The 144179-nt window shown below is 42.4% G+C and overlaps 1 protein-coding gene across 3 annotated transcripts; it reads left to right on the top strand.

Moving 5' to 3' along the window:
• The first annotated feature begins 42350 nt into the window (after positions 1-42350).
• On the top strand, positions 42351-135985 carry LOC120026082 (formin-binding protein 1-like). Of its 3 annotated transcripts, XM_038970873.1 has the most exons (16): positions 42351-42489; positions 45966-46081; positions 52842-52898; positions 53134-53281; positions 80450-80512; positions 84803-84907; positions 92668-92796; positions 108055-108201; positions 111600-111803; positions 113556-113744; positions 123182-123291; positions 128488-128620; positions 128782-128912; positions 129027-129181; positions 129351-129509; positions 132895-135985. In XM_038970873.1, exons 1-16 carry the CDS (start codon positions 42448-42450, stop codon positions 132900-132902), a joined length of 1896 nt encoding a protein of 631 aa, XP_038826801.1. In that variant the 5' UTR covers positions 42351-42447; the 3' UTR covers positions 132903-135985. The 3 variants fall into 3 exon arrangements, with proteins under 3 accessions (XP_038826801.1, XP_038826806.1, XP_038826802.1); XM_038970878.1 differs by lacking the exon at positions 113556-113744 and having other exon boundaries at positions 42354-42489; XM_038970874.1 differs by lacking the exons at positions 113556-113744; positions 132895-135985 and having other exon boundaries at positions 42355-42489; positions 129030-129181; positions 129351-129529.
• Positions 135986-144179: the final 8194 nt, after the last annotated feature.

Below are 144179 nucleotides of genomic sequence, written 5' to 3'. Positions count from 1 at the left end.
ACCAGAGAATTCCTTTGTCTGTAGAAATGCAATGGAACGCAGGTCTAACTATCACGTGAACGCGCATGGTCAACTCATGGCACTCTGCCAAAGCCCTGACTCAAAGACCCTCATTCCCCCTTCCTTCACAGTAGAAGCATCAAACAAGGTTCTAAAGACTGTTGACATCTAGTAGAAGCCGTAGGAAGTGCAATATGACCAATATCCCACTGTGTATTCGATAGGTGATGAGTTGAAAAACTACAAACCTCAGATTTCCCACTTCCTGGTTGGATTTTATCTCAGGTTTTTGCCTGCCATATGAGTTCTGTTATACTCACAGACATCATTCAAACAGTTTTAGAAACTTCAGAGTGTTTTCTATCCAAATCTACTAATAATATGCATATATTAGCAACTGGACCTGAGTAGCAGGCAGTTTACTCTGGGCACCTTATTCATCCAAGCTACTCAATACTGCCCCAGCCAAGAAGTTAATTTCTTATTTTTTTGGGATATTTTTCTGAAATCTGCATTGTTGGTTAAGGGCTTGTAAGTAAGCATTTCACTGTAAGGTTGTATTCAGCGCATGTGACAAATAAAAGTTGATTTGATTTGATCAAGGAGCCCTGTGGCTGCTTAATTCAATGCAGGCATTTAAGCCCTGAACGATGCCTGACAGGCAACACTGTCTACCAGGCTGCGTGTCGCCCCCAAGACCACAGCCAATCGCATGCAAGGACTAGCTAACTTGGCTAGTCTTGTGAGCTGGCTAGTTAGCTAGGTAGTATTGTTAGCTATTTAGCTAGCTAGCAAGATAGCTTGTTATCTATGCTGGTTGTTAGCTTGCATAACTGATATAGGGCGGCAGGTAGCCTAGCGGTTAGAGTTTTGGGTCAGTAACCCGAAAGGTTGCTGTTTTCAATACCCGAGTTGACAAGGTGAAAAACCTGTCGATGTGCCCTTAATCCTAATTTGCTCCAGTGTATGTGTATTCCTATACAGTGTATCTGACAATAAAACATATATGTGTATAAATATAAGGGACACTTCATAATAATATTTACAGTGGGTGAGTTACATTCCTGACAGGCTGATCTTATTCAATAGCAGCCTCAGAGGCTGATGTCAGGATGCTGCCTTGTAGGCTGTTTCATAGGTAAAGGTTCTTGGAGGTAAATTAGCCGTCAGACTGGTGCATATAATCCAGAGTGGATGTGCTCTATTCCTGGCATTATGAGAAGATTCAATAATAGTCTGTTTCATATGTAAGGCTCCTTGCAGACAAGGTGCATCATCCTGATTTATCAGCCTCTGAGACTGCTACTGAATCTGATCAGCCTGCCAGGAATAGAGTGCACTCACTCTTGATCACATAATGCAGTGACTGCTAATCTGCCGGCAAGGAGCTTGATTTATGAAATAGCCTACAAAGCAGCACTCTGACTATTCAGCCTATTAGGCTGCTATTGACTATTATCAGCCTGCCAGGAATGGAGCTCAACCACTGTAAATATTATCCACAAAACATAAAGTGTCTAAATATTAATATTATCCTTAAATAATATCAGTTATGCAAGCTAACAACCAGCTTAGATAACAACACTACCTATCTAACTAGCTCTCTCGCTCACAAGACTAGCCAAGTTAGCTGCGTTGCTGCTTGCATATGATTGGCTGTGGTCTTGAGGGTGGCACACAGCATGGGAAACAATGTTGCCTGTCAGGCATCGTTCAGGGCTTAAATGCTCTTAGCTCAAGGTAAGGGACCTTTAGCTCACTAACATTCTAATTTATAAACTGATAATGAGATACAAAAACAAAAGAAAATGCCTGTCAGTTATTGTTCAGGGCTATAATGCCACATGAAGGCTTAGCTGCCCCATGAGCTCTTAGCTCAATGTAAGGGACCTTTATCTCGCCAACATTCTAATTTCTAAACTGGTAATGAGCTACAAACACAAATGAATGTCTGATGTTAGCATGAAATGTACATGTACCATCCCTTAGTGTAGCAAACAATAAAAACGTATATGCACTGATCCACTGTGGGCTTTGCCAACTCAGACATTTCTCGTGACCTCCACAAAACAACTTTTTTATGTCATGATCATGAGAAAATGATCTTGTGATCTCGACAAAACAACTTTTGTTATGTGGTGATCATGAGATAAATAAATTGTGATCGTAACATAATGAGGGAATCTTTTTTTAAATTAATATGTCCTTTCTGGACTTCTGTTTATATGGCGCTAACACACTGGTTTGATAAAATACAATTAAAAAAAAGGCTATTTAAAAAAAAAAAAATTCTGAAGAACTACCTCCAGATAAGTGGCTGTACTGATCCACTTCACCTCCTCTTATAAAATGTTAGATAGGCAAATAGGATTAATAATTTAGGCCCACTCCATTCAGTCACTCTGTTCTGTCCTGTAGATTCTGAAATACTTACTTTATGTTCTCCTCTTCGTTTTGAAGATGATATTCTGCTCTCTAGTCTCAAAATGGATCCTGTGCAAAGAGATTCTTAATATCATTTAAACTTCCTTCTCATTTCTGACACCCACAACAACAACTCAAGGCAGTCTCGAACATACACTAACGACACTGGATACAACTTCTGAATCCATTTTCATCTGACTCCATCTTCTCTACTCTCTACCGCTCTCTACACACGATACCTGGCCAGGCGAGGTCACCACACTATTAGATAGCATTTTGAAACACCTTTTCCACTCTTAGGGTGGTTGTAACACTGTTGACAGCCGCTAGGTGGAGCAAATACCCTGTCACATCTATTGTCATCGTACACTGCTCACTACTGCGCTAGTTGTGTCTATCTTAATAGTACTAAGAAAATATTCATGAATTAAAGCTAGAATACTTAATTGTAACAATAACAAAGGCGTTACCCCGCCTCAGTTTAGGTAAAAAGTTGAGAGATGGGAGAAATGTAACTACTCTAAAATTCATAGACAGATGTATGGATGCAAGGACTGACCGTCCATGATAGCCAAATATTGTTTTGAGGCTATACAGTGTTTGTGTACAGTTGCATTGTTTACACACATTGTAGTAAAACAAGCTTATATTTTGAGTTCTGATGGGGTATGACAGTTGAACTAAAAGCATTTCTAAGTTATATTCTTCAAGAAGCAATGAGTATACCATTAGTTAATAAGTCCAAAAATGTATATAGCAACTAAGGATTCTAGCCTTAAAAGTCCAATGCAGCCGTCTTTATCTCAATATAAAATTATTCTGGGTAAACATAATTAAGTACCTTACTGTGATTGTTTTAAAATAAAATTGTTAAAAAGAAGCAAAAATAGCTTCTTAGTAATGTGCAATTTCTCAGTCAGTTGTTGATGTGTGCAGAAGGTCCCTGGTTCGCTCCCGGGTCGGGGCGAGGGGACGGACTAAAGTTAAACTGTTACACTACTACATGATACTCTAATTTTCCCTATACCCATCATGAGGTTGCTAAAACCTAGCCTACGAATTAAAGTTTACAACATAGGTGCGTGCACAGGTCGAGAGAACATTTGAAAATGTTGAGTATTCAGGGTGACAGATTCAATACCGCCGTGCACACTCTCGCCTGCATCTCGCTGATCTAGGATGTAATCATTAGTCCAAAAGCTGCAAATTAGTTTCTATTGTACAAGTTCAGCTGTGTCCGCGTTTTGTTCGGTTTGCTTCAGTTTAAGAAATGTTTTTCCACAGAATTGGCAGAATGAATACATCACCCGAAAACACAGTTCACCTTCATAGCGGCCACATACTAACAGCATGATCACTTTGCTCATTGTATAATTTATTCTCGCATCTATGCTCTTTCCCCCTTTCATCCCCTCCCCCCTCGCTTGTGGACTTAAGTGCACAACACAACAGCTGTCCGTGACCAGACGAAAAATCCTTTCCAAGCCAAACCTTCATACCATAACCGTTAACTGCGACACACAGCCTACATCGTCGTTACCATATTAGCTAACGTCATAGTCAACATAGCTACTAGAACTAACGCATTAGTAAACCCGCTACAGTCATGCAGTACAGTGAACAGCAAGCAGTTTAGCAGTTACACCGGCGGGCCCCGATGGCAATAAATTAATAAACCCAAAAGCTTACCTTGAATTGGAAGAGTTTCAGTGTTGAATAGCCATAGCCAGCTAGCTAACATAGCATCCCTCTCTGTTTGAGCTGCATTCGCTAGCTAAGTAAGTGAAAGTGAAAAAATAGACAACGAAATATAGCTATCTCTCTCGGTCTCTCTTGCTTCTCATTAATTGTTGAGGAAATTATTTTGTTAAAAACTGTTCAACTATTGTCTTTCTCTTTGAGTCAACTAATCACCACATTCTATGCACTGCAGTGATAGTTAGCTGTAGCTGTAGCTTTAAGCAATAGATTCATTCTCTGATCCTTTGATTAGGTGGACAACATGTCAGTTCATGCTGCAAGAGCTCTGATAGGTTGGAGGACGTCCTCCAGAAGTTGTCATAATTACTGTGGCTATGGAATGGGGTGAGAACCATGAGAACCATGCTACCTCAGAAAGTGCTGTCGAGTCTACTGTGGAACTTCATTGCAAAACAGTGTTTTAATCAATTATTTGTTGACCTGAATATATTAAATATAGTTTTATCAAAAAGGAAACTTTTTAAATGTTTCAATATTTTTTTTTAAATGAAATTCACTGAGGAGGATGGTCCTCCACTTCCTCCTCTAAGGAGCCGCCACTGTTTGGAACTCTGTTTCTTATAGGTCTATTACCTAATTTACCGCCTGGTGACATCACCAGGCAGGTCAAAACTCCATCCCACCAAAACAGGCAGACATTTCAGGCTTTCTTTTCAAAAAAGGTCTTACACTAAACTAATCATTATTTTCACAATTTCACAGTATTATTCCAACCTTTTAGTGTGGATATATATATATATATAAACACAGAAATAACACGTTTTTGACTGAACTGGGCCTTTAAATAATCCGTGGCAGTCCGTGTATAGTGTAAAATGCAAATCATGACATTGTAATGACCAATTTCCACACAAAAACAATCTTAATTCCTTATCACCAGACAACAACCATCTGTGGCTCCACCATCGTCCCAACGATCCCCCGCTACTTCTCCTCTTGTGCGTTTTATGAATGCACGCGCCTCAGCAGCTGTCATTCTTGTTTGAAAAGCGGGTGCCCGCACTGCACCGAACAGCACAGCGCAACACACACTCAGTTTGAAGATTATGTTGTGGTTTCTGTCCATTTTGTAGAAAACAGACAGAATGAGGAGGTGAAAAAATCTTGCATTAACGCACTAGGAGGGAATAAGGACACATTCCGAGGGCGCTCACAAAGAGACGGTCTAATCAAAGAAATAAAACAATTATACCCGCCTCAGTGGTTTCGATACACCCCGTCTGAATCGTGGATTATTACGAGGAAATCGTTTTGGAACCATGAGCTGGGGGTCAGAGCTATGGGTAAGGATAATCTCTTAATTTATTAGCCACTATTAGTGGCTATCGATAGTGAGAAACAGCCCGACGACTCAACAGTGCTCGCAAACCAAGCCCGAATGCTTATTAGCTACATTGTAATAACTGCAAAACAAGCTACACCGTCCATTTTCCCAGTCGTCAATCAGTTCATCCCAATGAAGGCTAATTCCAATTGGAAGTCTATCAAGTTCCCTGCCTGACTGACATGTAGGCAATTAACGTGTAGCTAGCTAGCTTGTCCAGACCGAGGTGCATTTGTGCCTACTGTAGCCTACATCATAATAACGATACGCACTGAGCTATTTTACGCGTTCAATACAACTCAACACAACATAACACTAACATGCTTTTATAAAACACACCCCCACTTGATGTTTTTCACTATAGAGTCCAGGCAGTGCTTGTAGGTCAGCTATTCCACTACCATTCCAGACCATATTTGTCTCCCTTGTGATCGAGAAAGCGGAATGCATTATAATACTAACACTTTTATTTAATGTAATTTAATGCTCGTTGGTGTGGTACCTGGGTCATCTGAAAATACTCAAATGCTTGTACGAAAATAAACAGCAGCAGCAGAGCAGTCAGCATTGTAGCTGAAAATTAGGGATGCAGTCAGTGTTTATGACGTTTTGTTTAGGCTAGATGTAGGCAGTACACACATTACATGTCCTATGTCCAAATGGATTTGTCTTGGAAGCACACCATAGAACAAGGAGAGTCTTAATAGGAAGGTCTGAGTTGACAGGATATAGGGCTGTGGCTTCTCAGAAGCTACTTTTTCAGAAGCTACTGTTACACACACCACACTGTGCTGTCATTGTCAGCCATGTTGCAATCAGCCAAATGACAGCTGATCTTCACAATGCAGCCAGTCAGCTCTCCTCCCATGTCTCACACATACAACCAAGACAGCATCATAATCAAAACCGGTTGTGCCACGGATTGACACAACTATTTGCATCAATAATGATTTTTTACATTTAAAACATTCAATGATAATGAGCTTTATGGGGGCGGGATTACATTTGCATGCTCTTACAAACAGTTGCAAGCGAAAGTCTACACACCCCTTGCACAGTCTTCACATTTTGCTGCATTAAAATGACATCTAAAAAGGATTACATTAGATGTTGTTTGCCGAGCTCATGCACGTGTTTACATGGTTCTGCTTATGCTTCAGGTGATAGAAATGTAACGCACTACCAGCGCTACACAATTTACTCATCTTTTTCAGTGAAAGTAAAACATTTTCCAAATTAATAAAAAAATATGAAAGAAAAATGTATTGATTGCTGTATGTCTTCACACCCCAGAGTTATTCATACTTGGTGGAAGCACATTACAGCTATGAATAATTTTGAATACGATTCTACTAACCTTGCACAACTCTTAGGGCAATATAATCATTGTTTTTGTCAAAATGACTCAAGCTCGGTCAATTTGATTTGGAATCATTGATGGTCAACAATATTCAATGCTTGTGTACTTGTTCCGCTGAAAAATACAACTCTATCGCAGGTTTAGGTTTTCAGAAAACTATGGCAGTTTTTCCTCTAACTTTTTACCTGTCCTTTCTCCTTTCATATTTCTTTTGATCCTAACATACTCCCCAGACCCTGCTGGTAACAAGCATACCTATAACATGATGCTGCCACCACAATACTCATTCACACCTGTAATGGGTGCCAATGGTGCTTCCACTAAGTATTAAATATGGCAGGTCTGCCAGAGAACGTGTGGCGAGGCGGCATTTTCCCAGCACTTTTCAATCAGGTGTGACTTTTTGATTTAGTTTAATAAAATATATTGACGATACAGGTTAAAAAGAGGAGCGAAGTGTGTCATTTTTTTACCCATTTGTCTCATGATTTGACAATTAGCTCACAATTCCTCTGTCCTTCACATTGGAGTGCTGCTGTAGGCTCTGTGCATGTCTCGACCAATCTGATTCACGGAAATTGTAGGCCGGCACCACCGTAGAGAATGATAGAGAGCAGCGCCATTGAGGCAAGCTCCATTTTGAAGTAGTCAATTTTCTTCTTCATGATTGGATGAACCCTCCTGATGACCCGGTTGGACATGACTCCAACAGGGTCATCAGAAGGGATCAGGTAATTAAGTTGATGTTGAGCTCCTGAAGCATTCGCACAAGATATATAAATACATGCATGAGACGCATGCATACTTGCCGAGCTCATGCACGTGTTTGCATGGTTCTGCTTATGCTTCAGGTGATAAAAATCTAACGCACTACCAGCGCTTTAAAAAGTTGATGTAATTCTACTTTCCAGTGGATATATTGTCTCACATTCCTACCGCCAAAAGAACCAACCCCATGGACAACTGGTAAAGTATGTTAAAATAGAATTGTATTCAAAACTCTGGCTTGTAGAGGTCGTGAGAGGAAACTGTCTTGAACACGCATTTCTGCCCAATGTAGAATTCAATGCAATTTAATGTCAGGTTTCCATCCAAGGGTGGAGTTGAATACCACTGACAATTCCACAGTTATGACGCCACATTTCATCCACCCACTCATGTGCCCTGGTACCAAATGTAGACTAGTTAGTTGAGCTACAACAGACATCCAGCGTTGAAGAAAGGCTCTGACTTTATTCAGCTTGTCTGCTTTTGGTGCCCAAAGGCGGGCACCTTACTTCTTAAAAAACTACATTTTAAGAGGGGCTTCAGATGTTCAGAAGGATGGATTCCAAGAAGACCACACACATACACACAAATGCCGCGCCATGTGTCGTAAACTCCGGCATGAGCGTTAGGAAAATTATAGGACTGCTACAGCAATTTTTACAGAGCCCTAATAAGTAGTCACAACCTCTGGAATTCCTTGTTTGCCTTTTGTTTCAGATTTTGTTGTAGTTGTGCTGTAAAATGATAGCTTGATGTCTCATCATAATTCTTCCGCCGCTCTACCGTTCACTACATACTTCAGTCTGAGACTGCCATCATTTAGCCCAAACAACTACCTCTTCCCCTACTGTATTTATTTATTTTGCTCCTTTGTACCCCATTATTTCTATTTCTACTTTGCACATTCTTCCACTGCAAATCTACCATTCCAGTGTTTTACTTGCTCTATTGTATTTACCTCGCCACCATGGCCTTTTTTTGCCTTTAACTCCATTTGCTCACATTGTATATAGACTTATTTTTCGACTGTATTATTGACTGTATGTTTTGTTTATTCCATGTGTAACTCTGTGTTGTTGTATGTGTCACACTGCTTTGCTTTATCTTGGCCAGGTCGCAGTTGCAAATGAGAACTTGTTCTCAACTAGCCTACCTGGTTAAATAAAGGTGAAATAAAAAATAAAAATTGAAGTTGTTTGTGGTGAAGTCAATATGAGGGCTGTTGTACAAAACAAAGTCATCAGCAATTGGATCATCTCTAACCAATTAGAGTATCAAAGCCAATGATGCATTTTCTAAATGTCGCTTTACCCACGTTTTCTGAGTCTGGCCCAACTAGGGGTGGACTGGGACAAGAAATCGGTCCAGGCATTTCTTGTCCCAGTCCTTTCCGACATGCTTTCTCTCTGAAAAGCATGTGTTAATGTTGCAAATAATGGTGTATTACAACCATATGCTCAGTGCTTTGATAGGATTGAATGACAACCAGACACTAGTTTTAGTTTAGATTCCAGTTACAACCAAACAGAACTCTACAGGTGTGAGCTGGGAAGGAAGGTTAGTAGTGGTTAAGCTGGTAGTGTGTTCAGTGTCCCTGGCTGTCATGTTAAACTCAAGTTAGGAGGGGATATGCACTGTCCTCTCTCCTTTGTCCTGTGGTGACATCTCTGTTATGTCATTTGTAGAACAAGTGCATCTTAACTTATTGTTGTAGGCCTAGTAGAACGAACATGATGCGAGCAGAGTTCAGCCATTTATTGGTGTGTTATTACACTGATTGCTGTTAAATGGCATGCTATGTGACAGACGGAAGGAGTGGTGGGGCACCACATGGTGCTTGTCAGGCTCAGCTCTTGGTGTTTTCAGCCTGAGCACAGAGAGGAAGGAAGTGATATTTCAGGAAGTGTGGTCACCGTCACAGTCAACCTGTGTTTCTCAACTACTCGAGAAGAACATCACTGGAGATAGGCCTTCCTGTGATGTGACGCTCTCTGCTTTTTCTGTGGGTCTTGAGAAGAAAAGGCGGGGAAATACCAAAATAGCCTAAGCCTAATTGTATTCTAGGTTAAATAATGTGGTTAGCATCATTAGAGAGTGTTCAATTTTGCTAGTAACGGTACATTGCTGTTTTGGTCAGTCACTCTTTTCTGTTTCATTTTGAATCAGTCTTAGTTGGAATTTGTTTTTAGTTATGGCTTCATTGTAACAATGCAGCAACTCGCCAATGCTTTCCGAATGGTTGTGAGAGTGACTTTTGAGACAGAACGAGCTGTAGCTCTACACCGTATGTGGTAATTCCAGTCATTTTTTCCCTACATCAAATGGACACCTTTGTGTGTGTGTGTGTTTGTGTTTGTGTTTGTGTTTGTGTGTGTGTGTGTGTGTGTGTTTGTGTGTGTGTGTGTGTGTGTGTGTGTGTGTGTGTGTGTGTGTGTGTGTGTGTGTGTGTGTGTGAGTCACTATGAGTGAGTAATACCAGTAATATACTACCAATGGGTTAAGATAACAGATTTAAAGTTATTGCATTACATCATAGTGATTATAGATAAGTCTACCTCCATGTAATGATACTGGGGAAGAATGTTGTCATGTCTAAATGAAAAGCAATAGGTTCCTGGCTAGTGTGAGCTCATCGTCTCATCCCTTCAGTTAGTGATGTCATCCATAGGCGACTCCTACACTGCACTGCCAGTCACTGAAGTAAAGGGAGTGTCAGTTAGTCATTTTATTGGAAAATCCATTCGCTTCTCTCCTCTTGCATGAGGCTGACTTAAGAGAGAATCAGATTTCTATTGACCTGCAAACTTGCATTTTCCACTTGACACAGAGAGGAGAGAGTATTGAACAGTCTAGACCCAACACAGAGAGGAGAGAGTATTGAACAGTCTAGACCCAACACAGAGAGGAGAGAGTATTGAACAATCTAGACCCAACACAGAGAGGAGAGAGTATTGAACAGTCTAGACCCAACACAGAGAGGAGAGAGTATTGAACAGTCTAGACCCAACACAGAGAGTTGACCCGGGAAATCTAAACCACATTCTATTAGGTCTCTGTTATATTTGGACAAATCCTTTCTCTCAGCCTTGCAGATCCAAATTCCGTGTTATACAGTCGGCCGAGTTGTTCTTTCTCATTGGTATTCTTGATGATTCAAAAAGGAGTATGGTCTATGACAAAAATAGGTCATATTACTCTTACCTGTTAACTTGGTATTTTTTGCTCTGTTGTGAAGAACAATTTTTTAGCTGGTACTAAATTTAGTCCCACCGGTTCCATATTTCATGTGAAGGCCTAATCTTTGTAGATTATTCTTTGGTCCAGAGGGCGTGTAGTCTGTCCTCAGGTGGCTGTGTTCCTCTTCCAGTCCAGCAGGAGGTATAAACTAGGGATGCACGATATATCGGTGAACATATCAGAATCGGCCGATATTAGCTAAAAATGCCAACATCGGTATCGGCCAAAACCGATGTCAAAGCTGACGTGCATACCTACAGTGGGGCAAAAAAGTATTTAGTCAGCCACCAATTGTGCAAGTTCTCCCACTTAAAAAGATGAGAGAGGCCTGTAATTTTCATCATAGGTACACTTCAACTATGACAGACAAAATGAGAGAAAAAATTCCAGAAAATCACATTGTAGGATTTTTAATGAATTTATTTGCAAATTATGGTGGAAAATCAGTATTTGGTCAATAACAAAAGTTTATCTCAATAGTTTGTTATATACCCTTTGTTGGCAATGACAGAGGTCAAATGTTTTCTGTAAGTCTTCACAAGGTTTTCACACACTGTTGCTGGTATTTTGGCCCATTCCTCCATGCAGATCTCCTCTAGAGCAGTGATGTTTTGGGGCTGTTGCTGGGCAACACGGACTTTCAACTCCCTCCAAAGATTTTCTATGGGGTTGAGATCTGGATACTGGCTAGGCCACTCCAGGACCTTGAAATGCTTCTTACGAAGCCACTCCTTCGTTGCCCGGGCGGTGTGTTTGGGATCATTGTCATGCTGAAAGACCCAGCCACGTTTCATCTTCAATGCCCTTGCTGATGGTAGGCTTTGTTACTTTGGTCCCAGCTCTCTGCAGGTCATTCACTAGGTCCCCCCGTGTGGTTCTGGGATTTTTGCTCACCGTTCTTGTGATCATTTTGACCCCACGGGGTGAGATCTTGCGTGGAGCCCCAGATCGAGGGAGATTATCAGTGGTCTTGTATGTCTTCCATTTCCTAATAATTGCTCCCACAGTTGATTTTTTCAAACCAAGCTGCTTACCTATTGCAGATTCAGTCTTCCCAGCCTGGTGCAGGTCTACAATTTTGTTTCTGGTGTCCTTTGACAGCTCTTTGGTCTTGGCCATAGTGGAGTTTGGAGTGTGACTGTTTGAGGTTGTGGACAGGTGTCTTTTATACTGATAACAAGTTCAAACAGGTGCCATCAATACAGGTAACGAGTGGAGGACAGAGGAGCCTCTTAAAGAAGAAGTTACAGGTCTGTGAGAGCCAGAAATCTTGCTTGTTTGTAGGTGACCAAATACTTATTTTCCACCATAATTTCCACCATAATTCATTAAAAATCCTACAATGTGATTTTCTGGATTTTATTTTCTCATTTTGTCTGTCATAGTTGAAGTGTACCTATGATGAAAATTACAGGCCTCTCTCATCTTTTTAAGTGGGAGAACTTGCACAATTGGTGGCTGACTAAATACTTTTTTGCCCCACTGTATATAATCTAGGTACATGACGTAATGACGTCAAGGAAAATTTTGCGCTACACGTGCAACACAGCATTCCTAACCTAGCCCATGTCTGCTGTGTGGATTGAGCAGTCAACAAGTCGAACAGTCATTTGAAAGAGTAAGAACATTTCAGCGAGACAACAAAGGCAAAATCCATTAACGCCTAGATAATGGAATTCATTGCCCTTGACAATCAACTGTTCTCTGTCGTGGGTGATGTTGGCTTTCGCCGACTGGTCGAACACCAGTACACACTACCAAGTGAGCTATTTTTCAGATGTTGCCGTACCGGAGTTGCACAGTAATAGCGTCACTGCTATTAGCTTCACGACATACATACTATGGAATGCCGCTTGGGTCTTTGCATGTCAAAAAATATACAGTAGCACTGTCAAAGCTGTACCAAGAAGTCTGCAAACAAGCAAATACTGGCCACGAACTATGTGTTTGCAATACCGCGTTGGTAATAAAGCATAATTTGTTCGACCGCAACTTCTGGGGTAGCTAGCTTTAGCTTGGTACCTAGCTAGCACCAATACAACCAGCCTGAAAACAATTACCAGTAGAAACTGCAGTCATTTTCATTATTCTTAGCAATGATTTAGGAATCTGTAACGGCTGTCTAATGCCTCCTCCTCGGATGAGGAGGAGGAGTAAGGGTCGGACCAAAATGCAGCGTTGAATGTAGACATAATGAATTTATTTGACAAGACGAACACTGACACGAACTACACTTGATAATTAACAAAATAACAAACCAACGACGTAGACTGACCTGAACATAAGAACTTACATATAGACACGAAGAACGCACGAACAGGAAAGACTAGCCAAACGAATGAACAAACGAAACAGTCCCGTGTGGTGCAACGGACACAGACACAGGAACAATCACCCACAAACAAACAGTGAGAACAGGCTACCTTAATATGGTTCTCAATCAGAGGAAACGTCAAACAACTGCCTCTAATTGAGAACCATATCAGGCAACACATTTAACCCCACATAGAAACACATAACATAGACTACCCACCCAGCTCACGTCCTGACCAACTAAACAAAGTTAAACAAAGGAAAATAAGGTCAGGAACGTGACAGAATCCTTGTGAATAAGTATTAGCTAGGTAGCCACTTGTTGTTCGCCTATTGAAATTGAACTTCAGTTCATGAAAATAAATAGCTAGCCAGCTACTTAACCCCGTTGTCCAAAGCTAACGTTATAAGCAGCCAGCTGGCTTCATCTGGCTAGTGAGGCTCCGACCGGACCGGGTTATGTGTTGTGAAATTAGCCACAATAAGGATTATGCACAATACTGAATTTGCGGTTTGCCTTCAGAAAAAAAGTATGTCATTGACAGTGATGCAAATGAGTACAAATAGTAGAATTATGCCATACTTTTATTTTGAAGGCTAACCGCAAAGTCCACTATTGTGGCTAATCCTTATTGTGGCTAGCTTCACATAGATGGGTCCGACCGCCATTAATCATATAAGAACTGTTTTGTAAATTAGGGTTATTTTAGATGACAACTAGCTATATAGTTAGCTAGCTAACTATAGCTACTGAAACAGATTGTCGTTTTGCTATGTTTTTGGGGAAGAACATTGTTTGCATCCATGAGCTAGCTAGCTTTTTTTATGACCAGCACTGTAGGTGCATGAGACAACTTTACCAGCATCATAGCATACGTATCGATGAATCGTTGTGACATATGAAATACAAGTGATAGTGTAATCAATGTGTAATAACTACGTAAAAAATGAATGAACGCGTAAAATTATCATGTGACGTGCAGTCATATTCAGGTCCTGATTGGTCAACAAGCTTATATGACACGTCAAATAGTGTTATTTGACACGTCAAATAGTGTTGTTTAACGTGTATCTTTTTTGACACGCAAAGACCCAAACGGCGTTCCATGAAATCCTGTTTGAGAATGAAACGACTGACCAAATGAACAACGAAACAGCACAGCAAGTAAGTGAAAAAAATTGGTTTTGATTATGTTTTACTGGTAATGGGGACATACGTAAATGCCAACAAAATAACCTTTTGGTCTGTGTGTGTGTGTAACCTTTATTTAACTAGGCATGTCAGTTAAGAACAAATTCTTATTTACAATGAAGGCCTACCCCGGCTAAACCCGGACGGCGCTGGGCCAATTGTGTGCCGCCCTATGGGACTCCCAATCACGGCCGGATGTGATACAGCTTGTATTCGAACCAGGGACTGTAGTGACGCCTCTTGCACTGAGATGCAGTGCCTTAGACCGCTGCTTCCATTCATAACTACAGAAGCACTGGACTCTAAAACAAATGGAATACGCCCCAAATTAAATAGCCCAAACAGTTCAGTTAGGATGTTACATGCCTACATTTAGAAATGAGGTGAAAGTTGGAACTGTTAACCTTGGCCATAAAAGTCAGGGGTTAAGGGTCACAGGTCATGCTGTTGATGGTAGTTACTGTCATTATCCACATGACATGTTTGTATAAGGACAGGGAGAAAAATATTTTTTTACATTTTTGTTCTTGACCTAGGCCTACACTCTTAGAAAAAATAGTTCCAAAACTGTTTTTCAGCTGACCCCATATGAGAACCCTTTTTGGGTTCCATGTAGAACCCTCTGTGGAAAGGGTTCTACCTGGAACCAAAAAGGGTTCTTCAATCGGGACAGCTGGAGAACCCTTTTAGGTTCTAAATGGCACTGAAGGAGATGGCTGCCGTTTTACGATCCTGTAACCAATTGTGCAATTGTGTATGTTTTTCAGCGTTATTCGTAAGTTATTTTGTACATAATGTTTCTGCCACCGTGTCTTATAACAGACGACAGATCTCTAAACTATTTCATCTGGAAATGTGACTCTGGGATGGAATTACATGGGGCATCAGCCAGGGTTAACCTTTCTTCTGGTCTGCAAGCCCCTGGAGAATGTCATAATGGAGTTAACCTCTTTTATATGATAAGATGGTCACTTAGATTATTAAAGGAAGAAAGACAATTGAATACGGAGAGAAATTCCCCAAAACAAGTGCACATACACTGTGTGTACAAAACATTAGGAACACATGACATTGACTGATCTGGTGAATCCAGGTGAAAGCTATGATCCCTTATTGATGTCACCTGTTAAATACACTTCAATCATGTAGATGAAGGTGAGACAAAAGATTTACGTGCCTTTGAACGGTGTATGGTAGTAGGTGCTAAGTGTGTCAAGAACTGCAACATTGCTGAGTTTTTCACGAACATTCTGTTTCCCGTGTGTATAAAGAATGGTCCATCACCCAAAGGACATCCAGCCAACGGCAGGCCAGTGGTCAAAAATGGGTCATTGATGAAAGAGGACAAAGGAGGCTGGCACGAATTGTGCAGAGCAACAGACGGGTTACAGTTAGTCAACTGACAGTCCAGTACAACATTGGTACCCAAAGACCCATAAAAGAATGCACAACTCGTCGTACCTTGACATGAATGGGGTATGGCAGCCGACGACCTTAGAGTTCCACTTCTTTCAGCAAAAAACAATAAACTGTGGTTGAAGTCGGCTAAGGAAAGAAAACACTGGACACTGTAGAATTGGAAAAACATTGCCTCGTCTGATGAATCCTGGTTCCTGCTGTTTCAAGCGGATGGGAGGACTAAGGTATGGAGAAAACCACAAGTACATGCATCCATCATGTCACATGTCAACATTGCAGGCTGCTGGTGTTGGCGTGTGGTGTGTTTTCAAGGCACACATTGGGTCCCTTGTTAAAAGTGGAGCAATGTTTGAATGCCACAGGATATCTGAACATCATTGCCAAACAGGTGCATCCCTTCATGGCAGCAGGATAATGCCACATGCCAAAAGGCTAGGAATGGTTCCACCAACATGACAGTGAATTCAGCTTACTACAGTGGCGTACCCAGTCACCAGATCTCAATCCAATTGAGCATCTGTGGGATGAGATGGAACAAGCTATTCGGAGTAGAAATCCACTACCAGCCAACTTGACACAACTGTGGGAAGCATTGGAGTCGACATCCTTGTGGAAAGCTTTCGACACCTTGTATAGTCCACGCCCCGACGAGTTGAGGCTGTTCTGAGGGCAAAAAGGTGGGGGACTCAATATTAGGAAGGAGTTTCTAGTGTTTTGTATTTCCACTGTGGCAATGTATTTTCCATGTCAGTCAGAGGGAGCCCTAGTCATTTAGATTCCCATCATCTTAATAAGCTCTTTCTTAATTCAGTTACACACTAAATGGATCGTAGCAAGGAGTCCATACACATACTACACAATTCACTTTAGTCAATCCTATACTGCTCAATCTCAGCTCTGAAAGGGGAAATAGGACAGTAACCTTTAGTGGTCGTTACTTTCAACACACCGTTTTTCACTTCTCTTAGGAATTTGGTCAGGGCTGGTATGAGAAGGAGACAGACAAACACATACAGACATAGATACTCACATTTATACTCACACATTCCTAAACGCAGACTAAGGGAGCCCCATTTCTGACGGGCCTGCCGATGGAGTCAGGGAGGGCAACACTGCTCAAAGAGCAGCAACTGAAGGTAAGTTTTGGCTGAAACACTACTCCACATTGATCGAACACGACAGACGTCTATTCCATTTTGGTTCAACATAATTTCATTTTAATGACGTGGACACAACAAGGCTTGTACGATATACCGTTTACTGGGGTATTTCGAAATACCAATGGTATGATTTTCAATATCGCCTTGCGGGGGTGCATGCTAAGCCACTGCTTATAACAAAGTTAAGTATTGCTCTAAGAAACCTCATGAACCTCATTGTTTGTTTGAACGACGCTCATGCATCGATAGTTGTAATAGAGACAGTGCCGAGCTGTTGTCGGGTAAGTTAGTCTGTGCTGTACTGAGCTGTGAACGGGCCAAGGGTTTTAAGAGTTTTCACTCTGGTTTCCTGAGTTCCTTTTCCTCTGCCGTTCCCCTGGGCTGGCCCTGGAGTCCCCCAGATCCCTCGTCCTGGCCCCTCTGTCCCCCGTCCTGGCCCCCCTGTCCCCTGCCATGGTCCCCCTGTGGTTCACTTTACATTCAGGGCACTTCTGGGGCTGAAACCTGAGCCTGCTTGTTTTCTCTCCGTGAGTGTGCGGGGGGCGGGGATAGTCTAATATCATTAAGTCTACAACCCCTTCCTCTGTTGTCACAGGGGGTCTCCATTCTCCGCTTCCTCCTCTTCACTACTCCTTCACCCACCTGCCGAGTGGCAGTGTTATTAATGTTTCCCCCTCCCCTTCCTCTCTGACCCCCCCAGGAGGCCTGCAGGGTGCTGAATAGATTCACCTCTGATTTGAGTGTTCCACATTACTCCAAGGAGGAAATTAGAAGAGAAAGAGAGGAGTGTTGGAGATAGGGAGAACCTCATTTCTCCACAGAAGAGGAGAACTAGGGACAAGGAGAAAGAGAGGAGCGTTGAGAGAGAGAGGAAAAAAAGAGGCATGTGATTGAGTGAAATAAAAAGTGTTGAGATATGCAGGAAAAGGGTAGCAGCAGCCTAATGATTTGCATGATATTATGGGTCCTTTTCATATGACTTCTGCCTTTCTGTCATTGGGTGGTTTCACTGGAGGTGCCTCCTCTTTCTCAGTCGTTCCTCTATAGGGAACTGCTCTCCTGAAACCGGTAGCCACCTCAACGACGACAGGCTATAAAAGTGAAACTTCTCAACAACGTTTCTAAGACTAATAGCAGAACCTTGACTCTACGATTCAATAGGGTTCTGTTTCAGGTCTACCGCCTACACAGCTTGTTAAGACAGGTGTCAGAGTGTCTGGTCTTCTGCTGAGTTGGAGAGGGTATACTGTTGTTGAGGAGCCATACTGTTGTTGAGGAGCCATACTGTTGTTGAGGAGCCATTCTGTTGTTGAGGAGCCATTCTGTTGTTGAGGAGCCATTCTGTTGTTGAGGAGCCATACTGTTGTTGAGGAGCCATACTGTTGTTGAGGAGCCATACTGTTGTTGAGGAGCCATACTGTTGTTGAGGAGCCATACTAAGATTGTTTGAAGCTACAGGCTTGTGTTGAGGAACTAACCAATAGTTCATTGAACTGAAATATTCACAGCAGATTTCCCCTGAACTAATCAGTGATGTACACCTACACACGATGAGCCTTGATCAGAAGCAAACAAGGAGAAGTCAGAAGAAGTGAGAGGGCTACTAGTGTTTCTCTGAAGCAGAAGTTGCTCCTGGGCTCACATGCTGAATATTGTCTCTCACGTACCGCCCGTGTTGCTTAGCAACCTCAAAAAGGAACTGAATAAATATTTATCAGATTTTAGATCGAATGACGGTGAAAACACACAAACAAAGCAAGCTCTTGAATAGTTGAGATTTACAGATGTTTATTGGGGAGTAAGAATTGAAGATGTTTTCATGCAAGTCGTGTGTTTGTGTGTGTCGTATGAGAACAGGATTTCCTTCAATGTTTCAACTAATCTCTGCGTCAGACCACAGAATGTTCTCTCTGTCTCGGTCTGTCTCTGTCTTTCTCTCTCTGTGTCTTAGTTCAAGCCACACTGGGCTGGGCGGGGTGTGGAGGAACTAGTCCCGTCTCCATGGGTAACAGTTTGTGACACGTGCCAGACTCGGATCTTACATTTCGCTTTTTCCCCTGTCTGACAATGATGAGATTACGGCATGTGCCCCACTTGCCAGATCCCTCCTTGAGATCATCCATCTAGTGTTTATGACCCTGGACCTCTGTGTCTGCCTTAGGCCTTGAGGGGAAGACCGTTTCAGTCCATGTACTGATCTGGTTCAGTATCCCTGAAAGTATAGCGCTCATGTTTGATGCATGTTCAATTGGTCTTCCCTTGAGTGATGAGTACAGGCTAATACTTTTCAGGGTTGATATCTGGGATCTGACATATGTCAGAGAGAGTGAATTTTGTTAGCAATGAAATAATTCTTGAATCATTGCAGGTTGAATGTTGAGACAACACACTTGAGATCCCATATCCAAAACCAACTCATCCCTGCACTGTATGTAGGCTATAATGATGTGTGTTTTAAAAATTATAAATAGCCTAGATTGATGTGTATTGGGTGCAGCCATCATGGGTGACCACTCCTGACTCGTCATTGATTTCGCTCTCTCTAATGGTGAAGGCGAATGATTGGCTGATTGCATCAGTCAGTTCTAGTGAGAGTCTCCAACGGTGACAATTGCCTCAAGGTAAACCTATTCATTCTCCTGCTGTCAGGTGTTCTATAAGAGCCTGACAGGTCTTTGCCTTTGGATGACAGAGAGACAGCTAGCATCACTTCTCACTTACAAATGTAGTCAGATGGCCATGAAAAGGCAATTATGGTCATTCATCTGTGATTTTCTCCAGTCCAAAAACAGAAAGGATGTTCCTCTTAAATGTTTCGCATCACCTAGCTAACACAAAGAAGAAGAACACCCTCCCACTTTAATTAGGCCTTGTTCCATGTTTCTTCCTTGTAAACTTTTGCATTATTTCCTCTTTACTCTCATGTCAGGTTTCACTACTGTTCTCTCTGTGACCTCAACCAGAGCCACCAGTAGGGAACTGTGAAATGGACTGGCCAGCTAATGTCAGCATTACATCTGTTGAATTGATCACCTTTTCTCTGTGATTTTAAAACAGGGTGGTATAGAATAAAGTGCTGGTTGTTGTAGCTCTGCTATAAACAGACTGCCAGTGCTGATCACAGTATTCTCATTAGCAACCCTTTTGAGAGAAATATTGGAACAGGGTTACAAATGAGCTCAACATCTTCTGGAGTCTAATACATATGAAATGAACAGTGTGCCTATCAGCCTGTCTGTTCTCTCAGCCTGTCTGTTCTCTCAGCCTGTCTGTTCTCTCAGCCTGTCTGTTCTCTCAGCCTGTCTGTTCTCTCAGCCTGTCTGTTTGCTCATATCTCCACCATCAGGTATTGTTCCTGTTCCTTCCTCAACCATGACAGCACTTCATTACGCCTGGTGTTGTGTGGATGTTTCCTTTTCGGAGGAAACAGGACCATTGATTGGTCCCCTGGAAGGAGGAACTCTTATTTATTTGGCGTTGGCTTGGAGGGAAGCCATTAAATGTCGTGCTGGGGGGGAAATGTACATTAGAAACAGGAAGTTGTTGCGATGCCCTGATAGTTCTGCATCAAGTTCTATCCTGCAGTGTTTCTAGAAATGTACTGTGAAGGATGATCGCGAAAAGAGAGAAAATTAAACCAGATCAGGGATGATATCTATCACAAATCGGTCCACCACCATGTGCTCCCTCCCCAGTGATATAGAATGCAGGGAAACGGTCCAAAAGCTATTGGCGCACCTCCAAACACAAATTAGACTCAGGGGCCAGATACTTGCTACAAGTCACTTTGGACAAATGTCTGTGTAAAGGGTTCTACGGCTAGAAAGCACATCTAGTGTGCCGCTGATTTCACAGTACAACTCTTTTCTAAAAAATTGATAACATGCCTACCAGATGCACTTGTATGAAAGAGTAAGGACTCTACTTTGGAAGGCAGGTGAATTTAATGGCCATTTGATGTGAAGTGATTCAGGGCTTTAATGATTTGGCCCAGGCCTATTTCTTGTTTCAGTTCATCTTCATTGTCTGCTAAGTATCCTTCCAGTTCTCTGCTGCCAATGACTGGAACTAATTCCCTCACTAACTTTAAGCATCAGCTGTCAGAGCAGCTTACCGATCATTGCACCTGTACACAGCTCATCTGTAAATAGCCCACCCAACTACCTCATCCCCATATTGTTATACAGTTTTTTGCTCCTTTGCACCCCAGTATCTCTACTTGCACATTCATCTTCTGCACATTCATCACTCCAGTGTTTAATTGCTAAATTGTAATTATTTCGCCACTATGGCCTATTTATTGCCTCACCTCTTTAATCTTACTACATTTGCACACACTGTATATAGATTTTTCTATTGTGTTATTGACTGTACGTTTGTTTATCCCATGTGTAACTCTGTTGTTTGTGTCGCACTGCTTTGCTTTATCTTGGCCAGGTCGCAGTTGTAAATGAATTGTTCTCAACTGGCCTACCTGGTTAAATAAAGGTGAAAAAAAAATAAAAAATAAAAGTAGCTGTGTGAGAATGAACCATATCCTTTTCGGTAGATCCAGCCTCCATTGCTTCCCCGCCACACTTCTCTCTCTCTCTTTTTTCCCCTCTTTCTTTTTTTTTCTCACTTAATTTGTTCCCCTCTCTTTTCTTTCTCTCTTTCAATTCAATTCAAGGACTGTATTGGCATGGGAAACATATGTTAACATTGGCAAAGCAAGTGAAATGGATAAACAAAAGTGAAATAAACAATAAAAAGTGAACAGTAAATATTACACTCACACAAGCTCTCTCTCTCTCTCAGTAGGTCTCTTTTCCTCCTTCTGTTGTGCTGCAGAATGAGGACCCAAAAGCGACGTAATAGTAACAGAGTCTTTATTCCAGAATAAAACAAATAATGATTCTCCTGGATACTATCCTCTCGTCAACAGAGAGGAACGACTGGAGACGCGACCACAGACTGCAGGTCGCTTCAGGAAGGCACTGGCCGTAGCTGACATTGACACCTGCTCACACGCAGCATCTGAAGAAGGCAAAGAACACGACAGGGCGGAACAAGGACACAGGAACAGCAAACGTCAAACAAGAATCCGACAAGGACAGAAGCGGAAAACAGAGGGAGAAATAGGGACTCTAATCAGAGGGCAAAATAGGGGACAGGTGTGAAAGAGTAAATGAGGTCGTTAGGAGAATGAGAAACAGCTGGGAGCAGGAACGGAACGATAGAGAGAGAGAAAGAGGGAAAGAACCTAATAAGACCAGCAGAGGGAAGCACAGGGACAAGACATGATGAAAGACAAAACATGACACCTTCCCCCTCCTTCTTTCTCTCCATCACTCCTCTTTCAAGACTGCAACTGGTACAGATCTAATGCTCTGATGAACTAAATAGATTGTGTGTGTGGTTCTGGGGGTTCACTAAAGGCTCATGGGGGAGTTTTTTAATGAGGAAAAGTGGGTTAATTCTGTCTAAAAGTCCCCTCAAATCCTTAAATGAATTAGATTAATGCTCTATTTTTGCATAAAAATGTATAACCAGATGTCAGTCCGTGTTAGATTGTAAAGCAGTGTAGACCACACCCCAACACACAGTCTCTGTAACCCTATGTGGCCCGAAGCTTTCATGTCCAATGTTCTCATCACTGCAGATCATCTTCCATCCAGAGCCTAATTAACAGCCTGTCCCTGCCAACATCCATTTCCACAATGGTTTACTCTTTGACACATACCCATGAATGCAGCTAGTCTTCAAATAGCCCCATGGAAGTACAGTAGAGTTTGACCACACAGAAATAATGTCATCTTATCCCTCTATGCACATACCTACCATGTCTCAAACAATATCTGGATAGACGCAGTGTACTGCCAGATCATCCAGAGGAATTGTTAAATAGTCACCACTACTTGGCCTCCGCCCAGTACCCTGCCCTGAACTTAGTTACTGTTACTAGCCGGCTACCAGCTGGTACTCTACCCTGCACCTTAGAGACTGCTGCCCTATGTACATAGAGTCATGGAACACTGGTCACTTTATAAATGTTTACATACTGTTTTACCCACTTTATATGTATATACTGTATTCTACTCAAGGCTCATCCTATATAATGACTGCTGTACACACCTTTTCTGTTCATAAACAGTCCATACTGTCTTTACACACCATTATATACAGTGGGGAGAACAAGTATTTGATACACTGCCGATTTTGCAGGTTTTCCTACTTACAAAGCATGTAGAGGTCTGTAATTTTTATCATAGGTACACTTCAACTGTGAGAGACGGAATCTAAAACAAAAATCCAGAAAATCACATTGTATGATTTTTAAGTAATTAATTTGCATTTTATTGCATGACATAAGTATTTGATACATCAGAAGAGCAGAACTTAATATTTGGTGCAGAAACCTTTGTTTGCAATTACAGAGATCATATGTTTTGCGTTCCTGGTGTAACTCCAACTCCAAAAAAAGTTGTTGTTGCCATCCTGTACCTGTCCCGCAGGTGTGATGTTCGGATGTACCGATCCTGTGCAGGTGTTGTGACATGTGGTCTGCCACTGCGAGGACGATCAGCTGTCCGTCCTGTCACCCTGTAGCGCTGTCTTAGGCGTCTCACAGTACGGACATTGCAATTTATTGCCCTGGCCACATCTGCGATCCTCATGCCTCCTTGCAGCATGCCTAAGGCACGTTCACACAGATGAGCAGGGACCCTGGGCATCTTTCTTTTGGTGTTTTTCAGAATCAGTAGAAAGGCCTCTTTAGTGTCCTAAGTTTTCATAACTGTGACCTTAATTGCCTACCGTCTGTAAGCTGTTAGTGTCTTAACGACCGTTCCACAGGTGCATGTTCATTAATTGTTTATGGTTCATTGAACAAGCATGGGGAACAGTGTTTAAACCCTTTACAATGAAGATCTGTGAAGTTATATACATTTTTGCGAATTATCTTTGAAAGACAGGGTCCTGAAAAAGTGACGTTTCTTTTTTTGCTGAGTTTACATGCAGTATAGGCAATCTGAGCCCCCCAGCGTTGGGTGTATGTATAGTGGCTGGCATGAGGTCGGCTTGAGGTGGATTCTTACTAGTGTGTGATTTGATCCTTGCTCAGTGGTGGGAATTGACCCTGTTCCTGGACTGGGATATTAGGCGGTGGTAACTAAGATTTGGAGGTTGCCATGGTAACAGGAGAAGCTCTTCTACTAACGTTACTCTACATGTCTTTCTTTAACCTTCAGTGAAATGCTATGGGCTATTTATGAACAGAGGGCTCAAGTCTGGTCAGTGGTTACAAATCCTGTATACGTCAGAGATTTCACCAGGTGCTATTTTAACCAGCTGCAAGACAACAAATCCTTGTGTTATGCATATGAAATGTATACACTAGACACGTCACTGTAGCACATAGCTGAAATGCTCTGAAGGTTTTCCTCGCCCTCTGCGGTCTGAGTCTGCATGGGCCTGGCGTTAGTGGCCTTGGAGAGGGACTGAGTCCTGCGCCAGACGGGCTGCTTCTGAAATTAAATAAATTACATTTTCAATTGAATTGAATATTAATTTTCAATATTTATATATTCAGTTACAATATGGTAGATCTTGCATTCATTGTTTATGTATGAAGCATACAAACTATAATTTAAATTATAATATTCAACTTCTTAGATGCATTCAGATTCAGTTTTCAAATTCAGTTCTCTAAATTCAGATTTAAAACCAGAGACAACATCCTGGTACTTTGCCAGCCAGGAAAGGTAGAAGAGAACAGATATAATCAAATGCTCTCTGTGGTAAACAGAAGCTTCTGGCAGTTTCTGAAACCAATGTAGCTTGTTGAATAACTTGTGTAACCCCCAGGTGGTAAGGGTAGGCAACAACACATCTGCCATGTTGATCCTCAACACGGGGGCCCCTCAGGGGTGCGTGCTTAGTCCCCTCCTGTACTCCCTGTTCACCCACGACTCAAACACCATCATAAAAGTTTGCTGACGACACAACAGTGGTAGGCCTGATCACCGACAATGACGAGACAGCCTATAGGGAGGTGGTCAGAGAGCAAGACAGAGGAGCTGATCGTGGACTACAGGAAAAGGAGGGCCCGAACACGCCCCCATTCACATCGACGGGGCTGTAGTGGAGCCGGTCGAGAGTTTTTCAAGGTCCTTGGTGTCCACATCATCAACAAACTATCATGGTCCAAACACACCAAGACAGTCGTGAAGACGGCACGACAATGCCTCTTCCCCCGCAGGAGACTGAAAAGATTTGGCATAGGTCCCCAGATCCTCCAAAAGTTCTACAGCTGCACCATCGAGAGCATCCTGGCCGGTTGAATCATCGGCTGGTATGGCAACTGCTCTGCATCCGACCGTAAGGCGCTACAGAGGGTAGTGCGTACGGCCCAGTACATCACTGGGGCTAAGCTTCCTGCCATCCAGGACCTATAAACTAGGCGGGGTCAGGAAGGGCCAAAAAATTGGCAGAGACTCCAGTAACCCAAGTCATAGACTGTTCTCTCTGATACCGCACGGCAAACGGTACCGGAGCGCCAAGTCTAGGTCCAAAAAGCTCCTTAACAGCATCTACCCCCAAGCCAAAAGACTGATGAACAATTGATCAAATGGCCACCCAGACTTTTTACACTGCTGATACTCACTGTTAATTATCTATGCATAGTCACTTTACCTCTACCTACATGGACAAATGACCTTTACTAACCTGTACCCCCGCATATTGACTCGGTACGGTACCCCCTGTATATAGCCTCAGTATTGTTATTTTATTGTGTTACTTTTTATTACATTTTTTACTTTATTTAGTAAATACTCAATTTCTTGAACTGCATTGTTAGTTAAGGGCTTGTAAGCAAGCATTTTACGGTAAGGTCTACAGCTGTTGTATTCGGCGCATGTGACAAATCAAATTTGCTTTGATAACCGGACCATCTTAAATAGTACTTGAGTACCTCTGCTATAGGCTTACAACACATATATGGCTCCTAGCCTCCCATGCATAAGGTTTCTGTCACTAACACTAAAACTGAAACTAAATATTATAAAAACTGAATAGAAATGTTTTTACCAAACTGAAACTGAATTAAACTAGTAAATCAAGTCTGAAAACTAACTGAAACTGAATTCAATTTCAAATAAAAATCTAAAAACATATAGAAATAAAAACGAATAGAAAATCACAATCACATAAACCATAATAACCTTTGTATAGGATGTCAATTTGGATACACAGTGCTATCTCTGGACAGCTGGATTTCTGGGCAGGGGTACCACTGTTGTGATATTACATTCAGTGTTAACTGCTCGCTTTTGTCCATTAAACACCCATTTGCTCAGCATGAGTGCTAATCTGCAGCAGGGCAGGGGATGGAGGCTGACAGCTGGCTGTATGTATGGGCCTTGAGGTTGAGTCTGATGTTGCCCCGATCTATATGTAAAGTAGTAGGACCACTAGCTAGCATTGGGAGGCCTACAGTCACAACACAGGGCCTGCACAGTGCAGCTGAGAAGATGTGGAGTAATCTGAATCACCCTCCCATATCACCCACCCACCTGAATGTTATTAAGCTCTAGCAGATCAGACCCTGAACAGAGACCCTCTCTAGAGTATTGGAAAGCTGTATGTGTTCAATTTCCTCATATATAGCGAGACCCTATAAGCCTATAGTTCAGTATGCTTTAAACTTTGTTTTTAACCCACTCTCCATCTATGTAGCTCTATCACATAGTTAGTTGAATCCTAGAAATGTCTGTTTATTTTCCCTGTTTGCCTTGTAATCATGACAATATGTGCCGAAATAAGACCATGATCTCTTCCAAAAAGAACAAACTCAGAAGATCTGCTCTAAGAACAATGGCTGATGTTTGTTCTTTGGCCATATGTGGTAGTAATCTCAGAGAGAACGGTGGCATTTGATTGGGTGGTGGGGTAGCTGAGGGGTCGGCGTCAGGCGAAAGGGGTTGTAATCAGATTAATAACCACGTCAACCAAATTTCTACTGAGTCACGTAATCTCAGAGCCCTGGGCATTCTGGGTAGCCTAACAGCTGGTAAAGTTATAGACTGATCAGATTGGTTCTGGAAATCTTGGGTTCTATCTTTGTCCCTGTGGTTCTTTTGATTATTTATTTTTTAAATTTGTTTTATCTTCAGTCTATTGGACTTACTGTTGTCATCTACAAAAAGGACGTCTTGGTCAATTTTTATTCTTGATCAATACCCTTTTCTTCCATTCATAATCCACCTTCTGAAATGGATTAAAGTCCTTTGTGGTTTTTTAACATTCTCCTGAGTTGCTGTACATGGACCATGAGCATGTTGTGAAGGCGGAGTGAGATGAGAAGGGCCTTGGAGCTTAACCCGGGGATGGGTGCAGGGCCAGGGTTGAACCATGACAGCCAGCAACTGAACCCATTTGAGGAGTACCTGCAGACCTTACTGCAGATGAAGATGACTAGCTCTGTGAGTGTACATCAATACCTGGTGATTCCCTCCCTCAGCATAGTGATCTTCAACATCTCTGTCGTACTTAGGAGACAGTTGCACCTTATTTCCACAGTCCGTACAATAGCTTTACACACTGTAAAACCATGAAACGTGACATGTTTATTACTTAAACACTAGGCATTTAGATTTGCTAATAGGTGTTCTTATCTTAAACACAGGCGTTTACAATGCAAGATTAAACATGATAATCAGATTTTCCCAGTCAGTTTCCAACCAGGAGAACACCTATATCTCCTGAGTATTCAGATTTTAAACACTAGTGTTTACTTTCCCATCATCCTGTTTAGAGTGCATTTAGTCATTAGAAATGTATGTGACACTCCATGGTTTTATTCAGATCAGTGTTAGGAATGTCTGTCATCTCCCCTATATTTTAGCACAACTGAACAGGGCCCGATTTCCCAGAAGCATCTTAAGGCTAAGTTCACTGTTAGAACTTGCGCAAGAGCATCTTAAAATTTCCGAGCCGCTTCCCAAAACCATCTTTATTAACGTTGCACTCATAATCTAATGCCTGCCTTAGACCACTCGTAGAACAGCTAATTGCGTCGTTAGATCATCGCTTGCCCTCACTTTACACACACAAAATCTCTGCTAAACGTAGAATGAAGATGTTTATCTGTCTCTCTGTGATCCCCGAAAATGTAATAGTTGAATATAAATAGCCTAAAAGGTTTGCAATGTTATAAACAAGCAAAGATAACCTGAATTATAGAATAGGTTATTAGGCGAAATATTGACTATCACTTTCATGTATATGTGCTATCGATAGACTTACCTAGTATTGAGCTATTAGGCTACATCTGAGCCGCTTTAATATTTGTATCTATTAATAGGTCTATAGGTTACTATTATCTAAAAGCTCGCACATTTCACAGTTGCCTAACCAAAAACCTAAAGGTCAACATATTAGGTCTATGGCAACGTCTCTGAACTTTCTACTTCATGTTTATTTATTACATTATTTTACTTGTTTTATTATTTAATTGTAGAATATCTGTAGGCCTACTTTAAGCCCAATTCATGCTTGCCATTAGGCTACAATGATTTGTTGAGCAAGGTCACAGTGATATTTTCTAAATTGCGAACGAGCGTATGAGCGACTTTGGCTTTATTCGTTCTTGCTCACAGTTTACACAAACTGAAGAAATGCTGAATTTACACTACCGTTCAAAAGTTTGGGGTCACTTAGAAATGTCCTTGTTTTTGAAAGAAAAGCTAAATTTTTTTGTCCATTAAAATAACATCAAATTGATCAGAAATACTGTGTAGACATTGTTAATGTTGTAAATGACTATTGTAGCTGGAAACGGCTGATTTTAAAAAAAAAATGAATATCTACAGAGGCGTAGAGGCCCATTATCAGCAATCATCACTCCTGTTTTCCAATGGCACGTTGTGTTAGCTAATCCAAGTTTGTCATTTCAAAAGGCTAATTGATCATTAGAAAACCCTTTTGCAATTTTGTTAGCACGGCTGAAAACTGTTGTCCTGATTAAAGAAGCAATAAAACTGGCCTTTAGACTAGTTAGGTATCTGGAGCATCAGCATTTGTGGGTTCGATTACAGGCTCAAAATGGCCTAAACAAAGACCTTTCTTCTGAAACTTGTCAGACTATTGTTGTTCTGAGAAATTAAGGCTATTCCATGCGAGAAATTGCCAAGAAACTGAAGATCTCGTACAACACTGTGTACTACTCCCTTCACAGAACAGCACAAACTGGCTCTAATCAGAATAGAAAGAGGAGTGGGAGGCCCCGGTGCACAACTGAGCAAGAGGACAAGTCTAGTTTGAGAAACAGACACCTCACAAGTCCTCAACTGGCAGCTTCATTAAATAGTACCCACAAAACTCCAGTATCAATGTCAACAGGCGACTCCGGGATGCTGGCCTTTTAGGCAGAGTAGCAAAGAAAAGGCCATATCTCAGACTGGCTAATAAAAATAAAAGATTAAGATGGGCAAAAGAACACAGACATTGGACAGAGGAACTCTGCCTAGAAGGCCAGCATCCTAGAGTCGCCTCTTCACTGTTGACATTGAGACTGTTGTTTTGTGGGAACTATTTAATGAAGCTGCCAGTTGAGGACTTGTGAGGCGTCTGTTTGATGAGGCGGATTTCCACTGTGAAATAGGGCTGTGACGCGTATTATTACTAGGCTTGGTTGGTATACCGTATACTTGGGTATTTGTAAAGGCACACAACGACGAGAGACCAGAGCCCTGTGAGTCACTAACTGTTGTGCAGCATGCGCCGGGTGATCTAATTACAGTATGAAATTCACAACTAAATGTTTGCCACTATTAAATAACTGTCTAAAATATGCTAAATGCTCTGCAGTTTTGCATTCGGTTTGCTATTTTAGTAGCTACTTAGCTATCTAGCTAAGTGGTTAGCTTCTTCAAAGTCAAGCATTCGCTTGATAACAGCATAGAATCCCCTCGCGGATCAAGAGCCTTGCTGGCTAATATTTGTTATGTGAGTGCAGCAAACTGTAAGTAGCATTTGAGTTACTTGTGTCGTGTCTTTGGCTATGCCGGATTAAGTGATATGACATGCTATTCTATAAAATCCTTTCTCCGTAATTAATATTACCTGATTGAGCTAATCATGTAAATGTAATTAACTAGAAAGTCGGGGCACCACGAAATAATATTTATAGAGCTGTTATCTTCCGAATAAACTCTTAAAGACCTAGTAATATTTTACATCAATAGCAGTCAATATTAATCGTCACCTTAATTCAGTCTCATCTGAAAGTTGTAAATTCTTGGTTATCTTCACGAACCCTGGCTAACAAGTTGAATCAGCAATACAAAATTGGGTTTAATTATTTATTTACTAAATACCTAAGTAATCACACAGAATTACATATACACAGAATTAATCATACCTTGATTACAAATTACGTCATAAAGGAAAACGTCCCTAGCGGACGGAACAGATATGACAGCTGGTTACACAAAGAAAAGGGGGATTGGTTTGAGTGAAAGAGCGGGAAGACTGAAGAACAAAGGGAGAAGCGATGTCTCTATCGTAAATACAGTATCTTATGCATTCTAAATTACCGCCCATTTGGAAAAGGAAAAGGGCAATACATATTTACTCTGAGCTGCACTTCGGTAGGTTGGTGGTAGATGGAAGGCCGTGTTGCCCAACCGAGTCCTTTGTCCTTTGAAGAATGTCTCTGGTGGTAAATTGCATACGTTGTAGTAACGTCGTTGTGTGGTAGACGGGATACTCTGTCTGTTCTTTCCTAGCCCACGTTTGCAGCTGCTGTTAGGAGGTATCACTTCTGTAGTGAATAAGAGTTCAAAGTTCATACCATTCGCAACCAAAGCTCACGCTGAGGTTGGCTTAGTTCTGTAGTTGACATGTTAGTCCTTTTAACGCAGAGGCTGCAGACCTCACGTACTTGGAACAGGAGGTTATATTGTCGTCAAGGCTTTATATAGGAAGGGAGAGGAGGGCGTGTTTGAAAAGTGTTATAACCCATGTCTCTTCACAGGGGCGGGCCACTGATTGAGCGGAGCCCTAACCTTATGAAAACCCAAATCTCTCATTTGGAAGCTAAAATTACATTTAATCTCTTCACCAATAATTTTATATTCAAACATTTAAATTGAACAACAATTCCATGTGACTCCGATAACTACAATGTGCAGACTTTCCACTGTAGAGTTTATGTCATCCTATCATTGATGAGAATGTCTCAGATGACAACCGAACTGACATCATATTCATTAAGTACCACCGCATATGTTCAATTGGTCGGATTACCAGAATATAGTTAATTTCCCCCCACCTTCTGATGTTCCCAGAATCTCAATGTTAACCAAAGGATTTTCAAATGTCACATCAGTAGGGTAGAGAGAGGAAAAGGGGGGGAGAGGTATTTATGACTGTCATAAACCTACCCCCAGGCCAACGTCATGACACTTGTATACTTGAATAAGTTTAAGTCAAACTGTACAAAATGTGTCACAATGCACTCGTTAGCATTTTCTATGGGATTTTACTTGTACTTATTAGCATTGCTAACCTTCGTATTACAGATTAGCAGTTAGGTTTGAAAACAGTGCCCCTTGTGTTCAGTGCCAGTATTACCAAATGTCCCAGTATGGCCAAGGTCGGTATGAAAGTATGACAATCTGGATACCCTCCAAGCCAAATTATTACCTCTAAATATTAGTTTAGTATACAATTTAAGAAATGTCAGATTGGAGAGGATTGTCACATTTTCTTATTGACACAACTTAACATACAGGCTATCAGACTCAAAAGAAATGTGCAATTCGTTATTTTTTTCCTTTCCCTTTTCATTAGTTTTTCGTAGAATTCCATTTTGTTTAAAAGTATGATACTGTTGTCTTAGGCCTATAAGGCCCTATGTAAAAAGGGGAGGTCACAATTATTTTTGTACACTTGTTAACATGGATATGCTTCTTAATTAAACCCATTTGAAACAAGTCATTACACTTCAAAATTATCAAAGCATTTCATTATTATTATTCAGGTTATTACTTAACTATTAATCTACAAGTTATGAAATGCCAGGTTGGAGAGGATCTATCGCATTTTCGTATTGACACAACATCAGGGCGGCGCACAATTGGCCAAGTGTCGTCCGGGTTTGGCCGGTGTAGGTCGTCATTGTAAATAAGAATTTGTTCTTAACTGACTTGCCTAGTTAAATAAAAAAATAAGTAAATCAGATCATGACGGAGTCCAAATAAAGATATATGCCTACCTTGTCCCTGTCGGCTTTCCTGCAAATATTTAGATGCACAAATCCATTCACACGAGACAAATAATGTAGCCTAAGCTACTGAAAACAGGCCATTTACAAGATTCAATCATGACAGGAGCGCTTGATTCTTATTACAGAGATGGAGTTCAGACATGCTACTTTTGGAAACTTTCTGAATGGACATACAGGCCTATGGAGAGAATCAGTGAACTCACACACGCACACCCCCATAAAAGTACCCGTCAATCAAAGCCACCAGTGTATGTCAGACATGAGCAAATATTTCTCTTTTTTATAAAAACGTTTTTAAAAAACTCAGCCTACCTTAGGCTTTCCGAAAGTAGGCTACAAGAGAATGAAATGACAAGAAAAGGGAAGAGAGACAGCTAGGCAATAGTATGAAATTGACAATCATTAAAATATGAAGAAATACATGCAGCATGTCCATAGCCTATTTATCAGCATTGATTAGTCTATGAATTAAGTGAGGTGACGAACAGGTTTGACTCAACACTGACCAACATTTTAGAGGGTTTGACTGACTGAACAGTGGTGTGATTTTACAGTGTTATCTCTGAGATAAAGAAATATGCAATCTACATTAGGCCTTTATGTCACTAAGGCAAATGTTTGTGGTGATACTCACTGGTCTAGTGGACAAGTTTGTGTGTGTGTGCACATGCTTGTGTGACGTGTGTCCGTGCATTTGTGTGCATACGCAGTTTGTGTGTGTGTGTGTGTCTGTCCCCTCGGCCCAGGGGTTACTGACTTCTCCTGTAGAGAGTATTGTTCCCACCCAGTCCGCTGGACAAAGCCTCTGTGCTCGGGACCCGGGTCGGCATCTCCCACTAAATATTTGTCCTTGTGGTCGGATGCCCACTCTCGTGAGACACACTGAAGAAATGCATTGACATATTGACATACACAGGGCACAGAGGAAACCGATATTTTGCTCCATTGTGTGCTGTAGTTTGTTAGACAGGCCAGGTCTAGAGCTTCTGTTGGTGCATGTACTGTTGACTTGCTAGCAGCGATGGGATATTCATTGGGGGGGTTCTTCTCAAGAGCAGATAAATGGATGACTAATGAGTCTGTCCTACACAACCAACCAACCAACCAATTAGGGATATTTTGTGCATCAGAGACTCTCAATGAGAGAGATTCTTAGAATGACCTCATTGAAAACCCCCTCTCACCTCCCACTTCTGTTAAATAGATATGACATTTAGACTATAGGAGATCAAAAATAATGCTGTATTACAAAATTACTTTCCCCCTGTTAGTAAAACAGTGATAATATTGCTATACTGACCTGTGGTCCTCACCGTTGGCTCTGTATGTTTCATTTACTAGATAATGAGTTGGAAGTTTACCACAAGTGCCAACAGGATAGCTTCTAGGCTACATCATGTGACTTGGTGCACATAGGTCCAGTTCAGTAACTCAGCAACAAGCTGTGGGGAGCTTCCTCAAGATACTAAAATCAAGATGGGATTTCAGATTATTATCCTGATCTATTATGTCATAGAAACCAAATCTCTCTAATCAGCCTAATATTTGATACTACTGTAGCCTATGTGATAGTTTTCAGTGGAACTACTTATTCCTTCCTTGTAACAAGGACACAGAGTTTGTCTCTGTCCATATGAACTGATCAGGAAAACCTCTGTGACGTAGTTAGGCCTATAGCCAAGGAAAACCTCTGGGCCCTAGTTAGGCATATAGCCAAGGCATTTTACCTTGTCAGGTCACATGGTCAGGAAAATCTCCTCTTAGCCCTCCCTACACATAACATCTGGTCCACACTTCTATTCTACTATTATGTAAAGGATCACTGACTGAGACAATTACTTCTAAGCCCTCTTTAGCTATTGTCATTTTTCCTCCTCTTTAAACCCCCAGCAGAACATCTGTCCCCTCTGTGCCGCCCCCCCCCCCCCCCCCCCTCCTCTGTTGGGACATCTGGTGTCCCTCTCCACGTTTCCTGTGGTGCAATGGTATTTCTGGAGGAACAGTGGGAGACTGCTTCTTAATGTGTTCTGTCTGCATTATAGTAATACTGGTGGTATACCGCAAAGAGACTCCTAAAATAACTTTCTACATACAATTTATAGAATTTCCCTTGTGAAGAAAACGTTTAGGCCAGATGAGTATAAGATACGTTTGAAACCATGATGCTTTGAAAAAACACTCCTATTGATGATATTTCTGTGATAATGCGGTAATACGCTGACAATGTTTAGGCTTATCTTTAGCACCTGATCGGTGTGTGTGTGTGTGTGTGCATGTGTTTTTGTGACTTACAGAAGCATGTAGGTCCATGATTCTTGCTCATTTGGACAACTACTTAACGGTCTATTAGATTAGGGCTGCCCCCGACTAAAAAAACATCTTAGTTGACCGAAAGTCGTCTGTTCTTTTGGTTTGATGAAATAAGACAAATGCCCCAAGTGGGTGCCAGAGATCTAGATAACGAGAAGAAAAAAAACTTTACCTGACCCAACTGTTCTCCTCCCGCTCCTGCTGGCTTTCACAGATTCTGCCATTACTCTCCTGAAGTTGCCGGTAATAGGCTACACGAGGATACCTACACGAAGAGTCGACAACCTTTCTCATGTGGAATGCCAATTTATCTAACTCTGTCTACCGATCTGCGTGCCAGCTATGGTTTTCATATGCACATTACCATAACTAATCTAAATGAAAATGATACAAACCTAAAAAGTAACTTCTATTGCCATCGCCAACTATGTAAAAATAGCCTATATAAAGCCAACAAATAAAAACATTGCAGCTTGCAGATAGAAAATATCCTGATTTAAAATATCCTATATATCACATTGGCTACACATGGCCTGTCTGCAACAAACTTGAAACATTGTATCAACTATTAACTTGGGTCTGGCACGAAGCTTGCACTAGCAAACTTGCAACATTGTAGAAAATATTCTGGGCCCTAAGAGTTTCCCGTGCCAGTGAGCTCGCGCTTGGGCAGGAGCTCACCGGAGCTGAGTACCGGCACCTCTAATTTTCTACTGCTTGAGCTCCTGTTCCTTTTATAGAATATTAGCTCTAAAGTATTGTGGAGCTCCTGCACCTAAAAATAAACAGTACCAGCACCCAAAATGAGTATCGTAACCTATTTCAGTCCAAGTCAAGCACTGATAGGTAATCAGGTAGGCCTATTTTATGACATTTCCACTGAATCAGAGCATGACATTTTTCCCTTTCACGCTAAGTGGTTATCGAAAGGGAAAGAGCTGGAAACATTTTTCAAATACATTGAGGAACTATTTGTAATTCTCAATGGATGTAAAAACATACTTTGTTTGCTTGCTGTTTGAGGTGAGGAAAACAACATTACTTTGAGAAGCTCCACAGGTCATTGGTGGTGGTGAGTTAAGCCAATCAGAATGTTTTTTTATATTTTTTATTTCACCTTTATTTAACCAGGTAAGCTAGTTGAGAACAAGTTCTCATTTACAACTGTGACCTGGCCAAGATCAAGCAAAGCAGTGCGACAGAAACAACAACACAGAGTTACACATGGAATAAACAAGCGTACAGTCAATAACACAATGGAAAAAACAGAAAGTCTATATACAGTGTGTGCAAATGGCATGAGGAGGTAAGGCAATAAATAGGCCATAGTCGCAAAGTAATTACAATTTAGCAGATTAACACTGGAGTGATAGATGAGCAGATGATGATGAGCAGATGATGGTGTGTAAGTAGTGATACTGGTGTTCAAAAGAGCAGCAAAGTAAATAAAAACAATATGGAGATGAGGTAGGTAGATTGGGTGGGCTATTTACAGATGGATTATGTACAGCTGCAGCGATCAGTTAGCTGCTCAGATAGCTTATGTTTAAAGTTAGTGAGGGAAATGTAAGTCTCCAGCTTCAGCAATTTTTGCAATTCGTTCCAGTCACTGGCAGCAGCGAACTGGAAGGAAAGGCGGCCAAAGGAGGTGTTGGTTTTATGCACTTCCTAAATACTATCAGATCCCCAAATGGGCACATTTTATATGCCTACATTTGCGCGCAGGCCAGGTAGCCTATAGGCCTACTTATATGCGTGAGTGTCCTAGGTCAACATTGAGAGGAGCGCTCCAAACAAAAGACAATGACTAAATTGACAAAACTTGTAAATGGAATGAAATAAACCAAAACTTGTTTCTCACAAGTGTAGCATAGGTTGTGCACTCTGCAAACAACGTGTCCACTCCGACAATGACAACGGGAAGACTGGAATAATGATATTGAATGCATTAACGTAAATTACCATAACCAAAGTAACAAACATTGTAGATTAGGAATTAACGGTAAATGTACTACTGGTGATATATGTAATGGGGAATTGATAGACACTAACTATCAAACACAAACAATTCACACAATGAAATAATGAAGGTGCACAAATTGGTGGGAGCACATTCTGGAGAGAGAAGTGCATCTGGGTGCATGGTCAATCCGACATCTGCATTGGCCGTGCAGCATTTAAGGTGATACGGCCTCAGCCCTGCTATGCAGCATTTACAGTGATACTGCCTCAGCCCTGCCGTGCAGCATTTACAGTGATACTGCCTCAGCCCTGCTATGCAGCATTTACGGTGATACTGCCTCAGCCCTGCCGTGCAGCATTTACAGTGATACTGCCTCAGCCCTGCCGTGCAGCATTTACAGTGATACTGCCTCAGCCCTGCCGTGCAGCATTTACAGTGATACTGCCTCAGCCCTGCCGTGCAGCATTTACAGTGATACTGCCTCAGCCCTGCCGTGCAGCATTTACAGTGATACTGCCTCAGCCCTGCCGTGCAGCATTTACGGTGATACTGCCTCAGCCCTTCCGTGCAGCATTTACGGTGATACTGCCTCAGCCCTGCCGTGCAGCATTTACGGTGATACTGCCTCAGCCCTGCCGTGCAGCATTTACAGTGATACTGCCTCAGCCCTGCCGTGCAGCATTTACGTTGATACTGCCTCAGCCCTGCCGTGCAGCATTTACGGTGATACTGCCTCAGCCCTTCCGTGCAGCATTTACGGTGATACTGCCTCAGCCCTGCCGTGCAGCATTTACGGTGATACTGTCTCAGCCCTTCCGTGCAGCATTTACGGTGATACTGCCTCAGCCCTTCCGTGCAGCATTTACGGTGATACTGCCTCAGCCCTGCCGTGCAGCATTTACGGTGATACTGCCTCAGCCCTTCCGTGCAGCATTTACGGTGATACTGTCTCAGCCCTTCCGTGCAGCATTTACGGTGATACTGCCTCAGCCCTTCCGTGCAGCATTTACGGTGATACTGTCTCAGCCCTTCCGTGCAGCATTTACGGTGATACTGCCTCAGCCCTGCCGTGCAGCATTTACGGTGATACTGTCTCAGCCCTTCCGTGCAGCATTTACGGTGATACTGCCTCAGCCCTTCCGTGCAGCATTTACGGTGATACTGCCTCAGCCCTGCCGTGCAGCATTTACGGTGATACTGCCTCAGCCCTTCCGTGCAGCATTTACGGTGATACTGCCTCAGCCCTGCCGTGCAGCATTTACGGTGATACTGCCTCAGCCCTGCCGTGCAGCATTTACGGTGATACGGCCTCAGCCCTGCCGTGCAGCATTTACGGTGATACTGCCTCAGCCCTGCAGCATTTACGGTGATACTGCCTCAGCCCTGCCGTGCAGCATTTACGGTGATACGGCCTCAGCCCTGCCGTGCAGCATTTACGGTGATACAGCCTCAGCCCTTCCGTGCAGCATTTACGGTGATACAGCCTCAGCCCTGCCGTGCAGCATTTACGGTGATACAGCCTCAGCCCTGCCGTGCAGCATTTACGGTGATACTGCCTCAGCCCTGCCGTGCAGCATTTACGGTGATACTGCCTCAGCCCTGCCGTGCAGCATTTACGGTGATACTGCCTCAGCATAAGTCAGGGCATTTATACTTCTTTGCGGGGCAGTGGAGCTGTTGTCAAGGAAGTGAGTTTGTGTTTTCTACAGGATGTACTGCCCCCACCTACCATCAACCAATCATGTCAATGCAGAGCTGTACAGAGCCCTCTGCATACAAAATTTGGGAGGCGCATGGCGATGCAGTATGGAGCTGGATTTGACCTTTGCATGCCTCTGGAGGCTGCGCAATTGTGTCACACCCTCCATATGGAGCCTCCCACCACATTTTTGGATGAAGCATAAATTGGCTTTTAGCCTCCGCAATGGATTAGTTCACTGAGATGTTACTAAAACAATCTCGGTAGACCAACAGCCTAACGATCAAACAATCGACCAGTCTACTAATTGGCGTCAGCCGTATATTCCAATATTTCAGATGACCTGCTATGAACACTGACCCCTCACCTCTCTGGCTCTTCCTGATGGCCTGTTGATTTCCTCTTGTGACATGGGATTTTATTGAGAGCACTGACCTGTAAAGATGTGTTGGAGGTAGTTGTAGTGGCTATACAGCCTACAACAAATGGAGTGTAACTTACTGTAGGGTTTGACACAGACCAGTCCTAGCCTGTCATGGTTGGAGAGGCGTCTTTGAGTCAGCCTAATCCTGGCTAGCATCAGCAGTCTTCCATTAGTATGAAAGTACAACAGCAAACCACCAACTTGTGGTTATGTGCCAACAAATTAATCTGAATCTGAATGTAAAGAGCTTAAATAGGAGGTTTCTCTAGATCTGTGAACATTACTTGCCCATCTAGTATTTTGGAAGGCTCTGAATGGATGATTTCATTATCTTTCCTTTTATCCTCTTTCACAACCCCTCAGAAAGAGAGGGCACCATGTCAAACATTTCATCAGAAGTTTTTGTCTTCCTTCTAAGGCCTGTCGTAGTGAATCATCATGTAACAAGGCTTACAGGACAATTATTATGCAGGTCTTGTTTCTGGCTGTTGAATTGTAGCTCTTTGGTGTTCTGTTCTGAAAGAGATTAAACAGAAGCAACCACAGCAGTCCCTCTGGAGAACTGATGTGTCAATGGAATGTGTTTGTTAGTGTGCAAGAGAGAGGGAGGGAAAGAGAGAGGGGGGCGCAATAGCGATTGAGAGGGGGGAGGGAGTACTTCAATGATTTGCAGACCCTATCTGAGTGTTGTTGACCGATCACCTTCAGGGGCCAGTATAATGGGGGCATTGTTACCCTCTACCGCCCCCTGTGGCTTAAATAGGAAGTGCATAAACCAGGTTATTACCTAGGGGGGCTTTATACACAATCATTGCATTAGTTTACAGTAGCAACTAAAGTCATATTTTACCTTTCATTCCATGTTAGAAACGTGGAAAGTGTTGGGGAGAGGAGGAGTAGGAGGAGAGAATAGGAGGATGAGAAGGAGGTGGTAAGAAGAAGAAGAAGAAGAGTGGTTTGGGATGCAGCCAGATAGTCCATTCTCATACACAGCGGCAGCAGCATTCTAGTGGTGGCTAATGTATTATATAGAAGCTGGCTGCTGTCCACAGTGTGTCTGATATAAAAGGCAGAGCAGCCTGGGTTATACCAGGAGTGATATGGTATTGTAGCACAGAAAGAGAAGGAGAGAGAGGCGCTATGTCCCATAGTCATGTTTTCATCAGAATAAAACAATGAGACGGTCTGAGGTGTTTTCAATATGAAGGCAGATTTTATATAGACTTCAGAAATTGATTGAAACAATGATGAAGTGTTTCATGAAGCGGAACCCCAAGATTCTGGTGAGCAAGACTACAAATGCTTTGACTGTCTGCCCCCTCCCTTTTTTTCTGCTGGATTGTTGTTTTGATGTGTCAAGGTAATAGAATATGGTGATGATGGCTCTGTGTGATATTAGCGTGAGCCTTTGACACAGATTCCCTCTCTGTAGTTTTCCTTGATATTTTGTTCCAATGTTATTCAACATTTATTAGCCCTTTTCCGCCTGTGGGAATCGCCTGGCCAAGGGTTTTTCCTTTTTACTGGAAAGCCAGTCTCTCTCTCTCTCTCTCTCTCTCTCTCTCTCTCTCTCTCTCTCTCTCTCTCTCTCTCTCTCTCTCTCTCTCTCTCTCATATGAACTAGCCTAGTATTCATTTATTCAGACATTTGTCACATTGTGACTGTGACACATCTTTCGCAGAAGTGTCCCCACAGTCCTGCTGCCGTGTGTTGTCCAGGTAATGAATGAGGTGATGTTGGTCATCACTGCATTATCCTTAGTCAAATTGGTCCCTCTTTCTCTCCACTCCAGTGCCCTCCCTCTTAATTCCTCCTCTTCTCTCCACTCCACCTCTTTTCCGCCCCCCTTTTTTCCTAACCTCAATGAATCATTCCCCATCTCAGGTCCCACGGAGACCACCTCACGCCTGACGGAACATTTAGCTTGCGTGCTCCCAGGCTATGGCTGGTCTCAGATGTAGAGTGTGTGTAGGAGTGTGAATGTCTGTCTCAGTCAGTACTGCATCTCTTGCTCCGGGACCCTTGTTGCTTCCAGACAGAGGAGTGCTTCTCTCAGACAGACCAGGTTTTGGTCCATGTGGTGGAAATGGGGACAATGAATAACATACTGCTCTTAAACTTCAGAATTGTCTGGGGAATGATGCCCTTTCTAACCTAACCACAGTGAGGCTGCCTTAGCTATTACTCTGGGAAGGGGAGGGTTGGACCTTGGTTGGATTTTATCGTTGGGCAGGGGTGTACCTTTCCCCTCTGCAACTATAGGATACCATGCTGCCTCAACTGAGAAGGGTAATGTGACTTTATTTTTTTTGTTGCAAAATCCTAATAATTGATGCATCAACAAGATCTGTGTTGGATTCCAGAGGATATCACTTGAAAACATTCATTTAAACACTTATTTTTAATGTTGTCCTCCTTGTGTGTGTGTGTTGTGCGTGTTAGTGAAGGGTGTGTGTTGTGCGTGTTAGTGAAGGGTGTGTGTTGTATGTGAGTGAAGGGTGTGTTGTGTGTGTGAGTGAAGAGTGTGTTGTGTGTGTGTGTGAGTGAAGGGTGTGTGTTGTGCGTGTTAGTGAAGGGTGTGTTGTGTGTGAGTGAAGGGTGTGTGTTGTGTGTGTGTGTGAGTGAAGGGTGTGTGTTGTGCGTGTTATTGAAGGGTGTGTGTTGTGTGTGAGTGAAGGGTGGGTGTGTGTGTGTGTGTGTGTGTGTGTGTGTGTGTGTGTGTGTGTGTGTGTGTGTGTGTGTGTGTGTGTGTGTGTGTGTGTGTGTGTGTGAGTGAAGGGTGTGTGTGTGTGAGTGAAGGGTGTGTGTGTGTGTGAGTGAAGGCTTTGTGTTGTGCGTGTTAGTGAAGGGTGTGTTTGGGTGCAGTGAGGTTGTGGAGGATTACTCTATTATGGCACTTATGTGTTTGGAGGAACAGCATTATGTGTTTCTATGGTGAGATCCTGTTGAGTCGCTGCTATATAGTGTTTTAATGAACCAATCACTGTGAGGAGATCTGCTGAATCTAATTGACACAGAGGCTGACAACGAGCGTTAAGCACTTCCTCGGGGATGAGGAGAAAGAGGGAAGAGAGGATGAGGAGAAAGAGGGAAGAGGGGATGAGGAGAAAGAGGGAAGAGGGGATGAGGAGAAAGAGGGAAGAGGAGCGCATGCTGTAGAGAGAGAGAGGGGGGAGTGACAAAGAAAAAATATGATAGAGAGGAAGCTACTAGGGCATCTTTTTGAAATCAATCGAATATCCAATTGTTATGCATCTCACATCTCTTCACATGAGTGGGTTGGTGAGTGGGTTCATGAATGAGTGGTTGTTGCAACTGAGGGATGTTGGTGTGAAAAGACCCTCCAACTGAATGTTGTCCTTGTTTGCCCTAGATGGCAAACATCCATGTTTTATTACAGTACCAAGCTACACTCCTGGTTTTGATGCTGCCATTCATCCCTACATTAACACTCATCATGTATTAAACATGTTTGCCTTCATGTTGGCTGTAGCATTATGTTCATTGCAGCAATGGTACAGACTCTGATCCACAGTCCCCCCCCAAAGACCGAAATGTTGAGCATCAAGCACTTATGCTAAGCTGTTCAAACCACATCCACTTCCTGTGTCTGAGGCAGCTAGCTGTAGCAGTCAGGCAGTGTAAAACGAGGGATTAAAGCAGCACAAAGACACCCCCACTCAGAACCCTGTCGAGCTCATAGGACTGGTCTGGGACAGTAGCTCAGTGACAGTTGGGGAATATACTGCATGAAGTGCTGCAGGCAGCTTTGGTTGGGTTGAGGAGGACAGACATTGGGTTTGGGTTGAGGTGGACTACAGATGATGGAGGAGAGGATGGGGAACTGTTGGAGCTATACCAAGGTGAATGTAAAACTAACCCTAACCAAGCTGTATCGTCTGTGTTCCTTTGCTAGTACTGTCAATGGACGGAGACGCATCTTTGCTAAATGTTCTGAGGGGTAGGCTACTCGAGTGTGTGATCCACTACAGTAGGGATGTTTTTTGTAGGCTGTCGTACAGTGTAACTGTTGTCTATGGACTAGCCTGTTTGTAGTGTAGCCTATTTCTATTCTCCAGACATTTTGGCTGAAATCAGGTGTTTTAATAAGGTGATAGATAAGGCAACATTATGCAGCATCATTAAGTTTTTCCGTATTCTACACATGCTTAGGCTATATGACAGAGGAGAGACAATGCATAGAAACGATCAATTTGACAATCGTGCACCTTTTCGTTCCTGTTAGACTGTACAGTACTGATGAGGGACAGTGTTTAGGCGGAATAACTGCATTAAGCTATGAATAATGTACACGGCCATTGTGGGTTAGGGTACTCTAAAACTACCTACAGTTGAAGTCTTTACTTGAGTGAAGGAGACTGAATGGGTTTCTGTAAATGGTGAAAAGTCCCTCTTGAGTCAGGGCCAGTTCATCGGTGGAGGTGTTTCTGCTTGTAACCTAAATAGCTTACAGCAATACTACAGGGTTACAGTGTTGCTTCTTGTAACCTCAACACTGCATAGCTACAATGTTTCTTCTTGTAACCTCAACACTGCATAGCTACAATGTTTCTTCTTGTAACCTCAACACTGCATAGCTACAATGTTTCTTCTTGTAACCTCAATACTGCATAGCTACAATGTTTCTTCTTGTAACCTCAACACTGCATAGCTACAATGTTTCTTCTTGTAACCTCAATACTGCATAGCTACAATGTTTCTTCTTGTAACCGCAATACTGCATAGCTACAATGTTTATTCTTGTAACCTCAATACTGCATAGCTACAATGTTTCTTCTTGTAATCACAATACTGCATAGCTACAATGTTTCTTCTTGTAATCACAATACTGCATAGCTACAATGTTTATTCTTGTAACCTCAACACTGCATAGCTACAATGTTTCTTCTTGTAACCGCAATACTGCATAGCTACAATGTTTCTTCTTGTAACCTCAACACTGCATAGCTACAATGTTTCTTCTTGTAACCTCAACACTGCATAGCTACAATGTTTCTTCTTGTAACTGCAATACTGCATAGCTACAATGTTTCTTCTTGTAACCTCAACACTGCATAGCTACAATGTTTCTTCTTGTAACCTCAACACTGCATAGCTACAATGTTTCTTCTTGTAACCTCAACACTGCATAGCTACAATGTTTCTTCTTGTAACCTCAACACTGCATAGCTACAATGTTTCTTCTTGTAACCTCAACACTGCATAGCTACAATGTTTCTTCTTGTAACCGCAATAATGCATAGCTACAATGTTTCTTCTTGTAACCTCAACACTGCATAGCTACAATGTTTCTTCTTGTAACCTCAACACTGCATAGCTACAATGTTTCTTCTTGTAACCTCAACACTGCATAGCTACAATGTTTCTTCTTGTAACCTCAACACTGCATAGCTACAATGTTTCTTCTTGTAACCTCAACACTGCATAGCTACAATGTTTCTTATTGTAACCTCAACACTGCATAGCTACAATGTTTCTTATTGTAACCTCAACACTGCATAGCTACAATGTTTATTCTTGTAACCTCAACACTGCATAGCTACAATGTTTCTTCTTGTAACCGCAATACTGCATAGCTACAATGTTTCTTCTTGTAACCTCAACACTGCATAGCTACAATGTTTATTCTTGTAACCTCAACACTGCATAGCTACAATGTTTCTTCTTGTAACCTCAACACTGCATAGCTACAATGTTTCTTATTGTAACCTCAACACTGCATAGCTACAATGTTTATTCTAGTAACCTCTATACTGCATAGCTACAATGTTTCTTCTTGTAACCTCAACACTGCATAGCTACAATGTTTCTTCTTGTAACCTCAACACTGCATAGCTACAATGTTTATTCTTGTAACCTCAATACTGCATAGCTACAATGTTTCTTCTTGTAACCGCAATACTGCATAGCTACAATGTTTATTCTAGTAACCTCAACACTGCATAGCTACAATGTTTCTTCTTGTAACCTCAATACTGCATAGCTACAATGTTTCTTCTTGTAACCTCAGTACTGCATAGCTACAATGTTTCTTATTGTAACCTCAACACTGCATAGCTACAATGTTTCTTCTTGTAACCTCAATACTGCATAGCTACAATGTTTCTTCTTGTAACCTCAATACTGCATAGCTACAATGTTTCTTCTTGTAACCTCAGTACTGCATAGCTACAATGTTTCTTCTTGTAACCTCAATACTGCATAGCTACAATGTTTCTTCTTGTAACCTCAACACTACATGATTAGTGTTTCTGCTTGTAACCAAAGTACAGCAATACTACAGGCATCCATTATCCCATAGAAGACAATGTGTGTCATAGCTACACTATTAGCTATTTATGAAACCCCCAAACCTCACAATGATGTCAAAAACATGAATTACACCTATCCATAAATCAAGCATTTTATCTGATTGGTGGCTTTGGCTGGTAAGTCTCTTTTGGAATCGGTACAGCTAGCTCCAAGAAGGACTAGGCACTAAGGTAGAAAGGCCAGCTTGTTCCACTGTTAAATTCAATTACCTGAACTCTTTTTATTCGACCCTATTAGCTTATTAGAAGGCAGGTGTGCCAAACAGGCTTGGATAATAGTTAGATGCACTATGCAGAAAAGCGCTCTGCCATTTCCTTGTTGCTAAAATTTGAATAGTTTGCCTAATTTCAGTTTATGTGGCAAAACAATCAAGTAGTATAGAGAATTATGGTACCACCTAAACTGCTGTGAAATACCTTTTCCATAAACAAAAATATTGTATTTTCAGCTGTTTGAATCTGGTGTACAAAATCAAAGGTAAAAGACGCAAAAACAAACCTTAAAAATGGGAAGCATAGGAATAGTGCATATAGAACAGATCTACCGCTTCTTAGACTTGCTTTCAATGAGAATGACAGATCTAATATTTCACATCTCTATGTGAATTTTGTCGGGTCGTCTAAAAAGTAACATGTTGGAGCTTTATTAAGTGTCCGCAGCAAAGTGAGAGAGTATAGCTAATTATTGACTGTGAAACCCTTGGCCTTAGAGAAGGGGAACTATTAGCACGGCATTGTGAGTAATGTGAGCAGGCGTTGTACAGCCATTATAATGTATATATAGAAACGTTAAACTCGTTGGCATTTCAGTACTACTGGCAAAAAGTGAGGCTAACATGTTGTCAACACATGTAAAAGGTCATGTAGGAAACTTTTCGTCCTTGCAGCTAGAAAGGATTGCGTTTGTAGCACTGCGAATCCGCCACAACAAAATCCCAGAACGCTCTTCCTAAGGATTGGGATGTTATATTCATGCCTGTTTTTCTTTCTCTCTCTTCTGTTTGCAGGATCAGTTTGATAACCTAGAGAAGCATACACAGTCAGGCATCGAGTTCGTGGAGAGGTACAGTAAATTCGTCAAAGAGAGATCGGAGATTGAAATCAGCTATGCAAAGCAGATTAGGTGAGTGTTTCTGTTTTGCCCTGTTATGATACTGTAAGTCTGGTTCTCTGTCTAGATATTTCACCAGTGAATGAAATGGATAGTATTCTTCAATAATTCAATAATTTCGGCCTCAGCCTTCTTCAGCATACAGAGTATAACATACAGTGCATTCGGAAAGTATTCAGACCCCTTGAAGTATTCAGACCCCTTGACTTTTTCCACATTTTGTTACATTACAGCCTTATTATAAAATGGACAAAATCGTTTACAATCTACACACAATACCCCATAATGACAAAGCACAATTTTTGCAAATGTATCAAAAAATATATGTATCACATTTACAGACCCTTTACTCAATACTTTGTTGAAGAAACCTTTGGCAGCAATTACAGCCTCAAGTCTTCTTGGGTATGACGCTACAAGCTAGGCGCACCTGTATTTTGGGAGTCTCCCATTTTTCTCTGCAGATCCTCTTAAGTTCTGTCAGGTTAGATGGGGAGCGTCGCTGCACAGCTTTTTTCAGGTCTCTCCAGAGATTTTCGATCGGGTTCAAGTCTGGGCTCTGGCTGGGCCACTCAAGGACATTCAGAGATTTGTCCCGAAGCCACTCCTGCGCTGTCTTGGCTGTGTGCTTAGGGTCGTTGTCCTGTTGGAAGGTGAACCTTTGCCCCAGTCTTAGGTCCTGAGTGCTCTGGAGCAGGTTTTCATAAAGGATCTCTCTGTACTTTGCTCCATTTCCCCTTTGATCCTGACTAGTCTCCCAGTCCCTGCTGCTGAAAAACATCCCCACAGCATGATGCTGCCACCACCATGCTTCACCATAGAGATGGTGCCAGGTTTCCTCCAGACGTCACACTTGGCATTCAGGCTTCTCTGATTTCATCAGACCAGAGAATCTTGTTTCTCATGGTCTGAGAGTCTTCAGATGCCTTTTGGCAAACTCCAAGGGGGCTGTCATGTGCCTTTTACTGAGGAGTGGCTTCCGTCTGGCAATTCTACCATAAAGGCCTGATTGGGGGAGTGCTGCAGAGATGGTTGTCCTTCTAGAAGGATCTCCCATCTCCACAGAGGAACTCTGGAGCTCTGTCAGAGTGACCGTCGGGTTCTTGGTCACCTCCCTGACCAAGGCCATTCTCCACCCATTTCTCAGTTTGGCCGGGCGGCCAGCTCTAGGAAGAGTCTTGATGGTTCCAAACTTCTTCTATTTAAGAATGATGGAGGCCACTGTGTTCTTGGGGACCTTGAAAGCTGCAGAAACTATTTGGTAACCTTTCTGTGCTTCGACACAATCCTGTCTCGGAGCTCTACGGACAATTCCTTCGACCTCATGGCTTGGTTTTTGACATGCACTGTCAATTGTGGGATCTTATATAGACAAGTGTGTGCCTTTCCAAATTATGTCCAATCAATAGAATTTACCACAGGTGGACTCCAATTAAGTTGCAGAAACATCTCAAGGACGATCAATGGAAACAGGATGCACCTGAGCTCAATTTCAAGTCTTGTAGCAAAGAGTCTGAATAGTTTTGGAAATAAGGTATTTCTGTTTTTATTTTTTTTTGTAAATTTGCAAAAATGTACAAAACCTGTTTTCGCTTTGTCATTATGGGGTATTTTGTGTAGATTGATGAGGATTTTTTTTTTTTAATAAGGCTGTAAAGTAATAAAATGTGGAAAAAGTCAAGGGGTCTGAATATTTTCCGAATGCACTGTAATTATAACATATATCTTGTGTACGTAAACTGACTTTTGGTGTCTTGAAAAATGCTTAAAATGAATTATTTGTATTATTTTTAATAAAATTTTTATTTCACCTTTATTTAACCAGGTAAGCTAGTTGAGAACAAGTTCTCATTTACAACTGCGACTTGGCCAAGATAAAGGAAAGCAGTATTGTTTAAGATACTGTATTTCACTGCCATTAAAAACAAGCTTTGTCATGTTTCCACACAGACAAATTCACTGACAGTTTGACAGTGTACACCTTATTCAGCCTGCAGTGAGCACATCACTACTGAGTTTGTTTAAGTGAGGTCCTATCAGAGAGCTCAGCCTGACAGACAGAGGGATGTTAGCTTTACCCAGGTGGATGGCTAGATAAACAGAATGATGATGCCTGTAGCGGAAGTCTCTCTCTTTCTATTCATCCCTGTCTCTCTCTTTCTGTTGCTCTCGCTGTCTCCCTCCATTTCTCTGTGTCTGTAGTCTCTCTCTTTCGCTCTGTCTCTGTCTTTCTCTGTCTCTGTCTCTCTCTCTCTCTCTCTCTCTCTCTCTCTTGCATGACAGTGTTTTCTTGCTGTTTTTTGCTTGAGGACAGAGGAAATAAGGTTGGTGACGGGTGGGGGGTGGGAGGCATGTGTTTCCATAGTAACAAGGTATCAGTATTATCATCCCCAGCCTGCGCTGACCCACATTTCTCTTTCTCCAATCACGGTGGAGTATCGGTCGTGTAGTTCCGCCCCCCTTTTAAACACCCCCAAGCCCTCCTTTCCTCAAATAGAGTAGGGGTGAGGGTGTGAGGGCATACTCTTCCTAGGCTCTCTTCTACCCCAACAACAAACAGCAGAGGTCTGCCCAAAAAATCCCATATCTGGTTCCCTAGAGAGGGCCTCGAGGAGGGCTAAAGACTCTAATTACTGACTACTGACCAACCCCCATCCAGCACCCCTCATCTGCACCCCTAAACCCCTAACCCCACCTCCTTCTCTTTCTAGATAAATCTCCCTTCACTAAGGAGATAATAGGACTAGTAGTACCTTACTCTGTTTGCATGGCACACACACACACACACACACACACACACACACACACACACACACACACACACACACACACACACACACACACACACACACACACACACACACACACACACACACACACACACACACACGTAATGACCTAATTCGTTTCCGTATCTGTCTCACTTTAGTATCTGCAACACATGCATAGTCTTTCCATGTTGTGATGTGTTTTATTGAACCTGACGACTCTGCAGATGTGGCAGTCAGATGTTTTAATTCACTCTGCTTAAACAGTAGAACTGTAGGACTCATATCTCTCCATCTGAAACAGATTTGTTTCCCATGTGGACGGCCTTCTGCTATCACAGGAAAATAGGATTTGCAAGTTACAGAATGGATAGGCCTGTTTCTAAAGCTTTTTTGGGTCGGACACAATGTGCATCTTTGTGTGTGTTGTTTGTTTCTGCATCCGGACTAATTATTCTCCCCCTGATAAAGTTAGCTCGTTAAAGCAGGTTGAATCTACTGGGCACGCTCAGACCCATAGAACACAGCCCTGCTACAGTAGATCTAATGAACACACTGAAATTGGCCCTTTGAAAATAAATAAAATAAAAATAGTAAAGTAGGCTACAGTGCATTACGCTCAGTAACACACATTGGTATAATCTACAGTACAGGACAGTAGGTTAAGGTCTGTGTGCATACTATTTAGGGGAATGGGTATTAAAAATACACTGTGTGGCACAGTATCACTCAATATGGGGCACAATAATTCATATTCCATTACCCCAACACACACACACTGGTCTAATCCTCATTAAGTAGGCACCCTCTGGTTGTCTGTGTGTTGGTTAACTATGCTACGGAGGAGGAGGAAGGGCAAATGCATTCTGCCATGACATCTGGCCATGAGTGAGAGACAGCCAGGTTCAAAAGCGAGGGAGGAGAGGTAGATCTGCCTAGCAACAGAGTAGACACAAGGTTAGAGGAGTTGTGGCATATATATATATATATATATATATATATATATATATATATATATATATATATATATATATGAGAGATAGAGAATGCTTTAGTGCTTTTACCACATGCATGATTCATTCATGGTGGAGTTATGTATTTATATATGTATATATATATTATTTTTTACCCCTTTTTCTCGCCAATTTTGTGATATCCAATTGGTAGTTACAGTCTTGTCCCATAGCTGCAACTCCCGCTCTGCTTCTTGACACACTGCTCACTCAACCCGGAAGCCAGCCGCACCAATGTGTCGGAGGAAACACCGTCCAGCTGGCGACCGAAGTCAGCGTGCATGTGCCCGGCCCGCCACAAGGAGTCGCTAGAGTGTGATGGGACAAGGACATCCCGGCCGGCCAAACCCTCCCCTAACTTGGACGACGCTGGGCCAATTGTGCACCGTCTCATCGGTCTCCCGGTCACGGCTGGCCCAAGACACAGGCTGGGATCAAACCCGGGTCTGTAGTGATGCCTCAGACCGCTGCGCTACTCGGGAGGCCTATACTGCCTTGTTAAGGGTGGAGTTCGGCTTGCATGGTAGTCTAATAAGGATGATTATTGTCTCATTTTTCTTCTACCAATGAATTCTAGACTAGTTGTTAGTCAGCATGATTAATATTGTCCATGTTATATTGGTACAGTAATATAATAGTCTTTATTGTAGCACAATTTTTTCCTTCCATTATACAGTTGACATTAAAAGGGCAGCCATGACCATGTTGTTGCAGGGGTTCGATTCTACTGTTTCTGTCGACCTTCATTCTACTCACCATGTAGGACTTGACCTCTATTCCTACTGAAAGGGTTAATGGTCCAAACATCAGCATAGTAAACAGCAGCACACCATGCATGAGTGAAGAGGACCTAGCTACAATGTGACTCACCATTCGCTGCCTGCCTGCCAACCAGCATGCCTCAATGCTTCCTGATTCACTCTGCGTCTGTCTGCTGAAATCTAATTGGCTTGTCTGGTCTGTTGCCGTTTGTAGGTGGATTCTTCTAATAGGTTTACCTATTTTTATTGGCTGATTGAGTAGCCTACTGTGTGTGGTTGTGTGTGCATACATGCGTGTGCTTGTTAGTCTGTATTAAACTGTGTTGACACACAGAGAAAAAATGGAGCTGGGTGATGAGTTGATCCGACTATCACTATTAAACAAACAAACACAGCAACAGAGAGAAAGACAGGACACGAGGGAGACAGAGTGAGGGTTAAAGAGAGAGAGACACAGAGAGAGATAGGGAAAGAGAGGCAGAGGGACAGAGAGGCAGAGAGAGGTGGAAGCGAGCAAGACAAAAGCGAGGTAGAGAGAGGTGAGTGCATGAATCTCAGTATATTCGTCACAGTGGTCACACGGTCCAGAACTCTGGTGTCCTCTCATTAACCCTTCACCTACAGTACAGCTGACAGTTTTAAACAGCATACTACATACTAAATCTGTATGCCAGCCTGTTTTATTTGACACACTCATCTTGTGCCAGCAGGCTTGTGTAGCCAATGTCAGAAAGAGGGCGTAGTCCGGAGGAGAAAAGCATGTTTCTTCATGGTGACTGAATTTTTGGTCCTGGGGCCATAAGCATTATTACTGGAACAGGACGTGGAGATGGAGGGATGGAGGTGGGAGGGGAGGGATGGAGGTGGGAGGGGAGGGATGGAGGTGGCAGGGGAGGCGTGGAGGTGGCAGGGGAGGCGTGGAGGTGGCAGGGGAGGCGTGGTGGCAGGGGAGGGTGGGAGGGGAGGCATGGAGGTGGGAGGGGAGGGATGGAGGTGGGATGAGAGGGTGGGAGGGGAGGCATGAGGGTGGGATGAGGAGGGTAGGGATGGAGGTGGGAGGGGAGGTGGGAGGAGAGGGATGGAGGTGGGAGGGGAGGTGGGAGGGAAGGCATGGAGGTGGGAGGGGAGGCATGGAGGTGGGAGGGTGGAAGGGGAGGCATAGAGGTGGGAGGGGAGGCATGGACGTGGGAGGAGAGGGTGGGAGGGAAGGCATGGAGGTGGGAGGGGAGGTGTGGAGGTGGCAGGGGAGGATGGGAGGGGAGGCATGGAGGGAGTGGGGGGGGAGGGTGGAAAGGGAGGCATGGAGGTGGGAGGGGAGGGTGGGAGGGGAGGCATGGAGGTGGGAGGGGAGGCATGGAGGTGGGAGTGGAGGGTGGATGGGGAGGCATGGAGATGGGAGGGGAGGCATGGGGGTGGGAGGGGAGGCATGGAGGTGGGAGGAGATGGTGGGGGTGGAGGCATGGAGGTGGGAGGGGAGGGGTGGGAGGAGAGGGTGGGGGTAGAGGCATGGAGGTGGCAGGGGAGGGTGGGAGGGAGGGGAGGCATGGAGGTGGGAGAGGAGGGTGGGAGGGGAGGCATGGAGGTGGGAGGAGAGGGTGGGAGGGGAGGGATGGAGGTGGGAGGCATGTAGGTGGGAGGCGAGGGTGGGAGGGGAGGCATGGAGGTGGGAGGGAGGCATGGCAGAAAGCCCTCTGGTATAGATGATCTGTTGGCACGGTGACATGAACATCAGTAATGGAGGAGGAACACAGTGGAGTGCTATTATAATAACCCATTGGGATAGTAAACACATTGTAATAATAATCATTTGGTGGGTACTTATATTTTTCCTGCTTCACATGTGGAAATGTTTTTTTTATATGTCAACTCCCCCTGAGACACCCTTGGATAGTGGGGTCACGGCCAGGATCAACCACTATCAGCGGTGACACTGAGCAATTACGGTTAAGTGCCTTGCTCAAGGGCACGCCGACAGATTTTTTTACCTTGTCGGCTCGAACTCGAACCAGTGACCTTTCGGTTACTGACTCAGTGCTCTATCCACTAGGCTACCTGCCACCCAAACATATCATAAACATACCATAGTAGTACTGTAGTAGTAACTGTATACAGTATATTACTGTGGTTGTAACTAGTAGTAATAACAAGCAGCAGTGTATATATATATATATATATTATTATGGTTGTATCTAGTAGTAACAGAACCCTGCTGCTTGTTATTTTTTCACAGGAATCTATCAAAGAAGTATCAACCAAAGAAGAACTCAAGAGAAGAGGAGGAGAACAAGTGAGTTTGGCACCCAGACGCAACCACAAAGTTACTTAAATCACAGTTATATACTGTATTGCATTTGGATTGTTAGTTATAAGGCTATTTCCTCTCATTTGGTAGCTAATGAAGTAGGCCTAATGTTTCTCCCAACATCTGAGCATCTTATAGCACCCTAGATAAGATGCTGTGTCAGGCCCCTCTACATCGGCGCCTTCTCTGACATCACTTCCTTTGACATGTGACCTGTCAGATACACGTCATGCCGGGCCTTCCTGTCAACGCTGAACGAGCTGAACGACTACGCAGGACAGCACGAGGTCATTGCTGAGAACCTGACCTCTCAGATCATCACTGAACTCTCACGGTACCTCACAGAGCTCAAGGCAGAGAGGAAATCGGTGAGAACACATACACTTCCTGTTTGTATTCTGATCCATCTACTGTTTGTGTGCGCTATATATTTTATATATATCTATATCCATCCATCCATCTTTCTGGTCTGTTTCTCAGTATTCTGTCTGTTTATATCTCTGTGTATGTTGTTCCCTCTGTCTCGCTCTGTCTTTACATCTATTGTTCTCTCCTACACTTCTTACCCTTAAACGTACAGTTTACTTTATAGACAGTACAACTAGGCTGTAGCCAGAAACCAGGCACACTTGCCCACAGGAAAGAGAGAGAGAGCAAGGCCCATCCCCTCCGTGTGCCCTGTCCTATCCTCTCTACACAGATGTCATAGCTGAGGAAATATAGATATGCAGCCAACCGCACAAAGACATGCCACTGGGCCAACACGACTCTATGCTTGCATCTCAAATGACACCCTATTCCCTAGGGCTGTGGTCAAAAGTACTGCACTATATAGGGAATATGGTGCCATTTGGGATGCGGTCTATGACTCCTTTATATGGAACAGATCATAGACTTCCCTATCATATCTTATCATTAAGAGTTTATTTTTCTCTTATAAACCATCTGGCAAAGATGCATGGAACATACAGTATATTTAAACTCTGAACTCACGTTTTTCCTTCCCATTATAAAGTAATTTGTTAGAGCAGGAGAGGTGCAGAATGCAGCATTAACACAGTAATAGTATCTTAGTTAGGAGGAAAAAAGAGAACAGAAAAGAGTGGCTACCCTTCAGACATCAACCTTCGTCAAAGAAAATAAAAATTACTCAACTGGAATAAGAGCAGTTTGTCAGAAAAGCCATCACAACCTCTCATGTCACGGAAGCTCAGCGAGGGGAATCCATCGTAGAAAACTGCAAAGAGCAGGTTGTCAGTGGCTGACATGACCTTTCAGACTGACCTCTCTAAGCATTTGTCTACACACCACACAGTCAAGAACGAGCAGCAACACTGTATGTCCTCCCTCCTTACCTTTAAAAGACCACGGCAGGAAGACAGAAAACACTAACGGATTATTTTCCTCTTAAAGCTAATTTAGAACAACAAAGAGGGCAGGGGGGATTTCCAGTGAGCTCTAACTGTCTCTGGGTTTGTTTGAAGAAGAATCCTCAGGCCCTCGGGGTTTTCCCTGGTCTGTTGGCTCTGGCTCTGGTTTGATCCAGCCTGGCTTGGCCTGGTTCTGGCCCCGGGTCTGGGTCTCTGTCTGTCTAGTGTCTTGTGTTTGGCACTGCTTCCAGAGGATTGGCCCTCATTCATTAGAATGTTCCCCCTCAGACTATCAGACACACACACACACACACACACGGTATCCATTCACTCCGTTCCAGCCATTATTATGAGCTGTCCTCTCGGCAGCCTCCACCATACGTGTTAAGAGAAGGAATCAAGAGATGCTAGAACAAGGAGTAACCAGTGATAAAATAACCAGTGATAAAATAACCAGTGATAAAATAACCAGTGATAAAATAACCAGTGATACAATAACCCGTGATACAATAACCCGTGATACAATAACCCGTGATACAATAACCAGTGATACAATAACCAGTGATAAAATAACCAGTGATACAATAACCAGTGATACAATAACCAGTGATACAATAACCCGTGATACAATAACCAGTGATAAAATAACCAGTGATACAATAACCAGTGATACAATAACCAGTGATACAATAACCCGTGATACAATAACCAGTGATACAATAACCAGTGATACAATAACCAGTGATAAAATAACCAGTGATACAATAACCAGTGATACAATAACCAGTGATACAATAACCCGTGATACAATAACCAGTGATACAATAACCAGTGATACAATAACCAGTGATACAATAACCAGTGATACAATAACCCGTGATACAATAACCCGTGATACAATAACCAGTGATACAATAACCAGTGATACAATAACCAGTGATAAAATAACCAGTGATACAATAACCAGTGATAAAATAACCAGTGATAAAATAACCAGTGATACAATAACCCGTGATACAATAACCAGTGATACAATAACCAGTGATACAATAACCCGTGATACAATAACCAGTGATACAATAACCAGTGATACAATAACCAGTGGTACAATAACCAGTGATACAATAACCAGTGATACAATAACCAGTGATAAAATAACCAGTGATACAATAACCAGTGATACAATAATCAGTGATACAATAACCAGTGATACAATAACCAGTGATACAATAACCAGTGATACAATAACCCGTGATACAATAACCAGTGATACAATAACCAGTGATACAATAATCAGTGATACAATAACCAGTGATACAATAACCAGTGATACAATAACCAGTGCTAAAAAAAAACATTGGAACTACTGTTGCTCGTTACCCGACACATCCCATTCCTTCCTGACGGATTCTATGGTACCAGTTATGTTGACGTAGATCTGTCCACAAGAGATTATATCAGCTCTATACCAACAAATTCCCTTCATCCAGAGATAGTAGACTCTCTGTTAAGCAACATTAAAGTGGCTTTTCCCTCCCTCACTCAATTCCATAGCTTTTGTCAGTTTATTGGTTTTGGAGGACAGTTAATGAGTTTTATCTGTATGATGGTGATGACTGACCCTGTGTTCTCCTATTCATCTATAGTCCGTCTATGTTACTGTCACATATCACTATCACATAGATCCCTCTACAATGGAACCAAATCGTGTCAGTCTTTGACTGGTTCATTGGCACACGGAGACAATGTCTGGCGCTCGGTTTTGGCTCTGTTTGTTCAATGTTGTTACAGTTTGTTGTTGGTCTACTAGAGTACTACACGATAAGAATGCTACAAGCATGTGGATTTTGTGGTTTTTCCTTGTGCTTCCAGGAGAAGTTGTCAGCCTGATGTGCTGTAACCTGGTGGTCAGCCTGATGGGCTGTAAACCTGGTGGTCAGCCTGATGGGCAGTGACCTGGTGGTCAGCCTGATGGGCAGTGATCTGGTGGTCAGCCTGATGGGCAGTAACCTGGTGGTCAGCCTGATGGGCAGTGACCTGGTGGTCAGCCTGATGGGCTGTAAACCTGGTGGTTAGCCTGATGGGCAGTGACATGGTGGTCAGCCTGATGGGCAGTGACCTGGTGGTCAGCCTGATGGGCAGTGACATGGTGGTCAGCCTGATGGGCAGTGACCTGGTGGTCAGCCTGATGGGCTGTAAACCTGGTGGTCAGCCTGATGTGCTGTAAACCTGGTGGTCAGCCTGATGGGCAGTAACCTGGTGGTCAGCCTGATGGGCAGTGACCTAGTGGTCAGCCTGATGGGCAGTGACCTGCTGGTCAGCCTGATGTGCTGTAACTTGGTGGTCAGCCTGATGGGCTGTAAACCTGGTGGTCAGCCTGATGGGCAGTGACCTGGTGGTCAGCCTGATGGGCAGTGACCTGGTGGTCAGCCTGATGAGCTGTAACCTGGCGGTCAGCCTGATAGGCTGTGACCTGGTGGTCAGCCTGATGGGCTGTAACCTGGTGGTCAGCCTGATGGGCTGTAACCTGGTGGTCAGCCTGACGGGCTGTAACCTGATGCTCAGTGTGTCACTCTGTCTAGCAGCCAACATCCTTGTCGTTGTCATGCCAAACACACAGCAGAAAGAGACTGGCACAGCCTGTTGTGCAGTGCACCTGTGTTGTGACTGTGTTGTTGAATATTGTACTGTACTGCATGTCAGTGCATGTCGATAATATGCGAAGCTCGAGAGCTTCACATGCTCATTCATAATTTCTGATTCTATCTGTGTATGTTACTAGTTTGCTTGTAGTAACAGTACTGGCTATATAAAACATCTGAAGAAGCAGTCTAGAATAGAAACAGGTGGCCTTGTTCAGAGATGCTAAGCGTTTGGCCCAAAGTAAGTAGCCTATTATTTATACTGCACGGTTATTTATTCAGCTGGGAGAGAACAGGAATACGTTCTGCCTCTCTTCAATCAATCAATCAATCAATCAAATGTATTTATGAAGCCCTTTCTACATCAGCAGATGTCACAAAGTGCTATACAGATAACCAGCCTAAAACCCCAAACAGCAAGCAATGCAGATGTAGAAGCACGGTGGTTAGGAAACACTCCCTAGAAAGGCAGGAACCTAGGAAGAAACCTAGAGAGGAACCAGGCCTTGAGGGGTGGCCAGTCCTCTTCTGTCTGTGCCGGGTGGAGATGATAACAGTACATGGCCAAGATGTTCAAACGTTCATAGATGATCAGCAGGGTCAGATTGGTTGTAGAGAGTGCAACAGGTCAGCACCTCAGGAGTAAATGTCAGTTGGCTTTTCATAGCTGATCATTCAGATTTAGAGACAGCAGGTCTCTTGTAGTGTTTTGCACACATGTAATCATTAACACACACCTTCATAGTCATAAACACTAGTCATCAGTATCTAGCATAGTCATTTGTTTTGCAATTGAAAGATCTGCAGACAGACAGGATCGTCAAGTTCCTGTCTATGACTGTCCCTCCTGGGAGGCTTACAGGAGCCTACTGGCCTTTCATTGGGACAGGACAGGACAGGTTATTCTGTCTACAGTACAGAAGGAGAGGAGCAATAATTGAATGGCTGAGGCTATGAATACAGAGTTTTCGCCCCTGCCCTCTAGAAACCTATTTGTCAAATGTAAGGATCCGAATCACGTTCTGCGCGTGTGTTATTAACACACATTCACGTTTCTCTCTTTACTCACCCTCTTCTGAACCCTCAACCAATATGATCGATATGATGACGTAGCCTATGTCTGTCTCTGACGCATATTTCTGAACAGCTGCAATTCAAACGAACGTTCCAAAAATATAAATGAAGAGCCGGCTACAATTTTCTCTGTCTGTTGGAATGGATATTGCTGTAGCATAAGCAAGATGCAGTCTTCACATTGCATTGGGGCAAAACAATTAGCGTTTGTGTGATGATGTAATCTTTATAGTTATGCTGCCATATAGTCAGGAGTCAATGTTTTCAATGATGATGGAAAAATAACATGAAATTGCTATTGACTGCCTGCCTGTGTCTTGCTTGTGTGATATGCTGTGTAGGCTACATAGCTGGCCTAAATAGCTGCATATATCACCCCTCCTGAAAAAACATTAAATTGCTTGACTACCTGTTTGTGTCATGCTTATGTTTGCAATAGCCTACTGTTACAGCAGACAAATAAATATGTTTGTTCGAACTGTTTTGTGTACAAGTGGCAGCGGAGTGACTGAGCACTGAGAAGCAGCTGAAAGGAGGTAGGCTAGTGGATCCTGCATGCATAGAAATCTCTGTTTTTTCTGCAACAGCAAGTCAGGTTCCAGACAATCCTGAATCGCAGTCACTTCGTAAATGAATACGCTCCATTAATTCCACAGTTATGGAGCTTGTTTTGTATTGTAACCTCCCTCCCTCCTCCCCTTCCTCAACCGCTCCCATTTCTCCCTGGTTGAACCCTCGGTAAGCCCAGCTCTGGGGGGCAAGGAAGGAGGGCCGGAAGGGAGCAGAAGGAGTAAGAGGCGGATCAGGGTCGAGGTCTCCTGTTGTCTCCTCAGCCCAGACAGACCCAGACCCCATTCATAAATGACGGTTTCTCACTGTAACTCTACACTGACTGAAGTGGCCCTCGATGAGCTAAACATGAGGGGTAGTGTTTCACTCTGTTTTCATAGCATCTGATGTGTCTGTGCAGACACACTGGTGGATGAATTGTGGGTCTTTATATCAGTCAGTCAGAGTTAGTGTGTCTTTGCTAAGGTTGCATAACCTAGCTGCACTTGGGTCGCGAATTCTCCAGACCTGACAGTGAAAAATGTGCACCTGCGCACTGATTAAATAGCAGAGAGACACACACAGAGATCCACAGAGTAGCTCAGTGTGGAAGAAGAAAGTGTTCTCGTGTGTCTCCCTGAGAGCTAGTAAAAACATGGAACGCCTCTGAAATATCAAATGGACACCACAGACCATTTCACTGGAGAGAGAACAATGTAAGACAAAGAGAACATTGAAGAACAGTTTGTCTTTTTCTGACCTCTGCACTATCGTGTCATAATAGGGAACTACAGTGGCAAGAAAAAGTATGTGAACCCTTTGGAAATACCTGGATTTGTCACACCCTGGCCTTTGTTATATTGATTTTCTTTATTAGTTTAGTTAGGTCAGGGTGTGACATGGGGGATGTTTGTGTGTTTTGTCTAGTTTAGGGTGTGTGTATTGTTTAGGGGGTTTTGTAGAATGTATGGGGTTGTGTTCAGTGTAGGTGTTTAGGAAAGTCTATGGTTGCCTGGTTTGGTTCTCAATCAGAGACAGCTGTTTATTGTTGTCTCTGATTGGGAGCCATATTTAAGGCAGCCATAGGCTTTAGGTGTTTGTGGGTACTTGTCTATGTTCTATGTTGCATGTGTGCACTTAGTTCGTTTTAGCTTCACGATCGTTTGTTTTTTGTTCGTTTAGTAAGTGTTTGTTTTTTCTTCATTAAAAGATGTCTTTTTTCCACGCTGCGCCTTGGTCCACTCATTTGTCTCATAACGATCGTGACAGGATTTCTGCATAAATTGGTCATAAAATGTGATCTGATCTTCATCTAGGTCACAACAATAGACACAGTCTGCTTAAACTAATAACACAAAAACAATTCTACGTTTTCATGTCTTTATTGAACACACCGTGTAAACATTCACAGTGCAGGGTGGGAAAAGTGAACCCTTGGATTTAATAACTGGTTGACCCTCCTTTGGCAGCAATAACCTCAACCAAACGTTTTCTGTAGTTGCGGATCAGACCTGCACAACGGTCAGGAAGAATGTTGGACAATTCCTCTTTACAAAATTGTTTCAGTTCAGCAATATTCTTGGGATGAACAACTCTCTTGCTGTCATGCCACAGCATCTCAATCGGGTTGAGGTCAGGACTCTGACTGGGCCACCCCAGAAGGAGTATTTTCTTCTGTTGAAGCCATTCTGTTGTTGATTTACTTCAACAACTTCTGTTGAGCTTCAATTGGCGGACAGATAGCCTAACATTCTCCTGCAAAATGTCTTGATAAACTTGGGAATACATTTTTCCATCGATGATAGCAAGCTGTCCAGGTCCTGAAGGCAGCAAAGCAGCCCCAAACCATGATGCTCCCTCCACCATATTTTACAGTTGGGATGAGGTTTTGATGTTGGTGTGTTGTGCCTTTTTTTTCTCCACACATAGTGTTGTGTGTTCCTTCCAAACAACTACACAGTAGTTTCATCTGTCTACAGAATATTTTGCCAGTAGCGCTATGGAACATCCAGATGCAGTTTTGCAAAACTTCAGACGTGCAGCAATGTTTTTGTTGGACAATCAATCAATCAATCAAGTTTATTTTATATAGCCCTTCGTACATCAGCTAATATCTCGAAGTGCTGTACAGAAACCCAGCCTAAAACCCCAAACAGCTAGCAATGCAGGTGTAGAAGCACGGTGGCTAGGAAAAACTCCCTAGAAAGGCCAAAACCTAGGAAGAAACCTAGAGAGGAACCAGGCTATGAGGGGTGGCCAGTCCTCTTCTGGCTGTGCCGGGTGGAGATTATAACAGAACTATGCCAAGATGTTCAAAAATGTTCATAAGTGACAAGCATGGTCAAATAATAATCATGAATAATTTTCAGTTGGCTTTTCATAGCCGATCATTAAGAGTTGAAAACAGCAGGTCTGGGACAGGTAGGGGTTCCGTAACCGCAGGCAGAACAGTTGAAACTGGAATAGCAGCAAGGCCAGGCGGACTGGGGACAGCAAGGGGTCATCATGCCCGGTAGTCCTGACGTATGGTCCTAGGGCTCAGGTTCTCAGAGAGAGAGAAAGAAAGAGAGAACGAGAGAATTAGAGAGAGCATACTTAAATTCACACAGGACACTGGATAAGACAGGAGAAGTACTCCAGGTATAACCAACTGACCCTAGCCCCCCGACACATAAACTACTGCAGCATAAATACTGGAGGCTGAGACAGCAGTCGCTTCTTCTGTGGTGTCCTCCCATGAACACCATTCTTGTTTAGTGTTCTGTATCGTAGACTGGTCCATAGAGATGTTAGCATGTTCCAGAGATTTCTGTAAATCTTTAGCTGACACTCTAGGATTCTTCTTAACCTCATTGAGCATTCTGCACTGTGCTCTTGCAGTCATCTTTGGAGGACGGCCACTCCTAGGGAGAGTAGCAACAGTGCTGAACTTTCTCCATTTATAGACAATTTGTCTTACCGTGGACTGATGAACATCAAGGCTTTTAGAGATACTTTTGTAAACCTTTTCAGCTTTATGCAAGTCAACAATTATTAATCGTAGGTCTTCTGAGATCTCTTTGTTCGAGGCGTTGTTCACATCAGGCAATGCTTCTAGTGAATAGCAAAGAAGAAAAAACATTTTTTTTTAGGGCAGCGCAGCTCTAACCAACATCTCCAATCTCGTCTCATTGACTGGACTGCAGGTTAGCGACTCCTGACTCCAATTAGCTTTTGGAGAAGTCATTAGCCTAGGGGTTCACATACTTTTTACAACCTGTTTAAATGATATATTAAATATAGACAAGAAAAATATAATACTTTGTGTGTTTATTAGTTTAAGCGTACTGTGTTTGTCTATTGTTGTGACTTAGATGAAGATCAGATCAAATTTTATGACCAATTTATGCAGAAATCCTGGTAATTCCAAAGGGTTCACATACTTTTTCTTGACACTCTATATCAGTCTGTTTGGGAGTTGTTTTTCTCATACTCACCGTGTGCACCAACAGCACCATATACATGTATCTTGAGGAGTCGGCCTCTACACAGAGCTGGAGCACGGTTCTCTCTGGACGGGCCAGGGCAAGGAGAGGGAGGGAGGCCAGGGTGGAGAGAGAGAGAATACCCCTCTGATCCTCTTTCCCGGTCCGTCTATTCTTCTCCAGTCCCACAGCTCCTACCATAATACACATCTCTGAGAGGATGATGATTGGACTAATGAGTCTGGCGTGGTGTGTGTGTGTGCCCGCTTGTGTACATGTGAGAGAGAACCAAGGAGTGTGTGTGAGAGAAAGAGAGGACATGTAGTCGTTTCGTGTCACGGGAGAGTCAGAGTGCACAGCCTGGAAGCAAATAATCTAACTTGTGACGGTTTCAAGGCTCTATACTGTGTTGTGGTTTTGCTCTCTTCACAGCCACATTCATTGGTCATGCTTGGCTGGTGGCTACGGTACCTGGAGCCAATCCATCCAGCCAGAGCAGGGTCATGTTAGGCTATCTCTATATAATGGTTCACTAGTCTGTTCTCTACTGTACCAGGCGCATAGTGGGCAGGCATGGACAATGACTTTGTCTGGGATAAGAAAACATGTGTCCAAATAAAGGGCTGCCAACTGAACCTGGCATCACAAGACAAATTATTTCAAAATCTCTTCTACCTGACTGTGACTCAACCCATTTTTTTTTAACATTACCCCAAATCATTACTCCCTGGTAGCCCCAAGCCCTGACAGTCAAGTGTTGCTGTTCTGAGGAGGTGAGGAGAGGGGAAAGAGGGAGGTAGGAGAGGGCTTTGTTGGGGAGATCAAAGTGGTGTTTCCTTAACTATACGGGCTGGATGGACCTGGGCCAAGAGGATCGCTGCAGCAGCCTAGTCCAGAAATGTAAATATGGACAGATAGATGCCAATATAGTCTATGTTCTCACCAGAATACCTGCAGCATACCACCCTGCATTCCACTGCTGGCTTGCCTCTGAAGCTAAGCAGGGTTGGTCTTGGTCAGTCCCTGAATGGGAGACCAGATGCTGCTGGAAGTGATGTTGGACAGCCAGTAGGAGACACTCTTTCCTCTGGTCTGAAAAAAAAATATCCCAATGCCCCAGGGCAGTGATTGGTGACATTGCCCTGTGTAGGGTGCTGTCTTTTGGATGGGATGTTAAACTGGTGTCCTGACTCTCTGTGGTCATTAAAGATCCCATGGTACTTATCATAAGAGTAGGGGTGTTAACCCCAGTGTCCTGGCTAAATTCCCAATCTGGCCCTCATACCATCATGGCCAGCAAATCATCCCCAGCTTCCAATAGGCTCATTAATCTCCTCTTCCCTGTAACTATTCCCCAGGTTGTTGTTGTAACTGAGAATGTGTTCTCAGTCAACTTATCTGGTAAAATAACGTAAATATATATATATATATATAGAGTACCAGTCAAAAGTTTGGACACACCTACAGTACTCATTCAAGGGTTTTTCTTAATTTTTTACTATTTTCTACATTGTAGAATAATAGTGAAGACATCAAAACTGTGGAATAACACATATGGATTCATGTAGTAACCAAAAAAGTGTTAAACAAATCAAAATATATTTTATATTTGAGATTCTTCAAAGTAGCCACCTTTTATCTTGATGGCAGCTTTGTACACTTTTGGCATTCTCTCAACCAGCTTCACCTGGAATGCTTTTCCAACAGTCTTGAAGGAGTTCCCACATATGCTGAGCCCTTGTTGGCTGCTTTTCCTTCACTCTGCGGTCCAACTCATCCCAAACCATCTCAATTGGGTTGAGGTTGGGTGATTGTGGATGTCAGGTCAACTGATGCAGCACTCCATCACTCTCCTTGGTCAAATAACCCTTACAGAGCCTGGAGGTGTGTTGGGTCATTGTCCTGTTGAAAAACAAATGATAGTCCCACTAAGCGCAAACCAGATGGGATGGCGTATCGCTGCAGAATGCTGTGGTAGCCATGCTGGTAAAGTGTGCCTTGAATTGTAAATAAATCACAGACAGTGTCACCAGCAAAGCACCATCACACCACCTCCTCCAAGCTTCACGGTGGAAACCACACATCCGGAGATCATCCGTTTACCTACTGTTTCTCACAAAGACATGGCTTTTGGAACCAGAATTCTCAAATTTGGACTCATCAGACCAAAGGACAGATTTCCACCAGTCTAATGTCAATTTCTCGTGTTTCTTGGCCCAAGCAAGTCTCTTCTTCTTATTGGTGTCTTTTAGTAGTGGTTTCTTTGCAGCAATTCGACCATGAAGACCTGATTCCTGTCTCCTCTGAACAGTTGATGTTGAGATGTCTGTTACTTGAACTATGTGAAGCATTTATTTGGGCTGCAATTTCTGAGGCTGGTAACTCTAATGAACTTATCCTCTGCAGCAGCGGTAACTCTGGGTCTTCTTTTCCTGTGGCGGTCCTCGTAAGAGCCAGTTTCATCATAGTGCTTGATGGTTTTTGCGACTGCACTTGAAGAAACGTTCAAAGTTCTTGACATTTTCCTCATTGACTGACTTTCATTTCTTAAAGTAATGATGGACTGTCATTTGTCTTTGCTTATTTAAGCTGTTCTTGCAATAATATGGACTTGGTCTTTTACCTAATAGGGATTTCTTCTGTATACCACCTTTACCTTGTCACAACACAACTGATTGGCTGAAACACATTAAGAAGGAAAGAAATTCCACAAATTAACTTTAAACACCTGTTAATTGAGATGAATTCCAGGTAACTACCTCATGAAGCTGGTTGAGAGAATGCCAAGAGTGTGCAACACTGAATAGCATCATATGGTGCCCATGCCTCGTAAAGCTGCCCGAGTTCAAATCATACACTTAGAAAACTCCTACAGTACTGTATGCTTAGATATTCCACCACAGCCCTGTCTACTACTGTACTGGAACATTGGATATTCTTTATAGCAGCTTGTTTGGGTAGCAATGTTTGTGTCTCAGTGTCTGCGTCCCAAATGGAACCCTATTCTCTATATAGTGGAACAATGTCGTTTGTTTATCTTTTATGGACGTCTTCCCCCTAACACACTGTCTCAGTTGCCTCTGCTCTTGCAAACGTCCCTCTGAAATGTTGTCATGGAGAAGAAAATATTTGCTTGACGGAGAGAGTTTGACAGTAACAATGATGTCACTTGTTCCGGTCTTCTCTGTGTCTTGTGAAATGACTTGCCGCCTGCCTCTCTCTGTGCGGTGACCTGGAGAGGTAAATATTCTTCTTTACTGTCAGTTATGATTGGCTTACAAACCTGTGATCTTTTAAAGGGGAGTTCCCTTTGGCGCTCACCCTTTAGTATGTTTCAGTTGTAGAGCTGAGACACTTGACTACGCCACTGGACTCTCCAATGCATTTTTTGTGGCTCACATCAATCAATCAATCAAATGTATTTATAAAGCCCTTTTTACATCATTGCCGATCATTCAGAGTTAGAGACAGCAGGTGTGGTAGAGGGAGTCCGAGAGAGGGAGTCCGAGAGAGGGAGTCCGAGAGAGGGAGTCCGAGAGAGGGAGTCCGAGTGAGGGAGGGAGAGATATCACGTCACTGACTCAACCCACTCAAGTGACGCACCCCTCTTAGGGACGGCATGGAAGAGCACCAGTAAGCCAGTGACTCGGCCCCCGTAATAGGGTTAGAGGCAGAGAATCCCAGTGGAGACAGGGGAACCGGCCAGGCAGAGACAGCAAGTGTGGTTCGCCGCTCCAGTGCTTTTCCGTTCAGCTTCACACCCATGGGCCAGACGACACTCAATCATAGGACCTACTGAAGGGATGAGTCTTCAATAAAGACTTAAAGGTCGAGACCGAGTCTGCGTCTCTCACATGGATAGGCAGACCATTCCATAAAACTGGAGCTCTATAGGAGAAAGCCCTGTCTCCAGCTGTTTGCTGAGAAATTCTAGGGACAGTAAGGAGGCCTGCGTCTTGTGACCGTAGCATACATGTAGGTATGTACGGCAGGACCAAATCGGAAAGTTAGGTAGGAGCAAGCCCATGTAATGCTTTGTAGGTTATCAGTAAAACCTGTAACTGAAGTTTATTTAGTGCTTCATCCTGGGTAGCCGGAATGTATAGGATTGCAGTAGTCTAATCTAGAAGTGACAAAAGCATGGATACATTTTTCTGCATCATTTTTGGACAGAAAGTTCCCGATTTTTTTGCAATGTTACGAAGATGGAAAAAAGGTGTCCTTGAAATATTCTTGATATGTTCGTCAAAAGAGAGATCAGGGTCCAGAGTAATGCCGGGGTCCTTCACAGTTTAATTTAAGACGACTGTACAACCATCAAGATTAATTGTTAGATCCAACAGAAGATCTCTTTGTTTCTTGGGACCTAGAACTAGCATCTCTGTTTTGTCTGAGTTTAAAAGTAAAATATTTGCCACCATCCACTTCCTTATGTTTGAAACACTGGTTTCCAGGGAGGGCAATTTTGAGTTCTGTGTACCGTCCGCATAGCCGTGAACGTTAATATTATGTTTCCGAATGACACCACCAAGAGGTAAAATATATAGGGAAAACAATAGTGGTCCTAAAACGGAACCTTGAGGAACACCGAAATGTACAGTTGATTTGTCAGAAGACAAACCATCCACAGAACAAACTGATATCTTTCTGACAGATAAGATCTAAACCAGGCCAGAACTTGTCCGTGTAGACCAATTTGGGTTTCCAATCTCTCCAAAAGAATGTGGTGATCGATGGTATCAAAAGCAGCACTAAGGTCTAGGAGCACGAGGACAGATCCAGAGCCTTGGTCTGATGCCATTAAAAGGTAATTTACCAGCTTCACGAGTGCAGTCTCAGTGCTATGATGGGGTCTAAAACCAGACTTTCGTATACATTGTATTTCTTCAGTTTGGCAGTGAGTTGCAGCGCAACAGCTTTTTTTTTTAATTGAGAGGAATGGGAGATTCGATATAGGCCGATTTCTGGGTCAAGATTTGGCTTTTTCTAGAGAGGCTTTATTACTGCCACTTTTAGTGAGTTTGGTACACATCCGGTGGATAAGGAGCCGTTTATTATATTCAACATAGGAGGGCCAAGTACAGGAAGCCGGTCTTTCAGTAGTTTAGTTGGAATAGGGTCCGGTATGCAACTTGAAGTTTTAGAGGCCAAGACTATTTTCATAAATGTGTCAAGGGATATAGGATTAAAAAACTTGAGTGTCTCCCTTGATCCTTCATCCTGGCAGTGTTGTGCAGACTCAGGACAACTGAGCTTTGGAGGAATACGCAGATTTAAAGAGGAGTCCATAATTTGCTTTCTAATGATCATGATCTTTTTGTCAAAGAAGTTAATGAATTTATCACTGCTGAAGTGAAAGCCATCCTGTCCTGGGTAATGCTGCTTTTTAGTTAGCTTTGCCACAGTATCAAAAATACATTTTGGATTGTTCTTATTCTCCTCAATTAAGTTGGAAAAATAGGATGACCGATCAGCAGTGAGGGCTCTTTGATACTGCACGGTACTGTCTTTCCAAGCTAGTCGGAAGACTTCCAGTTTGGTGTAGTGCCATTTCCGTTCCAATTTTCTGGAAGCTTGCTTCAGGGCTCTGGTATTTTCTGTATAACAGGGTGCTAGTTTCTTATGACAAATGGTTTTTGTTTTTAGGGGTGCGACTGCATCTAGGGTATTACGCAAGGTTCCATTTTGTTCCTCAGTTAGGTGGTTAACCGATTTTTGTACTCTGACGTCCTTGGGTAGGTAGAGGGAGTCTGGAAGGGCATCTAGGAATCTTTGGGTTGTCCGAGAATTTATAGCACGGCTTTTGATGATCCTTAGTTGAGGTCTGAACAGATTATTTGTTGCGATTGCAAACGTAATAAATTGGTGGTCCGATAGTCCAGGATTATGAGGAAAAACAATAAGATCCACAATATTTATTCCACGGGACAAAACTAGGTCCAGAGTATGACTGTGGCAGTGAGTAGGTCCGGAGACATATTGAACAAAACCCACTGAATCGATGATGGCTCCGAAAACCTTTTGGACTGCTTCGTGGACTTTTCCATGTGAATATTAAAGTCACCAAAAATGTGAATATTATCTGCCATGACTACAAGGTCCGATCGGACTTCAGGGAACTCAGTGAGGAACAGTGTATAAGGCCCAGGAGGCCTGTAAACAGTAGCTATAAAAAGTGATTGAGTAGGCTGCATAGATTTCATGACTAGAAGCTCAAAAGACGAAAACGCAGTCATTTTTTTTTGTAAATTGAAATTTGCTTTCGTAAATATTAGCAACACCTCCGCCTTTGCGGGATGCGCGGGGGATATGGTCACTAGTGTAACCTGGAGGAGAGGCCTCATTTAACACAGTAAATTCATCAGGCTTAAGTCATGTTTCATTCAGGCCAATCACATCAAGATTATGATCAGTGATTAGTTCATTGACTATAACTTCCTTGGAAGTGAGGGATCTGACATTAAGTTGCCCTATTTTCAGATGTGAGATATCACAGTCTCTTTCATTTTATTTAAAAAAATATTTAACCTTTATTTAACCAGGTAGGCTAGTTGAGAACAAGTTCTCATTTGCAACTGCGACCTGGCCAAGATAAAGCATAGCAATTCGACACATACAACAACACAGAGTTACACATGGAATAAACAAAACATACAGTCAATAATACAGTAGAAAAATAAGTCTATATACAATGTGAGCAAATGAGGTGAGATAAGGGAGGTAAAGGCAAAAAAAAGGCCATGGTGGCGAGGTAAATACAATATAGCAAGTAAAACACTGGAATGGTAGATTTGCAGTGGAAGAATGTGCAAATTAGAAATAGAAATTATGGGGTGCAAAGGAGCTAAATAAATAAATACAGTAGGGGATGAGGTAGTTGTTTGGGCTAAATTATAGATAGGCTATGTACAGGTGCAGTAATCTGTGAGCTGCTCTGACAGCTGGTGCTTAAAGCTAGTGAGGGAGATAAGTGTTTCCAGCTTCAGAGATTTTTGCAGTTCGTTCCAGTCATTGGCAGCAGAGAACTGGAAGGAAAGACGACCAAAGGAGGAATTGGCTTTGGGGGTGACCAGTGAGATATACCTGCTGGAGCGCGTGCTACGAGTGTGTGCTGCTATGGTGACCAGTGAGCTGAGATAAAGCGGGGCTTTACCTAGCAGAGACTTGTAGATAACCTGTAGCCAGTGGGTTTGGCGACGAGTATGAAGCGAGGGCCAACCAACAAGAGCGTACAGGTCGCAAGGGTGGGTAGTGTATGGGGCTTTGGTGACAAAACGGATGGCACTGTGATAGACTGCATCCAGTTTGTTGAGTAGAGTGTTGGAGGCTATTTTATAGATGACATCACCGAAGTCGAGGATCGGTAGGATGGTCAGTGTTACGAGGGTATGTTTGGCAGCATGAGTGAAGGATGCTTTGTTGCGATATAGGAAGCCGATTCTAGATTTAATTTGGGATTGGAGATGCTTAATGTGAGTCTGGAAGGAGAGTTTACAGTCTAACCAGACACCTAGGTATTTGTAGTTGTCCATGTATTCTAAGTCAGAGCCGTCCAGAGTAGTGATGCTGGAGTGATCGTTCAATAGCATGCATTTAGTTTTACCTGCGTTTAAGAGCAGTTGGAGGCCATGGAAGGAGAGTTGTATGGCATTGAAGCTTGTCTGGAGGTTAGTTAACACAGTGTCCAAAGAGGGGCCAGAAGTATACAGAATGGTGTCGTCTGCGTAGAGGTGTATCAGAGAATCACCAGCAGCAAGAGCAACATCATTGATGTATACAGAGAAGAGAGTCGGCCCGAGGATTGAACCCTGTGGCACCCCCATAAACACTGCCAGAGGTCCGGACAACAGGCCCTCCGATTTGACACACTGAACTCTATCAGAGAAGTAGTTGGTAAACCAGGCGAGGCAATCATTTGAGAAACCAAGGCTCTCGAGTCTGCCAATAAGAATGTGGTGATTGACAGAGTCGAAAGCCTTGGCCAGGTTGATGAATACGGCTGCGCAGTAATGTCTCTTAACGATGGCAGTTAAGATGTCGTTTAGGACCTTGAGCGTGGCTGAGATGCACCCATGACCAGCTCTGAAACCAGATTGCATAGCGGAGAAGGTACGGTGGGATTCGAAATGGTCGGTAATCTGTTTGTTAACTTGGCTTTCGAAGACCTTAGAAAGACAGGGTAGGATAGATATCGGTCTGTAGCAGTTTGGGTCTAGAGTGTCACCCCCTTTGAAGAGGGGGGATGACCGCGGCAGCTTTCCAATCTTTGGGAATCTCAGACGATACGAAAGAGAGGTTGAACAGGCTAGTAATAGGGGTTGCAACAATTTCGGCAGATAATTTTAAATAGAGAGGGTCCAGATTGTCTAGCCCGGCTGATTTGTAGGGGTCCAGATTTTGCAGCTCTTTCAGAACATCAGCTATCTGGATTTGGGTGAAGGAGAAATGGTGGGGGCTTTGGCGGGTTGCTGTGGAGGGTGCCGGGCAGTTGACCGGGGTAGGGGTAGCCAGGTGGAAAGCATGGCCAGCCGTAGAGAAATGCTTATTGAAATTCTCAATTATAGCAGATTTATCGGTGTTGACAGTGTTTCCTAGCCTCAGAGCAGTGGGCAGCTGGGAGGAGGTGCTCTTATTCTCCATGGACTTTACAGTGTCCCTGAACTTTTTTGAGTTTGTACTACAGGATGCAAATTTCTGTTTGAAAAAGCTAGGCTTAGCTTTCCTAACTGCCTGTGTATATTTGTTCCTAACTTCCCTGAAAAGTTGCATATCACGGGGGCTATTCGATGCTAATGCAGAACGCCACAGGATGTTTTTGTGCTGCTCAAGGGCAGACAAGTCTGGAGTGAACCAAGGACTATATCTATTCCTAGTTCTAAATTTTTTGAATGGGGCATCCTTATTTAAGATGGTGAGGAAGGCACTTTTAAGAATAGCCAGGCATCATCTACTGACGGGATGAGGTCAATGTCATTCCAGGATACCCCTGCCAGGTCGATTAGAAAGGCCTGCTCGCAGAAGTGTTTTAGGGAGCATTTGACAGTGATGAGGGGTGGTCGTTTGGTCGCAGACACATTATGGATGCAGGCAATGAGGCAGTGATCGCTGAGATCTTGATTGAAAACAGCAGAGGTGTATTTGGAGGGCGAGTTAGTTAGGATGACATCTATGAGGGTGCCCGTGTTTACGGATTTGGAGTTGTACCTGGTAGGTTCATTGATAATTTGTGTGAGATTGAGGGCATCAAGCTTAGATTGTAGGATGGCCGGGGTGTTAAGCATGTCCCAGTTTAGGTAACCTAGTAGCACGAGCTCAGAAGATAGATGGGGGGCAATCAATTCACATATGGTGTCGAGGGCACAGCTGGGTGCAGAGGGAGGTCTATAGCAAGCGGTGTAACGGCTGTCCTCCTCCTCTTCGGAAGAAGAGGAGGAGTAGGGATTGGACCAAAGCGCAGCGTGGAATGTGGACATAATGAAGTTTATTAAAGTAAAGACGAAAACCGAAAACACTTCAACAAACTACAAAATAACAAAACGACGTAGACAGACCTGAACATGGAACTTACATAAATACACGAAGAACTCACGAACAGGAACAGACTACATCAAACGAACGAACAAACCGAAACAGTCCCGTGTGGTGCAACATACACAGACACAGAAGACAATCACCCACAAACAAACAGTGTGAACAGCCTACCTTTATATGGTTCTCAATCAGAGGAAACGTCAAACACCTGTCCCTGATTGAGAACCATATAAGGCTAATTACACCTGACCTAAACATAGAACACAAAACATAGAATGCCCACCCCAACTCACGCCCTGACCAACTAAACACATACAAAATTAACAGAAAACAGGTCAGGAACGTGACAAGCGGCAACAGTGAGAGACTTGTTTCTGGATAGGTGAATTTTTAGAAGTAGAAGCTTGAATTGTTTGGGTACAGACTTGGATAGTAATACAGAACTCTGCAGGCTATTTTTGCAGTAGATTGCAACACCGCCCCCTTTGGCAGTTCTATCTTGGTGGAAAATGTTATAGTTAGCGATGGAGATCTCAGGGTTTTTGGTGGTTTTCCTAAGCCAGGATTCAGACACGGCTACGACATCCGGGTTGGCAGAGTGTGCTAAAGCAGTGAGTAAAACAAACTTAGGGAGTAGGCTTCTAATGTTAACATGCATGAAACCAAGGCTTTTATGGTTACCGAAGTCAACAAATGAGAGCACCTGGGGAGTGGGGCTAGGCACTGCAGGACCTGGATTAACCTCTACATCACCAGAGGAACAGAGGAGACGTAGGTTAAGGGTACGGCTAAATGCTATACGAACTGGCCGTCTAGCACGTTCGGAACAGAGAGTAAAAGGAGCAGGTTTCTGGGCTCGATAGCATAGATTCAAGGCATAGTGTACAGACAAAGGTAAGGTAGGATGTGAGTACATTGGAGGTAAACCTAGGCATTGAGTAATGATGAGAGAGATATAGTCTCTAGAGACGTTTAAACCAGGTGATGTCATCGCATATGTAGGAGGTGGAACAACATGGTTGGTTAAGGCATATTGAGCAGGGCTAGAGGCTCTACAGTGAAATAAGTCAGTAATCACTAACCAGGACAGTAATGGACGAGCCATATTGATATTAGAGAGAGGCATGCGTAGCCAAGTGAACATATGGGTCCAGTGAGTGGTTGGGCTGACTGGGGACACGGCGAGTCAGACAGTTAGCAGGCCGATGCTAACAAGCTAACAGTTAGTAGGCCGGGGCTAAACAAGCTAGCAGTTAGCAGACCGGGGCTGGCAAGCTAGCAGTTAGCAGACCAGGTTAGCAAGCAAGCAGTTGGCAGGGGCTAGCAGTTAGCAGACCGGGGAAGGCAAGCTAGCAGTTAGCAAACCGGGGCAGACAAGCTAGCAGTTAGCAGACCGGGGCTAGCAAGTTAGCCTTTGGGGGACGTCGCGATGGGGGGAAGTCTGTTTTTGCCTCTTCGTGCGGTGACGTCGATAGACCAGTCGTGGAATTAGTAGGGTTCCAGGTAGCTCTAGGTAGCTAGCAGGCCTAGTAGGTTAGCAGAATGGGCCTTCAGTGGGCGTCACGCCTGAGGGGCCTGTTGGAGTCCTCGGGCAGATTATGTCGGTATTCCAGTCGTAGAGGATCGGCGGGGTTCCGTGCTCCGTACCGGCAGTAGAAGGGGTCCGGATATTGTAGCCCAGGAGTGGGCTTCAGTGGTAGCACAGGAGCCCTGGCCGGGCTAGCTTCAGGCTAATTGGTGCTTGCTCCGGGATGGAAACGCTAGCCAGGAGTGGTCACCCGGGATTGTGGTTAGCTAGTTGCGAAGATCCAGATGAAAATGTTCAGAGTTTGCGGTAGGAATCCGGGGATATGGAGAGAAATAGGTCCGTTATGCTCTGGTTTGAGTCACGTTGTTCGAACTGGCGAGAGCTTTCCGAGCTAAAGGTTAGCTGATGACCGCTAGCAATGGTTTGCTAACTGATAGCTGGTAGGTAGTTAGCTGGCTATCTTCAGTTGAGGGATTCCAGATCCGAAGTAAATAGAAATACTTTAGAAAAAAGCAGATCCACGCCACATTGGGTGAGGCGGGTTGCAGGAGAGTATTTAGAAGTTGAGGTTTAAGAAAATATTTTTAAAAAGATATGCGAAGAAAAAGATGTAAAAAGATATATACAAGGGACAGGACAAAGACGTCTGACTGCTACGCCATCTTGGATAATCACAATAATGACAGGAATGGAGGTCTTTATTCCAGTGAGATTGAAAAGGCGAACACCGCCATGTTTATTTTTCCCAACCTAGATCGAGGCACAGACATGGTCTCAATGGGGATAGCTGAGCTGACTACACTGACTATGCTAGTGGCAGACTCCACTAAGCTGACAGGGTGGCTAACAGCCTGCTGCCTGGTCTGCACCCTATCTCATTGTGGAGCTAGAGAAGATAGAGCCCTGTCTATGTTCATAGATAAGATGAGAGCACCCCTCAGCTAGGATGGAGTCCGTCACTCCTCAGCAGGCCAGGCTTGGTCCTGTTTGTGGGTGAGTTCCAGAAAGAGGGACAATTATTTACAAATTCTATCTTTTGGGAGGGGCAGAAAACAGTTTTCAACCAGCGATTGAGTTGTGAGACTCTGCTGTAGAGCTGATCACTCCCCCTAATTGGGAGGGGGCCAGAGACAATTACTCGATGCCGACACATCTTTCTAGCTGATTTACTCGCTGAACCTATGTTGCGCTTGGTGACCTCTGACTGTTTCATTCTAACATCGTTGGTGCCGATGTGGATGACAATATCCCTATACTCTCTACACTCGCTAGTTTTAGCCTAAGCCAGCACCATCTTCAGATTAGCCTTAACGTCGGTAGCCCTGCCCCCTGGTAAACAATGTATGCTCGCTGGATGATTATTTTTAAGTCTAATACTATGGGTAATGGAGTCGCCAATGAGTAGGGTGTTCAATTTTTCAGAGCTAATGGTGGGAGACTTCGGTGTCTCAGACCCCGTAATGGGTGGAGGAGAGACCAGAGAAGACTTGGACTCTGACTCGCTGCTTAATGGGGAGATCCGGTTGAAGTTTCTGTCGGCTGAATGAGCGACACCGGTTGAGCATTCCTACAGCATTTCCTTCCAGAAGCCATGGCAAAATTGTCCTGCTGCAGGGACTGTGCGAGGGGATTTATACTACTATCTGTACTTATTGGTGGGACAGATGCTGTTTCATCCTTTCCTACACTGAAATTACCATTGCCTAACGATTGCATCTGAAGCTGGGATTGCAGCACAGCTATCCTCGCCGTAAGGCGATCGTTCTCCTGTATATTATGAGTACAGCGACTGCAATTAGAAGGCATAATGTTAATGATACTACTTAGCTTCGGCTGGTGGAGGTCCTGTTGAACCATGTTCAGATAAAGCGTCCTGGGTGAAAAAGTTAAATGAAAAAAGTTGATAGAGGGGGAAAAAAAAATATATAAAACGGTAATTAAAAAGTAAACACTGTAAAGTTGGCAGGTAGCAAAGAAACGTTAGCAATAAACCTCACAGCAGCACGTAAACAAGTCTACAAGTTGTGACCGGCTCCAGGGTGGGCCATTCCCTTTACGAGCTGAAGGAATTCCCCTAAAACAGTTTGAGGACTTCCCCATTTGACTCGGCTTCCCCAAAGATAGTCGTGGTTTCCCCAGTAAGACAAGGACGTGAGAAGTGACATTTCCAAGGTACTGTCTAAACCCAGTTCAGTCATATAACCTAGACCAGGGTTTCCCAAACTCAGTCCTTGGGACCCCAAGGGGTGCACATTTTGGTTTTTGCCCTAGCACTACACAGCTGATTCAAATAATCAACTAATCACCAAGCTTTGATCATTTGAATCTCTTGTGTGTGTGTGTGTGTGTGTGTGTGTGTGTGCGTGCATGTATGCCGGCCGGCGTGTGTGTGCAGAATACAAGAGTTACTGACGGGCCATTTAGATTAGAAGCATTGATACTCCACTGAAATACAAGCGCTGGGCTTTTCATTCTCTATAATAGTCTGTGTCTTTTATTGAACGCCTGGGGAAGACATTGATATTCCACACAGCTACTGAGGTTGAGACCAGCATAGACTGGTGCTTGCTGGGCATAGCTCTCTTTCTTTCGTTTCATTGATATCAACTGCTTCAATGAAATGTTCTACAATGTTTTATAATAGGAGTGATACATTCATAATTAGGCCTTTATAACAAACCATGTTCTGTCCGTTTATGTATCTTTTGACATGTTCAGAGACAATCCAGGGAAGACTGCAGAGAAACGTGTTCTGCCTTTTGGCCAAGTTGGGCTCCCATTCCTTCTCTCACTCCTTCTCTCACTCCCTCTCTCATTAATTCCCTGGTGGGGGGAAGGCCAAGTGCGGCCTGTTAGAAAAACACCCAGCGTGTTTACTGAGCATGCCCAGACCGACAGCTGCCATGTCCTCCCTGTGCAATATGCCACGCTTGGCAAGGCTGGCACTGGCAGCCATCTTAGAATCTCTCTGTCGTTCAGTCACTATCTGTGTCTGTCTGGAATCTCTAGATCCTTTCAGTCACTATCTGTGTCTGTCTGGTAGCTCTAGATCCTTTGTCACTATCTGTGTCTATCTGGTAGCTCTAGATCTTTTGGCACTTATTTCTGTCTCTGTCTGTCTCTGTCTCTGTCTCTGTCTCTGTCTCTGTCTCTGTCTCTGTCTCTCTCTCTCTCTCTCTCTCTCTCTCTCTCTCTCTCTCAATTCAATTCAATTCAATTCAATTCAATTCAAGGGGCTTTATTGGCATGGGAAACATGTGTTAACATTGCCAAAGCAAGTGAGGTAGATAATATACAAAAGTTAAATGAACAATAAAAATTAACAGTAAACATTACACATACAGAAGTTTCAAAACAATAAAGACATCACAAATGTCATATTGTATATATACAGTGTTGTAACAATGTACAAATGGTTAAAGTACACAAGGGAAAATAAATACGCATAAATATGGGTTGTATTTACAATGGTGTTTGTTCTTCACTGGTTGCCCTTTTCTTGTGGCAACAGGTCACAAATATTGCTGCTGTGATGGCACACTGTGGAATTTCACCCAGTAGATATGGGAGTTTATCAAAATTGGATTTGTTTTCGAATTCTTTGTGGGTCTGTGTGATCTGAGGGAAATATGTGTCTCTAATATGGTCATACATTTGGCAGGAGGTTAGGAAGTGCAGCTCAGTTTCCACCTCATTTTGTGAGCAGTGAGCACATAGCCTGTCTTCTCTTGAGAGCCATGTCTGCCTACGGCGGCCTTTCTCAATAGCAAGGCTATGCTCACTGAGTCTGTACATAGTCAAAGCTTTCCTTAAGTTTGGGTCAGTCACAGTGGTCAGGTATTCTGCCACTGTGTACTCTCTGTTTAGGGCCAAATAGCATTCTAGTTTGCTCTGTTTTTTTGTTAATTCTTTCCAATGTGTCAAGTAATTATCTTTTTGTTTTCTCATGATTTGGTTGGGTCTAATTGTGCTGTTGTCCTGGGGCTCTGTGGGGTGTGTTTGTGTTTGTGAACAGAGCCCTAGGACCAGCTTGCTTAGGGGACTCTTCTCCAGGTTCATCTCTCTGTAGGTGATGGCTTTGTTATGGAAGGTTTGGGAATCGCTTCCTTTTAGGTGGTTGTAGAATTTAACGGCTCTTTTCTAGATTTTGATAATTAGTGGGTATCGGCCTAATTCTGCTCTGCATGCATTATTTGGTGTTCTACGTTGTACATGGAGGATATTTTTGCAGAATTCTCAATTTGGTGTTTGTCCCATTTTGTGAAGTCTTGGTTGGTGAGCGGACCCCAGACCTCACAACCATAAAGGGCGATGGGCTCTATGACTGATTCAAGTATTTTTAGCCAGATCCTAATTGGTATGTTGAAATTTATGTTCCTTTTGATGGCATAGAATGCCCTTCTTGCCTTGTCTCTCAGATCGTTCACAGCTTTGTGGAAGTTACCTGTGGCGCTGATGTTTAGGCCGAGGTATGTATCGTTTTTTGTGTGCTCTAGGGCAACAGTGTCTAGATGGAATTTGTGGTCCTGGCGACTGGACCTTTTTTGGAACACCATTATTTTGGTCTTACTGAGATTTACTGTCAGGGCCCAGGTCTGGCAGAATCTGTGCAGAAGATCTAGGTGCTGCTGTAGGCCCTCCTTGGTTGGTGACAGAACCTAGACCTAATCTCTCTCTCTCTCTGATCTTCATCTAAGTCACAACAATAGACAAACAGTGTGCCTTAACTAATGACACAGAAATTATTGTATGTTTCTGTCTATATTGAATACATAATTTAAACATTCACCATGTAGGTTGGAAAAAGTATGTGAACCCCTAGGCTAATGATTTCTCCAAAAGCTAATTGGAGTGAGTAGTCAGCTAACCTGCAGTCCAGTCAATGAGACGAGTTTCGAGATGTTGGTTAGAGCTGCCTTGCTCTATAAAAAACACTCACAAAATGTGAGTTTGCTATTCACAAGAAGCATTGCCTGATGTGAACCATGTCTCGAACAAAAGAGATCTCAGAAGACCTAAAATTAATAATTGTTGACATGCATAAAGCTGGAAAGGGTTACAAAAGTATCTCTAAAAGCCTTGATGTTCATCAGTCCACGGTAAGACAAATTGTCTATAAATGGAGAATGTTCAGCACTGTTGCTACTCTCCCTAGGAGTGGCCGTCCTGCAAAGATAACTTAAGAAGAATCCTAGAGTGTCAGCTAAAGATTTACAGAAATCTCTGGAACATGCTAACATCTCTGTGGACCAGTCTACGATACAGAAAACACTAAACAAGAATGGTGTTCATGGGAGGACACCACAGAAGAAGTGACTGCTGTCCAACAAAAACATTGCTGCACGTCTGAAATTTCCAAAACTGCACCTGGATGTTCCACAGTGCTACTGGCAAAATATTCTGTGGACAGATGAAACTACAGTTGAGTTGTTTGGAAGGAACACACAACACTATGTGTGGAGAAAAAAAGGCACAGCACACCAACATCAAAACCTCATCCCAACTGTAAAATATGGTGGAGGGAGCATCATGGTTTGGGGCTGCTTTGCTGCCTCAGGACCTGGACAGCTTGCTATCATCGACGGAAAAATGAATTCCCAAGTTTATCAAGACATTTTGCAGGAGAATGTTAGGCTATCTGTCCACCAATTGAAGCTCAACAGAAGTTGGGTGATTCAACAGGACAACGACCCAAAACACAGAAGTAAATCAACAACAGAATGGCTTCCACAGAAGAAAATACGCCTTCTGGAGTGGCCCAGTCAGAGTCCTGACCTCAACCTGATTGAGATGCTGTGGCATGACCTCAAGAGATAGCTTCACAAAAGACATCCCAAGAATATTGCTGAACTGAAACAATTTTGTAAAGAGGAATGGTCCAAAATTCCTCCTGACCGTTGTGCAGGTCTGATCCACAGCTACAGAAAACGTTTGGTTGAGGTTATTGCTGCCAAAGGAGGGTCAACCAGTTATTAAATCCAAGGGTTCACATAATTTTCCCACCCTGCACTGTGAATGTTTACACGGTGTTTTCAATAGAGACATGAAAACGTAGAATTGTTTTTGTGTTATTAGTTTAAAGCAGATTGTGTTTGTCTATTGTTGTGATCTAGATGAAGATCAGATCAAATTTTATGACCAATTTATGCAGAAATCCAGGTATTTCCAAAGGGTTCACATACTTTTTCTTGCCACTGTATATGTTGGTCATGCCTCAGTACACCCGTGTAACATTTGGGGGAAATGAAGATGGGTGTCCTGTCCCCAGGCAGGGTAACCTTCAGCAGCTTCTCTCACCTTCCTGTAATATGTCACTAGTGTCAGGACACGTGACTCTGAGGTACTACACTCTAACCAATCAACCAGCTTCTGTTCTGCTTATGGACATAATGCATCGCTTTCACACAGACATGTAAAGCTCCTCTACACCAATGATGAAGGTCATTGTGACTGAAACGCCATCATCTTTTCAATCTAATAAAGGGCAGTAATATAATCTCCATCTGTAGGTGCAGAAAGGTGCAGAAAGTTGTAATCTCCATCTGTTTTGGGACAATCCTTTTGATGATGAATGGACAGGTCATTTTGAAGTCACAGGCTGTAGCTGTGCACCTGTGATCTAGTGCTTTTTGCCAATTGGTCTGTCACTGTAATCAAATCTGTGCCATCTACTGAGATGAAGTACAAACGTCTACTGAGATGAAGTACAAACGTCTACTGAGATGAAGTACAAACGTCTACTGCAGGGATCATCAACTAGATTCAGCCACGGGCCAAATTTCTTCTTGAGCGGATGGTCATGGGGCTGGAAAATAATACCAAATAATTTGGAGACTGCAAATTGACCGAAAGAAGCCCAAACAGATATAATATTTGACATAAACAATCATTTCAAACCATGTTTACATTTGTATAAGATTCCGTCTCTATTACGCGTGGGAATACTTGGGAACAGATTTCCAAAATGTAAATCACTTGGAGCTGATTTTCTGGTGTTTTTACAGTCTTTTATGTACAACAATGAAAATTCCGCCAGTTAGGGAAGCCTGGTCTTCTGTATTAGCCCTAGGTTTGGAACATGGTGAGGCTAACCTGCATCTCACAGTGTAGCTGCTTTTAATCAGTATGTGTGGCGGGCTTCATGTTGTAACCATAATCTCCTGGTGTGTCACAGCATGAATCATACATCCGACAGAAACATCAGTCACCCGTCATCTCGTCTGCCTTCCATCTCTTTCATCAAGAAAAACTCATAATTTCTCTCCTTCAATTTTTTTTATCACTATATTTCTTTACCCCCAACGCGCCGCGCCCACTGCTCTTGTAGATATGATTTATGAGCAAACGTTGTGATAACTTTTTTCTCTTTCTCCATCAGCACTTCCATGATGGACGTAAAGCGCAGCAACAGATTGAGAGCTCGTGGAAACAGCTGGAGTCGGTAAGTACTGTATAGAGTAGTATAACTGAGTATGTAGTACTACTATAATACTATTACAGCCCTGTAGTCCTAGTACTACTACAGTTATGACAACCCAGTAGTCTTAGTACTACTACAGTTATGACAGCCCAGTAGTCTTAGTACTACTACAGTTATGGCAGCCCAGTAGTCTTAGTACTACTACAGTTATGACAGCCCAGTAGTCTTAGTACTACTACAGTTATGGCAGCCCAGTAGTCTTAGTACTACTACAGGTATGGCAGCCCAGTAGTCTTAGTTCTACTACAGTTATGGCAGCCCAGTAGTCATAGTACTACTACAGTTATGACAGCCCAGTAGTCATAGTACTACTACAGTTATGACAGCCCAGTAGTCTTAGTACTACTACAGTTATGACAGCCCAGTAGTCGTAGTACTACTACAGTTATGACAGCCCAGTAGTCATAGTACTACTACAGTTATGACAGCCCAGTAGTCTTAGTACTACTACAGTTATGACAGCCCAGTAGCCATTTTACTACTACAGTTATGACAGCCCAGTAGTCGTAGTACTACTACAGTTATGACAGCCCAGTAGCATTTTACTACTACAGTTATGACAGCCCAGTAGTCGTAGTACTACTACAGTTATGACAGCCCAGTAGCATTTTACTACTACAGTTATGACAGCCCAGTAGTCATAGTACTACTACAGTTATGGCAGCCCAGTAGTCATAGTACTACTACAGTTATGACAGCCCAGTAGTCATAGTACTACTACAGTTATGACAGCCCAGTAGTCGTAGTACTACTACAGTTATGACAGCCCAGTAGTCGTAGTACTACTACAGTTGTGGCAGCCCAGTAGTCGTAGTACTACTACAGTTATGACAGCCCAATAGTCGTAGTACTACTACAGTTATGGCAGCCCAGTAGTCGTAGTACTACTATAGTTATGACAGCCCAGTAGTCGTAGTACTACTACAGTTATGGCAGCCCAGTAGTCGTAATACTACTACAGTTATGGCAGCCCAGTAGTCGTAGTACTACTACAGTTATGACAGCCCAGTAGTCGTAGTACTACTACAGTTATGGCAGGCCAGTAGTTATAGTACTACTACAGTTATGACAGCCCAATAGTCGTAGTACTACTACAGTTATGGCAGCCCAGTAGTCGTAGTACTACTACAGTTATGGCAGCCCAGTAGTCATATTACTACTACAGTTATGACAGCCCAGTAGTCATAGTACTACTACAGTTATGACAGCCCAGTAGTCGTAGTACTACTACAGTTATGGCAGCCCAGTAGTTGTAATACTACTACAGTTATGGCAGCCCAGTAGTCGTAGTACTACTACAGTTATGGCAGCCCAGTAGTCGTAGTACTACTACAGTTATGACAGCCCAATAGTCGTAGTACTACTACAGTTATGGCAGCCCAGTAGTCGTAGTACTACTACAGTTATGGCAGCCCAGTAGTCGTAATACTACTACAGTTATGGCAGCCCAGTAGTCGTAGTACTACTACAGTTATGACAGCCCAGTAGTCTTAGTACTACTACAGTTATGGCAGCCCAGTAGTCATAGTACTACTACAGTTATGACAGCCCAATAGTCGTAGTACTACTACAGTTATGGTTGCCCAGTAGTCGTAGTACTACTACAGTTATGGCAGCCCAGTAGTCATAGTACTACTATAGTCATGACAGTTTAGTGGTCATAGTACTACTACAGTTATGGCAGCCCAGTAGTCGTAGTACTACTACAGTTATGACAGCCCAGTAGTCGTAGTACTACTACAGTTATGACAGCCCAGTAGTCATAGTACTACTACAGTTATGACAGCCCAGTAGTCATAGTACTACTACAGCTATGACAGCCCAGTAGTCATAGTTCTACTACAGTTATGACAGCCCAGTAGTTGTAGTACTACTACAGTTATGACAGCCCAGTAGTCGTAGTACTACTACAGTTATGACAGCCCAGTAGTCATATTACTACTACAGTTATGACAGCCCAGTAGTCATAGTACTACTACAGTTATGACAGCCCAGTAGTCATAGTACTACTATAGTCATGACAGTTTAGTGGTCATAGTGCTACTACAGTTATGGCAGCCCAGTATTCTTAGCACTACTACAGTTATGACAGCCCAGTAGTCATAGTACTACTACAGTTATGACAGCCCAGTAGTCATAGTACTACTACAGTAATGGTAGCCCAGTAGTCGTAATACTACTACAGTTATGGCAGCCCAGTAGGCGTAGTACTACTACAGTTATGACAGCCGAGTAGTCGTAGTACTACTACAGTTCTGGCAGCCCAGTAGTCATAGTACTACTACAGTTATGACAGCCCAATAGTCGTAGTACTACTACAGTTATGGCAGCCCAGTAGTCGTAGTACTACTACAGTTATGACAGCCCAGTAGTCGTAGTACTACTACAGTTATGACAGCCCAGTAGTCATAGTACTACTACAGTTATGACAGCCCAATAGTCGTAGTACTACTACAGTTATGACAGCCCAGTAGTCATAGTACTACTACAGTTATGACAGCCCAGTAGTCATAGTACTACTATAGTTATGACAGCCCAGTAGTCGTAGTACTACTACAGTTATGGCAGCCCAGTAGTTGTAATACTACTACAGTTATGGCAGCCCAGTAGTCGTAGTACTACTACAGTTATGGCAGCCCAGTAGTCGTAGTACTACTACAGTTATGACAGCCCAGTAGTCGTAGTACTACTACAGTTATGACAGCCCAGTAGTCGTAGTACTACTACAGTTATGACAGCCCAGTAGTCATAGTACTACTACAGTTATGACAGCCCAGTAGTCATAGTACTACTACAGCTATGACAGCCCAGTAGTCATAGTTCTACTACAGTTATGACAGCCCAGTAGTTGTAGTACTACTACAGTTATGACAGCCCAGTAGTCATAGTACTACTACAGTTATGACAGCGCAGTAGTCATAGTACTACTACAGTTATGACAGCCCAGTAGTCGTAGTACTACTATAGTCATGACAGTTTAGTGGTCATAGTACTACTACAGTTATGACAGTTTAGTAGTCATAGTACTACTATAGTCATGACAGTTTAGTGGTCATAGTGTGCATGTAGTTGCTAAATTGCAGTATTGTAGGTGGAGAAACTGAAGCCCATTACCTGGCAGTGAATGGAATCACTCCTGTTTAAGGATTAGTGGGTATCGAATGTATGGAACTGTGTGTTTAATAAAAATCACTAGGCAGGGATTTACACAGGATTACACTCATAATATACTGCCTTTATCCCTTAGCCATTCCATCCCAATGAGAAACTAAACCAAAACAATGGCCCTTTTTCTTGTGAATGTGAAAGATTGTTGAGGATAGGACTGCAGAGCTCAAAGTTTATCAACGGTCATAGCTGCATCTCAGATTGAAATTAGATCAAATGAAGAAGGAAAGTGGAGGTGGTGAGGTTTTGTGGCGCGGTAGGCTTCCTGGACAAATAGAGATGTATCCAAGGTTTGATTGGTCTACAATTTGACCGTAAACGTTGAATGAACCGTCAGACTGTTCCATATGCAGGGTAGATTAAGACATTACCTCATTAACAGGTTAACAACAGGTCTGAAGACTGCATTAATTCAGACTGAGTTTCTCAAGGACAGTGCAGTAGATTGTTGTGCATTCCTAAAGCCTAGCATAAAGGCATCCCGCCAAGCTGATCACAAGGAGTGGAGGAGGAGAGGCCAACAAATGAAGGAGTGAAAGGAATGAGTGTCAGTGTATTTGTTTTCTCTGTAAAGGAGAGCCTATCCCTGTGATTGTTTGAGTCATTGCAGGGCCTTCCTTATCACTATCTGGACAGAGAGAGAGAGAGAAACATTACAGTCCCATTCCTCTCCTCCTCCCTCTCTGAGCGCTCAATGTTCCCATTGTGTTCAGGGCAGCGAGGCAAGGGTTAGAGTGCACCCTCAACGAACAAACACTGATTGTTCCGAGCGAGGGATGGAAGAAGGGATGATTTTGAGCACAAACAGTCACCAACATTTATTTAATCTTCCGACAGACTTGACTTTGAGAGAGAGACCCTTTGGCTGTGTCAGAATCACATGTCCAATGTAGGCTAAATTACGTCTATGTCACACAATGCCTGGTCTAAAACGATATGACGTCCATGTAACCTACACTGTATGTGACGTCTATCCCTCTCCAAGTTCCCAAAGGGTAAATGTTTATTAGCCTATATTAGTGAGCTATAGGCCGTACTGTATAAGTGACATCTAAAATAACTATGCGACTGTTCTCCCCTCAGAGTAAACGGCGGTTCGAGAGAGACTGTAAAGAGGCGGACCGGGCGCAGCAGTACTTTGAGAGAATGGACGCCGACATCAATGTAACGAAAGCAGACGTGGAGAAGGTATGTCCTGTCATCGCTCTCCTGCTCACCACCAACCAATCAAAAACTAGCCTGCCCACCACTGACCAATCACAAGCAAGTGCATTATGATCACACTGCTTAAACATACTTGTTTTATCTCTCCCCTCTGTGCATGAAAAGAGAAAAGAGTTAATGTACTGTACAACGACCCCCTCTTTTCCCTGACCCACCCCACGTGAGGCATCAGTAACAGTTGGTTTTGCTCCAGGGCTTTCTGCACAGGCTGGCATTGTGTCCCTCTGTCAGCAGCACAGTAATAGTGATCTCCTGCTTCTCACCACGGCGGATAGCAGGACTTACTGACTGAGTCATTATCACTGTTGGCCAGGCAGACCAGGAGCAGAGCAGCCAGTCATTGTGACCTGCCTGTTTACCATGTGCGTCGCTTGGCAGCACAACCAGCTTTGTGTCCGTGTGTGTGTGTGCGTGTGTGTGTGTGTGCACATTGTTGTCTCTATCTAACCTTCCTTCCTTGCATGCTGGAAAATTAGTATTGTGTCGTGTGAATGTGTTGTTTATCTGTTTATCTGCATATTTGCGTTTATGCTCTCGCTGGTGAATCTCAACAGTCATCAGACTTTGGGGTCTTGTGTTGATGTCACATCCTGTGTCCCTAATCATCAGTCGGGAATTGGGATAGCCTCTGACGTACGTGTCTTTAACCCACACACTGCCGCCCACGCCACGCCATGTCGCAAGGCATCATGGGTCAGCACCACCCCGGTGTGTTGCTTCATCAGCAGTCCGCCCAGCAGCGGACCAGGCTCAGAGCTCAGAGCGGACAAGGTTCAGATCCGATTATGATGCTAATACAGGCCTGCACAAGGAGCCTTTATGTCCTCAGTCTCTCACGGCCAAACAGCCACAATGGATGGGCTCAGACCATTGGCTCGGACCAGAGCAGCACTGTACAGCACTGGACTGACAGGAACTGAACTGACATACTGCATCAGCCCTGCTTCTCCCTCAGCAACCAACACAAACACATACCACGTCTGGCACTGTGTCTGAGTCCCCTGTGTTAGTGGAAATTAAGTTATTCACTGCTTGGTTTTGAGAAACAAACAAGTCTTTGGTCATAACAAGGATGGTTTTAATGCATTTGAAGATTGGTGTTAGTCATGTACACTCAATATGTGATTCTCTATATGATATTATGGCAAGGCAACATAGGTCTTGATCTGGAGTTTTGTATGGAGAGTTTATTGCCAGTGGAAAGTCTAAACTGGCCCTTTCATAGATAAGCGTGAGTCTGTAGGTGCTCGCTCTCCCCCACGCACACACACACTGCTGTGTTCCCAGTTCTGTGTGTGTGTGTGTGTGTCGCTATCTAATGGAAGTCTGCAGTAATGTTAACAGACCCTACATTATTCATACATAGTATCTGTTGTGTGCGTGTCTGTCTGACTCTGACCTCACTCGCCTCCTCTCACTTACTCAGATTCACTTTCTCTCTGATTAAATGGAGAAAACAAAATAAATATACATTATTTCATTTCCTCTTCTACAATACCCAGCTGACATTGGGACGGGCATTAATTCAGTTTTTTACTCCCTTTTATTTTTACATAATTTCCTGCATCTGCTCTCTTACTCTGTGGCTTTTCTTTCCAACAGTTACTCAACGTTTGTCTTGTTTCTGTTGTCGTGGCAGTTCTTTGTTCCAGGCAGGGAATCAGAGAGCTGAGTTGGATGAAGCCTTACTATTTTAATGTGACCTGTGTTACTCCTAACACTCCCTCATTCTGGAAACACACACTGGCATATGATATCATGGATATAAATTTGCCACCACTCTGATGTCATTAGTAATAAATCATGTAATAAATCCATCACTTTCTATGTATCATGGTCTGTTAGGATCTGCATTTCATTATTTAGTGTATTAACCAGGCCACATAATACGCTGCTAGATGATCCTGACAAACCAAACGCTTCCATGTGTTCCTCCTCTGACTGCAGACAAGATTCCCTCCATCATTTAGGAGACATTGGAGTATTACATCATCGGAAAACATGACATGTCACCACCCTAACCATTAATGTGTTGATTTGTTATACTGATGGTTATAGGCTAAGTGTTGGATTGTGTGTTGTGTGTTTAGCAGTCTTCTTGTGGTGTTGTGGTATGACATCTCAAGCACTGCTGAGAGAATTCAGATAATTCAGTAATGGGAAAACTGTAGCGTAAATCTTCAAATACACTCACTTGCTATGTTTTAAGATAATAGAAGTATTCTACTTGGGATATATTTGGACTGGGGGAATCTGAGCCGTGTAGTCTTAGTTAGGACCATATTTTAGAGCACTGGGTATATTCCAGAGAGGCTGGAGTTTGTTGAGCTGGGGTTCTGGTGGTTTGGTAAGCAGCTGGTGCCAACCTCAAACTGCTACCTATCCTCCACTGGCGGACAAATCCTTCAAATTACGGTTTGGCCGCTTCGCCACTTAGATTAAGACATTATGGCTTTGTGTGGAATTTTACTGAGTATCCTATGAAGTGTAGTCTCCGCTGGAAAGCACTGAAGAAAGAAAAAAAGATGGCCTACTGCTCGGTGGCCCTCAAGTGTCCGTTGTAAATTAACTAGGCCTATTGGCCTACCACCTGGAGCCCCTGGAGCAATGACTGTAGCTATAACTATGCAGGGTCTATGAAAGCTTCCTGCTTCCAGTTCAGCAGGAAGTGGCTAACTTTGTGTGTTTTTGTTGTTATTTATTTTTCTGCCATACCTTGAAGCGAAGTTCCCACAAGGTAGGTCCACACTGGGCACATCATGTGTTATATCTGTGGGAAAACACACACAAACTGTCTCGAGTTTCGACCTTGTTTCTCATCGCTTACACAGGTCACCCCAAAACACAATCACCTGTTCAAGCACACACTGGTTGAATCAACTTTGATTCCACTTCATTTAATTGAAATTACATTGAACCAACATCGAACAGATGTTGAATTGACGTCAGCATCCCGTATTGAGCATTGTCCTATATCTGGACTCTGTCTAATACTGAGCACTGTGCTATATCTAAACTATGTCCTATATCTGGACTCTGTCCAATACTAAGCACTGGCCTATATCTGGACTCTGTCCAATACTGAGCACTGTGCTATATCTGGACTCTGTCCAATACTGAGCACTGTGCTATATATAGACTCTGTCCAATACTGAGCACTGTCCTATATCTATACTATGTCCTATATCTGGACTCTGTCCAATACTAAGCACTGGCCTATATCTGGACTCTGTCCAATACTGAGCACTGCCCTATATCTAAACTATGTCCTATATCTGGACTCTGTCCAATACTAAGCACTGGCCTATATCTGGACTCTGTCCAATACTGAGCACTGCCCTATATCTAAACTATGTCCTATATCTGGACTCTGTCCAATACTAAGCACTGGCCTATATCTTGACTCTGTCCAATACTAAGCACTGGCCTATATCTGGACTCTGTCCAATACTGAGCACTGTCCTATATCTAAACTATGTCCTATATCTGGACTCTGTCCAATACTAAGCACTGGCCTATATCTTGACTCTGTCCAATACTGGGCACTGTGCTATATCTGGACTCTGTCCAATACTGAGCACTGTGCTATATCTGGACTCTGTCCAATACTGAGCACTGCCCTATATCTAAACTATGTCCTATATCTGGACTCTGTCCAATACTAAGCACTGGCCTATATCTGGACTCTGTCCAATACTGAGCACTGTCCTATATCTAGACTCTGTCCAATACTGGACACTGTCCAATACTGAGCACTGGCCTATATCTGGACTCTGTCCAATACTGAGCACTGTCTTATATCTGGACTATGTCCAATACTGAGCACTGTCCTATATCTATACTATGTCCTATATCTGGACTATGTCCAATACTGAGCATTGTCATATATCTGGACTCTGTCCAATACTGAGCACTGTCCTATATCTGGACTCTGTCCAATACTGAGCACTGTCCTCTGTCCTCTCAGGTGTGTCTATATATCTCTGTTTTGTAGGGTTGCTTTTTAGCATAATAAGTTGTCTTTGGAGGTCTGTTTGCTGTGTCTTCATACCTGTTGTTTTTTCTGTGAGTTTAGGCTTATATCGCTCAGTCTCGTCATGTGTGTATTTGTCAAAACCTTCTGCTTGCTTTATCCTTAACACCGTTGACATTAATCAACGTACTGCTTGGCTAATGTGGCTATGCAAGCAAAAGCATCTGACATTAATCACCGTACTGCTTGGCTAATGTGGCTATGCAAGCAAAAGCATCTGACATTAATCACCGTACTGCTTGGCTAATGTGGCTATGCAAGCAAAAGCATCTGACATTAATCAACGTACTGCTTGGCTAATGTGGCTATGCAAGCAAAAGCATCTGACATTAATCACCGTACTGCTTGGCTAATGTGGCTATGCAAGCAAAAGCATCTGACATTAATCACCGTACTGCTTGGCTAATGTGGCTATGCAAGCAAAAGCATCTGACATTAATCAACGTACTGCTTGGCTAATGTGGCTATGCAAGCAAAAGCATCTGACATTAATCACCGTACTGCTTGGCTAATGTGGCTATGCAAGCAAAAGCATCTGACATTAATCAACGTACTGCTTGGCTAATGTGGCTATGCAAGCAAAAGCATCTGACATTAATCAACGTACTGCTTGGCTAATGTGGCTATGCAAGCAAAAGCATCTGACATGAATCAACGTACTGCTTGGCTAATGTGGCTATGCAAGCAAAAGCATCTGACATGAATCACCGTACTGCTTGGCTAATGTGGCTATGCAAGCAAAAGCATCTGACATGAATCACCGTACTGCTTGGCTAATGTGGCTATGCAAGCAAAAGCATCTGACATGAATCACCGTACTGCTTGGCTAATGTGGCTATGCAAGCAAAAGCATCTGACATTAATCAACGTACTGCTTGGCTAATGTGGCTATGCAAGCAAAAGCATCTGACATGAATCAACGTACTGCTTGGCTAATGTGGCTATGCAAGCAAAAGCATCTGACATGAATCACCGTACTGCTTGGCTAATGTGGCTATGCAAGCAAAAGCATCTGACATGAATCACCGTACTGCTTGGCTAATGTGGCTATGCAAGCAAAAGCATCTGACATTTATTTCTGTCCCTTTTTCTTTATTCAAAACACTCACAAGATCACATGTATGTCTGTAAGGTGCATTTATTTATTTCTGGAAGGTCTCGGACACACCAATAGCTATTGCTGGCCCAGAATACTTAGCACCTCTGAACGTAATTTGCAAACTGAGTGCGCGGCTATTCTACAACCCGATGAATGACCGGCAGACGGACGCTAGATCCACATTCGGTGCAATATGTGCGAGCCTTAAGACATTTCAGTCTCAGTTTAGCTTTGTGGTTTTAGATTTGTTTCAGAGATTAAAGTGTCTCTGCAGAAGAGGTGTGTGTTTGGTGTGTGTATCATACTGAGCTAGGTTATCCACTGTTTACTGCCTAGTGCGTCAACAGGATGTGAGGCAGCTGAGGTTAGAGTTTGAGGTTTGTTGATCATTAGTGTTGCCAGGGTGTATCTATCCTTCCACACACCTGCCTCTCTTTTACACACATTCACCGCTCTGTTCACTCTGTATAGGTGTGGTAGTCAAGAAGTTGTGTCCCCCCTCCATTTGATTATTATGCCAGCCCTGTGTGTGTGTGTGTGTGTCTGTTTCTGTGTCTTGGGGGGTGTACAAGCATTCAGTGTCAGTAGTATGTAGTGTAGTTACTGTTTCTAATCTGGTTAAACATGCCTGAGATAAACTGGTTTAGAACAGGTGTAGGGAGGAGAGAGACCGGAACAGGTCTCAGACCTGCAGCGTTGTAGAAATCAGTGTTTGGATCAACTCTAGACTGAAAAAAATATAAACGCAACATGTAAAGTGGTGGTCCCATGTTTCATGAGCTGCAATTTGTTTATATCCCTGTTAGTAACGATTTCTCCATTGCCAAGATAATCCATCCACCTGAAAAGTTTGGCATATCAAGAAGCTGATTAAACAGCATGATCATTACACAGGTGCACCTTGTGCTGAGGACAATAAAAGGCAACTCTAAAATAGGCAGTTTTGGCACAGAACACAAATCCACAGATGTCTCAAGTTTTGAGGGAGAGTGCAATTGGCATGCTGACTGCGGGAATGTCCACCAGAGCTGTTGCCAAAGAATGTAATGTTCATTTCTCTACCCTAAGCTGCCGCCAATGTCATTTTAGAGAATTTGGCAGTACATCCAACCGGCCTCACAACCACAGACAATGTGTATGGTGTCGTGTGGGCGAGCGGTTTGCTGATGTCAACATTGTGATCAGTGCCCCATGATGGCAGTGAGATTATGGTATGGGCAGGCATAAGCTATGGACAACGAGCACAATTGCATTTTATCGATGGAAATTTGAATGCACCAAAATACCGTTGCGAGATCCTGAGGGCAATTGTGAGGTACAGTATCTGTGACCAACAGATGTAAATCTTTATCCCAGTTATGTGAAATTGTAACGGCTATCGTCATATTCCTCCTCCTCGGACGAGGAGAGGCGAGAAGGATCGGACCAATACGCGGAGTGGTTAGTGTTCATGATGAATGATTTATTATAACGGAAAAACTGAACACTGAAAATACAAAACAAATAAACGAAGTGCAGAAAACAGATACAGTACCGTGTGGTGAAAAACACAAACACAAACACGGAAACAAACACCCACCAAACACACGTGAAACCCAGGCTGCCTAAGTATGATTCTCAATCAGGGACAACGATTGACAGCTGCCTCTGATTGAGAATCATACCAGGCCGAACACAAAAATCCCAACATAGAAAATCAACCATAGACAAACCCACCCAACTCACGCCCTGACCAACTAAAATAAATACAAGACAAAGGAAAATAGGTCAGGAACGTGACAGAAATCCATAGGTTAGGGTCTAATTTATTTCAATATGAACTGTAAATCAGTCAAATCAATGAAATTGTTGCATATTTTTGTTCAGTTAAATTGAAGGCAGTCAATTCAAGTGATTTGAATTTAAAATTCTGAAATGTAAACACATTAAAAATAAATAGCTTCTACTTTTCAGTGTATTGAGAAGTCACTGAAAATAAATTATCTTTGTTTACTTCCTGAATTGACTGCCTTCAATTCGAATGGAACCTAACCTTGATAGAAATATGGTATGGCTCAGGTCAGGCCTGGGTGACAGGGTCAGACCTGGTGTACTGTAGGGAGGAGACAGACAGGGACAGGCCAGGTGTACTGTAGGGAGGAGACACAGGGTCAGGTCTGGTGTACTGTAGGGAGGAGAGGGACAGGCCTGGTGTACTGTAGGGAGGAGAGGGACAGGCCTGGTTTACCGTTGGAAGGAACTTACTTTGGGCAGCCATGACCTGCACTATGGTGAGGACTGTCTGAGGATCACATGACAGATGACATGACATAGAACTCTTTAGTCTGTGGTGAATTCCATTCCTCTCATTCAAGGGTTATGTCGGGTATTTAAGGCTCTTTAAATGATTTCCTGTTTGTGTGTGTATCACTCAACATACACTGTGTGTTGCTAATGGCTTCTGCTACTGCTGCTCCCTCAACAGACCTGCATCTGGGATAGTGTGTGTGTGTGTGTGCGTGCGTGCGTGTATGCGTGCACACATGTGTGAGTCATGAAGGCACCAAGTTCATTAAGTGTGTATGTGTGATGTGTGTATTTGTTTCTCCTCAGGCGCGGCAGCAGGCTCAGATGAGACACCAGATTGCAGCAGACAGTAAGACTGAATACTCCAACTACCTGACCAAGTTCAACCAGGAGCAGAATGAACATTACTACACACTCATGCCCAATATATTCCAGGTAATACTACACCCTCATCCCCAATATATTATATTTAATTCTACACACTCATCCCCAATATATTCCAGGTAATACTACAACCTCATCCCCAATATATTATATTTAATTCTACACACTCATCCCCAATATATTCCAGGTAATACTACACCCTCATCCCCAATATATTATACTTACTTCTACACACTCATCCCCAATATATTCCAGGTAATACTACACCCTCATCCCCAATATATTATACTTACTTCTACACACTCATCCCCAATATATTCCAGGTAATACTACACCCTCATCCCCAATATATTATATTTAATTCTACACACTCATCCCCAATATATTCCAGGTAATACTACAACCTCATCCCCAATATATTATATTTAATTCTACACACTCATCCCCAATATATTCCAGGTAATACTACACCCTCATCCCCAATATATTATACTTACTTCTACACACTCATCCCCAATATATTCCAGGTAATACTACACCCTCATCCCCAATATATTATATTTAATTCTACACACTCATCCCCAATATATTCCAGGTAATACTACACCCTCATCCCCAATATATTATATTTACTTCGACACACTCTTCCCCAATAAATTCCAGGTAATACTACACCCTCATCCCCAATATATCACAGGTAATACTACACCCTCATCCCCAATATATTATATTTACTTCTACACACTCATCCCCAATATATTCCAGTTAATTCTACACACTTATCCCCAATATATTACAGGTAATACTACGGCTTCATCCCCAATATATTCCAGGTAATACTACACCCTCATCCCCAACATATTCCAGTTAATACTACACACTTATACCCAATATATTTCAGGTAATACTACACCCTCATCCCCAACATATTCCAGTTAATACTACACACTCATCCCCAATATATTCCATGCAATACCAAACATAACTACACCCTCATCCCCAATATATTCCAGGAAATACTACACCCTCATCCCCAATATATTCCAGGTAATACTACACCCTCATCCCCAATATATTCCAGGTAATACTACACCCTCATCCCCAATATATTCTAGGTAATACTACATCCTCATCCCCGATATATTCCTGGTATTACTACACAGTACTACACCCTAAACCCCAATATATTATTTTTAATACTACACCCTCATCCCCAATATATTCTAAGTAATACTACATATTACTACACCCTCATCACCAATATATTCCAGATAATACTACACCCTCATCCCCAATATATTCCAGGTAATACTACACATTACTACACCCTCATCACCAATATATTCCAGATAATCCGACACCCTCATCCCCAATATATTCCAGATAATACTACACCCTCAACCCCAATATATGCCAGTTAATACTACACACTCATCCCCAATATATTCCAGGTAATACTACACATTACTACACCCTCATCCCCAATATGTTCTAGTTAATACAAAACCCCCCATCCCTAATATATTCCAGTTAATACTACACCCTCATGCCCAATATATTCCAGGCAATACCACACATTACTACACCCTCATCCCCAATATATTCCAGGTAATACTACACCCTCATCCCCAATATATTCCAGGTAATACTACACCCTCTTCTCCAATATATTCCAGATAATACTACACCCTCTTCCCCAATATATTCCAGATAATACTACACCCTCATCCCCAATATATTCCAGTTCATACTACACACTCATCCCCAATATATTCCAGGTAATACTACACATTACTACACCCTCATCCCCAATATGTTCTAGTTGATACAAAAAAAAACATCCCTAATATATTCCAGTTAATACTACAGACTCATCCCCAATATATTCCAGATAATACTGCACATTACTACACACTCATCCCCAATATATTCCAGATAATACTACGCCCTCATCCCCAATATATTCCAGATATTACTACACCCTCATCCCCAATATATTCCAGGTACTACTACACCCTCATCCCCAATATATTCCAGGTATTACTACACCCTCATCCCCAATATTTTCCAGTTAATACTACACCCTCATCCCCAATATATTCTAGTTATTACTACACCCTCATCCCCAAAATATTCCAGTTAATACTACACCCTCATCCCCAATATATTACAGGTAATACTACATATTACTACACCCCCATCCCCAATTATATTCCAGATAATACTACAACCTCATCCACAAAACATTCCAGTTAATAATACACACTTATCCCCAATATATTCCAGTTAATACTACACACTTATCCCCAATATATTCCAGGTAATACTACACCCTCATCCCCAATATATTCTAGGTAATACTACACCCTCATCCCCAATATATTCCAGTTATTACTACACCCTCATCCTCAATATATTCCAGTTAATACTACACCCTCATCCCCAATATATTCCAGTTAATACTACACCGTCATCCCCAATATATTCCAGATAATACTACACCCTCATCCCTAATATATTCCAGTTAATACTACACACTCATCCCTAATATATTCCAGGTAATACTACACATTGCTACACCCTCATCCCCAATATATTCCAGATAATACTATGCCCTCGTCCCCAATATATTCCAGGCAATACTACACCCTCATCCCAATATATTCCAGGTATTACTACACTTTACTACACCCTAATCCCCAATATATTCTAGTTAATACTACACCCTCATCCCCAATATATTCCAGTTAATACTCCACACTCATCCCCAATATATTCCAGTTAATAGTACACCCTCATCCCCAATATATTCCAGTTAATACTACACACTAATCCCCAATATATTTTAGATAATACTACGCCCTCATCCCCAATATATTCCAGTTAATATACACCCTCATCCCCAATATATTCCAGTTAATACTACACACTTATCCCCAATATATTCCAGGTAATACAACACATTTCTACACCCTCATCCCCAATATATTACAGATGTTACTACACACTCATCCCCAATATATTCCAGGTAATACTACACATTACTACACACTCATCACCAATATGTTCCATGTAATACTCCACACTCATCCCTAATATATTCCAGTTAATACTACACCCCCATCCCCAAAATATTCCAGGTAATTCTCCACCCTCATCCCCAATATATTCCAGGTAATACTACACATTACTACACCCTCATCCCCAATATATTCCAGATAATACTATGCCATCATCCCCAATATATTCCAGTTAGAACTACACCATCATCCCCAATATATTCCAGATAATACTACACCCCCATCCCCAATATATTCCAGATAATACTACACCCTCATCCCCCATATATTCCAGGTAACACTACACACTCATCCCCAATATATTCCAGGTAATACTACACATTACTACACCCTCATCCCCAATATATTCCAGATAATACTATGCCCTCATCACCAATATATTCCAGTTAATACTACACCCTCATCCCCAATGTATTCCAGATAAAACTACACCCTCATCCCCAATATATTCCAGATGACACTACACACTCATCCCCAATATTTTCCAGGTATTACTCCACATTACTACACCCTCATCCCCAATGTATTCCAGATAATACTACACCCTCATCCCCAATAAATTCCAGGTAATACTACCCACTCATCCCCAGTATATTACAGGCAATACTACACACGAATCCCCAATATATTCCAGATAATACTACACCCTCATACCCACTATATTCCAGTTAATACTACACACTCACCCCCTATATATTCCAGGTAATACTACGCATTACTACACCCTCATCCCCAATATATTCCAGATAATACTACACCCTCATCCCCAATATATTCGAGGTAATACTCCACATTACTACACCCTCATCCCCAATATATTCCAGTTAATACTACACACTCATCCCCAATATATTCCAGGTAATACTACACATTACTACACCCTCGTCCCCAATATATTCCAGGAAATACTACACCCTCATCCCCAATATATTCCAGGTAATACTACACCCTCATCCCCAATATATTCCAGGTAATACTACACCCTCATCCCCAATATATTCCAGGTAATACTACACCCTCATCCCCAATATATTCCAGGTAATACTACACCCTCATCCCCAATATATTCTAGGTAATACTACACATTACTACACCCTCATCACCAATATATTCCAGATAATACTACACCCTCATCCCCAATATATTCCAGGTAATACTACACATTACTACACCCTCATCACCAATATATTCCAGATAATCCTACACCCTCATCCCCAATATATTCCAGATAATACTACACCCTCATCCCCAATATATGCCAGTTAATACTACACACTCATCCCTAATATATTCCAGGTAATACTACACATTACTACACCCTCATCCCCAATATGTTCTAGTTAATACAAAACCCCCCATCCCTAATATATTCCAGTTAATACTACACCCTCATGCCCAATATATTCCAGGCAATACCACACATTACTACACCCTCATCCCCAATATATTCCAGGTAATTCTACACCCTCATCCCCAATATATTCCAGGTAATACTACACCCTCTTCCCCAATATATTCCAGATAATACTACACCCTCATCCCCAATATATTCCAGTTCATACTACACACTCACCCCCAATATATTCCAGGTAATACTACACATTACTACACCCTCATCCCCAATATGTTCTAGTTAATACAAAAAAACATCCCTAATATATTCCAGTTAATACTACACACTCATCCCCAATATATTCCAGATAATACTGCACATTACTACACACTCATCCCCAATATATTCCAGATAATACTACGCCCTCATCCCCAATATATTCCAGATATTACTACACCCTCATCCCCAATATATTCCAGGTAATACTACACCCTCATCCCCAATATATTCCAGGTATTACTACACCCTCATCCCCAATATTTTCCAGTTAATACTACACCCTCATCCCCAATATATTCCAGGTAATACTACACATTACTACACCCTCATCCCCAATATATTCCAGATAATACTATGCCATCATCCCCAATATATTCCAGTTAGAACTACACCATCATCCTCAATATATTCCAGATAATACTACGCCCCATCCCCAATATATTCCAGATAATACTACACCCTCATCCCCCATATATTCCAGGTAATACTACAAACTCATCCCCAATATATTCCAGGTAATACTACACATTACTACACCCTCATCCCCAATATATTCCAGATAATACTATGCCCTCATCCCCAATGTATTCCAGATAAAACTACACCCTCATCCCCAATATATTCCAGATGACACTACACACTCATCCCCAATATTTTCCAGGTATTACTCCACATTACTACACCCTCATCCCCAATGTATTCCAGATAATACTACACCCTCATCCCCAATAAATTCCAGGTAATACTATACCCTCATCCCAATATATTCCAGGTAATACTACACCCTCATCCCCAATATATTCCAGTTAATACTACACACTCATCCCCAGTATATTACAGGCAATACTACACACTAATCCCCAATATATTCCAGATAATACTACACCCTCATACCCACTATATTCCAGTTAATACTACACACTCACCCCCTATATATTCCAGGTAATACTACACATTACTACACCCTCATCCCCAATATATTCCAGTTAATACTACACACTCATCCCCAATATATTCCAGGTAATACTACACATTACTACACCCTCGTCCCCAATATATCCTAGGAAATACTACACCCTCATCCCCAATATATTCCAGGTAATACTACACCCTCATCCCCAATATATTCCAGGTAATACTATGCCCTCATCACCAATATATGGCAGGTAATACTACACACTCATCCCCAATATATTCCAGTTAATACTACACCCTCATCCCCAATGTATTCCAGATAAAACTACACCCTCATCCCCAATATATTCTAGGTAATACTACACCCTCATCCCCGATATATTCCTGGTATTACTACACAGTACTACACCCTAAACCCCAATATATTATTTTTAATACTACACCCTCATCCCCAATATATTCTAGGTAATACTACACATTACTACACCCTCATCACCAATATATTCCAGATAATACTACACCCTCATCCCCAATATATTCCAGGTAATACTACACATTACTACACCCTCATCACCAATATATTCCAGATAATCCTACACCCTCATCCCCAATATATTCCAGATAATACTACACCCTCATCCCCAATATATGCCAGTTAATACTACACACTCATCCCCAATATATTCCAGGTAATACTACACATTACTACACCCTCATCCCCAATATGTTCTAGTTAATACAAACCCCCCCATCCCTAATATATTCCAGTTAATACTACACCCTCATGCCCAATATATGCCAGTTAATACTACACACTCATCCCCAATATATTCCAGGTAATACTACACATTACTACACCCTCATCCCCAATATATTCCAGATAATACTATGCCATCATCCCCAATATATTCCAGTTAGAACTACACCATCATCCTCAATATATTCCAGATAATACTACGCCCCATCCCCAATATATTCCAGATAATACTACACCCTCATCCCCCATATATTCCAGGTAATACTACACACTCATCCCCAATATATTCCAGGTAATACTACACATTACTACACCCTCATCCCCAATATATTCCAGATAATACTATGCCATCATCCCCAATATATTCCAGTTAGAACTACACCATCATCCCCAATATATTCCAGATAATACTACGCCCCCATCCCCAATATATTCCAGATAATACTACACCCTCATCCCCCATATATTCCAGGTAATACTACAAACTCATCCCCAATATATTCCAGGTAATACTACACATTACTACACCCTCATCCCCAATATATTCCAGATAATACTATGCCCTCATCACCAATATATGCCAGGTAATACTACACACTCATCCCCAATATATTCCAGTTAATACTACACCCTCATCCCCAATGTATTCCAGATAAAACTACACCCTCATCCCCAATATATTCCAGATGACACTACACACTCATCCCCAATATTTTCCAGGTATTACTCCACATTACTACACCCTCATCCCCAATAAATTCCAGGTAATACTATACCCTCATCCCAATATATTCCAGGTAATACTACACCCTCATCCCCAATATATTCCAGTTAATACTACACACTCATCCCCAGTATATTACAGGCAATACTACACACTAATCCCCAATATATTCCAGATAATACTACACCCTCATACCCACTATATTCCAGTTAATACTACACACTCACCCCCTATATATTCCAGGTAATACTACACATTACTACACCCTCATCCCCAATATATTCCAGATAATACTACACCCTCATCCCCAATATATTCCAGGTAATACTACACATTACTACACCCTCATCCCCAATATATTCCAGTTAATACTACACACTCATCCCCAATATATTCCAGGTAATACTACACATTACTACACCCTCGTCCCCAATATATCCTAGGAAATACTACACCCTCATCCCCAATATATTCCAGGTAATACTACACCCTCATCCCCAATATATTCCAGGTAATACTATGCCCTCATCACCAATATATGGCAGGTAATACTACACACTCATCCCCAATATATTCCAGTTAATACTACACCCTCATCCCCAATGTATTCCAGATAAAACTACACCCTCATCCCCAATATATTCCAGATGACACTACACACTCATCCCCAATATTTTCCAGGTATTACTCCACATTACTACACCCTCATCCCCAATGTATTCCAGATAATACTACACCCTCATCCCCAATAAATTCCAGGTAATACTATACCCTCATCCCAATATATTCCAGGTAATACTACACCCTCATCCCCAATATATTCCAGTTAATACTACACACTCATCCCCAGTATATTACAGGCAATACTACACACTAATCCCCAATATATTCCAGATAATACTACACCCTCATACCCACTATATTCCAGTTAATACTACACACTCACCCCCTATATATTCCAGGTAATACTACACATTACTACACCCTCATCCCCAATATATTCCAGATAATACTACACCCTCATCCCCAATATATTCCAGGTAATACTACACATTACTACACCCTCATCCCCAATATATTCCAGTTAATACTACACACTCATCCCCAATATATTCCAGGTAATACTACACATTACTACACCCTCATCCCCAATATATCCTAGGAAATACTACACACTCATCCCCAATATATTCCAGGTAATACTACACCCTCATCCCCAATATATTCCAGGTAATACTACACCCTCGTCCCCAATATATTCCAGGTAATACTACACCCTCATCCCCAATATATTCTAGGTAATACTACACCCTCATCCCCGATATATTCCTGGTATTACTACACAGTACTACACCCTAAACCCCAATATATTATTTTTAATACTACACCCTCATCCCCAATATATTCTAGGTAATACTACACATTACTACACCCTCATCACCAATATATTCCAGATAATACTACACCCTCATCCCCAATATATTCCAGGTAATACTACACATTACTACACCCTCATCACCAATATATTCCAGATAATCCTACACCCTCATCCCCAATATATTCCAGATAATACTACACCCTCATCCCCAATATATGCCAGTTAATACTACACACTCATCCCCAATATATTCCAGGTAATACTACACATTACTACACCCTCATCCCCAATATGTTCTAGTTAATACAAACCCCCCCATCCCTAATATATTCCAGTTAATACTACACCCTCATGCCCAATATATTCCAGGCAATACCACACATTACTACACCCTCATCCCCAATATATTCCAGGTAATACTACACCCTCATCCCCAATATATTCCAGATAATACTACACCCTCATCCCCAATATATTCCAGTTCATACTACACACTCATCCCCAATATATTCCAGGTAATACTACACATTACTACACCCTCATCCCCAATATGTTCTAGTTAATACAAAAAAAACATCCCTAATATATTCCAGTTAATACTACACACTCATCCCCAATATATTCCAGATAATACTGCACATTACTACACACTCATCCCCAATATATTCCAGATAATACTACGCCCTCATCCCCAATATATTCCAGATATTACTACACCCTCATCCCCAATATATTCCAGGTAATACTACACCCTCATCCCCAATATATTCCAGGTATTACTACACCCTCATCCCCAATATTTTCCAGTTAATACTACACACTCATCCCCAATATATTCCAGGTAATACTACACATTACTACACCCTCATCCCCAATATATTCCAGATAATACTATGCCATCATCCCCAATATATTCCAGTTAGAACTACACCATCATCCCCAATATATTCCAGATAATACTACGCCCCATCCCCAATATATTCCAGATAATACTACACCCTCATCCCCCATATATTCCAGGTAATACTACACACTCATCCCCAATATATTCCAGGTAATACTACACATTACTACACCCTCATCCCCAATATATTCCAGATAATACTATGCCCTTATCCCCAATATATGCCAGGTAATACTACACACTCATCCCCAATATATTCCAGTTATTACTACACCCTCATCCCCAATGTATTCCAGATAAAACTACACCCTCATCCCCAATATATTCCAGGTAATACTACACATTACTACCCTCTCATCCCCAATATATTCCAGATAATACTACACCCTCATCCCCAATATATTCCAGGTAATACTACACATTACTACACCCTCATCCCCAATATATTCCAGTTAATACTACACACTCATCCCCAATATATTCCAGGTAATACTACACATTACTACACCCTCGTCCCCAATATCCTAGGAAATACTACACCCTCATCCCCAATATATTCCAGGTAATACTACACCCTCATCCCCAATATATTCCAGGTAATACTACACCCTCGTCCCCAATATATTCCAGGTAATACTACACCCTCATCCCCAATATATTCTAGGTAATACTACACCCTCATCCCCGATATATTCCTGGTATTACTACACAGTACTACATCCTAAACCCCAATATATTATTTTTAATACTACACCCTCATCCCCAATATATTCTAGGTAATACTACACATTACTACACCCTCATCACCAATATATTCCAGATAATACTACACCCTCATCCCCAATATATTCCAGGTAATACTACACATTACTACACCCTCATCACCAATATATTCCAGATAATCCTACACCCTCATCCCCAATATATTCCAGATAATACTACACCCTCATCCCCAATATATGCCAGTTAATACTACACACTCATCCCCAATATATTCCAGGTAATACTACACATTACTACACCCTCATCCCCAATATGTTCTAGTTAATACAAACCCCCCCATCCCTAATATATTCCAGTTAATACTACACCCTCATGCCCAATATATTCCAGGCAATACCACACATTACTACACCCTCATCCCCAATATATTCCAGGTAATACTACACCCTCATCCCCAATATATTCCAGATAATACTACACCCTCATCCCCAATATATTCCAGTTCATACTACACACTCATCCCCAATATATTCCAGGTAATACTACACATTACTACACCCTCATCCCCAATATGTTCTAGTTAATACAAAAAAAAACATCCCTAATATATTCCAGTTAATACTACACACTCATCCCCAATATATTCCAGATAATACTACGCCCTCATCCCCAATATATTCCAGATATTACTACACCCTCATCCCCAATATATTCCAGGTAATACTACACCCTCATCCCCAATATATTCCAGGTATTACTACACCCTCATCCCCAATATTTTCCAGTTAATACTACACACTCATCCCCAATATATTCCAGGTAATACTACACATTACTACACCCTCATCCCCAATATATTCCAGATAATACTATGCCATCATCCCCAATATATTCCAGTTAGAACTACACCATCATCCCCAATATATTCCAGATAATACTACGCCCCATCCCCAATATATTCCAGATAATACTACACCCTCATCCCCCATATATTCCAGGTAATACTACACACTCATCCCCAATATATTCCAGGTAATACTACACATTACTACACCCTCATCCCCAATATATTCCAGATAATACTATGCCCTTATCCCCAATATATGCCAGGTAATACTACACACTCATCCCCAATATATTCCAGTTATTACTACACCCTCATCCCCAATGTATTCCAGATAAAACTACACCCTCATCCCCAATATATTCCAGGTAATACTACACATTACTACACCCTCATCCCCAATATATTCCAGATAATACTACACCCTCATCCCCAATATATTCCAGGTAATACTACACATTACTACACCCTCATCCCCAATATATTCCAGTTAATACTACACACTCATCCCCAATATATTCCAGGTAATACTACACATTACTACACCCTCGTCCCCAATATATCCTAGGAAATACTACACCCTCATCCCCAATATATTCCAGGTAATACTACACCCTCATCCCCAATATATTCCAGGTAATACTACACCCTCGTCCCCAATATATTCCAGGTAATACTACACCCTCATCCCCAATATATTCTAGGTAATACTACACCCTCATCCCCGATATATTCCTGGTATTACTACACAGTACTACATCCTAAACCCCAATATATTATTTTTAATACTACACCCTCATCCCCAATATATTCTAGGTAATACTACACATTACTACACCCTCATCACCAATATATTCCAGATAATACTACACCCTCATCCCCAATATATTCCAGGTAATACTACACATTACTACACCCTCATCACCAATATATTCCAGATAATCCTACACCCTCATCCCCAATATATTCCAGATAATACTACACCCTCATCCCCAATATATGCCAGTTAATACTACACCCTCATCCCCAATATATTCCAGGTAATACTACACATTACTACACCCTCATCCCCAATATGTTCTAGTTAATACAAACCCCCCCATCCCTAATATATTCCAGTTAATACTACACCCTCATGCCCAATATATTCCAGGCAATACCACACATTACTACACCCTCATCCCCAATATATTCCAGGTAATACTACACCCTCATCCCCAATATATTCCAGATAATACTACACCCTCATCCCCAATATATTCCAGTTCATACTACACACTCATCCCCAATATATTCCAGGTAATACTACACATTACTACACCCTCATCCCCAATATGTTCTAGTTAATACAAAAAAAAACATCCCTAATATATTCCAGTTAATACTACACACTCATCCCCAATATATTCCAGATAATACTGCACATTACTACACACTCATCCCCAATATATTCCAGATAATACTACGCCCTCATCCCCAATATATTCCAGATATTACTACACCCTCATCCCCAATATATTCCAGGTAATACTACACCCTCATCCCCAATATATTCCAGGTATTACTACACCCTCATCCCCAATATTTTCCAGTTAATACTACACACTCATCCCCAATATATTCCAGGTAATACTACACATTACTACACCCTCATCCCCAATATATTCCAGATAATACTATGCCATCATCCCCAATATATTCCAGTTAGAACTACACCATCATCCCCAATATATTCCAGATAATACTACGCCCCATCCCCAATATATTCCAGATAATACTACACCCTCATCCCCCATATATTCCAGGTAATACTACACACTCATCCCCAATATATTCCAGGTAATACTACACATTACTACACCCTCATCCCCAATATATTCCAGATAATACTATGCCCTTATCCCCAATATATGCCAGGTAATACTACACACTCATCCCCAATATATTCCAGTTATTACTACACCCTCATCCCCAATGTATTCCAGATAAAACTACACCCTCATCCCCAATATATTCCAGATGACACTACACCCTCATCCCCAATATTTTCCAGGTATTACTCCACATTACTACACCCTCATCCCCAATGTATTCCAGATAATACTACACCCTCATCCCCAATAAATTCCAGGTAATACTATACCCTCATCCCAATATATTCCAGGTAATACTACACCCTCATCCCCAATATATTCCAGTTAATACTACACACTCATCCCCAGTATATTACAGGCAATACTACACACTAATCCCCAATATATTCCAGATAATACTACACCCTCATACCCACTATATTCCAGTTAATACTACACACTCACCCCCTATATATTCCAGGTAATACTACACATTACTACACCCTCATCCCCAATATATTCCAGATAATACTACACCCTCATCCCCAATATATTCCAGGTAATACTACACATTACTACACCCTCATCCCCAATATATTCCAGTTAATACTACACACTCATCCCCAATATATTCCAGTTAATACTACACACTCATCCCCAATATACTCCTGATAATACTACACATTACTACACCCTCATCCCCAATATATTCCAGATAATACTATGCCATCATCCCCAATATATTCCAGTTAGAACTACACCCTCATCCCCAATATATTCCAGATAATACTACGCCCTCATCCCCAATATATTCCAGATAATACTACACCCTCATCCCCAATATATGCCAGGTAATACTACACACTCATCCCCAATATATTCCAGGTAATACTATACCCTCATCCCAATATATTCCAGGTAATACTACACCCTCATCCCCAATATATTCCAGTTAATACTACCCAATCACCCCCAATATATTGCAGACAATACTATACACAAATCCCCAATATATTCCAGATAATACTACACCCTCATACCCACTCTATTCCAGATAATACTACACACTCATCCCCTATATATTCCAGGTAATACTACACATTACTACACCCTCATCCCCAAAATATTCCAGTTAATACTACACCCTCATCCCCAATATATTACAGGTAATACTACACATTACTACACCCTCATCCCCAATATATTCCAGTTAATACTACACACTCATCCCCAATATATTCCAGGTAATACTACACATTACTACACCCTCATCCCCAATATATTCCAGGTAATACTACACCCTCATCCCCAATATATACCAGATAATACTACGCCCTCATCCCCAATATATTCCAGATAATAGTACACACTCATCCCCAATATATACCAGATAATACTACGCCCTCATCCCCAATATATTCCAGATAATATGCCGCCCTCATCCCTAATACATCCAGATATTACTACACCCTCATCCCCAAAATATTCCAGGTATTACTACACCCACATCCCCAATATATTCCAGGTATTACTTCACATTACTACACCCTCATCCCCAATATATTCTAGTTAATACTACACCCTCATCCCCAATATTTTCCAGTTAATACTACACACTCATCCCCAATATATTCCAGGTAATACTACACATTACTACACCCTCATCCCCAATATACTCCAGATAATACTACACCCTCATCCCCAATATACTCCAGGTAATACTACACCCTCATCCTCAATATATTCCAGGTATTACTACACATTACTACAGCCTAATCCTCTATATATTCCAGATAATACTACACCCTCATCCCCAATACATTCCAGTTAATACTACACACTCATCCCCAATATATTCCTAGTAATACTACACATTACTACACCCTCATCCCCAATATATTCCAGATAACCTAAAGAAAATACACATTATTACAGACAGTGATGCCCTCATCTGTCTGTCTTTTGATTAATTGACCATTTTAAAATACATTACAACCCCAACTTATGGACACAATGCATTTGAAGATGACACTAAAGTTAATAATAATTTAAAAAATATTTTCATTGTGGTCCTCTTATTAACAATTATGTATATGAATAAAACAGCGGTTGATGATGATCATCGTAGAATTCCTTCACAACGGACTGTGCCCATTCATGATGAAGACCGATGCATCTGCTGGCAACACATTTGAGTTAGATGATAGTGATGCCAGGTGATGCCATGACGTTAAAGCTGTTTTCTTGCCGACTCTAATGTTATCCCCGGCCTCTTTACAACCGGTGATAGTAATGGAGTTGGCTTGATGGCCAGTGGTGTCAGAGCTAGTTGGAAAAGCAACCTCCCAACTATGGTATCTTTGAACCAATTATAGACATCTTCATAGATTTACAGTACCTTACATACTTGGCAGCAGTATAGTGTGGTACGACCACAGAGCTACTGTCTTATAGTATGTAATAGGATGCTGGTGTTACAGCATTGTAATAAGGATATTTGTGTGTTTGTGTGTATGTAGAAACTCCAGGAGATGGAGGAGAGGCGGATCGAGAGGGTGGGTGTGTCCATGAAGACATACGCAGAGGTGGACCGTGAGGTGCTGCCTATCGTAGGGAAATGTCTAGACGGAATGACCAAGGCTGCTGAGTCCATCGAGCCAAAGACTGTGAGTACGCACGCACACACATGTGCAAGATTGTGTGTACAGTCTTCTTCCAGGTTAGAACCATGTGGGTACTATGTGTTGTTGATGGTATTCCTCCCTCACTAGAGTCCAGGCTCTTGGCCTTACAAAATTCAGAGATACTGAGGTATTTACCTCACCCATCCACCTCAAATGCTCATCTGTTAAGTCATAACAAGACCTGGGATTAAAACGGGTGAGAATACTTTTTTGGAGCCTTCTCACTCACTCAGCCGCCTGACTCAGCCAATCATCTCTGGGCTAATTTAAGCCCCATCCCTTGACACTCCCACAGTTAATTGTTTCAGAGAGAGAGCTGGGAAAACAGCAATGTAACATGAGCAATAATGAGAGAGAGAGAGAGAGAGAGAGAGAGAGAAGGGGAGAGAGATAGGTACAGATATGGAGAAAGAAAGCTTGCTTTGAGAGCTGATAAATTTCACTCACAACCCTCCCTCCCTCCCTCCTCTCTCTCTCTCTCTCTCCCTGCCCCTCCCTCCCCTACATATTTACAGTGCATTCGGAAAGAAGTCAGACCCCTTGACTTTTTCCACACTTTGTTACATTACAGCCTTATTCTAAAATGTATTAAATCGTTTTTCCCCCTCATCAATCTACACATAATCTCCCATAATGACAAAGCAAAAGCAGGTTTTTAGAATTAGTTGCAAATTCATAAAAAAGAAAGAACCGAAATATTACATTTCCATAAGTATTCAGACCCTTTACTCAGTTCTTTGTTGAAGCACCTTTGACAACGATTACAGCCTCGAGTCTTTTTGGGTATGACGCTACAAGCTTGGCACACCTGTATTTGGGGAGTTTCTCCCATTCTTCTCTGCAGATCCTTTCAAGGAGGTTGGATGGGGAGTGTCGCTGCACAGCTATTTTCAGGTCTCCAGAGATGTTAGATTGGGTTCAAGTCTGGGCTCTGGCTGGGCCACTCAAAAGACATTCAGAGACTTGCGCCAAAGCCACTCGTTGTCTTGGCTGTGTGCTTAGGGTTGTTGTCCAGTTGGAAGTCCTGAGTGCTCTGGAGCAGGTTTTCATCAAGGATCTCTCTGTACTTTGCTCCGTTCATCTTTCCCTCAATCCTGACTAGTCTCCCAGTCCCTGCCGCTGAAAAACATCCCCACAGCATGATGCTACCACCACCATGCTTCACCGTAGGGATGGTACCAGGTTTCCTCCAGACGTGACGTCTGGCTTTCAGGCCAAAGAGTTCAATATTGGTTTCATCAGACCAGAGAATCTTGTTTCTAATGGTCTGAGTCCTTTAGGCACCTTTTGGTAAACTCCAAGCAGGCTGTCGTGCCTTTTACTGAGGAGTGGTTTGCATCTGGCCACTCTACCATAAAGGCCTGATTGGTGGAGTGCTGGTTGTCCTTCTGGAAGGTTCTCCCATCTCTAGAGAGGATGCAAAAAATTCAAAAAAACTGTTTTTGCTTTGTCATTATGGGGTATTGTGTGTAGATTGATGAGGGGAATTAAAAAAATATATAAATTTTAGAATAAGGTTGTAACGTAACAAAATGTGGAAAATGGGAAGGGGTCTGAATACTTTCCGAATGCAAGGTATTGGGACAGTGAAGCTAAAACTTTTAATTTGGCTCTATATTCCAGGATTTGGGATTTGAGATCAAATGTTTCATGAGGTGACAGTACAGAATGTCACCTTTTATTTTAGGGTATTTACATAAATATCTGATTTACCATTTAGAAATCAAGCATTTGAAGGTCAAATTCACTTTTGTGTATTAAAGTAGTAGTAGTAGTATTTGTTCCCATATTCCTAACACACAATGACTACATCAAGCATGTAACTCTACAAACTTGTTGGATGCATTTGCATGTTTTTTTTGATTGTGTTTCAGATTGTTGTGCCCAATAGATATTAATGGTAAATCATGTATTGTATCAATTTGGAGTCACCGAGAGGTGGGGCAAGTACTTGATTGAGCAGAGTAGTGTGATGCTGCCACTACCGTTGTTTGACCGATATGGTACCAGTTTGGACCAGTACACTCTTTGAAAAAAAGGTGCTATCTAGAACCAAAAAGGCTGTCCCAATAGGAGAACCGTTTGAAGAACCCTTTTGGTTCCAGGTAGAACCGTTTCCGCAGTGTTCTACATGGAACCGAAAAGGGTTCTACCTAAAACCAAAAAGAGTTCTCCTATGGGGACAGCCACAGAACCCTTTTGGAACCCTTTTTTCTAAGAGTGGCTGGTCCTAACTCAACACAATACTACACAGATATAGCAAAATAAGAATATAATATGTTTCTGTACACTTCTATATTAATGTGGATGCTACCATGATTACAGCTAATCATGAATTAATTGTGAATAATGATGAGGTAAAAATTTACAGAGGCACAAAGAGATCATACACCTGAGACATGCTAACCTCTCACCATTACCAGTAACGGGAGGTTAGCATTTTTTGTTGGGTATGATATTTATGCATCTGTAACTTTCTCACTCATCATTATTCATGATTCATTCATGAATAACCTCAAATATGAGGTGACATTCTGTACTGTCGCCTCATATTAAACATTTGAACTCAAATAAAAAAAGGTTAGAGTATAGTGCCAAATTAAACGTTTTTGCTTGTGTGAATGTTGCGTGAAGTATCACACTACATTGTGGAAGGAGGGAGCAGCTAGTCTGGATCTGGCCACTTCACTGTCTGCACACACAAGGTTAACTATCAGTTCCCCACTTCACCAGAAAACATACACACGCTTGACAGTATACATACACACACGTGAGTCATTTATATGTGACTCATTGAGTCAAAAAAACATAAGATTTTTCAAGCATTCAATCCAGTATGCCAAGATGGCGGACACTATCTTAGTGCTAGCTATAGAAAATCATCAGCCTAATATATTGAGATGTCTCATGTTGGCTGCATGCCTGGTTTGACAAAGCCTATCCCTGGGGTGTCCCTAAGGGAAGGAGGGGAGATTACTAAATTAAGGCCTGTGCTGTTCCAGTAAAAAGAGTAGGAATAATAGATTCACATGGAATGGCTCCCTTTCATATCCTCTCTACACAGAACCCTATGGCTCTGTCTCTACCGCCAGCAGCAGTCAGGCTGATGACCTCTTCCCTCTGGCCTTATCAGTATAATGATAGAGATACCGATACAGACCCTGTAACTCTGTAGTGAACAATGAGTGGTGTCCTAATTGTCACTTTGTTTTCTGGACTTTTACATTTAACCTGCTTTTTAGGAATTCTTGGAATAGAAAGGGAGTTTTCTGGTCATATTCAAATGTTATTATGAAACTGTTGACTGCCATAAGAGATAGGAGAGACCTAACAAATCTGTCTCTCCCCTTACCATCTCTCCCCCTACCCCACCCCACCAGGACTCTAAGCAGGTAGTAGAGTCGTACAAGTCTGGGTTTGTGCCCCCAGGGGACGTAGAGTTTGAGGACTACGGGCCGGGACAGACCATGAAGAGGACTGTCTCTGAGACCAGCCTGTCTAACTCACGAGGAGAGGCCAAGGAACGTCCCGGCGGGGGCAAGAGCAAGGGCAAACTGTGGCCTTTCATTAAGAACAAGAACAAGGTAACATACACTCCCACATACTCAAAGGTACTGTGTATAGCGATACCTCACAGGGTCAAGTGTATTATTTGTGGAGTGGTTGTGACCACTTCATTTTCCCTGTACAAGAATGTCCAATGTTTTTTGGCCACACTGTTGGCTATAACGAGGCTTAAATACTGTAACTTCAGGTTACACTGTCAAATGTGACTTTAATGCTCTATTTTGGTTATTGTTATAGTTCTGTTCAGTTCGTTTTAATTTATCATTGTAAATGCAATAATTCTGTCGTTACAGTACGTTAGTAGTATTGTCAGTGTCGTTGTTATTATTTGCCATCCTTTTCCTGGTTACTCACTGGTCATCATCGTCACCATCATTGTCGTTGAGCCACCAACTCTCAACTCCCCAACCCACTAATGCATCGATAACTGAGTCCCCCCCCCCCCCCCCTCTCTCTCTCTTTCTCTCTCTCTGGTGATAAACTAAAATGACAGATTAACTCACTCCTCTGCACTCTGACTGTATGTCCTGTAGCCTAATAACAGTCTCACTCCCTGATCGTGCTCTTACAATGGTGGTCTGTCTGGAATGGCCTTCTCACAGCCCTTTGTTTCTGTGTGGCTCAGCTGTCTAACATGGGGCCATTTGGGATGAGGTTTTAAGGTTGAGGTGGCACCATGATAGAGCAGAGCACTAGGGTGTGTGTGTGTGGGGGAGCTCCGACTCCCTGAGGTTTGATCCCGAAAGAGGGAACCCCATGATGTGTGTGTTGTTTGTTTGGTGTTCCTCCTGTTCATAATGTGTCTGTGTTCAAACTCAAGAGCATAAGGGACAGCTGATGACAGAGTATTTGTCCTCACCTTTTGAGTGAGGCCATGCACATACTGTACCCTGAGAGTGTGAGGAGAACAGAATGTCCTGGAAGGAGAGGAGACACACACACACTCATGTACACACAGCATGGTGAAAACGTGAGACATTTGTATCAGAGCATATCAGAGATGGGAGACCCTAGTCCAAGTTGTATCCCTTTCTATAAACAGAACTCCTCTCTGAATCAAAAAAATCATATTGCAAACCATTTACGTACATTTATTTACCTTTTATTTACTCCTTTGGTTTTAAAAAGATGGGTATCCTAAGCTCTTGTGTGCATGTTCACTCACTGAGTAATGTAAGCAATCTGTCAGTACAAATTGCAGATCTCTCTCTAGCTCCCAAATGGCTGGTAGCTCATTAATTGAGCATTAAAAGGTTTGGGCAGAGAGTTAGGTTTCTGTGATGATGACCTGAAACTCAGCTGCTGTCGCATCTCAGAGGATGTGGGGAATTTCTAGTCCAACCGCTCGCATGTGATGAGGTTTCCAGAAAATGTATATTACAAAATGGAAGCTTGCATGTGCTTCTCTGTGAAACTGTCTGCTTAAATGTGTTGCAGCAGCACCTAGCTCTAACACTATTAACGCTTCTCACTCACTCTGGTTACGTTACGACCTTCAACCTTTGTTTTACTTTGTTTGTTTGACAAGATTATACTACATTACTACATAACAGCTGGGTATGACACTGGGGTTGTTTGTGTTTGACATCTCTCTTGGTTGTCTCTGTTTCCATTGGGTTTTTCTCTTACCTGTTTTTAACATTATTTGGGCCCTTATTTATTTATCTCGTTTTGTGTTCCTCCCTCCTTCCTTTTTTGTCCTCTCGTTTTGATTCTGCACCTTTTCCTCCTCCTCCTCCTCCTCGGTCACGGCTCCCTCTTAATGGTAGCTTATGTCCCTGTTAACGTCCCCGCACCAGCCCCCCCCCGCCCCCCCAGCCTCCAGCCCCCCCTCACCCTGTGCTGTTCCCAACGACCCCCAGTCTCCCAAGCAGAACAAGGAGCCCCTCTCCAACCGCTTCAACGAGTTCATGGCCTCCAAACCCAAAATGACCTGCCTCCGGAGCCTGAGGCGAGGGGTAAGTGTGTGTGTGCTGTGCTGTGGATGTGGTCGTTTGTGTGTGAGAGTGTGTGTGTTGTCTGTGTGCTCGCCTGTCCCCGGGCTCTGTAGCGCCGCTGTATGGCGGAGGTTCATCAGGTAGTGTTGACATTAGGCCTATATTCTTCCGTTATTAATCATTAATTGGCTATATATTATGCGTATTACATCATCAGTTTCATGTTATCTCTGGAACACTGGGGAATCATCTCAACCAAAAACGAATAAAACCTGTACTGGGCCAAATCTATCTTGGACATCTGTCTATCCTCCAGCCTCCTCCATTCAGCGTTCTGCCTGTATCAGTCTCTGTGTACCGCTCTCTCTAGCATGCTTCCATAGTTCTGCTCTACCAGAACCACACAGTCTGTGTCCGTCTCTCTCCAGACATAAACTCAAACTCTCCACCCTGTCTCCACTTTGAACTCTAAAACTGCTTCACACACAATGACCGTGTCGTCTGAGCTCCCTCTTCATGACAGACATGTGTAGGTGTCTTGCTATATTGTAGCTCTCCTTGAAGTGTTGCCATGATGATGCAATGAAGGAAATCACAAGTAATACATTGCTAGAAGTAGTAATGGGGAGAGTATAAGCAACTGGAAGAAGTTTTGTTCTTTAGTCAAGAATGACTTCCTCCTAAACAGCCTATCTGGGTCGAACTGAAAATCAGTAACAGTATAATGTATAACGATTATGCATAAAGTCAAAAGTCAGAGTATATTGAATATGATGTTATGCTGATTGAGTCACTGAGTCTGTCGGGCCAGGCCCGGCTTTTAGAAGTGCTATTTTAGAAGCAAGCCCCTGAGGTTCAACACACCCTCTTTATCTGCAGACAGACACGCTGCAGCTATCTGGTGTCACGCTGAGTTTCTATTCCTAAACCATGATCCCTGTCCAGGTCAGGCCATGCCCACGGCGCCCCACAAGGCTCCCCTTGACCTCAGGAACGGGCTAGGCTGCTCACGTGTTCTTTCCGGCCTCTACGAATAAAGTTTGCTTATGTTCCTATCTTTTGAAGGGCAACAGAAGGAATGGACCAGAGCCATAAATGTCTCATAGCTCGGCCCACAACGTATGACGTCTATAAGAACAGAGGATAAATAGTAGTAATAGTAAAACAATGTTCTCTCTGGGACCATATCAAGGAAGAAATAATTGAAGGTCAGGAGAATGGGGAAATGGGGCGAATCTAGCAGGAAGTGAACGTCTTCAATAGAGGAAGTGGAGTAACGGTCATATTCCAAACGTGCAGGCCAGGGTAGGCCAGGGTGGTTTTAAATCTGAAGCATTGTTTTCTGTCAATGTTGCAGATTTAAGTTAGTCCCTTACTGTATTCCTGTTATGTAGTACTGTATTGCAGGGAAGGGAGAATAAGAAAGTTCTGGTTTTTGTTTTGGTCGGTCAGGGTGACGTATTGAGCACCAGATTACCTATTTTTTAAGATTCATATCGCTATATCCGAATCTCTCAATATCATCTTCAACCCTTTTCATGTTCCATATCGATTTAGTATTTCTGTTTTTTTTGTCTGTATATGAACATTGTTAAGAATACGTTTACACTTTATTTTTGTGTTAAACTTTATTTAACCTTTTTTAAGAACAGTAGAGAAGTCAATTCAAAACAAGAGCTCTCTTCTCTGTCCTTGAGAGATAACGACACAGCTGACACTTAAACCGATTAGCCAAAAACTGACCCTTACCTTAACCACATTTTTATAAATTCTGAAATGAAATATCGGTTTGGGCGTCAGATGTGTCCTTATAACCTTTTCTGCTCTGCCCAAGCTGGCACGGGCGGACATATTGCTTAAACGCCTGCTCAGTTGGACAGCACCCCAGTGTAATAGTAATCCAGAATACCTCTTAAAGAAGTACTCCATCTCTGGGTCAGGCTGGTTTGGTTATTAGTCTGTATCGTAGTACAGCACTATACTGTACAGGTGCTGTTAATGAGTGAAAGTATTCACATTATCAATTTAATTAAGCTCAGTACTAAGCAGAATATTAGTTATGAAATAAAAGTTTATTTCCCTTGATACAGTATCTTTGAGAGGACCAATGTCAGTTTTTGAGCATATTATTACTTTTTTTTCATTGTTCATTGACTTGGTTATATAAAATGTGATATGAGTCTGTATTTGAATATCATGCTAGTTGTGTCTGTAGGTGGGGTTCTAGGTTCATTCTCTGGCTGAGGGCTGCACAGCAGAGGGATGTTTCACCCAGCATGCCCCAGTGGGAGGGCCTGTTATTCCTCAGCCTTCTGGGGCCCGGCCCTCTGATCCAACTCCAGATACACAGAGAGAGAGAGATGGAGGGTGTGAGAGAGTGAGGATAACTGATGACAGCATCATGAGAGTTAGTCTGTGTGTGAAAGACAGAAAGAAAGAGAGGGAGAGAGATGAATGATGTAAGCCTTTGAATGAGTGAGCGTGTGTGTGGGGGGGAAGTAGTAAACCCATTAGCTTCATTAGTAGCCCTGTGCTAATTGATGAAGCTGTTTTCTCTCATAACCACGGCAGCAGCCTCCTACTCGCCCTCACTTGCTCTGTTATCACAAAGACTGGAGGACTCTGGGCATACCCACTTACGCTTCCGAGGCTAGTCAACATGTCGTAAGTGCGTATGTTGGCCGACTGTGTGTTCGTTTGTGTTAGGAAATATATGTGTGTGTCTGGGCCATGTGCGGCACAGACGGTAGTCTCATTTAATGATGATAACATTGACAGTATATATACACACACATTTATCACATTTACAGTCACACAAAAACATAGAAATAATAATTTATTTCCTGTTATCTGTTTCTTTAGTCATTTTCGGTAGTTTTGTTTCCTTCTAAATGAGGCTAGTGTCTGTGACTGCGTCAGGCTATTGGCCCTGCTGCCCTGTCATAAGACCACACTAGTCAAATGATCAGAACAAAAGAGGACCTAATTTCCTGTCCCACATATCAGCTTGAGGCACTATTTGTCACAACAGCAGAATTGCCTTGGACTTTCTGCTGCTGCAGTGCACATTTGTTAGTGGTTAATTCTCAAAGTGTCACAAGCACTACATTTAAACTAAGGAAGTAGGATTGGAGTATGGTGGATGATGGTCACCCCACCGTTTGCTCCTATATCTTATTTTTTGGGGTGCACAACATTGGGTTTGTGGTGCTCGTTACACTTTCAGGAAGTTTAGTCTACCCAGCTCTTCTTTCAGTGGGCTGGCACCATTGCACCATAGCCTGTATGTATATAGACTATGTATGAATATGTACCTGTATATACACCTGTCTGTCTGGGATGTCTGCTTAGTCAGGATTTGACTCAATATACCCCGCAGGAATTTGACTATTTCCTTGGAGGAAATAACAAACGCGAGAACCATTTGAAGTGTAGAGAAGTGTACAGAGAGGGAGAAATAGGCTGATCCCGGGCCATTTCAGGTGGATGACTTGATTACAGGACTGAAGTGAGTATAACCCTGCCTCATCCTGGCTCCTGAGTGCAGCCTGTGAGCTGTTAACTGGATTACAAGTCATTCACTGTAGCTATAGCAGCCCAGTGCGTGTTAAAGTATCTCTCTTTTATGTCGTACAAACTACGTCCTCATAATAAGTCATTACAATGTTTCAGGCTGGAGTGACCCACTGTGTTAAAGTATCTCTCCTCTCTAGAACTATGGAGCTAACAATGAGCTCTAATGATCTTTAATAGTGACATCATTACATGTGCAATTAAACCAAAGCAATTAACATAAACCTCTTTTCCGCCTTAAATTATTTTTCCAGTTCTCTTTTCTATCTATAATTTGCCTTAATTGTCCTTTAATTTCACAGTTATCAATCATAAGTCACTGTTTCTTTGCAAGACCCCTCCCTCTCAATTAACCATTGAAGAAGGTGAACGAAAGTCATTATGGTTATAGTTTTATTGAACTCATTGATACAGAAGGTTACTACTGTAGGTCCTGGTATAGCTTTGAATCTAGGAGCAACTTCTCCCTAGCCTGAGTGCCAGTCTGTTTATGCTCTTTTGCCAACTCAGATTGGCACAAACAGACTTAGGCTAACCTCTCCTAGGAGTGAATGTCCAGTCACTGTTTGAAACATACACACTGCCTCTGAACATGTGAACTGTCATCATGCTTAGCCATGACACATGCTGCTATCACCCCCTGCTGTTACAATGCTGTCATTGTGGGGGCAGAAATGAGGGATGCAGGAAGGGAAGAGGGTTGTGGAATCATCCTCTAATCTGACCTCCTGTTTCCCTGCAATGAGTGTGGGTGTCTCCACTCGTCTCTCTCCATCTCTCTCTTCTCTCCATCTCTCCTTCTCTCAATTTGCTCGCTCTCATTTGCCATCCTGTGCAGTCTAGACTTGTGAGTTGGCTTACCTATCACTTCAAGTCATTCAAAACGCTTTTATTTTTTCATTCATCCCTGAAAGCTGACGTTGAACTTGGCCAAATTAGAAAAAGGTTATCCAGAGCCATACGTTATAGTAACATATGGCTCAGGAAGACATTAGAAGAGTCCTGAGAATGACCAGGTATTGTCTTGGCATGACCTATTGCTGTGGTAACGCAAACTTAGTTTCCATTGTAATCAGAACAAACTGTGGCATACCGGGCATCCGATATCCACGGATATACATGAGCATCCAAACTAACCAGCATCTGCAAAGAACCACAGACTCTTAGCACCTCTCATATCTCATCGGTCATGTTCACAAATGCTCTCATACCTGATGGATCTATGCATTTGCTGTTTGGTTTTGAAAGTGCCGGTTATCTCTTTGGTCAATACCACAGGGACATATTTGGTGTATGTTTGATGATCAAAGCTCAGCAATATATCATACAAGGCATACAATACTTCTACATTCCCCTTTCCAGGTTAAAACCCACCTCTTTTCATCATATTGGGAAGTGTGGCTAAGGAGCTGCTTTGTGATCAATATATCCATGTCAACGTACATGTGCATGCTATGCCAGGGGGAAACATGACCAATGCTACATGTTATTCTGCTGTTGTCTGACTTGTCTGTTCTCTTTCTCTCCTGCTCCTCCTGCCATTTCCCTCTCCCCTCTTCCTCCCATGAAGCTTTCTCTCAAGTTGGTAAGCATGACCGTAACACTGCATGACCGTAACACTGCATGACCGTAGTGGCATGAACCGTATTCTGAGCGTAGCGTGCACGTCCTCCTAGCAACACAAACATGGTTGATAATTCTGTGTGACCGTTGTTTGTGTTCAGTTCCTTTCGTCCGGACCTATTTATACATTTTGTTGTGACATGACGATGGATTTTACAGACCGTTGTCTCATTTGTTTATTTTGTTGCGTGTCTTGTTTGTTGTGTCTCTCCCACTGTGCCTGTGTGCTCTGTGCAGATCACACTCAATTCCCACGTCCGGAATCTGATTGAGGTGATCAGAATTACTGTTATTGTTTTGTATGTCCGTCTGTCTGTCAGAACTGGGTTTCAAGTACTATTTGAAATCTTTTAACTTAAGCCACTTTTCTAATCCTTTCATTGCAACAGACAAGCACAGCTGAAGGAGTTTTACATTTTTTCAGATAGTATTTTGAACCTAGTTCTGTCTGTCCATCTGCTAGTTCCATTCCCTTTGATCTATCACCATAATCATTAGAATAAAAGACAGATGATTCCAATAAATAAATCATAGCTCCTTACAATAGATAAATCATAATCATAGCTGATGAGGGTAGATAGAATCAAAGATGTTTAAAGAGATGCAGCTTTTAATGAATGGTAATTTAGCAGTGCATTCACGATGCAGGGCTCTAAAGATGTTGTTCAGCATTAGTTGCCAGACTCCGAGGTTCTGATGTAGAAATGAATGGCATGAAAAAAGAGCTAGACTAAAACATCCAGATATTCATGAGCCTTCCAGGAATACCATGTATTTTCCACTGAAATGCAGAACAGATGGGAACAAATGGGAGCTTTTAGTCTGTCAGGTAGAAACTAAACTCATCTCCAGGCTCAATTGCTACAGAGAGCGAGCTGGCTGGTGGATGAGATTAGATAGAGATGGGCTTTGAAAAAGGTTTCTATCAGGACTTATTCAATGTAATGTCATGTTTTGATGAATTATCTAGACCTCTACATTGAGCCCTGTGAAGAATTTGGATTGATCAATAATTATAATCAACTGCCCTGAAATTATTGTAGATCTCCTTAGTCTATCATAATAACATAATCCATGATAATCATTAGTTAATAACTTTGTGTGTGTAGTAATAATTATCGAATGGTCAACTATGCATGTCAAACCCTTTGGGTAGAGATTAGAAATGATCAGGATCTGTCAACAGTGATTACATGTAATCAAGTAGATTTGAATGGACAGTACCAGTCAAATGTTTGGACATATCTACTCATTCTGGGGTTTTTCTTTATTTGTACTATTTTTGAGATTGTAGAATAACAGTGAAGACATCAAAACTATGAAATAACACAGATGGAATCATGTAGTAACAAAAAGAGTGTTAAACAAATCAAAATATATTTTATATTTGAGATTCTTTAAAGTAGTTACCCTTTGCCTTGATGACATATTTGCATTCTCTCAACCAGCTTCATGAAGTAGTCACCTGGAATCATTTCAATTAACAGCTGTGCCTTGTTAAAAGTTAATTTGTCGAATTTCTTTCCTTCTTTAATGCGTTTGAGCCAATCAGTTGTGTTGTGACAAGCTAGGGGTGGTATACAGAAGATGGTCTTTTACCAAATAGGACTAAGTCCATATTATGGCAAGAACAGCTCAAATAAGCAAAGAGAAACGACAGCATATCATTACTTTAAGACATGAAGGTCAGTCAATCCGGAATAGTTCAAGAATTTTTTAAGTTTGTTCAAGTGCAGTCGCAAAAACCATCAAGCACTATGATGACACCGGCTCTCATGAGGACCACCACAGGAAAGGAAGATACAGAGTTACCTCTGCTGCAGAGGATACGTTCATTAGAGTTACCAGCCTCAGAAATTGTAGCCCAAATAAATTATTCACAGAATTCAAGTAACAGACACATCTCAACATCAACTGTTCAGAGGAGACTGCGTGAATCAGGCCTTCATGGTCGAATTGCTGCAAAGAAACCACTACTAAAGCACACCAATAAGAAGAAGAGACTTGCTTGGGCCAAGAAACACAAGCAATGGACTTTAGACCGGTGTAAATCTGTCCTTTGGTCTGATGAGTACAAATTTTTGATTTCAACCCCCGTGTCTTTGTGAGACACAGAGTAGGTGAACGGATGATCTCTGCATGTGTGGTTCCCACCGTGAAGCATGTAGGAGGTGTGATTGTGTGATTTATTTGAATTCAAGGCACACTTAACCAGCATGGCTACCAGAGCATTCTGCAGCGATACACCATCCCATCTGGTTTGCGCTTAGTGGGACTATCATTTGTTTTTCAACAGGACAATGACCCAACACACCTCCAGGCTGTGTAAGGGCTATTTGACCAAGAAGGAAAGTGATGGAGTGCTGCATCAGATGACCTGGCCTCAACCCAATTGAGATGGTTTGGGATGAGTTAGACTGCAGAGTGAAGGAAAAGCAGCCAACATGTGCTCAGCATATGTGGGAACTCCTTCAAGACTGTTGGAAAATCATTCCAGGTGAAGCTGGTTGAGAGAATACCAAGAGTGTGCAAAGCTGTCGTCAAGGCAAAGGGTGGCTACTTTGAAGAATCTGAAATATAAAATACATTTTGATTTGTTTAACATATTTTTGGTTACTTCACGATTCCATGTGTTATTTTATATTTTTGATGTCTTCACTATTATTCTACAATCTCAAAAATAGTAAAAATAAAGAAAAGGCCTGGAATGAGTAGGTGTCCAAACATTTGACTGGTACTGTATATCTGAGTGTGAACTTTATATTTTACAGGTAAGATACTGGATAAAAAAAGCACATGTATAGCATATTGTCTTGTGAGTGGTGTGGAGTATTTCGTTTTTACCAACATCAGAAATCATGTTGTTCTTTATTCTTGTGATTAACTATTTATATAAACAATACAAGTATTTTTTGGAGCATAATCAAGAGCATGTTGAATGAAACCTGTTTGTTGCGTTGCATGTTGTCTGGTTGGTAAGTGTTGCACAGCGGTGCAGAGAGATGGGATAAAGATCCAGAGCATGTTGAATGAAACCTGTTTGTTGCGTTGCATGTTGTCTGGTTGGTAAGTGTTGCACAGCGGTGCAGAGAGATGGGATAAAGATCCAGAGCATGTTGAATGAAACCTGTTTGTTGCGTTGCATGTTGTCTGGTTGGTAAGTGTTGCACAGCGGTGCAGAGAGATGGGGTAAGGAAGATAATCACCATGGTAGCCTAGCCTGCTGCTGCGTTTCTATCAGCTTACATACCAGTAAACTCCAGTGACCTCTGACCCCTGGCCAGTAGGACGTTGTCCTTTGGTTCTGCTATGTTACCACATTGTCTGAGCCTTAACCGATCCAGTCCAAGCTCATGATCACACAAATACCATAATATTACTGCAGGGTAAAATCTTACATCAATAATATATGAACATGTGAGGAATGCCACAGTAAATAAACCTTCCAGTGGGTTACTCTAAATTGACATGCATTCAACAATTATCCAGTTATTGTATTGTAATACATGCATTTGTAAAAATAAAAATAAAAACTGACCAAATAGCACCACCAAGTGCTGTATCTCTGAACTGCAGCATATACAGTAGACAAAAGGCAGGTTGTTAATTTGGAAAGTGGAGCAGGCCGATCACAGAACAGAGAGAATGACTCACCAACATCAGAGATGATCGATATGTATTCTATCCAGGAATCTCCTTCATCAGGAAACATTATACCATCTGCCCTCAAATGGCCCCACAGTTTTCATTTCAGAAACACTACCTCCTTTTAACAGGAGTCATCTTCTCTCTCGACAGTTATGAAATGAACACAGAAATGTGATTTGACTGGATATGAAGTGATACAGCCTAATATATTTTGAGGCTTGGGACTGAATAGGTGAAAGGTGGTTGTAGGGCTTACCTTCACACAGAGACCCCCCTCCCCCAACCAGAGCTCAGAGGGTTAGTGGTAGACTATAGTGCTGCAGTATCTCCTTCACCAGCTGCCATAACTCTATCAGATACACAACCATAAATGATGGGGAATTCTTTATCCTAATGGCTTTATTGTAAGGGGGATACTGTACCTAAAGGTTCCTAGTGTTAGATAGAGAGCCTGAACATCCGTGAGGGATGTTACATGTTATTCATATTCATACATTTTACAGATAGGGTGTACAATGCTCCTGAAACTCACTTTGTCTCCAACTTGTCTTGTTCTATCCCACTCTCTTGCTACCATTTCTCTCTCTCTTTCTCTCCCATTCTCTCTCTCTCAGGGCTCTGGACCGGAGGACTTCAGCCACCTGCCCCCAGAGCAGAGGAGAAAGAAGCTTCAGGCCAAGATAGACGACATAAATAAGGACATCCAGAAAGAGATGGACCAGAAGTAAGTTTGTGTCTGTGTCTTCAACATAAGCCTCAGCCATATTTGTTTGGAAATTATGTCCTACCTCCTCCCTAAAAGCTCCCTCCCTTTAGTGTCAGCACCGTTGTGGAAACAAAATGTCCCCAGTAAAACTGCGGCGATGGTGCAAAATCCATCATATGATGCAAAACGCATCATCATGATGTGGCAAGTGACACTTTGCTTCTTGAAAATCCTACATCTTGAAAACATCTTAACTTTTGTAGATTTTTCCTTTAAAAAAATTGTTTAAGCCTCAAGAAAACTTCAGACCCAATCAAGGAGTTGTAAATCCCAGGGTCTCTAATTTGTTTCCGTCTGAGGGTTATTAACCAATGTGAGTCTAAGCCGGGAAAGGGGGGTACTACTAAGCCATATGGAATTGTTTTAAGAAGGTCATACTAGGGATCATTTTGCTATTTTGAATTTTAAAACCACTTGATGTACCCCCAAAAAATATAAAACAATTATTTGATGAAAAAATATTTTTGGCCTTACTGCTATTAGCCCAATACAAACGCATTGAATAACAGATTCACTACATGGAACAACAGATAGTCCCCCCCAAAAAAATCTAAAGGAAGTTTGTTCAAAAGTGTCTGTCCTATATCTGAGTGATATAAGAAAGACCACGAAACATTTGTTATTTGTATATATATATATATATATATATTTTTTTTTTACATGTATTTAACCTCTTGTTTTTTGGCACTAAACTGTCTAAGCCCTGTGTAAACTGGGGGAGGTTCTACTAATTTATCTGGAATTGTTTTAAGAAGGACATACCAAGGATCATTTTGCTATTTGAGATAGATTTTTTTTAAATATACAAAAAATATTTAATTAGAACATCAAATCAAATGTGATTTGTCACATGCACTGAATACAACAGGTGTAGACCTTACAGTGAAATGCTTACTTACAAGCCCTTAACCAACAATGAAGTTTTAAGAAAAGTAAGTGTTAAGTAACAAATAGTTGAGGTAATATGTGCAGTTGAAGTTGGAAGTTTACATACACCTTAGCCAAATACATTTAAACTCAGTTTTTCACAAATCCTGACATTTAATCCAAGTAAAAATTCCCTGTCTTAGGTCAGTTAGGATCACCACGTTATTTTAAGAATGTGAAATGTCAGAATAACAGTAGAGAGAATTATTTATTTCAGCTTTTATTTCTTTCATCACATTCCCAGTGGGTCAGAAGTTTACATAGACTCAATTAGTATTTGGTAGCATTGCCTTTAAATTGTTTAACTTGGGTCAAACGTTTTGGGTAGTCTTCCACAAGCTTCCCACAATAAGTTGGGTGAATTTTGGCCCATTCCTCCTGACAGAGCTGGTGTAGGCCTCAGGTTTGTAGGCCTCCTTGCCCGCACACACCTTTTCAGTTCTGCCCACACATTTTATATGGGATTGCGGTCTTTGTGATGGCCACTCCAATACCTTGACTTTGTTGTCCTTAAGCCATTTTGCCATAACTTTGGAAGTATGCTTGGGGTCATTGTCCATTTGGAAGACCCATTTGGGACCAAGCTTTAACTTCCTGATTGATGTCTTGAGATGTTGCTTCAATATATCCACATAATATTCCTCCCTCATGATGCCATCTATTTTGTGAAGTGCACCAGTCCCTCCTGCAGCAAAGCACCCCCACAACATGATGCTGCCACCCCCGTGCTTCATGGTTGGGATGGTGTTCTTCGGCTTGCAAGCATCCCCCTTTTTCCTCCAAACATAACGATGGTCATTATGGCCAAACAGTTCTATTTTTGTTTCATCAGATCAGAGGACATTTCTCCAAAATGTACCATCTTTGTCCCCATGTGCAGTTGCAAACCGTAGTCTGGCTTTTTTATTGAGGTTTTGGAGCAGTGGCTTCTTCCTTGCTGAGCGGCCTTTCAGGTTATGTCGATATAGGACTCGTTTTACTGTAAATACTTTTGTACCCGTTTCCTCCAGCATCTTCACAAGGTCCTTTGCTGTTGTTCTGGGATTGATTTGCACTTTTTGCACCAAAGTACGTTCATCTCTAGGAGACAGAACGCGTCTCCTTCCTGAGCGGTATGACGGCTGCATGGTCCCATGGTGTTTATACTTGCGTACTATTGTTTGTACAGATGAACGTGGTACCTTCAGGCGTTTGGAAATTGCTCCCAAGGATGAACCAGAATTGTGGAGGTCAACAATTTTGTTTCTGAGGTCTTAGCTGATTTCTTTTGATTTTCCCATGATGTCAAGCAAAGAGGCACCGAGTTTGAAGGTAGGCCTTGAAATACATCCACAGGTACACCTCCAATTGACTCAAATGATGTCAATTAGCCTATCAGAAGCTTCTGAAGCCATGACATAATTTTCTGGAATTTTCCAAGCTGTTTAAAGGCACAGTCAACTTAGTGTATAAACTTCTGACCCACTGGAATTATGATACAGTGAATTATAAGTGAAATAATCTGTCTGTAAACAATTGTTGGAAAAATTACTTGTGTCATGCACAAAGTGTATGTCCTAACTGACTTGCCAAAACTATAGTTTGTTAACAAGAAATTTGTGGAGTGGTTGAAAAACTAGTTTTAATGACTCCAACCTAAGTGTATGTAAACTTCCGACTTCAACTGTATTTAACCCCTTATTTTTGTCACTCCATATATACTTCCATACATTTTTACCTTCAGATGAGTTTTGTGAGGCATGTGGGTGTTCTGGAGCAAAACAACTGACCAGTACATGTTCGTTAGGCTCACCTTTACATATTAGTGTGTAGCCCAAACTGTTCAGACGCTACAGACAGAGGGTTGGCAGATCGGCTGTACCGACTTCAGATGAGTCCCAGGACGGAGAACACCATCGTGTTCGTGAGAGTCTCATCTTTCCATAGAGGGGTCATAATAGTTTTTAGGCCAAATCGTTCGGCCGCTACAGACAATTTTGTGAGAAGACCGATTTTCAGGATGTCTCATGGTCTGACAAACACCGCTCTAGCTCTGTCACCTTTCACGGCAGATGTGGAAGTATTACATAAGAGAATGCATGGATTGAGATGCATCTAATGCAGTGGCGATTTTAGCATGTACATCTTGGTGGGGCAAAAAATAAATTAAAAAACAAGTTTGACGCATGCCAGCAAAGCCACTACACAACACTAAACAATACATTAATTGCACTATAGCGGTGACAAACGATGCCCACAAACTGTTAGGACAAATATAAAGCTGTCCCAACACCTTAGCCAGATGTAGCAGTGTTATCAGCAGAGCCTCGTCTGGCAGCGAAACAGTTCATTCAGCCTCATTTACTGCCTTTTAAAAAAACATAGCAGATACGGCTGACTTGCTTAAACAAATGTGGTTTCTACTGACAATTGATATGTACAAACTATGACATAAGGGGACGACGAGCGCATAAGAGGCAATCCATAATTTAGATTAAGACAATGAGTGCGCTAGGATGGACGTAGTCAATATACCTATTTGTTCAGCACTTTTGAAATGCACAGAATTCAGAACATGGGCCGTTATTACAGTATTCTCCCTGTACACCAAGTTAGAACTGTAGGATAAATAAAGGGGGCATATAAGCAGACAATGAAAGCTCTTACAATATTAAACAGGCTATAGGCCTAATCTGCACCACCAAGTCAGAACAGTAGGCTAAATTGTGCGGTGAAAAGGGAGCAAATTATTAGGGTGAGGCACATGGGCTACTAACAGCTTACTACACAACATACACTTAGTATTACTTTCTTACCTACAGTATACATATCCCCCTGGCATATAATATATTTTTGGACTCACCTTGTTGTGCTGTGCTCACTTGAACAGGAAGGTGGCGAGGTGGTCCTTCTTGTGGGCTCTAGAAAGAGGCCCGAAATCCAGACTTGGAATTCAGAGGGATGACCGTTCAAAATGATTTTCCGTATTTTCCCAGTCGGAGCTAGTTTTATCCGAGTTCCCAGTTGTCTTGAACTCACTGAAGTCTGTGCTTTCCCAGATCCGAGTTTCCAGTTGTTTTGAACGAGGCAGAAATCATGCTGAATTGACAGCATGGCACATGTATTAAAAACTTTCTGGCCCATGGCGTTAACCCCTTTTTTGTGATATCCATTTGGTAGTTACGATATTGTCTCATCGCTGCAATTCCCCTACGGACTCGGCAAAGGTCGAGAGCCCGCACTGCTTCTTGACACACTGTTCGCTTAACCTGGAAGCCAGCCGCACCATCTCAATGTGTCGGAGGAAACACTGTCGATCTGACGCCCGAAGTCGACCGACCGGCCCGCCACAAGGAGTCGCGATGAGACAAGAACATCCCGTCCGGCCAAACCCTCCCCTAACCCGGACGACGTTGGGCCAATTGTGCGCCGTCCCATGGGTCTCCCAGTCACTGGGATCGAACCCCGGGCTGTAGTGGCGCCTTATCACTCATTGTTGAATTTGCGATTTCCAATTTATGTAATGTTTATGTCCAATGGCCGATGAGCACCGATACGTTTTATCTATAATTTCTCTTCATATGGCAAGGATTGAAAAGGATTTGCCAGTAGATTGCCGACTTGATGATGACTGCTTGTCTAGATTGCTAGCTAAGATTTTGAAAGTATGAGGTTGACATCAATCCAATCAAAGCTATGGTAGATATAACGTGATTTTACATTTTATCTGTGGCCAATGACCTTGAGCCTTCTTGGATGGGCACTTCTAATGTAACTCTATGGCAGCATCCAAGGGACTTGAATTTTCGAGCTCTCTCCGTAGATTTTGCGGTGACGTAGTGTCCCCATGAGTGAAATAACACTGAGCCAATCACAGCGCAACTAGAGAACCCCTACATTACGTATTTTCCGCTGGCTGCCCCACCACCACTGAAAGCACTGAGCTAGGCTGAAACACCTGCATGTGGCTTTATTAACTCATTAATGGATTTATTTTTATATTGTTTGCAAACTGATATGTGACACGTATTAATGCCAGAATAACATGCAAAACAGAAAGAAAAAAATGGCTAAACAGGTGGGGCTCTTCTCTGAATGACACGTCGCCACTGATCCAATGCAAAGAAACGATATCTCTAGCTTAAACTGACATATGTATGGTCATTCTGTTATTTTACTAATTAGATTTCTGCGGGGGAACGGATGATGACATTAGTTAATATCTCTTCCTCTGTGTCCATCCATCAGAGATGCCCTAACTAAGATGAAGGGTGTGTATGAGAAGAATCCCCAGATGGGAGACCCTGCCAGTGTGGACCCCCGGCTAGTAGAGATGGCAATGAACATCGAGAAACTGCAGTCCGAGGTCCAGAAATTCGAGGTGAGTCATCATAAGCCCTCTTGACCTATCCCAGACATTAATTCATTTCTAGATGCTGGACGGACTGTGAGTGTTGCTAGTATAGCTCTGGAATGAACTACACTAGCAGATCTCATCTCACATCCCTAACGTGCGTGTGTGTGTCTGACTGTCCCTACCAGGGATGGCTGGCGGAGGTGGAGGGGAGGTTACCGTCGAGGAGTGACCCTCCCAGGAGACAGAGTGGTCTGTACGAGTCACAGAACAGCAACAGCACCATGGTCGACAACAACTGTGCACAGGACAGAGAGAGGTACAGTACACACAACACACACTCCATTAATCAACACAGCTTTCTAGTTTGTTACAGTATGTGTTGTGAGATTGCTATAGTTACTGTGTGTGTGTGTGTTTGGTGGTCCTTGAGCAGCCCGGATGGCAGTTACACAGAGGAGCAGAGTTCAGAGACTCAGGTCAAGGTGGCCATAGCAAACACTCCAGAGTTTGATGATGAGTTTGACGATGGGGATGAGGAGACACTGCCCACCATCGGCACCTGTAAAGCCGTCTACTCATTTGAAGGTAATACACCTTTAACAGGTAATAGACCAATCAGAGACAACAACACGGGTAATGTGGGCTGGCACATCTATTTGACTATTTGAGAGAAACGCAACAATAATACTTTCCCACCTAGTTTTTTTACACTGTCTCTCTCCCTCCTTTCTTTCCTCCTCCCTCTCTCCCTCAGGTCATAATGAGGGGACTATCTCAGTGACAGAAGGAGAGCTGCTGTTTGTAATAGAGCAGGATAAAGGTGATGGCTGGACGAGGGTCCGCAGGAACGAAGAGGAAGAAGGCTACGTACCCACGTCCTACGTCGAGGTCTTTTTGGAAACAAACACCAAAGGTGCTATGACATACATTTAACTGAAGGGTTTTTCTTTTGGGATGGGACGAGAGAAGGATTTGGTGAGAGAAGATGGGAGGAGTGAGGGTGATGGTTGGTTAGACCAGAGTAGACTCCTCCCACTCTCTCCCTCTCTGAAAGATGGACCAATCAGAATTTCCATCTGGCTCTGTCAGGGTTTCCACCCGGGTCAGTTTTGCATTTTAACCTAGAAAGGTCAAGGTTAGGGTTGGGGAAGCTAATCCTAGATCTGTATCTAGGGGAGTGTTGTTTTCCCACTGGTTCTGAGAGAATCCTCTCCTCGTTTGCTTTAGTGCCACCGAGTGGCCAGCCGGGAGCACTGTCATTACCTCTCCAGTCAACTCAATGGGAATCAGGACAGTTTTAATGATGATTTCAACGAGTGCTGCTGTCTTTTTGTTCTTGATATGCATAGCGTCATATTTCCCAACTTTTTGAATCTGCTGCCATTTCTTTCTCCCCAGACATGTAATCAACTGACCTCAAAAGTATATTTGATCATAGCCAATGGCCTCAAAGATAGACTAGTTGAGGTCAGGATGAAAACTAAATGGCAAATGTAAGTTTGTATGTGTATCTGTGTTTGACTGACATAAGATGTGATGGTCTGTATCATCTTCCCACACAGAGGTGATATTTGAAGAGAACTAATATAGGCTCTCAAATAAACTTTTTGGGGGGGTTAAAACCACAGGATAGTTTTTAAAGAGCATGTGGGGAAAAAATCTACACCAGTTGCTTGCTGTCCCCAGTAGTAAAGCATGCTAGATTGTACAATGTAGAAATATGCTAATGAGAAGTTATTGATTCTGCTGTACATAATGACTACATGCTGTACCTAATTCATGACAAATATATTGTTTTGAATAACAACCCCTCTCCCTTAGATTGTCTCACTCCTGTACAGTCAAGATGCACCAATCACATACTCACATACTTAGGTCCAAGAAAGAGGCTACTTTATACAGTGGGGCAAAAAAGTATTTAGTCAGCCACCAATTGTGCAAGTTCTCCCACTTAAAAAGATGAGAGAGGCCTGTAATTTTCATCATATGTACACTTCAACTATGACAGACAAAATGAGGAAAAAAAATCCAGAAAATCACATTGTAGGATTTTTTATGAATTTATTTGCTAATTATGGTGGAAAATAAGTATATGGTCAATAACAAAAGTTTCTCAATACTTTGTTATATACCCTTCGTTGGCAATGACAGAGGTCAAACGTTTTCTGTAAGTCTTCACAAGGTTTTCACACACTGTTGCTGGTATTTTGGCCCATTCCTCCATGCAGATCTCCTCTAGAGCAGTGATGTTTTGGGGCTGTTGCTGGGCAACACGGACTTTCAACTCCCTCTAAAGATTTTCTATGGGGTTGAGATCTGGAGACTGGCTAGGCCACTCCAGGACCTTGAAATGCTTCTTACGAAGCCACTCCTTCGTTGCCCGGGCGGTGTGTTTGGGATCATTGTCATGCTGAAAGACCCAGCCACGTTTCATCTTCAATGCCCTTGCTGATGGAAGGTTTTCACTCAAAATCTCACAATACATGGCCCCATTCATTCTTTCCTTTACACGGATCAGTCGTCCTGGTCCCTTTGCAGAAAAACAGCCCCAAAGCATGATGTTTCCACCCCCATGCTTCACAGTAGGTATGGTGTTCTTTGGATGCAACTCAGCAATCTTTGTCCTCCAAACACGACGAGTTGAGTTTTTACCAAAAAGTTCTATTTTGGTTTCATCTGACCATATGACATTCTCCCAATCTTCTTCTGGGTCATCCAAATGCTCTATAGCAAACTTCAGACGGGCCTGGACATGTACTGGCTTAAGCAGGGGGACACGTCTGGCACTGCAGGATTTGAGTCCCTGGCGTGTTACTGTGTTACTGATGGTAGGCTTTGTTACTTTGGTCCCAGCTCTCTGCAGGTCATTCACTAGGTCCCCCCGTGTGGTTCTGGGATTTTTTTGTGATCATTTTGAACCCACGGGGTGAGATCTTGCGTGGAGCCCCAGATCGAGGGAGATTATCAGTGGTCTTGTATGTCTTCCATTTCCTAATAATTGCTCCCACAGTTGATTTCTTCAAACCAAGCTGCTTACCTATTGCAGATTTAGTCTTCCCAGCCTGGTGCAGGTCTACAATTTTGTTTCTGGTGTCCTTTGACAGCTCTTTGGTCTTGGCCATAGTGGAGTTTGGAGTGTGACTGTTTGAGGTTGTGGACAGGTGTCTTTTATACTGATAACAAGTTCAAACAGGTGCCATTAATACAGGTAACGAGTGGAGGACAGAGGAGCCTCTTAAAGAAGAAGTTACAGGTCTGTGAGAGCCAGAAATCTTGCTTGTTTGTAGGTGACCAAATACTTATTTTCCACCATAATTTGCAAATAAATTCATTAAAAATCCTACAATGTGATTTTCTGGATTTTATTTTCTCATTTTGTCTGTCATAGTTGAAGTGTACCTATGATGAAAATTACAGGCCTCTCATATTTTTAAGTGGGAGAACTTGCACAATTGGTGGCTGACTAAATACTTTTTTGCCCCACTGTATATATATATTTTAGTTTTGGACTATTCTGGGCCTTTCTTTTCATACAGGAATACAGGATTGAGAATGAGCAGTACCACCATTTTCCCTCTCTCGGTGAGAACATTGTGAGAACGGACTGTTGTGGGGCTGATTGGAAAGTTGGTGCTTGGTTGGTTGCTAGCTCATGCATGGGTTTTGAGTAGCACCCTTGTGCAGATGAGTCGATTTGAGAAGCATCTGTGCTAAAGTATGGTGTTGACAAACTGTTTTATGCCTCTAAAATATCCAGGCATTTATCTTTTGAAAATTACTGAATTGTGCAATCATAGGCCCAAAAGGTCTCTTGGAAGAGATTCCAACTTTGTCAAACCTCAAAAAGCTCAACAAATATGCCTTCACAACTCTTTCTCCTCAGGCAGTAAAGTAATCCCATTTCTGTCAGTGCTAACACAACCATTCTTCCCCCAAACCAGGGTCCAAATGAAATGTGAGGCATGTTAAATTTATAGTCATTTTATGTTTTACATAACATGTTTTGGTGCATGTTTGAGATTGTTAGAAGCTTAAGTCTCTCTTGGTTTTTGGAAATGATAGATTCACACACAAAGCTGACATTTAGAAACAGTAGCAGAATCAAAAGATTCAATTTTTAAAGGTACAGCAACTGATATTAAAGCCAGAGAGAAGGAGCTTCTTGGGTTCTCTGGATTAGATAGTTATCTGACTACAGAACAATATTATTTCCTTCAGAAGACGAATGCAAAGAATAGTGAACTACATTTTCTTTCCGAGATTCTCGTGTTATTTATACTTTTTTTTTCAAATTGCAGATTCCTAAAAGTGTGAGAGCTGGCTCAGGAATGGCAGGGCAAGCAGCCTCAGCGACAGAGCGACCACGTTCCTTTACGGTCAGAAAGTCAGAGAGCGACATGACCGAGGCAAAGACAGGAGACCTATGATGCATCTCAATTTCCAACCTGATACATTTGTAGAGTTCTCTCCTTCTGCAACGGTCTCTGACCAGAAGCAACAATAAGAGAAAAACAAACCAAATTGAGCGCTCGTAAATATTTTAATTTTTAATAGGTTATTATCCATTTATCATTTTGCTTCTTTTGTCTCTGCAAAGCTTTGCTTCTCAATGTACTAACTCGGCTTCCGCTATGCGGCGTTACCGTGGACGCTGTTGGCTCTCTGACCTCGAATGCCCCCCCAAGTTCCAACCCACTTCCCTGCCGCTCCTCCCTAACCCCCCTCCTAAAACACGGCAGGGTGTGGTCAGACAGGGCCGTTACCAGCTCTGAAGCAACCCAATCTGCCCCCGACTACACCATCCCACCAGACAGCAAGCCAAACCAAGTCCCTCTCCAGTCCACACTCCCATCCAAATCAATCAGGTCGATGCAGTTGCAGAATCTCTCACTCATTGACTCAGAGCCATCATCGCAGAAGGAACAGTCCAGATCCAGCATCACATGGAGTTTCCATGGAAACAACACATTTATTCCACTCTCTGACTACATATTTTGCAGGTTTCAAACGGATTGAAAAACAGAACATGGGCTGATTCGTCATCTGTATGACTGAAGTTCATTTATAGTGTGTGTACGCGTGTGGGTGCCTGTCAGTATCATGTACATCCCCCATACACACTCCATCCATGACTGAGAAAGGGACAGGACTGGGAGTTCCAGGAACGAGAGGGGTTGGAGACAGGTTCACATTACTTCACTCACCTGCACTCTCTCCTTACCATACCATCATGTGTTGTTACTGGCATCCCGTCTGTTCCTCTCTGGCCACACCCCTCCCCTGCAAGTGTCAGCCGCTGGTCATTGACTGCGTTGAGCGCCATGTCACCGCTTAGGGTGGGGCATCTCTCAGGCGGTGCATGCGGTGTGCATGCTTGCCCTGTCTCCTCCTTGGCTCGCCTTCTCCCGCTTGGCTCAGGGGGCTGGCTTATGCTCGTCGCCTGGCCTTTTTTGTTTCAGTTAACCCACACGGCCTGTACACTTCTTAACCAGTTTATCCATTTGTCACCTTTTGGGTTCTGTGCCTGTGGATCATCTACTAGCTGTTCCTTATTTAGTTTTTTGTTGTTGCTGTTTGACTGTTCGTCGTCTCTGAAAGCATGTTCACCTACCTGTGTTTTTAACAGTGAGTGTGTGCTCTCCCTCACAGTAACTCCTCCAGCTCAAATCTCATTACCTGAAGAGAAGAAAATGTGGGATTCCAAAACGTCTGCTTCTGAATGATATCATGCACAGTAAAACATTGAATTTGTCCATTTGTTATACTGTATGTATGTAATGTTGTTAGCTGACATTGTATGTGTTTGAGAATTGTGTTGAAGGCAAGCGGTCGTTAGTGTCCACTAGCCTCATCCTGTGGATACATGCTGCGGTGTTTCACGTCTCCACTGTATATCCAACAGACAGTGTCCCCTGGAAGAGAACTTGAAGATTATTTAAAATTCTCATGTAGTTTGCTTGGGCCACTTACTACTGCGTGTGGAAGTATTGTATACTGTGATCCACACACCTTTTCCACAATGTTGTGACTGAATATGAGACAAGACAAACTTCCTATTGGGCCTTAACTGGGTTGATCCTAGCTACCACTTAATCTAAAAACAAGTTCAAGTTGTGTCACATGCACAAGTACAGTGAAATGCTTAACTTGCATGCTCTACCCAACAGTGCAGTAATCAGGGGGAGTAAGATGCCATTCTATTATCTATGGTATGTTGACTAGGTCGAGACATCTCGTTTTTTTTATAAAGGTGGTGAAGGTAGATTACTCTCAATGTCTACAGAGGTGATGATGTCCACTGTTTCCCTTTATTGAACGCATATAAACATTTTAATTTTGTAATTATTTTTTAACAGTGTTTGGTCGAAGAGATTGCTTTGTAATTTGAGCTAGTTTCTAGCTGGAAAACTGTTGCACCTGAATTACAAACCACTTGATGATGAAACCAGTTGTTTGATCTGCCTGAAGTCACTGTAGATAAAGTAATGAAAAATATTGTTTTGTGTAATGAAGCAATTAGTGATACTATTAGCCTCAGGTATATCCCAAATGGCTCCCTATATAGTGCACTACTTTTGATCAGGCTCTGGTCAAAATAATTGCACTATGTAGGGAATAGGGTGCCATTTGGGACTCCGCCTTAAGAGTGTTTTGGAAAAAAACTATTCCAGTATTATTACTCAAGCAACATTTCAAGGAGCAGTAACTGAAATTGTATCAATGCAAACCATGTATATTATCAGCAGCACCACAATTGAAGAGTGATCCATCACCATGTGGAGTCCTAGTCACTTGACATAATTTAAAAAGACAAGCAGCGCAAATCTGCATGTTCTTTGGCCGAGAACCAGATCAGGTCAAAGTTTCACTTTGCTATTCCCACCCGTCCAGCTCTTATTTTGACTAGTGTAGATGTTGACTTGGCAGTTGTTTTGTTTGTTTGTGAGAAGTGAAAAGGCAAAACTGATTTTCATGCAGACCATCAGAAGGTGCATCTCTGTGCTGTGCTGACTGACAGACATACCCACTCAGAGAGCCAGTATAGAGAAAAATCTGCCTAACTCTCGACTGAGACCAACCCAGACCTCCAGCCAGGCCCCAGTGCACCTGTACAAAAGAAAATGGCTTGTTGAAATTAGAGAGAATATATATAAATACATATGGATTAAACTAAGACAAAAAAGGAAATAAATATATTTTTAAGGTTAACTATTAAAGGCCTTACTTTGTTTTCTCTGCTTTGCTAAGACTGTTTTTTTGTTATTTTCTTGTGTAAAGTCTGCCAAATGATGTGTTTAGCACTTTTGTTTGTGTTCAAGTTGGTATATGCTTATGTTTTAGAGCACTGAATACTTTGTATTGTGTTAACTGTGCCAATTAAATACATGTAGAAAATAACGGACTTTTTTTCATTGTGTGAGTGGTCTGAGTTAGGCTTACACTGGAACATACAAAACACCTGCTCTTTCCATAACAGATGGACCAGGTGAAAGCTATGATCCCTTACGGCTGTCACTTGTTAAATCCACCTCAATCAGTGTAGATGAAGGGAGGAGACAGGTTAAATAAGTGTTTTTAAGCCTTTAGACAATTGAGAAATCGATTGTCTATGTTTGCGATTGAGGGTGAATGGGCAAGACAAAAGGTTTAAGTGAACAGGGTATGGTAGTAGGTGCCAGGCATACCAGTTTGAGTGTCAAGAACGGCAACGCTGCTGGGTTTCACACTCAACAGTTTCCCGTCTGTGTATCAAGAATGGTCCACCACCAAAAGGCCATCCAGCCAACTTGACACAACTGTAGGAAGTATTGGAGTCAGCATGGGTCAGCATTCCTGTGGAACCCTTGACACCTTGTAGAGTCCATGCCCCAACTAATTGAGGCCATTCTGAGGGCAAAAGGGGGTGTAACTCAATATTAGGACGGTGTGCCTAATGTTTTGTACTCTGTACTACACTATATTATCTCTAATAATATACGTCAGACATGGTGGCACAAAAACACCAGATACAACAGGTTTAGAAAATGAGTTAGAGGATGGGGAAGGGGAAGGGCTTACAGCAGGGGTTTAGAAGTCATTGTGTCCTAGGGGCCAAATTCCGGCTTCACTGTGGTCTGGCGGGCCGCTGCCGTATTGTGCAAGGATTTTTTGGGGGGGAATTCCTTTATCCATTGTTTGTAGAGTATCTAGGACTCTAGCCTTCGTTTTGCTGTCAAATTCCGCAAAAAAAGTATTATTTTTGGAAATGTCGATGCTCCTTGACTGTCTACCTTTTGTTTCAGTGGCAGGCTAATATTACTTTGTCATTTCTACCCAGTTTAGTCATTCAAGTAGGTTTTTCCAAGAACACACAACCTGGGTTAGAGGTGAGAATAGAATACACTTGACTAGAATTTAATACAACTGTGACACTACCAGGTGAATAACCTGTGAAGAAGAGGGGGTTAGTTGCCTGATGACGCTCCCTGATTTGAATTCTGCTGCTCTAATCGATTGATACATGCATTCAGTCTGAAACTGACATCCTAGAAGTTGTTTGTGTGACTTCTAAATGAGGGGTGTTGTACAAAACAAATTCATCTGCGATTGGATAGTCTAACAAATCTAACCAATCAGAGTATCAAAGCTGATAAAGATATCACGTAGGCTGGCTCTGGCCCAACCTAGGGCTGCTGCGGTGACCGTATTACCTCCACACTGGCAGTCATGAGTCATGACCGCAGTAAAATTCCACGGTCAAGGTAATCTCCTTTTATCCACTCTGGACATGCTTTGGTAGTACCCAACTGCTAACTACCATGGGATCCTAATGGCCTGGTACTCAGGGCTCTATTGTCCCTTCATCAGGTCCTAATGGCCTGGTACTCAGTGGTTAGAGGGACAATAGAGCCCTCTGAAATAAATGCAAATGGGGCAGCAGGTAGCCTAGTGGTTAGTGTTGGACTAGTAACCGAAAGGTTGTAAGATCGAATCCCCGAGCTAACAAGGTAAAAATCTGTCGTTCTTCCCCTGAACAAGGCAGTTAACCCACTGTTCCTAGGCCGTCATTGAAAATAAGAATTTGTTCTTAACTGACTTGCCTAGTTAAATAAAGGTTTTTTAAAAATGCTCTCAAAAATCACATCAAACATCAAAACAGAAGGCCTGTCATACTTTTAAAACTCACCTCACTGTGACGATCAATTTGAAAGTTCAACAGCAGATTGAGACAGTGTAAAACAGGGTTGTTGTGGATGTTGTTTCAAAACCTAACACAACCAAATGGACAGCTCTTTCTAAGGTGATGATTCATTCAAAACACCTATAAGCATATCAGAGCATATTCATAGGCTTATGAGCCCAAGCATGAAAAAAAAACAGAATTAAAAATATGATTGTGCCTTTATACAATACATAGCCTACCGTACGCATGGCAGAAAAACGAACTAAATTGATTAAAATGTCTTTGGTACATAATTGGTCTAGGCTTTGAGTGTGGACTGTATTATTATGCATACTGGATGGACTGGTTACCTTATGCTCCAACATTTCTATTCATGAGTCTGTGAGAGTAGTATAGCCCTTGGCGATGCGGTTGGTTCATTGATTGTGCAGGGTGGTTTACAGTTAGCCTACAATTAGTGAATTTTGATTTGATTTTGAATAGCCTAGTAATAAGGGCAAAATTAATTGGGTGACACACTACCTTTAGCTATACAGAATATCTCACCACCATGTGTTTCCATCTCCTCCTCTCTCCTTTATTCCTTTCTCGAGCACGCAGACGGGCTGTCAACAGAAATACCCTACAGAAATACACTGATCGTCGAACATCTCATTCCAAAATCACAGGTATTAATATGGAGTTGGTCCCCCCTTTGATGCTATAACAGCCACTCTTCTAGGAAGGCTTTCCACTAGATGTTGAAACATTGCTGCGGGGACTTGCTTCCATTCAGCCACAAGAGTATTAGTGAGGTCAGGCAATTAGGCCTGGTTTGCAGTCGGTGTACCAATTCATCCAAAAAGGTGTTAGATGGAGTTGAGATCAGGGCTCTGTGCAGGCCAGTCAAGTTCTTCCACACCGATCTCAAAAAAAAAAAAATCTCTATGGACCTCGCTTTGTGCACGGGGACATTGTCATGCTGAAACAGGAAAGGGACTTCCCCAAACTGTTGCCACAAAGTTGGAAGCACAGAATCGTCTAGAATGTCATTGCATGCTGTAGCGTTAAGATTTTCCTTCACTGGAACTAAGGGGCCCGAACCATGAAAAACAGCCCCAGACCATTATTCATCCGCCATCAAACTGTACAGTTGGCACTATGCAATGGGGCAGGTAGCGTTATCCTGGCATCCACCAAACTCAGATTTGTCCGTCGGACTGCCAGATGGTGTTTCCACTGCTCCAGAGTCCAATGACGGCCAGCTTTACACCATTCCAACAGACGCTTGTCATTGTGCATGGTGATCTTAGGCTTGTGTGCGGCTGCTCGGCCATGGAAACCCATTTCATGAAGCTCCCGACAAACAGTTCTTGTGTTGACGTTGCACCCAGCGACAGCTTGAAACTCGGTAGTGAGTATTGCAACCGAGGACAGACAATTTTTAAGCACTACGCGCTTCAGCACTTGGCGGTCCCGTTCTGTGAGCTTGTGTGGCCTACCCCTTCGCGGCTGCACAGTTGTTGCTCCTAGACGTTTCCACGTCACAATAAATTTACAGTTGACTGGGGCAACGCTTGCATGGCAGAAATTTGATTAACTGACTTGTTGGAAAGGTGGCATCCTATGACAGTGCCACATTAAAAGTCACTGAGCTCTTCCGTACAGGCCATTCTACTGCCAATGTTTGTCTATGGAGATTGCATGGCAGTGTACTCGATTTTATACACCTGTCAGCAACGGGTGTGGCTGAAATAGCCGAATCCACTAATTTGAAGGGGTGTCCACATACACTACATGGCCAAAAGTATGTTTTGTTGCGATGTTCCTGAAAATATTTCACATCGTTTACTAAATTAAGCACTGGGTACCCTGGGTAGCAGGAACAAGGTTGGAGAGCCCATGGCATACAGAGTTTGGGCAGAATATCACTTGTCTGGCAGTGCACATGCTCCTCAAACAGTGGTTGATGAAATGAGTGTTATATTTATTTCTCAGCTGCTCATATTAAGCACATGCTCTGCTATAAAATTGAAGTAGCCTACAAAAGGTAAAGGGGGATACCTGGTCAACTGAATGCATTCAGCTGAAATGAGTCTTCCGCATTTAACCCAACCCCTCTGAATCAGAAAGGTGTGGCTGGATGGAAAGCGCCTGGCCTCCATTTGCTATTTGAGTGCATACATATGACGTTTCCCCCCCCCTGCGCCTGCCCATTTAATAATGGGCCATTCTAAATCGAAACAAATTTTACATATTAGATTAAGATTAAGTTGAGAATAGTCTGATGGGTGAACAAGAACATATTACCACTTCATGAGAGAACAGCTGTGTACAGTCGTGGCCAAATGTTTTGAGAATGACACAAATATTAATTTCCACAAAGTTTGCTGCTTCAGTGTCTTTAGATATTTTTGTCAGATGTTACTATGGAATACTGAAGTATAATTACAAGCATTTCATAAGTGTCAAAGGCTTTTATTGACAATTACATGAAGTTGATGCAAAGAGTCAATAGTTGCAGTGTTGACCCTTCTTTTTCAAGACCTCTGTAATCCGCCCTGGCATGCTGTCAATTAACTTCTGGGCCACATCCTGACTGATGGCAGCCCATTCTTGCATAATTAATGATTGGAGTTTGTCAGAATTTGTGGGGTTTTGTTTGTCCACCCGCCTCTTGAGGATTGACCACAAGTTCTCAATGGGATTAAGTTCTGGGGAGTTTCCAGTCCATTGACCCAGAATATAGATGTTTTGTTCCCCGAGCCACTTAGTTATCACTTTTGCCTTATGGCAAGGTGCTCCATCATGCTGGAAAAGGCATTGTTCGTCACCAAACTGTTCCTGGATGGTTGGGAGAAGTTGCTCTCGGAGGATGTGTTGGTACCATTCTTTATTCATGGCTGTGTTCTTAGGCAAAATAGTGAGTGAGCCCACTCCGTTGGCTGAGAAGCAACCCCACACATGAATGGTCTCAGGATGCTTTACTGTTGGCATGACACAGGACTGATGGTAGCGCTCACCTTGTCTTCTCTGGACAAGCTTTTTTCCGGATGCCCCAAACAATCAGAAAGGGGATTCATCAGAGAAAATGACGTTACCCCAGTCCTCAGCATTCCAATCCCTATACCTTTTGCAGAATATCAGTCTGTCCCTGATGTTTTTCCTGATGAGAAGTGGCTTCTTTGCTGCCCTTCTTGACACCAGGCCATCCTCCAAAAGTATTCGCCTCACTGTGCGTGCAGATGCACTCACACCTGCCTGATGCCATTCCTGAGCAAGCTCTGTACTGGTGGTGCCCCGATTTCGCAGCTGAATCAACTTTAGGAGACAGTCCTGGCGCTTGCTGGACTTTCTTGGGGAGCCCTGAACCCTTCTTCACAACAATTGAACCGCTCTCCTTGAAGTTCTTGATGATCCGATAAATTATTGATTTAGGTGCAATCTTATTGGCAGCAATATCCTTGCCTGTGAAGCCCTTTTTGTGCAAAGCAATGATGCAGGTAACCATGGTTGACAGAGGAAGAACAATGATTCCAAGCACCACCCTTCTTTTGAAGCTTCCAGTCTGTTATTCGAACTCAATCAACATGACAGAGTGATCTCCAGCCTTGTCTCCATCAACACTCACACCTGTGTTAACGAGAGAATCACTGACATGATGTCAACTGGTCCTTTTGGTCCAGGAATGAAATGCAGTGGAAATGTTTTTTGGGGATTCAGTTCATTTGCATGGCAAAGAGGGACTTTGCAATTAATTGCAATTCATCTGATCACTCTTCATAACATTCTGGAGTATACAGTGGGGCAAAAAAGTATTTAGTCAGCCACCAATTGTGCAAGTTCTCCCACTTAAACAGATGAGAGAGGCCTGTAATTTTCATCATAGGTACACTTCAACTATGACAGACAAAATGAGAAAAAAAATCCAGAAAATCACATTGTAGGATTTTTAATTAATTTGCAAATTATGGTGGAAAGTAAGTATTTGGTCACCTACAAACAAGCAAGATTTCTGGCTCTCACAGACCTGTAACTTCTTCTTTAACATTTACATTTTAGTCATTTAGCAGACGCTCTTATCCAGAGCGACTTACAGTAGAGTGCATACATTTTTACATACTGAGACAAGGATATCCCTACCGGCCAAACCCTCCCTAACCTGGACGACGCTATGCCAATTGTGCGTCGCCCCACGGACCTCCCGGTTGCGGCCGGCTGCGACAGAGCCTGGGCGCGAACCCAGCCCAGCCTGGGCGCGAACCCAGAGACTCTGGTGGCGCAGCTAGCACTGCGATGCAGTGCCCTAGACCACTGCGCCACTCGGGAACTCCTAAGAGTCTCCTCTGTCCTCCACTCCTCTGTCCTCCACTCGTTACCTGTATTAATGGCACCTGTTTGAACTTGTTATCAGTATAAAAGACACCTGTCCACAACCTCAAACAGTCACACTCCAAACTCCACTATGGCCAAGACCAAAGAGCTGTCAAAGGACACCAGAAACAAAATTGTAGACCTGCAGTAGGCTGGGAAGACTGAATCTGCAATAGGTAAGCAGCTTGGTTTGAATAAATCAACTGTGGGAGCAATTATTAGGAAATGGAAGACATACAAGACCACTGATAATCTCCCTCGATCTGGGGCTCCACGCAAGATCTCACCCCGTGGGGTCAAAATGATCACAAGAACTGTGAGCAAAAATCCCAGAACCACACGGGGGGACCTAGTGAATTACCTGCAGAGAGCTGGGACCAAAGTAACAAAGCCTACCATCAGTAACACACTACGCCGCCAGGGACTCAAATCCTGCAGTGCCAGACGTGTCCCCCTGCTTAACCTGTCTGGCTCCGGGGTTCCGCTAGCGGAACTCCTCCCACATTCCACTGAAAAGGCAGAGCGCGAAATTCAAAAAATATTTTTGAGAAATATTTAACTTTCACACATTAACAAGTCCAATACAGCAAATGAAAGATACACATCTTGTGAATCCAGCCAACATGTCCGATTTTTTAAATGTTTTACAGCGAAAACACCACGTATATTTATGTTAGCTCACCACCAAATACAAAAAAGGACAGACATTTTTCACAGCACAGGTAGCATGCACAAAACCAACATAACTAACCAAGATCTAACCAAGAAACAACTTCATCAGATGACAGTCCTATAACATGTTACACAATAAATCTATGTTTTGTTCGAAAAATTTGCATATTTGAGGTATAAATCAGTTTTACATTGCAGCTACCATCACAGCTACCATCAAAAATAGCACCGAAGCAGCCAGAGTAATTATAGAGACCAACGTGAAATACCTAAATACTCGTCATAAAACATTTCTGAAAAATCGATGGTGTACAGCAAATTAAAGACAAACATCTTGTGAATCCAGCCAATATTTACAGCGAAAACACAATATAGCATTATATTAGCTTACTACAATAGCCTACCACACTACCGCATTCATTCATCAAGGCACGTTAGCAATAGCAATAGGCACGTTAGCGATAGCGAATAAACCAGCAAAAGATATTAATTTTCACTAACCTTCATAAACCTTCATCAGATGACAGTCCTATAACATCAGGTTATACATACACTTATGTTTTGTTCGAAAATGTGCATATTTAGAGCTGAAATCAGTGGTTATACATTGTGCTAACGTAGCATGTTTTTCCCAGAATGTGCGGATATTTTTATGACACTCAACTATTCTGACCAAATAACTATTCATAAACGTTACTAGAAAATACATGTTGTATAGGAAATGATAGATACACTAGTTCTTAATGCAATCGCCGTGTTAGAATTCTAAAAATAACTTCATTACGACATCCAGCTTAGTTATAGCGAGAGAGTGCCCAAAATCTGGGTGCAAACTACTAGTTCACATGTTCGACAGATATATGAAATAGCATCATAAAATGGGTCCTACTTTTGATGATCTTCCATCAGAATGTTGTACAAGGGGTCCTTTGTCCAGAACAATCGTTGTTTGGTTTTAGAATGTCCTCTTCTCCAGTCAATTAGCACGGAAAGCTAGCAAAGTAGCGCGAAGCTCTCCTTCCTGAACAAAGGCACACAACGCAACACGCCTAACGTCCCGAATAAATTTCAATAATCTAATAAAACTATATTGAAAAAACACACTTTACGATGATATTGTCACATTTATCAAATAAAATCAAAGCCGGAGATATTAGTCGTCTATAATGACAGCTTTACAGAAGGCAATACCAGGTCCCTTCTCGCGCGTTCCAGGAAACAGGAAATGGGTGTCACGTCATGCCAAGAGCTTTGATTCCACCTCAGATCATGTTATACACTCCATTTCTTCTCTCACTGCCTGTTGACATCTAGTGGAAGGCGTATGAAGTGCATGTATACTAATATATATCAAGCACATTTATAGGCAGGCCCTAGAACAGAGCATCGATTTCA

Source organism: Salvelinus namaycush, chromosome 31 (assembly GCF_016432855.1).
Source record: "Salvelinus namaycush isolate Seneca chromosome 31, SaNama_1.0, whole genome shotgun sequence".
Taxonomy (NCBI): domain Eukaryota; kingdom Metazoa; phylum Chordata; class Actinopteri; order Salmoniformes; family Salmonidae; genus Salvelinus; species Salvelinus namaycush.
Note: the sequence above shows the minus strand (reverse complement) of the source record. Positions and strands in the feature narration are given on the sequence as shown.

Coding starts and splice junctions, on each gene's coding strand:
- LOC120026082 (XM_038970873.1), top strand. CDS start 42,448: ATGATGGAGGAGAGGATGGGGAACTGTTGGAGCTATACCAAG. Junction 80,513..84,802: donor CGTGGAAACAGCTGGAGTCG/GTAAGTACTGTA, acceptor TTCTCCCCTCAG/AGTAAACGGCGGTTCGAGAG. Junction 129,182..129,350: donor AGCCGTCTACTCATTTGAAG/GTAATACACCTT, acceptor TCTCTCCCTCAG/GTCATAATGAGGGGACTATC.